This window comes from Typopeltis vanoorti, chromosome 8 (assembly GCF_054136105.1).
Source record: "Typopeltis vanoorti isolate ZY-2024b chromosome 8, IOZ_Tvanoo_1.0, whole genome shotgun sequence".
Taxonomy (NCBI): domain Eukaryota; kingdom Metazoa; phylum Arthropoda; class Arachnida; order Uropygi; family Thelyphonidae; genus Typopeltis; species Typopeltis vanoorti.
Window position 1 is genome coordinate 50,866,459 of NC_143556.1, and position 121,896 is coordinate 50,988,354.

General features: G+C 34.9%; 1 protein-coding gene across 2 annotated transcripts; it reads left to right on the top strand.

The window, feature by feature from the left end:
* Positions 1-31,645: 31,645 nt before the first annotated feature.
* LOC150103982 (breast cancer anti-estrogen resistance protein 3 homolog) lies at positions 31,646-114,073 on the top strand. Of its 2 annotated transcripts, XM_090396658.1 has the most exons (7): positions 31,646-31,751; positions 46,784-46,862; positions 66,841-66,961; positions 73,326-73,571; positions 73,646-74,793; positions 112,627-112,795; positions 113,009-114,073. In XM_090396658.1, exons 1-7 carry the CDS (start codon positions 31,709-31,711, stop codon positions 113,558-113,560), a joined length of 2,358 nt encoding a protein of 785 aa, XP_090252784.1. In that variant the 5' UTR covers positions 31,646-31,708; the 3' UTR covers positions 113,561-114,073. The 2 variants fall into 2 exon arrangements, with proteins under 2 accessions (XP_090252784.1, XP_090252785.1); XM_090396659.1 differs by lacking the exons at positions 31,646-31,751; positions 46,784-46,862 and adding an exon at positions 50,493-50,669.
* Positions 114,074-121,896: the final 7,823 nt, after the last annotated feature.

Below are 121,896 nucleotides of genomic sequence, written 5' to 3' on the forward strand. Positions count from 1 at the left end.
TACAGCATTGCCATCCATTACCCTCCAAGGGTATTAATCACCGCATCTCACGGTCGATTAACTTGACCTCTCTCACCAATCGTGTAAATTATTTACATAAAATTTTCCCAATTTTTATGTAAATATTAATACGGTGTGTGTATCAATCTAATTAAAATACAAGAATTCTAAAAAATAATATTATATAATTAGATAGTTTTTGAATATTTATTTTTCTGTCTTTCTTATGCATAAAATAAGAGAAAAATAACATACAGTAAAGCACAGTCTCCTATTACTGTACCAATAATAAACTTTTGTAATAATAAACAAAACATATTCAAACGAAAAATTGAAGCGAACATTCAACTATGTGAAGAGCAGAAAGATATAGAAGAAATAGATTCTGTATAGTTGCAATAAATCAGGAGTTTTTAAAAAAAAATAATAATAAATCGGAATTTAATAAACCTGCATTTTCTTTTCGTTGAATTAGAATCTCAGTGCAAAATTACAACATTTTAACGGTAATAAAAACTAAAAAAAAAATCATAGAATGTAATAAATTTAATCAATAAATTAAAAAGAAACAACTAACAGTAGAAATAAATACAGAAATTAGACAAGGTGAGTCTAAGTCCTTTGCTTTTTATTGTATATCCAAAGTTATGCACAATATTACGAATGTATTCGAACAATTTAATGGCAAATGATAATAATTCCAGACACGTCATTTCGAAGAGTGTCATCATTATAAATTTATGTAGTTGAAAGCAGTAGGCCATTGTGCAATATCTGTTTCTTGTCCGGATCTGTCAAGGCTATCGATTCAATATTAAGTTTTCATTGCTGAAGCCATAGAGCATACGTTTTAAGTAGCTAAACAGGGACGATTTTTATTTTATTTTTATTTATTTATTATTATTTTTTTTTTAAAGTGCTGTTTAGGTCGGGAATACAAGGTGACCGAAAATACAAGTTGAGGAAATTATTCCTTCTATTCACCCCCCCCCCCCAAAAAAATAATCCTATGAATTCCAAATAGATATATCTTTCGGTATGAGTACTAAAACTACATCAATCAGATGGAATTAATATATAGATTCGCCTAAATTCTCGCCGCAGTGACTGAAATTTTTCGTATCATAAAACAACATAGTTCGCTTCAACTGATTCGACTAGAATGGGAACGCATGCGCACCAAACTCTTTAAATGAATAAATATCAACTAATTGTTTGAAAAAATATTTTCATTTAAAACAGTGACATTCTTTTTGTGAAAATTAAATATAATAATAATAATTTAGAAAGTTTAAAATTATAAAATTAAATTCTATAATTCATCATCATCATTATGCATATCAAAGATTTAGGTCTAGTATGGCCTGTTCCGGCCTAAGAAGTCATCGTTTAAGAGGACGTCCTGGTTTTCTTTTTCTTAATGGCTTGTACTTTAAGGCTTGTTTTGGTAATCTTTCTGTTTTCATTCTTTGAACGTGTTCCATCCATTTATGTTTTTTTTCCTATAATTTTATTATTATTAAAAAGTTAGAGTTTATATTAGTTATTTCCTACACCATTTTAAAAAATCAAATTTTGTTATATATATTCCTTCTCACTTCAGCTCAAATTTGGGGAATTTTCATTTTCTGACTCCATTATGCATTCTTTCATGATGACATGATATGATTTTAATGGCGTTTTAGTCAATTAAAAAAAAAGAAAACACTTATTTGCACTTCCGTATTGCTAACAGGAATGCATTATTGAAGCAAGTTTATTTGCTGATAAATGCAAAAATGCTTTTATATTATATTATATTATATTATAAAAAAATTAATAAATATTATATTATATCATATTATATTATATATGATATGCTTTTTTATATTATATTATAAAAATTATTATAAAAACATTATAAAAATTATTATATTATAAAATTAATAAATATAAATATTATATAATATTATAAAAAATTAATAAACATTATATTATATTATTATATTATAGAAATTAATAAATAATTTAATTAAAAAGTAAATGTTGAATAATCAGATCACTTTTAATCAGAAAGAATTAAAAGTGATCTGATTATTCAACATTTATTTATTTATATTCTGCATGGGTCAAACTGGTACAGTAGATGCATATCACTGAAAAATATCAACATTTATGGATCTGATTAAACATTAGAATCACAACTATTTGTATTACGGTGAATTGTGATTTGATAATCAGTGTTATAGATATAACTATTGGTTAACTAAATATAGTAGGAGGTAGGATTTTGTGTTTCTTTTGAATAAACGAAGTTTATCATATCTTCTAGTTATTTTGGATGTTCTCTTCACGAAAACTTCAGATGTTTTATATTCATTCATTTATTTAAGTATACGTGTCTAAGAAAATTAAGAGGTAGTACTGATCAATCAATTCTAGAAAAATCGAGGTATTACTGTCATATTTTACCTTTTTTTCGGCTAATAAGATGCAAGAATGGGTGTAACTCGAAATTCTTAGAAATCATAGGGATTAGCTCGGTAATTTTATCCACTCAGTTTTGATAAGAGGATTACGAGACCTCTCAGATCATCACGTAACACAACAGGGTATTACAAGTAAGCATTATAACCGAATACTGTTAGATTGCATTTTTTATATTACTGATATAACTGAACCTTTATTAAATTGTATTGTTTTGGGTTTTTAGAATATATCCTAATAGTCTGACGTTGACATTATATGGACGTTATATTGTATTTCATTATTATTATTATTATCCTCTTACGAACAAAGTTAGTGTATGCTAACTTTTTATAAAATTTAATAAGTCTGAGCTAGTTTAATGTTTTTGTTTAGGAGTATTCATTTTTTTTTCTTTTGGATATCGGGTGAAAAATGGACTCCTTGTTTCAGTGGGGTAGAAACACTGCTGTAGGTCGCATTCACTTCATTGCGTGCATATTTCAAAAAATGCTTCAATTAACAGAATGATCCCTTGTGCACAAAAAAAAAAAAAAAAAATCGAGCAGTCTATCCTGTCAGACTGTTAAAAGAGAGAGAGAGAAAGCAGGAATGCATGTAATGAATGTTGGTCTCACTTCCTTGTGGGACTTGACTCACATACGAAACTTTTTTTCCCCATTGTTGTTACAAAGGACAAGTGAAAGAGAGAAGAGAAAATATGTCAGTGAGTAATAAAAAGACTCCATATTTATCTTATAGTCTGACTAAACGAAGTGATATATTACGATAGGCCGTGTGTGTGTGTGTGTGTGTGTGTGTGTGTGTGTGTGTGTGTGTGTGTGTGTGTGTGTGTGTGTGTGTGTGTGTGTGTGTGTGTGTGTGTGTGTGTGTGTGTGTGTCCTCTCTTAGATGAAAAGAACTTTCACTCTACGAGTACATAAAAGCAATAACATTTCCCATCTTATAATTCATCCTGTCTTCCTACATTTAACCATCCCAAGTATCGTGATGACTACTGTGTTGCGTTGATTGATTCAACATCTTGACAACTGAAAACGTATAGTGTAGGAGGGGGCAGTGAAATTTTTCCATTACTATCTCAAACATTTGCAAGAATCAACAACTACACACGTTTCCTTCATCTATGTTCTTTCTAAAATGAAGAATAACATAATAAAAATGATTGGTTATGATAAGTTATTATAGATTTTAAAAATAATTGAATTTTATTCGAAATCAAAATAATTATTTATAATATAATAATACACCATTTTATTTTTACAATAAAACTAATAGATTAAGCTTTTATCTTTTATTGTTTACAAAGAAATAATTTCTTTCCTTCGTAGTTCGAGTTATATTCTCAAAATAAAAATTATTGGATACGATAAGTTATTATTATATTTTTTGAAATAGTTTGAATTTTCATCGAAATCAAAATAGTTAATTATAACATAATAATACGCCATTTTATTTTTACAATGAAACTAACAGATTTTCTTGTTTGCGTTTTATTCTCACGATGTTTCTTCCACATCATCTTATTCTTATGCATTTCTCTCTTAATTTTTCTTAATAAGGTTGCATAACCAATTATAAAAGAACCAATTTCTGTTGTATTGTACTCAATAATCTTTTTGCAATCAACAATTGTTAAACAGACAATATATAAATGTTTCAATTAGATACAAGCTAAACTGGAACCTATGAAAAACTCAAGAGAACAGATGTTCGGTCCCATAGTAGCAGTTATGAATGGGAAGGATGTGAACATTACATAGGAAAAGCTTGGAAAAAATGCTTAAATCATGCAGTATTTAAATGCCCTAGAGTTCGAAGCGCACCCAGGGTGGAAGCTAGATGGTTATGCAACCTTATTAAGAAAAATTAAGAGAGAAATCCATAAGAATAAGATGATGGAAGAAATATCGTGAGAATAAAGCACAAGCCAGAAAAGTTAGGTTTGTATATATACAGAAAAAATGTGTATGAAAAGACACTGGCTATGCGGGATAAAGGCATTCCTAAAGAATTGTATTGTTATTTTCAAGTAAAAACAGACAGAATGAATGTGGAAGAATAATTTTACTGAATGTTGACAGTACGTTTCTGTCAGAAGCAGATGGGATGGTTCAAATAATCAGTATTCACTTCGCAAGATTTATCAACCTGGTGTATGTAACATTGTGCAGTGCTATCTGCATTGGATGAAAAGATAGAGAAGCATGAGAAGAGGAGGTTCTAGAGCTGTTACATAACTTGGATAGGAATTAGGCAATAAGGACAGATGGAATATCAGCACGTATGCTAAAGAAATGCTTAGTTGAACCGTTAATTAAACCTTGACCTGGTTGTATAATTTGAGTTTCAGCTCAGGAATAGACATAGGAATGAAAAAAAAAAACTGTATGATCATTCCGTTGTACAACTGTGGTGCAAAAAACCGACGTATCTAACTATCGACCTATTAGTATCTCTGGAGTGCTGATGTTGAATATTGGATAAGTCAGTAACAACTCGCATACAGACATGAGTTGAGATGCAAGCTATATATTTGCAAAAAATAGCATGGGTTTAGTAAACGGAGATCGTGTCTGAGCAATTTTTTCTCTTATCTTATAATAATGTTAATGTTATGGTTTAGTTGTGATACTGTTAGTTTTGGTATGTGGTACTCTATTTGATAGAGTACCACATGGAAGGTTTTTGCATAAACTAAAGAATATGGGATTGGAATATAAACTATTGGCTTGGATAAGTGGGCAGCTGACGGACAGGTATCACGAAGTGGTATGTTGGAGGTATCAGTATGTCAATTTAAGGTGGCCAGCGGTGTATCTCAGGGATCAGTTCTTGGATCATTACTGTTTAATCTATACTTTAACGATATTGAAAAGCACTTGATGGGAGATGTTCAATTGTTTGCTGATGATGCAAAGGTAGGTGGGACAATCAGGGATGCTACTGCTATACCGCACTTACAGAATGATTAGAATAGACTGGAATTCAGTGTTAATAATTACAAAGTTATGGCTACGTTGTCAGAGGAGATTTTATATTGGTAGGATTATGTTTGGAGAAACTGATGAGGCTAGGGATTCTGGAGTTATGGTCGATAGGAAGTTGAGTTCAAATGTTCCATAGCAAAAATTGCAAATACAATTTAGAGGATAACTGCAACGCTGAAATAATGTAAAGGATATTGAAGTCATTCTGCCTCTCTACAAGGTCTTGCTATGGCTATATACCTGGACTACTGTGTACAGATTTGGCTTCATGGGTTCCTAGAAGATAAAGAAGCGTGAAAAGGAAAGGGTACAAATTTCAGGATTATGGACTGTAGATTATAAGAACAGATTGAGATTATGTGGAAGGCAAATATTGGAAAACAGGAGAAAGAGAGAGAGGGGTGGGTGCTATGAAAATATATCCATAAATTCTTGAAAGGATATTACAGGATATCGGTTGATGGAATTCGTTATAAAGAACGTGAGAATAGGACAAGAGGGCACCATGGAAGTTGAGTTTGCGTACGGTTAAAAAACCGATTTAGATTTTTTTCTTTCACAGAGCATTAAGTGAGTGGAACAGTTTGCTGTTGATGTAGTGAATGCATCTAACTTGAACGAGTTTAAAAGAAGCTACGACAGCTGTTGTGGATGGTATATGGCCGCTCTCGATGAATATTTAACTCCGTGGAGGTTTCTGTTGTTATTGATGATCATTTACATTTTTTGCAAAAAGAAAAAAAAATCGAAAGTTGGAACATCAACACCTTTTAATTAACTTCTACATTTAGGATGATACTTTATCCATGGAGCAACTAGGGCATCCCATTTTATTATGATTAAACAGTCTCCCATTTAATTTATTCTGTAAAAGATGCATTTGCAAATAGCAAGCCAATTTATTATATGTGAACAATGCTTTATTTACTAGATAAACTCTCCTATGGTATCAAATATATTTTGTTAATTTAAACCGCCCATTTCGATTTATTTTTTATATATTATTATTTATAGCTAACGCTGAAATAAATCATCATATCTGTAAATGCTAAGATGACGCAAGCAAAAAAAAAAAAAAAAAAAAAAACATATCTGTTTAGGCCCAGAACTTAATTCAGCTCTGCAAGTGATACCTAGAGTGAGAGGAATCAGAATTGCTCACTGAAGTAATACATTCCAAGAAGGAGGCTATCCCTCTCTTAACCCACGTGGTATGTGAGACCACTGATAAAAATAATCGTTCATGTTTTGGCATCCTTCACTATTCTGTAATCGCTTTCATAATAACCTTATCACGCGCATTTTATCTTCACCATCGTTAGTTACTTCAGCAGGTGTTCCTACCTACGTACGCACCCTTCAAGGTCTTAAGCGATTTCTTGATATAGATTTTATATGTTAGTATTTAATATTCATATATATCATAACGCCATCTATCGGAATATTTTTGCACGTATTAAATACAGAACGAAATTATTATCTGGCCATCAGAAAAATAGTGTTGTATATGCTCACTAATTTGAATCTTTGTAGGATTCAAACATTTCTCCTTATTAAAATTCTTTACCTCAACGTGACTGCTGAATGAGTGACAAAACGTGTCACATAAAATAGGTTGTGTGTCGTATTCACACCCTATAATTAATATCTGTCCTTAACTGACAACTGGGTATTGTTTGTAACACTTCGGTCTATAAACAGCAAGCCATTAGGACGTGTGGGAGTTGCCTCCGTCACAAATTCTCCTTCTCCCCAAATTCACTACTACTACTACTAGCAGAAGCCGTGAGGGAGGGAAGAATGACGCCCAGAGTTCTACCATTGCAGCAGTAAAAGAACATTCCATTTTTGTGACCAGAAATTTGATCTGTCGAATACGATCTCCTGAGAAATTGGCTTTACGAACAACATAAAAACCTTTCTGTGAGTTGCCCACGCATCTATCAGGTCACGTGAATTTTAGTTTCAATGCAGGGGAAACTAAGCACACGAAAAAACGTGAGTCGGCATATTCAAATTATAAAAAAGGATGAAAATTCTAAGAAGGGCTCAATGGAGTTAGTAAAGCGAGTCGTCAAGTACGTTAATGTATTAGCGTTGGTATAAATTTAGCTGAGCAAAAACCACTGTTCTGCCCTTTGATTAACAAAGTGGTTAACATATCTTCGTTTTTGATATTCTGATTTACATGTACACGTCATACATTCAGTAACGTCATTATTTTTAATTAAATGCAGCAGTTATCAATTTTTGTTGATAACTCAGTCAGTATAGACGCCCTTTGGTCGGAAAGACCTGGTTCGATTCCTGTCAGTAAAGTAAGGAAACCTTTATCTGGTCTCTTTTGACTAAAGGTGAGTTAGCTGGTCTCATACGGATGAATGTTTTTTTTTTTTTTCACCCAGAAAATGGAGTTTTCCGTCCACCAGAACAAGCAAACCAGCCCAGTGAACACACGCATCTACAGACATAGGACACATCGGGAGGCATTGGGCTAACCACCTTATCCTCGAGACGGTTATGGTTTGGAAAGGCTAAGGACAGCTCTGTAACAGGCCACTATGCGCGCTCATGAAATCATAGTGTTGCAGCGAGGACCAGGAAGCTCCCACAACCGAGCAAACCAAGGTAGCTTTGACTAGACGAACAAGCATCGGCCTTCGATACACAACGCAAAGCTCAATTATTGCCGCGCAAGCTTAAGACGTCTTCTGTCTACAAAAATAAAAGCCTAAATGGAATGTTTATAAATGAATGCATTTATTAACAAATAAATATGCCTTCTTTCTCAAGTAATGAGCTTGAGCAGCAAGCATAGCAAGTATGAAGAATTCGCCCCTGATATATATATATATATAGTAGCATTATATGGGAGTCTCCGTAACACACTCGGTTTCGACGGAGCCCTTAGACTTAGATTCGAATCCTGTCTAGGAAGCGAAGAATCTCTATCAGGGCTTTTCACCTGAAGGTAATTTAGGGGTCTCCTACGGAGGCGGCGGTTACCTCCTTCCACAAATTCCATCTGAATTTGCGATTGTAATTTGAAGATTACAATCGCATATTCAGACAAATCAGCTTGTAGCATTTTGTAAAACTGACGATTTCGAGTAGAAAGCGGGTTCACATTCAAATTTTCGAATCTCGCGTAAAGGGGTCACGTGGTGACACTGCCACAGGATAAAAGGCGCTGCGATAAGTGAATTTTGTTTGAAGGAAGTTCTTTTCGTGGCGGAATTAAGTTGCAAACTTGGATGTCTTGTAATGTCTCAAAGACATCACTAAATGATTTCACGCGGGAAAGAATTATTGGAAAACTTGAAGACGGCTGCAGAATTACTGATATTTTCTCAGAGAATTTGGAATCTCGCATAGCGTTGTATCCAGGCTCTTGGCAGCATTTTAAACCAATGGAATATGTTCCAGACGTTTGCTAAGAGGTCGCCCTCACTCTACCACGGAGTATGAAGACAGATTTTTGGTTATAACAACAATATGGATAAATACGGCAATAAACAAAGGGATAAATACGGCAGTGCTGGGATCATGGTTAGGAGCATTATGCTCAATGGACGCACCGAGCTACAAGTGCTGGGACTATGACTGGTGAACGATATTGCAACAAAGTTCTTCAACGTCATGTTCGATTGTTCGGCGAATAATTCATTTTTATGGATGACAGTGCCACACACACCATGGTACACGAGCAGTGGAAATACTTCTGGACACCGAGGATATTAATCGAATCGAGTGATCCCCTCAGATCTCAACCCAACAGAACACGTTTGGGACGAAATAGGGCCATGCATTGATGCTCAAACCCCCCCCCCCCCTCCAGAAAACAAACAAATGCCTTATCCTTGCTCTGAAGGAGAAGTGGGCCCGTTTGCCTCAAGAATTCATTAATCACGTGTTGCTAAGCATTGTATGAGTTGTGAGAGATGCATCGCAGTTCGGGGTGGACACTTTTTTTTTGGGGGGGGGGGAAGGGGAATTGCTTCTAAGTGGAGCCAATGGAGTCAACTCACATATAATAAATACTTTTTTTTTTTTTATGTTTTAACTTGGTGTTTTATATTTATGCAAAATATTTCTTCAAGGAATTTCAGCATTTTTTTCGTTAATAATATTTTATTATCATATTTATTTTAAATCATATTTAATGTGTAATATTTTACTAAGCCATGCCTTTCTTCTGCGCACACGGACTTATGCACAGTCTGGTTCACTCAGCGCTGTGTGATGCAGTTAGACGAGCTTACGAATTTTGATTCTTTAAACTGTTTCGGTGTTTGATATGTTTAGTTGCTGAAACCCCATTTAGTGATGGTCCATACCATATGCATTCTTGTAAAATTGAAAGATTTGCCCTACGCTATTGAAATAGGGCAAGTAATATTTGTACCCCATCATCAATCTATCTTGCGATAGATTTTCAAAGTTGTAGCGATATATTCTGAAACTTCTAGAACAAAATTTGTACCTTAAACTGAAAACTATGAAACAATGTTAGATATTTACATATCCTTTATTCTTTTATATCGTGGTAGGCATTTATAACGGGGCGTTCATAACTTCTTATGTTATCTATACATAGCAAATATGTCAGTAACGGTGGCTACAGTTTCGTAACTATGGTTACAATAAAAAATCAGAAAAAAAATGAAGTATCATTTTACTGACAATAATCAAATGGACGGAAGGCGTGAATTAACATTATCATCTACAGAACTGCAGGGCGGGAACATATTGAGTGAAAGGTGTGGTGACAGTGCACGAGATTTTTCCTCTTTTATATGCCATTACTTTTGACGTACGTGTTTCTGAGGTTTCCAGTTTGATCATTAAAGCCCACCTGTTTCTTCCATCTTTCTCAAGGTTAGATTTACAACCCACACGAAGACTAATAATATAACACCCATTCTGTATCAGATGGTAAGACAGAAACTTGGATGGACAGTGCCGCGTTTAGGACATTTTGGAGGTCCACAAAAGGCAAATTTTAATGTCTCTTAATCGTAGATTGCGGTTAAGAAAATAATTTTTGCGTTTCGAATTTCTTGCACCCCTTTTTTTATTTTTTTAAAAGCATATTCTTTGATTCTTTTCCCGTTTGTTAAACCTAAATAAAAATCGATGACTGTGAGCTGCTTAAGATTGTTAAACCTAGCATTGATTGGAACTGACATCCAAGAAATCATGCTCCGTTTTCGTCCAGTCTTATATGCAACATTTTATATTATGTTATCAGACTATTGCAAACAACTTTATGTTAAAAAAAAGCATTCATATTCTCAATTAGGGATCTCTTGTTTTCCTTCTTGCTAATATTTAACTCCAGTCATTTGTAATTCCCCCTCCCCCCCCCCACACACACACTTTTCTGTTGTATGTATAACGGGTAACATCAGTAGACAAAATATTAGAGACATTGTATATCAAATGGAATTCACCAGAACAAACGATTAACAAGATGTGGCATACTATAAATATATAGATTTCGTCTGCGAGTTATTGTCTACTTTCAGACGTGTTTGATATATAGAGCAAAATTGTGACTTGAAAACTTAGAATAATAGCGAAAGCCTACTGATCTAGTAAGAGTATCTTGTAAACGGTTACCCTGCTAAGATGGGCACATGCAGGTATGCTAACAGTTGTATGATAAACAAGTCCAAAGTCGGTCATGCGCCTTGAAATAACTGCTAGATGCGAGAGACAGATGAAGAAGCGATACGATCATAAAATCCAATAGACGTGCTACCACTGATTTAGTAACCTCGCTAAACAACTAACGGCCGGAAATATATATATGAATGCACCATGCATGGTACGCTGTTCCAGGGGGGGGGGGGGATTGTAATGCATTCTCTTTTCCGACATTGTGAAGCCAAACGATTTCAAGCTAAAGAGCCTGTATTTGGCTCTTCAGCTTGAAAAACTTTGGTTAGAATCTGGTTAAGACGCAAAGAATTATTGCGTGGTCTTTTCATCTGAAGGTGAATGAATTGGCCTCATACGAAAGTAGAAGGGCTTTTTTCATTCCGTAAATGAGTTAGAGGAACTTGGACAATTTAAAGACAAGAAACATTCCCATAAATAAGACTAACCACTTTATCCTGCTAAATTGCGGCTTCCGAAAGCTAAGAATACTTGGCCGATTAATGGTCCTCGAGTTCTGAGAAAGACCGATTCAGATAATAGCAGAAAACCATCGAGAGTTCTACGTCTATCCAAAAAATCAGCCTGTTGGCGGAGCGATTGGTGTGTTCACTCTCCAACCAACAAGCTGTAGGTGTAAATCTCACCGAAGACGTGGATGTTTTTAGGTAACAGACGAATTTCAGGATCAATACAAAGACCCAGCACTAATACTATAGGCTAATAACCCTTTGTGAGTAAGATTTACCGTAAATAAAAAAAATAAAAAAAATAAAAAACAAATTGCTGTGACTAAGGTCGCAGAAGAAATACATTAAAACTCTAGATTTAGATTGGATAATGAATCCTTTTGTTGTTAAATAAGACATTTATGTTCCAAACTATGGGTCTCTGCTTCTACTCCCCAATGTTCAGTGAGAGGGACGAGAAACAGATTCCTAGTTTGGAATCCTAGAGTTCCTCTTATTTTATGCAAAGAAGAAAGATAAAGAGTATGGTGAACAGTAATAGATCCATCATTCTTAGTAAGAACAATGCAAAACAGTGGAATGGTGGGTTGGGACAGGTGTTCTATGCATTTCTTATTCTTATTGATATCATTAGAGCAAGGCGCAAATGATGTAGCTTGCCTGAACATTTTTGCCGACTAAGTATATTAATTCATGTTGGTATTAATCCTACAAGCGACTGGCACTTCCGAAAGATGTAGCTGCATGACACGTGTCATGCAGCGATGATTACAAGAACACAATAGCAATTTTTACCTTAATGAATTGGTCCCCCCCCCCTCAGTCCAATGAGTGGAGGGGGAGGGGTTCGTGACAGGGACCTACTTATATATTATGGTTTTGTACTTTCTTAGCAGCTGTTTTGTATTTCATGTTCGATAATGTAATCCTGGTAATCTATAATATTATAATCCTAAGCGGATTATTCACGGACGCAATTCAGCTACTTTCTTCATTAACATGTGGAACTCAAATCTGGTGACCTAGGAGATAATGCGATTATGTGTCTGAAATCTGCTATTTGGGAGAACTTCCTGGTTTAGTATAATAAAGTATAACAGTAAAGTGGAATCTCATGCTTAGACTTCGAGTTTTGCAGTCCCTTACTGTGGATTACGCAGAGATAAAGAAGATTATTCGTCAGGGCAAGGAATCCAGTCAAGGAAAACCAAATGTTGAATTCGGAACTGTCTCATTTTTGTTTCATTCACAACGCATAAATTTTCTTATCTCCTTATTCGATACTTGGGTCGGAAGCCTTACCAGAAACGCTAAAAGTAGTCTCATTAGAAAAGACAACGAGGACTGCAGTGCCATCAACTATCGATGATCGCGCAGTGCGAACATAAGCCAGTTCGCATTTCGTGTTGGTACCATGGATGGGTTTAGGGTAAAGTAATCCTGGAAATCTAGAATAGAGTGGAACTTTTTTAAAGCCACATTAGGCCTTCAATAAGTGAAGTGGAGGTCTCATATCGAGTAATGAAATTCATCTACCATCAAACACGCAACCTGCTAGTTGGAGAACGTATGCGACTGCGGCTTTCATTGACCGAATGAAGAATATACAGATTCTCCTTAATTATCAGTTTGTGGTTTCGCATCTCTTTTGTACTTCATATCGTGAATGATTTTTAATGGAAGGAGGAACGCTTTGAATAGTTTCCCGTATCGCTTCAGATTGATCTGCATCCACTGCTTGGTCATCACTTTCCTTTATACTTCAATACAAAATCAGTTCCTGTAACAGTTTATGCCGTAGCACCATGCCATATCTCTCAGGTGAATCTTAGCTGTGTTGTGGACTGAGTTTCCTGTTTCATCAAGCGAACACACGGACACGCACCACATTGCACTTTCTGCTGCTTGTGTAAACCCATTTTCTTCTTCTTCCTTTATGTATTAGGCCTAGTGGCCCTTTACGATTCGAAACCGGAAATCCCACGGAATAGGTCGATCAACCTTTATTCCAAGAGTGTCCTATGTCTTTAGATACACGGCCCCGTGTGTTCACGGGGCCGGATTGCATATTCTTGGGGGACGAAACAAAATGTTTTCAGGTGAAAAAAAAACCCTCCGTGTAAACCCATTTTAACAATTGATATTTGTAGCATTTTCGCATTCGATGTGTAGCCTTTGACTACAAATTGCACTCATGTTCAGTGACAAGGAAGACTGAGGTCAGCTACCCACCGATTTCCAAAACAGGAATAAAAGAATGACGTCTGTTTCTTTCAGGAATTGAAACAAAAATCATCATTTAATCAATAGATGTCTCAAGCTTTACCTTCGTCGTATAGGGAGAATACATATAATTTCTAGGAAAGAAAGAAAAAAACGTTCTATCTTCGTGTAAAATTGACTAACAACCTTCCAATCAAAACGCTTTTTGGCATCTCCAGAAATGCTCCACGGAACCGATAAATTGAGGAGAAAAGTGCAAATTCTACAAACTACATGCTATATCCAAGGACGCAATTATAATTTTTTTGGAACTTCCCCTAATAATCTTTCGTTGAACTCCCTCCTGCCCTTCCTGTTAAAACTGTGGAGTTTCACAGTATGGTATCTGCGCCAATGGTCAAGACTAAAAAATTACTATTCCGGTTTTGTGGATGGTAACACTCATTCAACCAGAATGATAATTTCTGTCTACATACATAATAATTACTGTCATTATAATTCTTCTTGTTCATAAAATAGGCTTAAATCTTTCGACAGTCATTTTAAGGCCGAAGATTAAAAGCTCAATACTGTATGACAAGTAGCAGATAAAATCTTCACTTATTACCTTGTTAAGTTGCATTCTTGTCACCTTTGACCTTTCCCCAATGTCATTCTGTTTTAATGATTCGAACGAGCATCCCTATCACCTTGATTGAAATTCTCCACCACTAACAACACTTCTGAAATACCCATCTTTCATGGAGGCTTTGGGGAAAGAAATACAGGGAGGATATATTTTCTCAAGGACGATAAGCTGGTCACTCCATGGTAGGCTTAGTTCTCTACCTACCTCTTTCCTATTAAAATAAAGAACAGCGGATTTAGATACTGAAACAGTTCACGTGATTTGATAATGCTTTTGCTTGTTTGTTTATTGAACTAGAAAAGCGAGTCATTTTTTTATTATTATTTTAAATTCTTAAATCCGTATATTTTTGACTTTGTTGTTTCATATAATCGACTGTGATAAGAATTTTTTTTTTTTTTTCCCGCTTCCATTAATACTCACTGTGGCATAGCAAGTGAGAATTTAGTTCCGCGAACTTTTCATTTGTATAATGACAATTTAACGTCTAGAGAAAGATATGAGCGTTACCATGACTTCCAAAAAATACCCTCAAGAGAAAAAAAAACTCAGTCTGAAAAAATAATGCACTTATTTACGAGGAGAAAAAAAAGGGGGAGGTATTTCTACTCCAATTATAGGGAACGAAAGACATATACAGCCATTTCCCTTGCGGCTATGTCGTAGTTTTATAGCGTAGTTTTTTTTTTTTTTTTTTTAAATTCTGGACACAAGGACAAGCGTCGTTTGGCAGGTGTAGTACGTGTTTTATTGTACATCTTTTTTAAACGTATTTCAATGAATGCATACTCTCGAACCGGTATGAAACCAACTAGTTGGAGTTCGTCTGCATAATCATAGTTAGTAGTTTAAGTAAAGCAAATGCTTTGATCACGTGCTCACTTTACCTAGATATTAACCTGTATTTTCCTTGCGAAAAAGTGACGTCTGTATGATTAATTCTGTGGAATGTTTGAAGTGAAAGGATATTAAATAATTTTGACAAGATAATGTGGAAATTTAACTGAAATATGAGCATTTGGATTTTCTTTTTCCCTGAGGTAAAATAATAGGACTTTTTATGTACTTGTCTTAAAGGTTGCCATTAATGTATTTTAATTTTAATGCAATTATTCTTAGGATAAATATCGAGAATGTTAGGTAAGAGTGATTACATGAATGCGACCTCTAGAATAGCTGTTTTCTTTCAGAGCTAGATATCTGTTATCTTTTATAAAAATGCCCGACTAACAAACGTTTCCCATTGGTTCAAACCATTATTGTTATCGGTAACAGTCAATGGGAACGTTCAGATAGGCTTAGAGTAGTATGTTATTAATCTCTTTCGTGACTGCCATAGAAAAGTGAGCTAGTTAACGTGCCAAATCACTGAGGTACTTGGCTAATAGGCCATATGTTGTCAATTCTTCACTGTCATCGCCATGTTACAACTATAAACAGGTTTGTCTTTAATTCAATGAGAAAAACTAAAGCTAATTTTTAACAACTCTTCGTGGCATTTACAGCCAAAAAAGTTATCTCAATCATGTGTGTGTGTCTGTGTGTGTGTCTTTGCTGGGCAAAAATCATTTTAAATATTGTAATACAGTCATCAATTGAGTTAATCTAGTTGCAATAAATGTATACATCTTTTGTTTATTTTTTATTTTTATTAAATGTCGGCGAAATGCTAGGATTTATAAAATAATGTCGATAATTTAAATATCAATGTTTTTTTGAATCAAATTGTTAATACTGTGCTTGAAGGAAGTTGTTCGTACACTCAGGTTTATGCGCATGCGCGTCCATTACACTGAAAAAAGAAAAAAAAAAACCTGAGTGTTTATGAAAATGTGGTTTTGCCAAATTTTTGTTCTAAGTTAATCCACTGATTATAAAATATCAAACAGCATAATGAAATTAAAGAAACTCTGAGGGGCTGACATAACTACAAGTATTAGACGCTCGTGAACTTTTCTCATTTCTCGAGAAGTGGATATAAAAGGGCCATTTTCTTACCATCCTCATAGTCCCAACCGGAAACCTTAATTATTACTGATATTGTTTTTGATGTTGTTGTTAGAATTTTTTCCACTGTGCGGTTACATAAAGAATAGTGTATACACACATCGCAAGTGACTTCGGCAAAATACAAAATAAAAACGTGTTCTATAATTCAGTGTATATTTTCTCAATAACTGTAAACTGCATTGTAATGTAAGATAACCTTGTTTCGTAAGGGATGTCCAAACACATGGAAACACAAGGGTTTCCATGTGTTTGGATATCCGGTGCTGCTTAACTCCTTCTTATATGTCTCATTTTTACCCAGTCCATCTTAAGATTCCCACAATAGGATTCTCTTATCGAAATTGGACTGAATATAGGAAAAAATTCGAAACCTGTAATTTGGTTTTAAAAAAAAAATCGAGTTTATGTTATCGTTGTTTGCATTTTTTTACGATAATTCAGGGATTATTGGTGAGTTCTATTTTCTATGTCACTATTCTGTTTTCAAACTTATTCCTTCGTTGTCGATAAACTATATTCAATCAAAGTTTAACTTCTGTTTGGCTCCTCTTCTGTTATAAAGTTGTTGCCTCTCTCTTATCTACTTATTGTACGAGGCTAGTCAAAGAATTACAGACAATTTACATGCAAATAATACAGCATTTCAGGAAACACGTTCTCTCAAGGTCACCATACTTCGTAGTTACTCTTAGTCCGCGGTGCGCACTAAAGTGCCACCTATTTCTTTCTTTCTTTTTTTTTTTTTTTGTTAATTTTTTCCCCTCATCCGTTTCCCACATTACTAGCAGCAGATTCTATAATTGTGATAACATTACATCACGTCCGTTTCTATTTATCAACCGAAACTTTAGTATATATAGATCACGGGCTTCCAAACTTCTTATCATCACAGCTACCTTTAATGTAATCTTAACGTACACACCTCCCCTAAAAATCCAGACACTAAAATGAACACAAATGAAGAATGAAAACAATACAATGAACTTTATTTTTAATAAAGATCTAAAAAATAAATGAGATGGACGTTGTTGCTTTTGACCAGTTAGGATAGAAAATTGAGTAACAGTCTTTGCCAGTGTTAGGAGAATATCATGTCTGACATCCGATCGATTTCTAAACTTTGTCTTCACACTGGCTAATGGCTAATGTTGAAAATTCAGATTCGCATCGCTTGCGGGGGGCACTGCCTTCATCAAAGCCAGATTTCTAGCCCAGCATGGAAGGTCACATCATACGAAACCTATTTTTGTTTTCCAGGCTGGTCCATTCTTTGAAAACAATTTGTAAGCAATGTTTGTGCCTCCTCCACCACCGTGTTACTCACTTGAAATTAAAAAAATTTGGGAAAGGTGGATTTATTATAACAATATACAACTAAAAGATTCTTCACACCTCCCTTGGACTCTGTCCTTCCCCAAGGGAGGTGCAGCTCACTGTTTGGGAAATCCTGATAGACAGATGAATCTAAACTTTTATCTAAACTTTTATTTCTCTTTCGTCTTCTTCAATAATAACAATGTCATCTGCAAATCTCAGCTTGTTAATTCTCATTCCGTGTACAGATATTCTTTTGGCATCTTCTTTCATTTTATCCATTGCTCTTTCTAAATGTGCGATGAAAATACTTGGTGATATTGGGTCTCCCTTATGGTAACTCTGCTTGTTTTAAACCGTTTCCCCAAATCATCACCTATTCTAACTGCTGCAACTGCATTCTGATAAACATATTTTAATATAGCTATTAGTTTTTTTTATCAATTCCATAGGATTCCAGAACTGCTAATGTCACTTTCTAGTCATACTGTCAAATGCTTTCTGAAAATCAACAAAGCAAGTATATATGTTTTTGTTTTTCCTCCTAGCTTTCTCTGCTATTAACCTCATTGTCAAAATCTGTTGAATTGTAGTTCTATCCTTCCTAAATCCTGCTTGCTCGTCTGCAAGGTATTCTTCCAATTTTGTTCTCAATCTTTCTGTCAATATGATCATCATCACTTTACCAAGGTGACTTGTCAAGGCAATTGTTCTATAATTTTCACATTCTAGCTTATTTCCTTTCTTGTATAATGTTATTAATATTGATTTCACTCACTCCTCTGGCATTTTCCCTTCTTTCCGTACCATATTACATAGTTGGTGCATTTCTGTAACCATACTTTCACCACCATATTTAATCATTTCTTCAGTAATGTTATCGTTAGCAGGACTCTTGTTGTGTTTTAGCCTTCCTATTGCTTTTTCTCCCTCTCCTCTTAAAATGTCCATATCATGCTCATTACCTGGAGGTCATATCTGCTTCAATTCTTCAGTCACTTTCCCAACGCTATCTGAATCTAGTTTTTCTTCATATAACTCACTACAGTATCTTGTCCACTGCTGTACAATTTTTTCTTTATTCATCGATACTTTGCCTTTTCATCTTTAATTGTGGTCTATTTTGGTTGCCACTTTCTATTAATGGTTCTGATCATTTTGTATACCTCCCTTGTTTTATGCTCTCCATAGTACTGTTCTATATTATTGCATTGGGCTTCTAACCATTTCATCTTATCCATTCTGACTGCTTTTTTCACCTCGTTACACTTTCTTCTATATTGCTCTTCTATTTGTTCTGATGTATCCCTTCTTATCTTCAGCATTCTTTTCTCCTGTACTAACTTCAGTGTTTCTTGTGTAATCCATTTCTTCTTGATCTCCTCTTCTTCTAGTACTGTTTCTTCTATCGCCTTCATTACGCTTTTCACTTTAAGATTCGCGTTTTTTTTTTTCTTTCTCCACACTTTTAAGTTTCCTCTTGGGGTTTGTATTTCTTTTTTAATTTCAACTTGATGTTTGCAATCACTAAACTATGGTCCGAGTCTATATCCGCTCCTTGAAAAGTTCGACACTGCTGTTATCCATCTTCTTTTAATCGTAATCATACTAATCATGTTCTTGGTTTTCCCATCATTTGATCGCTACGTCCATTTTCTACACTCCTTTTGTTCGAATCTTATGTTACAGATCATCATCTCGTGGTTCACAGCAAATTCTAACAATTTTTCACCTCGTTCATTTCTTTCTCCGAAACCATATTTTCCCATGACTCTTTCCCAACCATCATTATCTATTCTAACTTTGGCATTCCAATCTCCTTCAATAATTAGCACATCTTGCTTTGGTATTGTTTCTATTGTCTCTGTCAGATCTTTGTAAAATAAGTCAGTATCCTCATCTGTGCTGTCAGATGTGGGTGCATATATCTGAAGTATTGATATGTTAAATGGTTTTGCCTGAAATCTTGCTGCTATAATTCGTTAAGGCTTATTACTGAATATCAATTAACAATTTCTGTTTGTGTTTGCATTCTTCTTTCTGTATTACGCAATTATTATCCTTCTTGTTTATGTGAATTGATCGAAGGTCAGATCAACCAAATACATAAAAATAAGAATTAAAAACGTTAGTAATAACTACTACTATACTTATTATTATTAAAATGTTAATTTTTATTAATAATTTGAATGATAGTAATAATTAAAATGTTAGTAATCGTAACATTAACATTTTAATGAATATTATGCATAAATGTTTAAAAAAAAGCATTTAAGAAGCTCTCCTATACTATTATAATATATAACTGATAATTTAGAATTTTATGGTGTCACTGAGCAATGTCAATAAATAATACTAAAAAAATGGAAACAACGATTTATTAATATCAATTATGAATTTGCGATGCTTTGTTCAATTGTAATTTGTGGGTGTGTTCATCAAAGAGACTACAGTATAGAGCAAATTAATCCGAACAAGCCAAATTTTCGTCAAGTTTCGGTTTTAGTTCAGTGCTGCGTGTTTTAACTGTCCCTGCGATGTTTATTAATAGTGTTGTGCTTTTTTAATAGTGTAAACAAGTTGACATTTGTAGCGTTTTATTCATTTTGTAGCTATAAAATGGATACATCTTCAAGAAAGCTTTCAAAAATATGTACTCTTTCTCAGCACACATCCATGACTCAAGGACAAATTGCCAATGAGTGTGGTTGGTTTGGGTATTGTTAATGCGATTTTAAAGAGGTTTAGGAGGCAGGTACCATTTCTCCTGACTGAAAACGAAAACTACACTTACTCAAGATCATTTACTAGTTAGGAAAAGCAAAATGAATCCAAGATTGTCTGCTGTACACTCAAATAGAGACTTGGCAGCTAGTGGGGTTAATTTTTCTGACATGACAGTCCGTCGTAGTACGACTACAACCTCTTCGAGCAGCCTGAAGCGTGCTGAACAAGCAATCAAATTTAATCGTCTCTAACTGGTCTCGTAGTCTTAGTTGCTTCAGCCGTAATTTTAATTAAACAAACGAAATTGTAATTCCATTCACGAAAGGCTGTAGACCTATTATACAGTACATGAATACAATGGGTGGGCCAAAGACTATATAAAATCTAGAAACTGCTAGAGACCAAACATGGAACTTGTTTAAGACACTCTTAAGTCCTCCAATAAGTACTATGGTGCTATAATAGTGGGCAATGAAATTAATAGCCTAGTATGATACCACCACCGAAGGACATTCACATATTTCCATGCCCATAGTGGGATTCGAACCTATGATCTGTTCTTTGTAGAGTGGAAGCGCTGTCCAGTCGGTCAACTAGGGACAGACAGAAACACAAACTGTAATGATTTTTTTTCTTTTGTCATTCATATCCACGAAAAGTTATATTTATGGCGTCCAGCACATTAATGAGTGAGAGAGAGAAAGAGAGGAACAAAATTCTTAGAGTTATGCGCGCGCGCGCGCACACACACACACACAGATTTTCAGTTTTCCCGCATTATTGCAGTAGCTTTAAGATTCATTAAATATTCCCTAATAAATCTCTTCCTCCGTATCGATTTCTCCTGACTTTTTTTATTTTTCCCGAAATCTTAATTAATTTGGTGGGAATAATAAGTTCACATGTTATGTCGTAAAACACTTTTAGCGTTTTCATTTAGCTCTTAAAGTCCCCACTTCGTTGTGCGATTTCACGATATGGAAGTGAAATGCTATATCGGAGTCATTCTGTTGAGCTGGAAGCCTGTAAAGCGCCATCTGGCTGCCTAACATGCAAGTTATTGGTTCGGAATCATAGCGGTTACTTATGTTGTGATGATAGGTTGCAGAAGTGATGAATTGTACTTAGACGACAGAAAAGTCATAGCGTGCTGTACTCTCAAGAATAAGAAATGATCTGAATGGTACAAACGAATGTGATAGGTCTTCTTTTAGCTGCTATTATAGGAGATATCAGATACCATTCCAATATTAGTCACCCCTAAATTCTATCGGGGCACAATGTTATTTATTTATTTTGGAGGAGGCTCTTGCTCGGACCGTTTTAAGCAAACACAAAGTTATTTCAGCTTATCATGTTCTGTTTTATGATAGTTGCATTTTATTTAAATATAACATTCAGGAATATTATTATTTTAGATTATTAAATATCATAACATAAATTATGATTAAGTTAAAGGGCGAAAATGTTAAAAGAAAACATATTTGACGCTTTACAGATTTTTTAATTTAATATCAATTCCACCCATGAAAGACTGACATGAAAAATAATTTAATTCATACTTAGATAAATAAAATATTTATTAAAATTATTTTAGAATTATTTAAAGTAAAGAAAGGTAGAAAAACGTTGAAAATATTTCTAAGATTAAAAAGACATTGTTTTTAAGATAGAGGGCGCCTCTATATAAAGAATTAAAATCTACTCAAAATGCAAAGCACGGACGTCTCGTTTTGAATTATTAGAGTACATTTTATAATTATTTTAACGAAAATTTTTAAATCGCTAAATATATTAAAATCCATTAAATATTTCGTTATAAATTTTAAAGAAAAACATCTTTTGATGACTCTTTTATCTAGTTCAACTGAAGTTTAGCCCTATCCGTTCTAAGCATTATTTTTAATTACGTCAAAATATTAATATTTGATATTTTGGAATAAATAAAGTTATTGAAATAGATCAATTGAAACATCTGTTTTTATCTTTAACATCACACACAATTATTCTGCTTCCACAGCAGGTTGGTGAACAAACCAACTCTTATGGGTGTTAGTATTGTCATCATGTGTGTACCCACATAATCATTCTATGCATGTCCAATCATGGAATGTCTAGGAACTCGAGAATGTACATGTACTTGCATTGCAGTATAATATATCCATTACTATTAACGACATTATTTGCATTTCAAAGTTTGTCATAGTTTTATTGAAACGAATTTAATGTTTGGATATAAAAATTAATTTTAAAAAATCGATTTATTATTATGGGACAATAATGTGGCGCTGATGGCTCACTACATACAAAAACTTATCTTTTATTGTCAGTTATTGTCTTTAGTCGTACCATTTAACCTAAATGGAGTTTAATCTGAGAATAAGTGATACCGTGAAGCATGTCAGCCAAAGGCAATAATTACGATAGTTTTTTTTTTTTTTTCCCTATGTATAAATGAGGTGTTTGTTGTTTTTCATTCCATGCCAGGTGGAGCTGTTGCACGATTATGTGACGTAATCCTAGCATTGTTCATGCGTACACATTTCCTTGAGCAAATTAGCTAAGCATGTTTCAGAAGTTTCTTAGTACCAGTAAGCACTACAACTCTTTTCGAAATGTAAGAACACTTTAAGACGTGAACATCTTTTTAATCTAAAGGATTTAATCATAGGTAGAAATTAGTAAGTAGTCGAATATTTAAAAATCGAATCACTTCCGCCAGTTGAAGAGATATTAATAGTCGACAGGCATCACTTCGTCTGAAACTGGTAGGATTATAATTCTATTATAATCGCACTATAAATAACGAAAATTATAATGAGTTCCTTTACATTTAATGTAAATATTCTATTTATTAACAAATCAATAACCATTTCATTTACTGATTATCTATTCATATCGTTTTTAAAAACATAAGTCTAATAAATAAAAGTATAATATAATAAATTTGTTTATTTAAAAAAAAAATAGAAATGCAATAACTTGAGAAGCTACTAACTGCGCATGAGTAGTTCAGGCACTATTGTATTAAACCAATGACGAATATATACATTATAGTAAATATAATGTATTAGATAGGGTAGGATATCATATCCCACCCTATCTAAAACGATCTCATTTCTTAATTGCATATTTCTGAAGTTAGAATTCTATTGTCTACAGCTGCAGTTTCTGTCTGTATACTTAGCATTTAAACTGTTTATACTTTTTCCTTTCTGTATAAATTTTTCTAGTCTTTCGTGGGTGGATTCTCCTTATAAAAAGAAGGAGAATAATAGGCGAAATAATTCGCGCCGCAAGAAAAGAAACTTCAAGACATGATAAACTGATTTTCTTTCTTTTATTTAATGTCTTGTCACGTTTTCGTGATATCGTGCTACCTATCGACAGCGAGAAGAATACAAAAGAACGTGCATTGAAACCAAACTTTTGTTTTCTGAACTTCCTTGACTAAATATGGGTGAAGGTTACAGAAACCAGAGAAAATGAAGTTTAAGAAAATATTTCATTTGACGAATAATAATAATAATAATAATGTACAAATATTAGGATTAATCAAACATAGCTTCATTTCTCACTTCTATCGCTAATATTTCTTGAGAGAAGGTCGTAATAGTAGAAGATTGGAAACACTTGCAACCCAAGGGAGTCCGTAAACAGTACCATTTTATAGTGTCATATAAATAAGCATTTTACTGTTTAGTTTATTGTAGTTTATGCATCATTCTATTTGTTCTGTTTTTCATTCACTTACCTTTGTTTTTATTATTGCAGGGGTCGCAGAGGTGAAGTCCCAGTTCGACATGTCAACCGGTAAACCACATTTGGCAACCGGACAATGGTTGCTGAATCTGGATCTCAAGGAATACCATCATCTGTTCAAGAAATACAATGGAGTAGAGGTATGAAATGAGTTAAAATGTCAAAACTACTTGGTGACCGATGACATATACACTTTGTCGAAAGCATGTATGTTCTCTGAAACATCGCGATTTAAGAACGCGATCATCTAGACGCGTGTCAATCCTTATTTAGATGATATTTTGAAATTTATTATAACATATTTAAAGTCAATATAATTTCTTGTGTACTATATCATATCCTACCCTACCCTACCCTATGAATAAAAAAATAAACAAAAATTGTCTAACATTGTCACAAATCTAGTATTTTGTTTTGAACATGATCCTACATTTGTTTATTTATTATTCTTTTTTGTTTATTAATAACATTGGGTTCCACTCCAGAGTTTAGGCCACAATGATTTGCTTTATTCATGGTGACTAGGATGATAATTGTCGTGTATATCATCCTGGCAACCTGTCAAGTACATTTACCACAATGGAGACTGTTGGTTAATCATTTTCGAGGAAAATTACATATTTGACAATTAAAAGAATAATGTCAGTCAAGTAGCTGCTTTTAAGTTCCAGCCAACCTTCTTCTTTCCAGTACTTGGATCACTCTTTATTTAAAAAAAAAAAAAAAAAAAAAAAAAAACATATAATGTTTTTGTTATGAGATATGAGGTTAAACATTCGAGGAATAGCTGGCAGTTTACTTTCTTCTCTCTCCTTTACAATCTACCCGTTCATTTTGGTCTGATTGTACCGGAACTTTCTGAAGTGAGTCGTTCGTATAGTAGTGTCTGCGTTCGGGACAACATTCGCAGTCTACCCCAGCCATTTTGGTTCCTATTATGTTGAATGTTTCGGGGGGGGGGGGGGTGAGAACCTTAATGAACAAAAGGAACTGGTCACGTCGGTGTGTGATTTGTAAAGATGTCTGTGGAAAAGGAGAAAGAGTAAAACAACGAGAAGGAAAAAAAAAAGGCTTTGAGGCTTTTTTATTATTTATTTTATTTTATTGTTTCAAAGAACTTTAATTTCCTTGTTAACTGAAATTAACGTTTCAAATTTGGCTTATGTCCTGTTGAGTCTCAGAAAAAAAAAAAAAAAACATAATACAAAGCACATCTCCTTCTGGACATGTATTAAGGGAAGGGCCACTACCCAGACCGGTTTCGACCTTTATTGAAGTCTCATCAGTGGGAGCCAGACCCCAGAGGTGGTAATACTAAAGCAGAAGCAATGGAAGTCATATTTACCTATACGAGTTGCCAAAAAGGTGTCTCACCTTATTATTAAATTACTCTGGATTTAGAGAAAGATGTTGGAAGTTTTTTACCACTTGGTTAGACTATAATAAATTTAGTTTAATCCTTTATCCAAGTGTACGCAAACAAAGTTTGTGCCTATCTTCAGGCGCAAAATTTATTATTTTTATTAAAAAATAATAAATTTAATATTTACTATTAAAAATAATAAATAAATTTTATTTATTAAATTTATTAAAAAATTTATTATAGTCTAACCAAGTGGAAAAAAAACTTCCAACATTAATCTACCATCTATAACTACACAAATCTCTACGCCATCTGCTGTTACCAATACTCTATATATTCCACCATCTAATAATAGTAATAGTGTTGTTTGTTCATTACGTATGTTTTTCTAGATGATGCGATTATATCGATTAATGTAATAAAGCTTGTAATTAATCAAATATCTCAACATCTGTTACTAGATAAATCACAAATTTTTGTAATAAAAAAATTAAAAGTATTTAATATATATATATATATATATATATATATATATATATATATATATGTAGAAAGTATTTTACCTTGGGTATAATAAATGTTAAGAATACCAAGCAATTTTTAAACCTGGTTTTACTTCATTTCCCAAGTAAGCAAACAGACAAATAAGTCAAGTTTGCGCCTGCAAGTGATGCAAGTCTAGCTGATCCTACAGGTAGTGCAAGACCAAGGCAACTCGTGGTAAAGGTGGAATGAGCTCTGATCACTAATCTTTATATGTACCCTTAATGCCAAAACACATCTCCAAGAAGGAGATGCATGATGTTTTGTATTAAAGGCAAGAGGCTACTACCCAGACCGGTTTCGACCTTTATTGAGGTCTCATCAGTGGGAGCTAGGCTAGAAATACCAAGATTTAGTAATACAGAGCTCGTAAGTATTTTACCAGAACAAGTTGCCATAAGGTGTTTTAACCTTATTAAATAAAAATCTCTGGAGGAGATATAAATGTAGAAAGTATTTTACATGCCACCTTTACCACGAGTTGCCTTGGTCTTGCACTACCTGTAGGATCAGCTAGACTTGCATCACTTGCAGGCGCAAACTTGACTTATTTGTCTGTTTGCTTACTTGGGAAATGGAGTAAAACCAGGTTTAAAAATTGCTTGGTATTCTTAACATATATATATATATATATAAAAGAAACTCCATTTGTTCTTTTCTAGAAAACCCTTTATGAACTATTCGTAGAAAATCGTAGAAATTCTACAGACCTCTCGTGCAGAAAGAGAGACCCAGAATCATTAAACAGATTCTGGTCTCTCTCCCTCTCTCTCTCTTTCTCTCTCTCTCTCTCTCTCTCTCTTTTTTTTTTTAGATTTTAATTTTATTTATTTATTTTTGAGATGGATTCTTAATGATGAATTCTGATAGTTAGTAATTAGATATAAAAATTCCAAAATATTGCAACATTTATTTTATTGGAAGCATAAATTGTTATCAAAAAGACCACATTTTATTTTTAGGGTTTCTGGTTTACCTTGACCTTTGACCTACCATTGGTGTTAGTTAAAAGTCGGAAAATTTTCATAGATCTCATTTATCATAAAAAATAAATGAATAACTGAAATAAAGTTCAACTACTTTCAAAGAAGGCCCAAACTATATAAATATATAAGAATCTTATAACTGCTTGACCTCTCTTCAGAATGCAAGAAGAAAAAAATGTAGAATTTAAATTTGATCAAATAAAGCTTAAAATTTTAAAATATAGTATTATTTAAGTATTATAATGTACAAATATTCTGTACATTAATGTACAGAATTCTGTATATTTAATTCTGTAATTAAATATAATGTACAAATATACAAACATTATTTGTACAAATAATGTACAAATATTATGCGCTTAATATATAATAATTAAATATGGGATTAGTTTTTAACTAATCATGTGGTGACCAGTGGGAAAAAATATCTTATTTTGGGAGGGGGGGGATTTATACTGATCCCCCAAAAAAGAGAAATGGATCAATCCTACCACTACGCATGCGCTTTTTTTCCCCATTGCTATTGTTTGTGCTGCATTTCAGAAGTGTGCCTAGAATTAAACAGGAAATGAAATTCAGCAAAATTCAAATTTAGTCCAATTATACTCTCATACTATGCTATTTAGTATGTAGTGGCGCCATCTATAACTAAGAATATAAATCACAGGTTTTGCTGTATTCTTTTTTTTATTATTATACGGGCAACCCTATGAAGATCGCCGACTCAAGGAAGGATTCATAATACGATTATTTATAACGTGTTAATGTAATGTACATTTTAAAGTAATTCTTTATTAATTATTGCTCTTATAAGCCATGTATTAATAATAATAATAATAATAATAATAATAATAATAATAATAATAATAATAATAATAATAATAATAATAATAATAATAATCCAGGATATAGTGTTGTTTCAGCATGTGAAAACGCGGAGTTCCATAGAACTTCACAAGATATTTAATAACATAATCAGTTTTTTTTTTTTTTTTTTTTCGTGGGGGGATGATAAACAAGGGTAGGACGTACCCGCACGTTTATTTGGTAAATTAAGAAAAATTTTCCTCATTGATGAAGAAATACGTTTACCATAAACCTTTAAAAAAAATGGAGATTTGTTCAAGTATTTATAATCAGACAATTAATTATTCATCTCTATGAATCAGTTCCAATAAAATTTTTATGACTCAGTTATTATAAAGTGTGTTATGTCTTAAGTGATTCAGATATGTTAATCAAAATACAAGTTTAAATGTTTGTTCACTTTTTTTTTCGTTTCATATTTCTCGGTCAATAAATGGCACATCTATTTTAAAATATATTTTTCTGGAAATAGAAATAATATACTTTAATTTTTGTATGGTGGTACATTGTACGTTCAATAGATGGCGCCAACGAGGAACATCAGTTTAAATTGGAAAATGCATTACACTAAAACGTGAACGATTTGAATTAAGAATAAAGTGAAGGTCACTACCAATTTTATTATTATTATTATTATTATTATTATTATTGCTATTTAGTATATTGTTGTGTTAAGAACATTCCAGAGTATACAAATTAAAGTCGAATAAAAATTGTCTTACTTGTTTCCTCCCCCGTCAGATGGCGTTTCTTCATGTCCACACCAAAGGAGCAAAGTGTTGTGCAATTTCTGTGGGCCTAGAAAGTCACTCCAAGTGACATTTATCGGCAGATGGTCCCTATATATGGGGAAAAATGTTTGTCACGCTAGACGATAAACTGGCGGTGGTGTCAGACGGATCGATGTTAACGATGCGTAAAGGAACGGTTGGCCGAGAACTTCAACTATTCCTGAACATCATTGCTGCCGTAGTTTCTTTCGTTTAATGGATGAAAATCAAGGACATCGTTCGCATTTCATAAGGAACAGTCTACGATATCATCTACCATTGCCTGCATTACAAGAAGGTTGGGCAGCCGGTTACGGTGCAAGGCAAAGGCATTGAAAAAAGTTGTGGACGGATGGGAAAGAATCTTTCAACAAGTTTGGAAGTTATACTGAAAAAATAATTCAAGGATTCTTTTTTCATTTGTGTATTCTGATCGTGTTGATAATAAAGCATATTTCAAATCAAAGAATGGAATGCTGGCGAAGATTGATTTCACCGACATTAGAATTCAACGATTGATTTAATGTTATAATCCAATATGTCATTTCCTTCTTCGCTATTTGAATTTCTAATCATCCAAGGGACAGTTTGTTCTATTTGACCTAAAAGTTAACCGTTTTTTTTATCAGTTCTTTCTGTGATATGATGAACGTATTCAAATGATGAAGTGCTCCCCACTCCTTATTTTTTTTTTTTTTTTTACAGTATTGAAGTCTTAAAATTAAATTACGTGGTCCAAAGTACGATAATGAAACTGATTTTGTGATGGAAAGCGTGGTGGTATATCGAAAGCAGAGTCAGATATGATCAAACCTAAATTCTGTTTCGGTGGAGTATAATTATTTTTTTTAAGAAATATTTTTTAGAACCTGAGTGTCTCCCCTAACTACTTGGATTTTTTTTTTTTTAAAGACAAGCATTTTATTTAATAAAACATCCCTTTTATTAAATAAATTTGTCCAATCGTGTAGCAAGCGCTCTACATATTATGCTAACATTCCCAATAATTGAAATTTGAGAGTTTCTCTAAATTAGAAATTTAGAGAAACTACAGATCTTATAGTAGATGTTCTAAGTTTAAATGAAGAATTGAGATTTTTACGAAATTTCAAGTAAAAGGATCATAACACAGTTCTGCCTTCTCATAGTCATCAAAAATAAAATCTTTTGTAGAAATTTTTCTGTGTGTTTTCTATAAGTAAATATAATGTTTTTGTACTTTAGCATCTTCATTTTTTTTTTTCGTTTCATATTTCTCGGTCAATAAATGGCACATCTATTTTAAAATATGTTTTTCCGGAAATAGAAAAAATACTGCAGTAATAAGACAATTAGAGCTAATTAACATAGTCAAGTATTAATTTTAATGCATGCAATACACAATTTCTCTATTTCGGTATTCACGAGCTGCCTTTTAAACACATATAACATTATAATTGCGCTTCCTGACCTTAGCTATATAGCAGCTTAACTAATCTTAACGGTTTCAAATTGACGCGTATCTCAAACTATGATATAATAAACGTATCCAGCTCTTTATCGCGAACTAGCAGCATTCTAGGTTTCAACTCACACCAGTGATGACTCGTACATAAGCACTACGACACTGCAGCACTCCAAGGAAAAAAACGAAAAAATTAAATTTTGTTCGTGTTTACAAATAATAACAATGCTTACAACATTATATAAATGCAATACAACATGTTAAAGATTACAGCTTATGTTTTGACATTGATTGAATAGTTATAATAACGCAGTGTCGAAATTATTACGTACGGCCAATTGCAGTTAGACTCGCCGATATTCGTTTGCGCTTGTCATTGCACGTTACAAGTGGTTTGGGCAGTGTATCGTATGCTTGCGCGCGTTATTTCTGTGAGATACGAAACTTTTATTATTGGTGCGTGTTCGTGGTGAGGGTGAATTATTTTTTGCAAATCTTATTTTATTTTGTTAAAATAACATATAATTATCTATTTATTATAGATACAAGGTGAATTATGACGAGTGTCACTGTTGAAAATATGAACAGAATTATATTTTCTCAATTATCGTTACACGAAACAAATGCACTGCGATCTAACGCAGTGTCAGAAATATCGCGTTCGGCCAATTGCAGCTAGACTCGCCGATATTCGTTTGTGCTTGTGATTGCACTTTACAAGTGATTCCGACACTGCTCGTTTGGGCAGTGTCGCTTACAGATAAATCGTATGCTTGCGCGCGTTATTTTTGTGATATACGAAAACTTTTATTATCGGTGTTTGTTCGTAGTGAGGGTGAAATATTTTTAATAAAGCAATTTTTTAATATGTAAATTTATTTATTAATAAATTGGTTACTGATTAGGAACAAAATATTTTTTTAAAAAAATTTTTTATTTTGTATATGCAGCAACCCCACTTAAAATTTTCACTGGCCGCCACTGGCTCACACTATGAATATAGCCATAAACGTGGTTGTCCTAGCCTCAGGATTACGTCACAAACCAGTGCTGAGCATGCGCAATGTCTGATGTACTGAGAAAGCTGAAACTCGATTAAATATACAATATATTTGCATTAGGCCTACTAATTAAATTTCGATTCTTAAAAGAATAGGATATTTTAAGTATTTCAATAAGAATACATAAAACACAATCCTCTAACCGGGTGGGGGAATATATTGAGGCTAAGTATTGCTTGCAGCTCATTACTGTTTTATAGTATATTTAGTCGAATTTACTTTTTTGCATTGAATTAATTTATATATATTTATTTATATATATATTTAATATATTTAGTGAAATTTACTTTTTAGCATTGAATTAATTTTCTCAGTCGTGATAACCATCGTAAACCAATAGCGTTTTATTTTCAGGATCTCCTTAGCTTGTCAGAAGGAGAACTAAAACAACTGGGCGTTAAAAATGGTTCTCATCGAGCAAGAATGATGACGTCACTGGTAATCCTAAAAGAGAAATACGAGAGAGGTAAGTAAATGTGATGAGAAAGTTTTGGGGGAAGTATATTGTATCTCTAATATCTTGCTCTTGATATCTAAAGCATTTCATTGATTTAGAACTTGTTAAAACTCTTGGTAATTTCTTTAATCTCTTACACCTCGGTTTTCAACTTTCTCTCTAGCTAAGAGAGAAACGGTGGATAGATCTTTATCCTTTGATTTTGTAACTATTGAAGTCCTACTACAAGGTTCTTTTCTTCCTTCTGTACAGCAGTGATTTCTATTTAGCAGCAAATCCAATGCACAGTCTGCTGATGACAGTGCATTGAATCCCGCTTTCTTATTTTCTAGATATTTCCTTATAAAATAAACAAACTTGTAAAATATATATCTCTATAGACTTCAAATACCGATTTCGATTTCCAAATTTATTCTTCACTCTGATAGTTTGGTAAGTTCAATTGCTCGTGAAACTGTATCCTCTCTCTCTCTCTCCTCACAAAAAAAAAAAAAAAAAAAAAAAAAACAGACCTCTGTTTTTGTAAATATGCGTTATAAATATTTATTTATTAAGCTTATCAGTTATTAGGATCAGAGGTACAATCCTTTATATTAAAAACATTTGGTAATAACCAGTCCTTCAGTGAGTCAAATTTAAAAGTCTAAACTTAAAAATAAGATGAATTAAGCACTGCTTACATAAACATGCATCACACACACTACATATCTGAAACTCTAACACCATCTTGATACACACAAGACATATACGTCAGAGTAATGGCATTACATGGACACAAATAAATATGACACCATGAAATATGTTCTCGATACAGATATGGACTGGCACATAGACCCGCCACAAAACAAACTCGGCAAATAAAGTTAGTTATATAGATTATAATTATATAATATAAACAAAATTTTTAAAAAAAATATCACAAACTACATACATCTTAAGATATATGCGTTTGTGTTGGCCGAATTAGCATATTGAAATTACTACAGTGCAACACTGATCTGGAAGAAGAGCTGCTTTTATAGGCATCACAGTGACAGAACACAGAATACTGTGTTCTTTTCACTGCAGTGCTAAAAGGCTTAAGTTATTTATTTATTTGCATCAGAAGAAATAAAAATTAAATTTTTAAAAGTTGGGCTGCTTTTTTAAATTCTCACTTGGAAAAAGAAATACATACTTATTTCAACAAGCAGTAATACTAATATATTTTCATAGTACATAAATTTTGAGTTAAACTATAACTTCGGTAATCTAATCATTGATTAAAGCATTATATGAATGAATTGCTTCAATAACTCTTTACTGAAGGCCATTCCACATATTTTTCAACAGTAATAGTAAAAAAGGAACTTATTATACTTCTCTCTTTTGGTTGATGCATGATTAAAATGACATTGAGACCCTACAGCTACTAAAACCAATACAGGGTAGTATGTGTGCAACTTCTTGGTACGAATTTAAAGTAATGTATTGCTGTATTGATAACATCACATGATGCCTAAGTATTGCATGAACTCTAAAAGTGATACTGAATCAATGTAACATTGTGTAGCTTATTATCAAGACTAGCCTTGGAGACTGCGTGGTCTATATAGCGACATACTGGCAGCAGCAGCGAAACTTTCATTGGAGCTATAGTTTAAAGTCAATTGGTGCATATAATAAACGATTAATGTAGAAAAAAAAAAATCAGTGATTTATTAATGAATATATTTTTGTGCAAAAATTTATTATTATTATTTCATTTAAATTCTTGTTACGAAAATTTTTATTGCAAGACCAAGTTTAGGACATTGGTCAAATGTACTTCTTTTAGCTGTTTTGATAGCTGAAGACAAAAATAACGGCACGATAAAGCGGATGTGACCGTCAGAAGCAAACGTCACATCCGTTACAGAAAAACAAACCCAATATAAAGATTATCGTTAATTGAATGTTTTTTTTTTTTTTTTTTTTTTTTTTAATATATAAAATTTATTATCTGCGAAAACCCATCAGAGCCAATAGGGTGTTCTGCTGGCTGCTGGTTATCGGTTAAAAGCGATTGCAACAAACTAAAACGGAAATGTAAAGAGTTATCTTTTTATTAGCGTTCATAAACATGATCCTCTACTTAATAGATTATTAAAAAAAAGGATTTCAACATACCTTTCATGCTTTATCTGTTTCGTATGATCAATGAAGAAGGCAAATACGTATGTCAATCAGCAGAGGTTGTCCGAAAGGAGCATTAAAAAAAAAAAAAACTGGGGAAAAAATAATGAAAGAAAGTGTTTCACTTGCATAATTCATTGGCAGCTAGAAACACGTGAGCGCATTGCGAGAGTCAAACAATGCTGTCTTTATTTCAGGCTCACGCTTGGAACATGAATAATTACGTGATGCGAACACGAGGCACGATTTTTGCTCTCGGCAATGAAGAGTGTGGCGTGAGAACACGAAATGCAAGTGCCGCTTTTATTGGTGTACACTTATCGTTGAAACATATTTGATGCTTTGTGTAAATATGGTAATTATCAAAGTCATTAGTAAAGTGGAAGAACGTGAAATTCACAGAGCGAGAAATCTCTCGTTTTATGAGCAACGAAGTCATTAGAAGCAAAAACGCAAATAATTCGGTGCTATTTCTTAGTTAGGAGTAGAATTCTAACAACAAACGGTTTTATTTATTTATTTCTTTTTTTTTTTTTAATTTATTGCGTGACTTACCGAAGGGGAGAAAAAAAAAAAAAGATTGAACCAGTGAGAAATGTTGGCGTCCCTCGACAAACAGGAAGTAAATTTACATTTGTTCTCAATAAATCTTATGTAAAGGGATTTTTTTTAATTATTATTTATTTGAAAGTATCTAATACTTTCATTTCCGTTTCTTGCATAGAAACGGAAATGAAACAAAACTTCTAAAATTCGCATAATAAAAATTCCCGTTAATCTATTAAATATGTTACTATTATTTTTTTAAAAAATATTTATTATTTAAAACTACTTTAAATAATTTTTCATTTATTGAAAAATGCCAGTCAATATTTACTGACATAGACATGATTTTGAATCAACTAACAAAAAAATTCTTTTGTTACTGCGTCTCTGTTAAATGTATTGGATTTCTTTATCTGTCAATTGTTTATTTTCACACCTGTTAAATAATTATTTTAAAATAACTTCAATATGAAATATTATATTTTTTATAAAATGTTAATGTATATGTAAACTAGGGGCTTCGCCCCCCCCCCCCCCCGAACTGGTAGGCCGGTTCTCCTTGAATTCCGATGACTCGAATTTTGAAGACTCGAAACTCAGGGTAACCCCTGAGTTTCAAAACGTTTCAAATAAAAAAAACGTTACATAAAAACGTTACAGCCTACATCCGTTTCAAGCCGACGTCACATCCGTTTCCAATTTCAGCTTATCATTTTATAGAATAAAGTAAATAACTACAAAGATATATTTTTAAATTTCATGAAATCTTATTGACAATATATAACGGTATAAATTTATACAGTATCTCTGTTTTTATATTTTTATTTATATATAGCTTATGCCTAAACCTTTTCCCCTACATGATCTTTTCATGGTGTTCAACTTACTAAATGTTCAAAAATAGTTATCATTGTTCTCATCATTATTAATCCGACTATGAAAGTATGACCGTACCGAGAACTGTCATTAATACATCTTGCAATATCAAAAATTCAATGAATTAGTTCATCTCTTGTATCCACCTTACATTCATCCATCAAGTGTTACATGCAGCCGTAGCAGATAATTTGTATGACCCACCACGGCCAATTCATCAGTGAAGCAAATTGCTCTTTCAGATACTATATTACGTGCTTAGTGAAATGGGGATGTTCCAGTAGTACAGCTATAATCGTGTTCTCAGAGAAACGCTTTTTTTTTTTTTTTTTAAATGCTGGAAGATGTATGATACAAGTAGCTGCTTGCGAGCAATACCTGGCATTTATCGAAAAATGATGTTTGAAATTATTTTCTGCAGTTCCACATGGATAGTTAAAAGTCCGGACATGAAAGATTTTGGCATTGTTGGCTCCATCATAATGAAACTCTGCGTCCCCTGTGAACAAAATGTCGTACTATAAATGACGAAGTGCATTCAACCATTCTTGATATTGGCTTTGATATATGGATGATGTACTCATTCCTATGGATACAGCTCTTCAACGTTTTATAGACTGTCATGCGCGGGACATGCAAATGGAAGAAATACTTCGGGCACGTAGGCGTGAGCGTCATTTAAGTGGTTTTTTTTTTTTTTTCCCTAATTTATTGTCAGTGACACACTCCGAAGTAAGTCACATTCTCTTCGTCCTGGAAATTTTTGCCGTTATTTCTCAACGGTAGAAGTCGCTTTGCCATTGCAAAACCCGTGCAGTATATTCAAGTACCCTTTACTGGAAACGTCAGTAACATGTTCACGAGTATAATGACAAAGTACGTGTATCTGCTATGTGTGGACTACTGGAGTGTTGATTGGGATGGCTTTCCTGCTATCCCTCCCTTCAAGTACTCATAATTCAGTACTTTTGGTGCGATTTGAACCCCATGATTATACAGCACTTCTAACTGAGAATGACTTTAGAAATAAGATCTTTGGGCACGTAAAATTACTTTACACCTTAGTCTAATAGCTATTTCTGCTGTTTTGAAGTCATTCTTCATTTTATCTGTTCCACCTTCAGTAGCTAAAAACTATGCTTTAATTTGTGATCACCCACAATCATCGATCTCTGAAAGTGAGTTTGAGTCTTTAAAGCTGGGAGCATTCCTGACAAGATATATACTTTTTATTCTGATCTGAAATCATTTTGAAGTGGTGAATTAGGAAGTTATTTTTTCTCCCCAAAGAAAGAAGAGTTCTGAGTTCCTCTTCTTTCTGAGGGACGAAAACCCCGAGTTTCCAGGTGAAAAAACCCGCTAACCGCCGTATGAGACCGACTAACTCACCTTTAGTCGTAAGTGACCAGATAGAGATTCCTCACGTCATGTACGGAATCCAAACCCACGTCTTTCCGACCAAAAGGCTTCGTCTATACCGACTAAGTTACGGAGGCGCTTTTATTATTATTATTATTATTATTATTATTATTATTATTATTATTATTATTATTATTATTATTATTATTATTATTATTATTATTATAATAAACAGTTATTATTATTATTATTGTTGCAGGTTCCACTGTGACACACATAGTTTATCATACCGCGCCTTAAACATGTTCACTGTCTCCGCGTTCACCACACTCTTACAAAATGCATCCCAATCACTCTCCATACGAAAAGTCACTCTCCATATTGATCCCACAATCAATTTTGTACTAAATAACTAAAAGATAATCTTAAATCTTGATGTAGGAAAGAGAGATAAATTCAACTGTTTATTATATCTTGACATTATAGTTGTTTCAGTCCTCAACCTTATGGTTTGGTTGAATAGCAATATGCTATTTTACCAGGGAATGATTATGAAACAAGGTGGTTCCCAGTTGCCTTCCTCGCCCTAACTATTTATCACTATAGACGTGTGTTCACGGGGCCGATTTGCCTGTTTTGAGGAATGAAAAACCCGCGTTTCCGGGGAGAACGCCGGCCTCTACCACCGTATGAGACCGCTAACTACTTTTAGTCGAAAAGACCTGATAAAGGTTCCTCACGTCATGGACGGGAACCGAACCCTGCTCTTTCCGACCAAAGGGCTTCGTTTATGGCATTATAGATAACGCAAAAAAAAAGGTGTCAATAAATTTTACATTTTTACTTTTTTTTTTAAAAGCATTCATTTTCATTTCAATATTTAAACAATTTTCATAGTAATAAATCTCATATTAATATTAAAAAATACTGTTTTAAGATGTCTCAATAGTTCAACTCGATGTATAACGCAGATCTCTTCATTACAGTTAAATGGGTTTTTTTTGGGGGGGGGGATGGACTGAGTCCTTGACTCTTTATCCCTTCATCTGATTGAAGAAAATGTGTGGATGGGATGTTTTTGAGCTCTAGTCATGGCTGGGTAACGGCAATAGCCGAGCCTCAGTTAAAACTTCATTGGCTACTACAGCATTGCCATCCGTTACCCTGGAAGTCTCGTTCTGATCTGCCTTGCTCAGTTAAACCCTTTGCATTATAAAATAAATATAAACTTATTTTTTTTAAAGAAAGGTGTCTTAATAAATTTTAGATTTTTGTTTAAAAATCTTCATTTTAAATAAAATTTTCATGAGTTAACTTAAAAAATTTTTTACAAAAATATATTTTGTAAGATAAAAATATAGTTTCTAAAAATAACTTAATAAAATAGACTTTTTATTGAAGCGTACTATTTCATGACGAAAAGACAAATCATTTTCATGTTTTAAACGCTGTAGAAAACTGCAATCAACACTCAACAGTAGAGTCACGATTTATACTTAACTGTACGCCCACAGATGCGAGACCCATCGACACTTCTCCTCAAGAAGAAGAATCCATTTCGATAATAGGGTAATCAATCCATATTGTGGGATGAGTTGTTTATTAACTTCTCGGAAATTAACTTATCTTTTATGAATATTGTAGTTTTTAAAGTGGTAACTGTTTTGCTTATACAACAGTCGGAAAATTTTACGTATAAAGCAAGTCATTTCTTTTGTTGGTGACCAATTCGTACGTCCTTCATTTCTTCCTCCCCTTCAACATGAATTGACTCTTCTTGGCAATGTGCCAACTGAGGTTCTCGTATCTGTGGTCGGACAGTGCAAAAACAGTGGTTGATACTGATGGGTCTGTATGGAATTACGGTCGAATTAGCAACTATAGCTAGGGGTGGGCAGTTTATTCTGTTAACTGGGTGTGCTGACTCATTTGCCAACATTTGTCTTTCCCTTTTTGTGAAAAGAAAACCTGAGTTTCTGGTAGGAAAAACTGTGTTATCTTTGTATGTTGCTGTTGTCAGTGTATTGGAGTTTCAAGGATACCAGCATTGGCATTTGGATCCAAGATAAGGTATTGGTCAGAAGGTACTACTTCCTATACAGGGGACAGGGCAGGCCACCATCATTCCCTGAAGTGCTAGTTTGCCTTTTTGAAGGATGAAAAACTAGAGTTTCCGGGAGGAAAACTCTTCCCCTCCCCCCTTATTATCACTTTTAGTCGAAAATACTTCATACAGGTTGCTAGACGGGAATCGACCCAAGATCTTTCAGACCAAATAACTTCGTCTGTAGCGACTGAGCTACGGGGATTCTATATCTCTGTATGAGACCGGCAACTCACCTTTAGTTGAAAGGAAAAAAAAAAACTATAAAGGTTCTTTGTGTACTAGATTAAATGAGTTAGAATTTAAGAATCCTTTTTATAACTATCTATAGAAATAATGTTAGTTTTAACGAGAATTTTACGATTTTAGTAGTCTGAATATTTGATTTTTATATTACTTTTTATAGGTTGATGTGGAGAAACAGTCTATCTCTCTCTGCCTGCCTCTCTGTAATATTCTATTTTTCAATTATTATTTTTTTAAAATTTTTACTGAAATTCTTCCCATGAAGAATTGTAATCTTATACTATATAATTACAGCGTGTAATGGGTAATCTAAGAGTTATGTATAGCTGCTCTTATTCGTGCAACGAGAGGAAAGTGGAGGAATAGTGGAGCCCATTGAACTGGACTCCACTATTCCTTCCAAGTTGGCTTCCATAGAAAACAGAGGTGCTATGGGAAAGCGATTAAAGGGAGACACGGAGAGAGAGAGAGAGAGAGAGAGAGAGAGAGAGAAATGGGGATTGTATTAAGCGAAGAGCTCTCTTCTGGATACAATCTAAGGGAGATCTTTAGTGTGTCACTCTAGATGTTAGAACAACATTCTAAGGTTGGACAGAACTGGGATTTATAAAGTGTCAGGAGTTGAGCAGAAAAGTAATGTTCAGAACGGAAAATAATACCAAACTTTTTTTGACTGCTATTCTGTTTTATCAGGATAGTCTAGATGTACTGTAGGAGTCAACTCAAGAAGAGAAAACGGCTCTTAGTTGAGGGAGAGTGAGGCATGATCTATCTTCTAGGAAATAATGAAGGATTGTATTTTATAGCATTATGAAATTATTCAATTATTTTCACCTACATGAGAATGGCTGGAAGATCAGTGTTTAATACGTTGGCCATAGAAGATCTTGAAGCTTGAGTCAAGGTTGAATGACGAAAGGAATGGAGTAGTGTCATCAGCAAAACAGTGGACGTTATGAGAGAAGATGTATAGAAGAAAGACTTGGCAAAAAGCACAGCAGCCTTGGGATACTCTGGCATTGGCGGAAAAATCAGAGTGAACCATCCGTCGTTAGACGCAGTGAACAACCAGAAGAAAACTAATAAAAGGAAAACCATAAGATGGCAACTAGGAACGAAGGCCGCGATGCCAGGCTCGATCATATGCTTTGGAAATATCAAAAACGATCACGAGATTTTTCAAATCTTTCCATGGCTTGTGTCCAAAGATGGATATGGTTCGTGAGGAGGACTGCTGTAGAAGCAAAATGGCGGAATCCATATTGGTAATCGCTAATTAACTGATCAGTCTATGTAGTGAAGAAGCTTGCTGTTGATGACCTTCTACTTTTACTTTTGAGAGTATTGGGGAGTACCGGGGCAATTGTTTGATACTGATCATTATCTCCTTTTTTTTAGGAATAAGCTGGATAAAACTTTGTTTCCATGGTGTAAAGGAAATACGATATAGGGTGGGTATTAGTTCTGGTGCGCAAGCTCTTATTACAATTCGAGGGATATTCCATGGGTGGGACAACTTAGGATCGAGTATTGATATTGAATATTTTTCTGATGTTCTTTTGACGAAAGATCAGTTTGTGGAACAGTGAGAGGAGATTTGCCTTGACTGTCTAAACAAGAATTATAGGAGAAACTGATATCAAGAGGGCTTCCTTATCTTTAGGAGATGGTGTCATTGTTCCATCATGATCAGGAAGAGGTGAAAACATAGTATAGGGAAGAAGTTTAACCCAACAGCCATGAAGTGGACCATAAGGCTCGACTGTCATTTTAAGTAAGAGACAAGGTGTTGTTTTTTTTTTTTTTTCATTTGGCCTTCAGGCTTCTGATAAACAGGAGAGTGGTGGTTTATATCTAGCGACAAAATTTTTCTAAACACGTCAATTCACAAACCACAATGCCCTTAGGTGTGGCTGCCTGAAGTACTCGTATGTTTACCGCCTTTGGTGTGATCGTAATGGCCCACATTACGGACAAAAAAAGAAAATCCGTAGCACGTTAGAGACATTGCATATGAAAGATCCAAGGTCTCGGCTCTGTCCAGTCAAGGAATAAATTCTGCAGATCCAAACGACAACCACTGTAACTAGACACAGACATGGACTTGTGACCAAAATAGACTCGGGAAAATTACTTGAGAACGGTCCACGAACTCATTCTTTTATATTATAAAACATTTAAAAAAAATTGATTTTTGATGCTAATTCATTAAGCTCACCAATTAAGTCTTTTTCACTTTACAGTAGCATGATTAACATGAGTTATACATATGATAAATATTAGTACGTATTATAAATATATATTATAATTTATTTTTTAAAACTGCATTTTGATGCTAATTTATTAAGAATATCCTCCTTTTTTTTTAAATAATAAATTATTAAGTCTTTTTCTCATGATATTAATGAACGATCCAAGATATGACTGTGTAAGAATTTCTCAGTCTGTTATATTAAAAACACGGACCTGTATGTTAATATGTGTAAATTAAATTTAGTTAAAACCTGACAACAGCATGACATGCAGTTTTTGCAGAATTTACAATTTTCAATAGCAGTACCACCGGTAGTGAGCCTTCTTAACTCCGTAAGCTCTTTGGTCGGAAAGACCTGGGTACGATACCCGTCAGTGACGTGAGGAACCTGACCGTCTCATACGTTGATAGGTTTTTTTTTTTTAATTCGGAAACTCGGGTTTTTTATCTCCCAGAATAGACAAACCGTCCCTTGAACACACGCGTCTACAGACATAGGACACACCGGGAAGCATAAAGCCAACTACCGTATCCTAGAGACGGTCGCGGTTGAGGAAAGGGCAGCTGCAAACTTACCACTTCTTGCAGAAGGCTTCATTCCCAAATCTCTATGAGGTACGGGAGTGACCATACTGCGTCCAGTGACGTCACATGGAAATAACTAACTAAGGGATTTATAGGATTAATACAAAGGAAATATTTCAGCACTTGGTTAGAGGGGGGCATCCCTGGAAGTTGGGTAAGATTGTAATGGATTGGGTAATAATAATAATTATTATTATGATTATTATTTAGCAACCATAAATGAATTTAAGTTACTCACAAAGTAAACATAAATGCTGAATAGTGGAGGGATATGACGTTACTGTCGTTGTTGTGGGCCACTACCCAAGTTCGGTCATTACATTGTCATATACATTATGTCTTTCACCGCATTTACCAAACGCATTCATATGAGAAACATATTTATATTTTCTGAATAAAATAACGCTTAAGAAAAGTGGCAGATATTTCGGTCCATTCACACGACTACCCAGGAATCCACTATTTTATATTATAAAATATGTTTGTAATTACCGTATCCCTCCTGGTCAGTACGTCCCTGACTAGTAAAATGGGATGTGCGTCGGAGATCTTGTACCGATGCTATGATGAGATTTTTTTTTTTTTTTAATGTAATGACAATCGATAGATTTGTAACGTTTGTGTATTTTTGTGCAAAAGGTGGAGTGCTCAAGAGTAGGACGAAGTAGTTTCTTTTTTTCTTTTTTCTTTTTTTTAATTTAACAATAAAAAGAGCCATTTATTCCACACGCACACACTAAATAAATAAATAAAATAAATAAATCTGGAAAATATATAAATTAAAACACGCTAATACAATATTTTCATAAACAAAATATCCTTTTACAGGCAATCAAAGAAATGGATGTTAATATTTTTTGTTTTTCCTCTTCGGCCATATACTAGACCACTCATGTAAAGGTATCGCAAATGCGTCAGACCATAACACATAATAACATTACCGTGACGATAATGTATGCTTATATCAGGGCATAGTACTCGAACTTAAGGACATAGCCCCTAAAATCGTTTCCGACAGATCGGAAACGAAGAGGAACAGAAGCTCATCTATTATTATTTTATTTTTCTTCTTCCTTGCCTTCCCTTTGCTAAAATGTCTGATCAGACATTGTAAGACAACATTCAGCTTTAGGCGTATGTATATTATGTAAGATCACATTATAATTTTTTGCGGGGGGGTGCTGAATACGTGCTTGAGGAACTGAATGAAATAATTATAGATAATTCAGTCTATTTATTAAACTTATCGGGTTTTTTTTCTCCTCTAATTAAATAATTTTCAGATTATTCTGCTTATATGTATTCATTAATGTTAAAAAAATCTGTATTTGGCAACGCCAATACCACTATAATCAAACGCATATTAAGAATAAATCGATTTTTTTGCTGTTTTTTTTTTATTGTCAATGTTCCCAATTTAAAGAAAAAAATTGATCGCATTTTGCTGATAAATTTTACTTTTTACTTCTGTAAACTTTTATGTTTAATTTTTTTTAATTTAATTTTACTTATTTATTTAATAAGTAAAATTTAAATAACAGATGAGACTGTTCCAAAGGATAACAATGTCAGAAAGGATGGCGAAGAAGTGTGCGATAGTTTTGAAACATATTTTATTATTACCGATGCTAATTCGGATGAATAGCGCTCATGAAAATATCTTCAGAAAATGCAAGCAACAAAAATTGAATGTCGATGCGAAAAAGATCGAATTTAGTGGTGAGAAACAGGTCGTTTTAATAATAATATAATCCTGAGTACTTCGGGTTACTACTACGACCTGACCAGATTGGCTTTCGCAATCATACTTGTAGGATAAGGAGCTTAACAGTCTTATTCCTAAATAAATATTAAATTATAAACATCTATCCCAAGAAGAGAAATCTAGCTTTGACTGTACATTAAGAAATTTAGGTGTTATTAAAAATCAGACTGGAATAAAATCAGTATTTCCGCAAGAAAATAAGATACGATTGTTTTTTCGAGCATTGATATTAGCAGAATTATCAAACTTCCTTGAAGAAAGACTTGAAAATCAGAACTTCAGGATTGTAGTAGATATTTTAGAACGTTCGGTGATTTATGTATTGTAATGTTTATCGAACGAGAAAAGAGTAGTGTGGTGTATACTTTTATCAGCCAAACTGAGAATTACATTTACAGTTAAAAAGAGATGATTGCTAATTTATAGAAAGAACAGAACAGCGAAATAATGAAGCCTTGTGACTATCTCCAAAAAGTGGTTACAAAGTTTGAGAAACAAGTCGAGGAGGATGACCATATAATGGTGCTTATTTAGTAGACTTTTCTGCCAAACACGATCAATGCTTTTACAGTTATACTAGATTTGTAGCAAGGAACTCAGTCAGTTTCGAAGATGGGCTTTTCAAATAAAGGTGAGTTAACCAGTCTCATACGAGGATGGAAGTGTTTTCCTCCCGGGAAATCTGGATTTTCATTCTGTAAAACAGGCAAACCGGATAGATTAACACACAGGTAACTGACTGCTAGAATGCATTATGGAGATAGGATTAACTGCTCAATTAGAGCATTAATTATGATTCAAACAAGTTATTAGGCCGTGGCAGGCCTCTAAGCCTAGCATATAAGGAAAGATGGGGAAGGGGAGATTTATCTCTTTCTCAGAAAAGGTTGAGTGCGGGCTAATTTCTAAACTGATTAAATAGGGATTTACCTCTAGAACAAAGAAAAGGAATCAACTCAGCACGCACAAACATTCAGAACATTCACATATCCATAATTAGTTTTGTTTCGAATTTATTGATTTGAAGAAATCAGAGAACTGCCATCAACCAGAAGCCTTTTTGGTATCCAGTTGAGACAAAATTCTTCTGATCTCATTCTAATGAAAAATCAGAGAAGTTACTAAATGTTATGCGTTTGGAATGACAGGAGAACGCACACTGCTTGGAAAGAAATCAACGGATACCGCTATGTGCAAAGTGCCATATAGCGAGTTATGTTTATAGCCGGTATAGATTGGAGGAATATGATGCTCTCAAGTCAGTGCAACTGTGTCCGGGTGAAATGGCTACGAGAAGGGAACTAACGGAGTTTGAAAGAGGCGCAGTGATAGGATGCCATTTTGAAGGCCTATCTGTTCGGCAAATTGTGCAATTCCCGATCAACAATCGTCGACCGACACGTTGAATGTGGAATTCCCGGCATCGACTAGAACAAATCTGCACAAAAAAACATTGAGAACCGAAGCTCACAACATGGTTTTTCATGGTACATCCACAGATTACCCGAACCAACATGCGGTAATCTTCAGTGGTGCAAAGAGTGTGTACAGTGGGACAACTTTGGAAGCTGTGTTATGGAGCGACGAATCACGCTACCCCTCTACCGAGCAGATGAACTGTGGCAGATACCCGGTGTACGTCTTTTACCAGAGTGCGTAACACCAACTATGAAATTATGAGGTGGCAGTGTGATGGTATGATTCTCTTTTTCCTGGTTTGGCCTTGGACCTCGGTTTGTGATGCCACGAATATCGAACTCCGAGAAGTATTTGAACATTCTGGACAATGCAATGCCCTCTAGTTTCTACGGAAGTGCCATTGTCTCTTTCAGCAAGACACACCTTGCCATAAGGTTGCTGCTGTAACTCCATGGTTTTTGGACATGGACGTCACCACACTTGACACTCCATAGAACCCTGATCTCATCCCTATGGAACATCTATGGGATGAACTGGAGCGCCGGTGAAGTCAAGGGATGTCTGCACTCAATGATCCAGGACCTCATTACATGCTTATAGGAAGAATGGTCCAACATTCCCATGATCGCTATTGCATGCTTGTAGAAAGTATGTCCTAGGATTGCTGCAGTCATCGCAGCGAAAGGAAGTCCTTCATCTTATTAAGGGGGCGCCATGACTGTTGTTCCTCACTATAGTGTCCGTTAACTTCTTTCCAAGCAGTGTATGTTAATAATTTATTTGCAACTGTTTCGAGCTTTAGTATAAAGAGAAAAGCTGGACGGACAATTCGAGGAAATAACTCGAATACTACCCGTTGAATCAGAGCAGTTGAAAAGTAGTAGAGCTATCATAAAAAAAAAATTTAAAAAATCAAGTGGAATGGGTAGTTGAAGGTTCTTACCAATAAGAATAGTTTGTTATCCGAAGGTGAGTTAGCCAGTCTCATACGGAGGTTTATCTCCACACACACACACACACACACACACACACACACACACACACACACACACACACACACACACACACACACACACACACACACACACACACGCACACACAATTTTTTAAAATAATCATATATAGCGATCATCTAAAGATTTTTATTAATCTTATTTCCTTTTGATTCTAAATGTATTCTTTATTTATTTTATATATTTTTCTGTTAATGCAATAGTCAATTAAACACTGAAATTATGATAATAATAGAAAACTGAGCATGGATATGTACTTTGAATTGCAGCGATCCTCTAACTATTTTTTTTTTTTTTCTATCTTAATAATCGCTGCAATTTTATCTTCTCAATTACCAACTCTGACAATAATAACATTTGCTTTATTCTATGGCGTGAGAACTCGTCGAAGTTGGCGTCAAGAGGATCAAAAGACATAACATTAGCCATTAATGTGACCGTTAGCAATTACGATCACTCAGGTTTTTCCAACCTGATGACTCATATTGTATGATAAAAAAAAAATGATGTACGTACTCAAATGGATTCTATAACGAGTAAAATATGTGTCTCTTGAAACACTGCATCAAAATGCTTATGGTACAATACAAACATTCCGAAATAAAATTTAATGTAATTTCTTTTTATGTTCCTGTGTAAGAAAACAACTTATGAGATGTGGCGCTGCTACCGCTGCTCTTTTGTGTAGCGGAAAATATATTTTATTAAAATATCTTGCAGGAAGTCGCATAAAACGCGAATTGACGTCATCCCGAAATAGTCCAATGTACAGCCGAAGTACAATAGATTTGCTACGAAGGTAAGGAATATCATTTTTTTATGAAATAAACAATGAAAAGTTAAATATTCAGTTTGCAGTTCTACTTTGGGTATTTTCGTATCTTGTGCTAGAAATAACAAAATTCTTCTATTATATCAGTAACATCAAGCATCTTTTTTTAATATTTTAAAACTTTTAAAGTAATTTAACCTTATTAATCTTTCCTTTTAAAAAGGTTTAACTTTTTATTAAAACAAACTATTATGTTGGGCAAAGAGATTCTGCAATGGCAAATTATTATTAATTGATATACCTGTTTACTGTATATCAAGTAAGACTGCCATTTTAACTCTACCGTTAAAATATTGCAATTGCAAAACTGACAATGTTGAGACGTATTTTTGTTCTTTCGCATTATATTGCTATTGCTAGTTTTTTTTATTCTAATTTAATAAGCATATAATTGCAACTAATGTTGCATAATTTTTCAACGAACTGATATGTTACATAAAAAGATATATAGGTTCTTCTTAAGAATATTTGAGAAAATCCAGATTTTATAGATCTATCTTAGTAGACTACAAATATTTATTTATTTACTTATCTATTTTATGTGAAATATTCAGATTAAATTAATTTTCTATTCCAGTGATGACATATTGTAATGCAATCGTCTTACTAACTTGTGGTTGCTGATAAAACTCAACTTTGTTTTCATTCTTTGAGAAGATTGCAAAGATCAAAAATCCACTAAAATTGTTTATCGAAGAGTTCATGTCATTAGTCATTTTAAAGATAATGACTGTTTTTTTTTTGTTTTTTTTTTCATTCCTTAATTTTTAGATGCGGTGACCGTTGTATTCACTTGCTTATATGTAGGTTGTCAGAAGGAAGGAAGTCAGCATATTTTTGTAATGTCAAGCAACTCTGAATGACTTCATTTCGTTGAACTATTTATCTAACGAGTTTAACGGTTTTCTATTGACGAACCCTGAAGCTCACTACATTAACTGTTTCTAATACACATTTCCCTCTTAAATAATAGGTCAATCAATGTGAAATGATTTGCCAGATTTATAAAAAAAATAAATAAAAAAACTACCTATAATAAACGGCAGCCGATGACATGCCTAATTCTGATGCTGTCTCTGAATTTGCTACTTACAGTATTGAGTACTAATCTTTAATATTGAAATTATAAGGAATTATACCCTCAATTTGAAGGATGTTAGTAAAATTAGCATTTCAAAGTATGTGGAAGTGATAATAATAGTGATAAGTTTCGTTTTCCATTCCGATCATATTGAGTGTTTCATAACATTAGTGCATTTGCTGACGTCACTGCTGCGAAGTGACGTTTTTCATAACATACTTAATTTTTCAGTAAGTACCAAACATCATTGATGTTTTGAGCTGTCGCAAATTTTTGGCGTAAGTTTATAGCCCCCCCCCCCCTCCAACAATCGGACAAAAAAAGTGATGAAGAAATTAGCATCAAATTACTCTTTAGCGCCCCCTTCTGGTTAGCGTATCCACCTTCAGCCTAAGATGCTGCCAATTCGAATCCTGCTATAGGCATAGATATTTGCTATTGTCCTAACTCTTTATGGAAAAGGATTCTGTGACCCCACTTCTTCAAGCAAAAGACTTCACTCCCAAAACCCTATGAAGTATGGGAGTGACCATACGGCGTCACATGACGTCAAATGTGAATAATTAATGTCTCTTTATCCTTCTGTATGTCAATCCATTGATAAAAGGATCGTTACTAAAAGTTATCAAACGTTTCAGGAGGTTGCACAAGTTTTCTTTTTTCTTTTTTCTTTTTTGTACAGAATTAAAACACTTTACGAAACGTGCTAGTGTCACGATAAAGAGCTACGTTATTGCTTAATAATTATTTCAATAAATAAATAATTATGGTTAGGTCGATAGGCCATAAAGCATCTTTATATTATGAAAATGCCGCTGTGATTTATACTTTGAATGGATTATTTCCATACTTGTTTTTAATAAAATATAAATTCTCCCCATTGTTTTCTTATTGTTATAACTTTAACATTTAGGTGCGATTTGCATCCTATAAGCGGCCATCTGTCTGTCAATCTGTACTCATATACATAGGTACGGATTGACATATATTAAAGGTATATATATATTAAAAGTAACGGGTTTAAAAGGTATTCCTTACAATGAGTCATTCTGAAGTGATGTCACACTTTAGAGGCAACAGTCTTAAAATGTGATGTTGTGTGTGTGTATGGGGGGGGGGGGGATATCGCTAGAACAACGTCGCCTGTGAAAGAGATTAAAGGCCTTTAAACTCTTTCACGGGGGGGGGAGTGCATTCTTTGAAGAAAAAAGCACACTATTTTTTTAATTCATTAAAGTTTCGAAAAGTTACTGAATACAAATCCAATTATTATATATGTATGATATCAATACATGGTGCTATGGAAATTTGTAATTTATAAATTTTCACTGAATACAAACAGAGTTTAAAGTTCTGTACACTTTGTGACAGTGAAGGGAGAAAAGTTCAAAGTCTCCTAAAACTTGAGGATATCTTTTGAGATGATCCGCCAAGCGGTAATCCTCACATACTCAATTAGCGGTGTTATTTAAATATATGACGTAGGTAAAGTGGTTTCTTAATCTTGCTCAGCTTTAATCTGGCTGATTACAGTTTCTGAGGTTCAAGTCCAACGTTTGAGAAAATTGTAAGGTTCAGTTCTTCCATAAAAGATTTTGCAGTATTGAACTTAGAAGATGCATCAGTCAGCCTTTTTCTAAAAAAGGTCATTTTTGTCACGTTTTGATTATCTCGTCCATATGAAAACTGTGTATTAATGGGAAAAACTTTATTCTCTCTCTCTCTCTCTCTTTCTAGATTCAGAAAGTCAACAGTTCAACAGTGAACTAGTGGATCCTATGAATGTTTTAAGTACATTATAATCTTTTTGTTTAAAATTATTCTGTCATATATAAGAAATTCTATGAGTTTCCCAGATTCGATTTCGCAGTCTTGTATGGTTTTCATTGAGAATTACCCAGAGGGATTTTAATTTTTCTGCAATTATTTGGTAAATAATATTTCCGTACATTCACCACAGTGCGAATCTTAGCCATTTCCTGATCGATATTCAAATAACAACTCATGTTAACACTTCGTTTTTGTATTCTTTCCCACACTTTTCAGTTGACTAATACGAACTAAATATGCATGAGGTCATTATTTAATTGCTGTTTCAGAAATCACTCTTTTCTATTACCAGAACTGTTGATTTGGTAACCAATATATTTAAGCTTTTCCTAACAAAAGTATTCAATTGAAGCTTCTATGAGCTTATCGATTTAGCTGACAATGTACAGAAATGAAACTAGTACACACACATTAAATCCGGAGATAAAAACAGTAAAAAATACTAGGAGATAAACTTCAAGGAAATTATAGCCCTCAGACGTCACCTTCACCCTCCTGTGTAAACCTAATGGACTGATCCGATGATTCCACCTCTGTTGCGTCGTGTTTCCTGGGTAGCGATAGGCACGCGCACCATCGACCGGGAGAATCGTACTAAGTCGGCTGGTTATGGGGAGCGAATACAAGGAATCGAGTGATGTCCACAACTGCATATGTTAAAGGGAGATGTTTCGGGTGGGAGAAAAACGGCGTTGGACTGAAATTTACCTCATGGTGTTTTGTTTTTGAGAAGAGGGTTAACTAATGAGTTGGTCCAACCGAACAGCTGGAGTGCATTTGTTAGGAGCGAGCTATTCACCGGCGTTTTGCTTATGAGTGAAATAGTATTCCGTTACGAAGAATTGAGACTTCGACTATTCAAGGTAAGGTTTTATAATATTTTGGGAAATGCTAATACGCTACGTTCCGAAGTCGGTTTGCACTTCAAAGCCCCCTTTATTTTATATTTTAAGTGTTTGGGGGACAACCCTACTTTAGCGAATGCAATAATACCGGTTTCGTTTTAATAATAATAAAATAAGCTTTGATTAAATGGAGAATCTAACAAAGCTTCTTAACCCGAGAATATTCACCCGGTGATGTTTCTTGTTGAATGTAATGGATACTTTACAAGGCTAAAAAAGAAAGCAGTAATCCATCTTATTCTTTACTTGCCTTACAGATGTTGTTTTCCCAGATGTTGAACTTTTTTCAACCATATTCTAAATGAAGTAAAGCAAACAAAGCCTTGAAAGTGATTAGTATAGAGCACTTCCAGATGTACCGTCACTTTTCTCTTTTTTAAGCGCCTGTTTTCGTAATCCTTTATCAGAAACGGATGCCAAAGTTGATCGCATTTTGACGTTATTATAGCAACCGATCGTTCTGTTTCTAGAGGCATCGTTCTGACTGTACAAGGCCTCTGAATTTACTTCGATATTAATCAGAAAGATTAACTTATAGACGATCATTGAGGGGGGAGGTGGGTTTAGGGACAATCATGATGGCCTTGGGGGGGGGTGCCTGATAGAAATGACGAAATTGCCTCATTCATCGTTTCCCCATCCCCGAATCTTTTGTCATGGAAATGATACTTCAGAACCTACAGGGAGGGGGAAGAGAAAGGAGCGGAGGAGGGAGTTCAGCTTGGATGTAGGAGGAGCATCGACCTCGCAAAAAAGTGTGTGTGTGCGGTTGGAGGTCGATCGAAGCTTGTCGTAAGATGCAGCGAACCTCTACTCCCTCTCTCTGCTCTCTCATTTCCTTTTCGCAAGACACTTATCAGTGCAGAGTTTCATCATTTTGCTCTTGTGCATTGAAAATAATTACCGTTCATTATTTTTTTAGGCTTTCCTATTCACAGCGTAACAAATTAGAAAAAGCAGGTCTATAATCGCTAGTGTTTTACAGATGTTTTAGGGACAGAAAAGCATTGACTTCTTTATAGTATTCCATATTTATTACTTTGATTTAAACCATCACCATAAAATTATCCGGTATAAATAATGTTCTAATTCATAGTACGTCTATTTAAGATGGTTACAAACTTGATAAGCGGTACTTGAAAAAAGGTAATAAATTTAGTGTAATAAGTGGTTGATAAGTGTTATTGCTTCACGGGAAAATCCCAATAATAAAGTAAATAACCGGAGAAAGATAATAGCTGGTGTAGATATAAGTCGACAGTGACTAGATAAAAATAAAAAATAAATATTCATTTTTATATGATAATATATTTTTTTTAATGACATAACTGTTTTCGGATATATCCAGTGGTGAGCTATGGAAATTTTAACAACGGGCTCGATGATGCGAGCCCGTTGTTAAACTTTTATTAATACAGCTTGTGTACAAATGCTAATCAAAAAGTATGAAGCGACAATCTGTAAAGGTTGTCCCTTCATACTTTTTTTTTATTATCAAACATTTTTTTTTACTATCAAAATATAATAAGAATGAAATCTTTTATAATCGCACATATGAAATAGTCCACATTTTTTTATAAACAAAATAAATTTCTTTTGCTTGCGATAAAAGGTTTTATGACAAACAATCTATAAATAATAAATAAATGTTATCTAAAAACAATAATATTAAAGTACGTTATATATCTCTTTGTTTTTATACTTCAAGTGATAATCAACGGTACCAATCAAGGGGCATTATTTTATAGCCCTATTTATTTATATACGATTACCAAAAACGAATTCTTATTTGTAAAATGGTAAAATTTGTAAAACAAAGTGATTTTATTTAATAAAATCACTTTGTTAGGTTACCGAATGAGTTTGTCGCTTAATATATTTCAAAAAATGATGTTTTGTTTTGTTTTGTTTTTTTTGAAAAAATAAAAAAGTAAACAAGAAGAACAAGGGGCTCGCAGATTTGAGAAAAATTTAACAAAGGGCTCGAGCGAGCCCCTTATAGCTCACCACTGGATATATCTGTCCTTTATGCTGAAATAAATGTTATTTATTTAAGCAATATATAGGATAGCAATGCTTACAGAGATGGTATGATTTTTAGTCCATAAAATGAATTTAACTATCCTATCATGACATCATTTAAGTGTAATACGTTTATCACCTAAAGAAATAAATATCCCTATTCCTAACTGAGTTAGGCACATTAGGAAAACATGCACAATTCTTATCGACTAAATAAATAAAACTTTATGATTGAGAAGGAAAGAGAAAGAAATTGGTTCTGTACTAATTTAAATTCTCTTTCTAACTCTAAATCTTTACTGTGTCAATGCACGCAAATATGTCACAGTAATGTTCCCCAATGTGATATTTCACATTGGGGAACATGACTGTGTTTGTAAACGCAGTTAAAATGTATCACCTCGTAATTCGTAAAGAGGGCGTGTTGTCTGAAGTTGGATGCCATGTCATTGTGTTAGTATACTATCCATTGTTTTTTCTCTACAGTAAATGTGGTGTGTGTGTGGGGGGGGGGGGCTGGACGGAATTCATCGTTTATCTAGGATGGATGTCAGGCATATCTTGAAATCATCAACCCAGACTAATATTTATGCACATTGACGAGTAGTTTAAATATCTCCTAACAACCTTTCTTTGTGATTAAGTTCAACATTTCCCACCCATTTCGAAAAAAAAAAATAATAAATAAATAAAAATAAATGTAAAAGGGAATCCAGAAGACAAACAGTTTGCACATCAACTGTGGCATTTAATTTTCTTAACACAAACAAAACATTAAACACGTGCTTCGGTATTTTTACCGAACTGACAGTCAGAACAAAAGCTACAAAGATTAGGAAGTAATGCAACCCTCGAGTGCAAGGTGGGGAAGAAAGAATGACAAAGAGAGCATCTAAGTCTCCCATCGTGCATGCCACCAACCATCTCTCTCTCCATGCATCTACCCTAAAGCTGTGTTTCGCGATAACGATCGTTATTCACTAGTAGTAGAGCTGAGTAGGCCGCAACACCTAGCTACACCCACTCTGTCCCTTACTCACCTGGAGGTAAACGTGCAGGTGTACCGCTCTGGAACTGTAATTGGTCGAATAGTGATATGGAATGCCGGCACGAAAGTAGAAGCATGATTGAGAAGGAAAGAGAAAGAAATTGGTTCTGTACTAATTTAAATTCTCTTTCCAACTCTAAATCTTTACTGTGTCAATGCACGCAAATATGTCAGCCGTAAATAACATAAACGAGATTTAAATGTCGCTCTTTATTTTCCTGTACAAAATTTACACAGTCGTATGATTTGTGCATGTATGAAATTTTCCTTTTTTTTTTTTTTTTCTTGTTGTGCACGCCTTAGGAAAAAGATCATTAGTCCAATTTATGACTTAAGCACGTGTCTTATAACTGTAATCAACAATTTATCCAAGTCGCGCGCCATAATCTTAACTTTGTTTCAAATGAACTCCAGTATATCGTAACTGTTCATATAAACTAAAACGTGGAAGAAATAATACGAAACTGATAATAAATTAATGACTTCCATTGCTTTTATTTCTGTCAAATATTCAGGCTTAAAAATTAGTTTTACTCTGGAGTCCAATCAAAGTATTCCTTCATATTGAAGCTTTTGAAGTATTTCTGTATGGAATTAGTATTACGCAGCCTCAACGCTATCATTGTACTCAAATGTCTTGCTAATTGTTTACGAAAATTTCTTGTAAAGCAGTTTATTGAAACGTCATTTTTTTAATATCATGTAATAAATATTGGCACAGTGCCAACTTGTCACTGACCCGAATGAACATAAATATTGTATTACTGGATTCATTATCGCGTAAATATTTTTACATGTGTAACTTATGTATCATGTAATTAGGGAAGTGCATTTCTATATTTTTAATATTTTTTTTCTAGTAATTATAATTACTAACATATGCATTTGAAACAGTTCTGTGAAAGCAGTCTGAAAGAACTTCACATCTACTGTATTATGACCTACGACTCTTACTCATTTCTATCCCTTACCCCCCCCCCCCCCAAAAAAAAAAGACCGACAACAAATCTTCTCTCTCAAGTTTCTTCTCTTGAGGACTGTGAACGATTACTGCCGTTTTTGTTTATTTTTTTGAGCCGTCATCATTTGCTTGTCAACGAAATGAAAAGATGCTTTCATTCTTGTAGCTTTTCACCCACTTCATAATTTTGTTGTTGAACTTCGTCTTATCTGGGTTCTGAAGCTACATCGTGAAACCATTATTGAAAAAAAAAAAAAAAACCCTATTATGTGTATTAAAAAATAACATGCTTCCTAAATTGTTCAAGTAATGCCAACTGATATAAAAGATAACATGGTGTACTGATTAAAATGGAATTTTTTTTTTAAACACTCCAAATTTTTTTTAAATACAAATACAAATTACCTTGTTTATTAATATTTATTTGAATATTTATTAAAATTTTTATGCTTACTTGTTAAACGTAAAAATAATTCTTGAAGTTTATATGACTAGAAAAAAAATCCACGTATGATTTAAATTACTTCGAAATACAACTGATGCCTTTTGCAATAACTAAATTTCCTATCTGTATAGCGTCTGTTAATTATATCTGGAGAAGTTCAATCACTTCCCGTGATCGAATTTCAATTTCTAATCATTTTAAGTCACCTGCCATTTATAGCTGTTACAATGTGCCTACTTCGATTCATTTGATCACGTGACTGAGATTATTCTGATTGGTTGAATTCAGGCTTCGGTTAACAAACACCTCATGATTACCATGGCGACTTAAAAGGGTGGATATATGGAAAACCCAGAGTCAGTTTGTCGCATTTTCGAGAATCCGCCCATTAAACGACATGCATAGTTGCTTAACTGGAGAATCTATGTCTTTCTTAGGAGATGTCGAAGTAGAATCCACCCATTATAACAAAAAAAAAAAAAAAGTCTCAAATTAGTAGATATTTTTCTCTACTGGCTTTAATTTTAAAATCATATTTTAATGATTCAGATAGGACTCAATTTTTTTTCCATTAATTTCTTTTTAGTGGTTCTTCAAACAACTATCAATCCAAGGATGGTAAGAATATAAGACAAAGTTAGTTCTAGCAAAACGCACACAAATTGAGATAATTGAATTCAATTCCAACTCATCCAGATAGCTTACGTTCGCAGAGGTGTAAGAGAAGGCAATTAGTGGCTAATATTTGTGGCTTTGCGGGGGATCAGTGAAGAGAAAGCACCTTTGTATGTTCCTCCATGAATGGTAAAAGAGACAGGTCTTTGTAAGTGTATACTGGACCCTTCGTCATTAGCCTAATAGGATGCTTAATCGCCTGGAATCTTCCCCACCTCTCTGTGAAGGGCTGATCAAACGGTGGGCTTAGTTTGGGGGGGGAAAACAGGAAAGATAGGACATAAAACGCTTGGATGAGCACCGCACACCAAGAACTAGGTACACTAGTAAATTGCCACCGTGATGACAAGGTTGGCTGATTACAACTTAATTATGTAAGGAATGGTCCCTCCCCCTTTAGACCACCTAATTGGGTTTGACTTGTTTTCTTTCGGGTACTCATGGCTTATTCTGGGGAAACTATTCCCAAATAATCTTAGCTAATATGTATCAGTTGACAGATGAAGTAAGAAATCGGACGAGATGGATGATCAAACAAATGTCATTTAGTCATGTTAGACGCGATTCTGTGTTATTCGTAAACAACTAATGGTCTCTTGGAAACTAATGGAGAAAAATTCCTTAGATTACTAACATAAAATAACTTTTCTGTTCAATCCTTTGTTATGACTTAATCGTATTAGAAAAATGTCCATTTTAAGAAAGAATGAATTGGGTGTTGTTTCTTTTATGTAAAAGTGAAATTTTGTTTATCTTTAACGAGTTTAATCCTCCCCCCCCCCCTCTTCCACAACAGTATAATAAGCAAGATTTGTTTTTCTTTCATTATTTTTAAATGCTTGAAAAGTAATACACAATCCCGAAGAATCGCATTTTATCTTTGTATTAATGTACTCTTATTAGGATTTCAAACTTAGAATTCCATTTATAGAACAGATAGCAACCGGAATATCCTACATTACTTCATGTTGAAAGTTATGTGACTCGTGTGTTTGTCATCGATTGAAGGTCAAATTTTATTCTCACAAAGAAATGTCTTAAAGGCTCCATCTTGGTGAATTAACTACGCGGAATAAAATAGACCTTCGACATCGCAGGTGTTTTATTAATCGTTTGCTAGGATTTGTCTTGTGCATTCCTCACCTTCCTTTAAAGCGGAATAGTTCATCTTGCATCTTATGTTTTTAAAGAGCTAGGAAAGGTTCCTTGCGTCTTGGCTATTCGAACCTCAGTTTCCCCATCGGTATCGTTCTCTTTTTTAGCCAATTTGAATTAACTTTCCTTTTACACTCATGTTTCCAGTGTGAAAAATATCGAGTATTGTACAATTACTTTGATGGTTTTTCTTGTCGGGAGAAAAAAATAAATAAAAAAAATTGTTTCCTTTTTCATTTCTGTTTTGTATCAAGTTTTTCATCACTCTTTGTTCAATTTTTTTTTGTTTTCAATTTTTAGCATTAAAATCCCCTATGATAAGAGATTATTTGTAAAGATCGCGTAGTTTGTAGTAACCTTTGAAGCCTAAAGAAGATACACAGCAGTTGGTTAGAATTACACCCAAAGCAACAAGATTACATGAAAATGTATTACAACTGTTGTGTATCTTCTTTAAGGTTCTTCTATCTGCTTTTGCTAGTTTCTTGGAGGAACACTCCAAAACCCTATCACTGCCTCATGAGATCGGCTAACTCATCCTTAAGTTGACTAAATGACGGTTTTTTTCGCGTCCTAGACGGAATTCGAAACCCCATTTTTCCAACCAAACAGCTTCATCGATATCGACTGAACTACAAAGGCTACTTGATTAGCTCTAGTTGAGTTGCCTACTAAATAGACTTATTTTTCACCAATTTTAGAATATGCTAGGCTTTGAAGCAAGTAGCTTTTTCCCCCTCATACGGAAGAAACTTTTTTAATATTGAAACTCAGCAAAATTAACTGTAGTGCATGCAAATAAATACTATTAAGGATCAGGAACATTGCCTTTTATCTAGCACGAGGTGAATGCACTCAAACTTGGCAATGACAGAGGTGATGACTGGCTGCCTGTCGATTTCCAAATGGTTAGAACTTTTCTCAATAGAAAACATTATAATTGCAATTCTGTAACTCGGTATGAGAACATAGAAACAGATACATTTTAGATATTTTTAAAGGCGTTTTTAATAAATTCTAGACATTTATAAAGAGCTTCTTCCGTTTAGCATCCTGTCGAAATGTATTAAAAAGAAACGATTGTGAAAAATAGAAACCAGCTGTCGACCTATTTAAAAAAAAAGAAAAAAAAAAGAGGGGTGGTTAAAACTGTCGCCTAACTCCATTTGGGGAATGAAAACGCATTTAGAGGATGTACGAAGGTTTGTAAGTCGCGTCCGACTTACAAAATTAGGAAAATTCCTTTTAAAATAGAAAACCAGTGATAGATTTTTCTATTTAAAAGAAAGTAACCCAATCTTATTCTGAATTTGCATTACTGAAACTCATGAAAATCACTCTCACATTTTCACGAGGTTTCATCTCAAAGTTCTGAGCATTCGTGACCAGTAGGATGATGTGATAGTTTCCACCATAGTATTAGTTGCAAACCAGACTGAGTGAAAACACTCTTCATTTTCTGTTTATGATGTTCTTGTTTCGGGCATTAAGACTTCCAAATAGAGGAGGAATTTGACTCACGTCAGATATCGCGCTTTTGCATGACAATGAGAACTCGCATGCTTCACGTGAAGAATCTGATCTTATCTTACGGAAAAGTATGAATAGGAAGTGCTGACAAGAGCCCTCCAGACTTCGATGCATTCCTTAAAAGTTGAAAGAATTACTCTGTGGGAAACGCGTGGTAGCATTGACGAGATTCCTATTGAAGTGACTCGACTTCAGAAAAGGTTTGCTGAACAAGAATACTTTGGATAGCAGTGATAAGGAAGAATTGCTTGTTAAATGTTTGATTTAATAACAGGAGTACACTGTACATGTTTATCTTTAATGATTCCCACTATTTTAACACAGTAGTACCATGGACGGACTAACGAGGTGTTTAATCCAAAAAGTCTACTCTGCAGACCAAACATGGAACTTGATTATTTTAAAGCCATTTTAAGCTTACAAGCTGGGTAATGAATTTCACCTGGCGATGAAAATCATCTAACACATAAGCCCATTCAGAACAACCATGTCCGCATTGGAATTCGAATCCAGACTGAAAGATATGCAAGTTTTCATTTATTTTCATTTTGTTGAACATTTTTAAATGTTGGTGTTGTTCCAACTGATCACAGTTGAAACTCTTGCTATTCGAAATGAATTATTTATGCTTAAAATACTTTTCTGTATATTATATATTATGTTTTCAAGTTAATTAATTTAATAACAACGAAACAGTAAGTTATGCTTTTCAAAAATAACCCAAATACAGTGTACACGCAATACAACAGAATGTCATTTGTACACAAAAACTGTTAAAGACCTCGTTGAGAATATCACGGCTATTTCTTATGAAGTTAAGTTTCAGTAAAAGATCTCGTTTCCAGGTGGTTCTTCGAACGCCTTTTGTAAGTCATCTGAAGTTTTCGTTGCGTAGGATGTTGTCGAGTGAGAACATACCTGATGATGTGAAACACGAGAATTTTCATGAAACTAATAGCGTGATGAATAAAAATTATCCTATCCCATCGTTTTCTTTCATGTGGAATAATAATACCAGCAAAAACATTTCTAATACATCCGAAGTCGTATTAGGTTTAATTCGAAAAGTCTTAAATCTTCCCTCCTCTTATTCATCAATCAAGAGGGAGCGGGATTCACTTCATACGAAAGATCACAGATACTTCCGTCTGTGATGGAAATCAGAGCTGAGAAAAATTATGAACTTTTTAGTTACAAATACCAGACTCGAATTAGATCGTTGATGTACGTAATGCTCTATATGTTGTCCTTTGGTACATACAGATTATTTACTTAATCCAGTATTATGTCTGGAAGACATGGAGTACGTTCTCTCCCTCTCTCTACCTACCCTTTAAGACCTTGACTGGTTCAAATTTTCTACAGCAGTTTCACTTATTTGACTTTTTACAGACTGCACGAGTCTCTTCAGTTCCCACAGTCATTTGAAACAACTCGCGAGCCATGCTTCAGAACTAATTACAATTACGTAATTGTGAGAACGATTATAATTATGTAATTAATAATTAGACTTCCCTTCATTTCTTAGAAGGCTTAAAAAGCATAACCTTAGTTTGGAACGTTTTTTGGAAGTGTAGGATGTTAGGGGGTGTTCGTTTAATAATATATAGTCTTAAACATTAGCCGGTTCTTTTGTTCACAGCTCCACCATGAAAAACATCATTTAAGTGAACCAGGTTAATTAATGAAATAGTTCGTAAATCAATCAGATACACTGTCCATCGTCTTTCGGGCAGAGCTACGGGATTTCACCCTAGACTTATCGGATCTTATTTCTATGACTATATCCTCCAGTATTAGCTTTTAGCGATATGCAGTTTTGTATGAATACCATGCTCTACAAGTGCTATCGAAGTTCATCATTATAATGCTCAAGTAATAATTTTATTAAAATAGCTTTTTTTTTAAAAAAAAAATTTATATACAATCTTATAGAAAGCTTAATAATTACCAGTATTTTTAAATTATATGATTTGATTTTAAAATTTGTTTTTTTTTTAAATCACTTATATTGAGAAACACTAATATAAGAATATTATAATTAATTCTTTATATAAAAAAAAAAGTAAAAATGCCAGTAGTATAAAAAAAAAAAAGTAAAAGTCAGTTTTGTGTTATCTGCTTTTGTGCTATTTTTCTAGGTAGCTTAACATCTATTTGTAAATTGTAGCAAGACAGTTTCGTATTTAAAAACAATATGAATGTATATTCGTGGAGTACAACAATGCAACCTTGGGAAGAAAAAAAAAATCTGACTGGAGTACAAATTATAATACAGGTTAGCAGATAACTGTGCAGAGCAAAGTGTTTTTTTTTTTTTTTTTCATGCTTGTTGCACATCGAAAAGAGAGTAGCCTATACAACAACTTTCTTTTAAGTGTGAAATAAAAACTATTACAACTGCCACTTCAACTACAGAAGCATCTACTCTGCGATGCTAAAAACATCAAATATACATTGCGTGTGACTTCGAAATCACACGTAGAGGCAAGTATATGCAACCTTGACTATGCTACAGCTCTCGCCTCACAAAGCTTGTCGTGCATAGTAATTATTCTAATAACACGGAAGATTCGTGTTAGACTGTTGGCATATAATTAGGGATTTCATTTGTAGGTTTTTATATCTGGACAAATGATAACAAGTTTAGCGTACGAAAGACATAATCACCATGGGAAAGGGATGTGCGTTTGGTATCTACAAATAGTGTTTCGTGAGGATACGGTGTTTGATGGTGATGAGCTGAAGTTATTGTTCAAATTTTCTCATATCGTTGCCTATAATCAGCAATTATACTTGCTAATGATTATAATATTGAAAGCTATAAACTTGCTTGTATCAAATGCTTCATTAATAAGAAGTGAGAATCTCCAAGTCCTAATTGGACCATAAGAGGGAGTGAAAACTATGACCCCCTATTGGCACGTTCGTGTCTCAGAGGTTTACTTTAAATAGAATGCGTTATTTTAACGTTTTACCACCTGGGTGTTTTGATAAGAACTGACTAGAGGTGGAGTAAGTGGAATATTTACTCCCCTGAGGGAGCTAAATTAAAAAGGCTGCCGAAGGACAAAAATTGAATTATAAAAGGCCCCGATATGCATATAAAGAAACAAATAAAAACGAACCGATTAAATGAATAAATTAAACAAGTCATCCCGCGTTACAAGGCTTCTAAAAATAGCTAATTTGAAAATAGTTCATTGTAAAATATAATGTTTTAAAATAAAATAGTTCATTATATGTGTGCAAAGATGTCTATATGTGTAAAGCATTAGAGACGAATAGAGATCTGCAAGTTGTCCAATTGGGTTAGGCAGACTGCAAACAAGGGTATACTAAAGAACATGAAGGTAGATTATTATGTCTGTACACGAATGCTAGGAGTATCAGAAACAAAGGGGTAGAGTTTGTTGCCTTAGTCAATATGTTGCGACCTCAGATTGTAGGAATTAGTGAGACCTGGCTATAAGAATCAGACCTATTAACTGGTATCGAGTGTAGGTACAGTATTTTTAGGAAGGATAGAGTGGATGGGAGAGGAGGGGGCGTACATTATACATGCAATATAATGATATTGGATGACTTAAATCCAGTTAGAGTTGATACCTATGAATGTAGTAATACTACTAACAATATTATACGTGGCAGTGAGTTTGAAGCCATCTGGTGTGAGGTGGAATCTAATAAGACAAATTACACAGTGGGGTGTTGTTACAGACCTGGTGGATCGGTTGCTGGTGATGAAGAAATGCATCACCAAATAGAAAAGGTGAGCGCGAAAAGAGTAATCATAATGGGAGACTTTAATTATACAAATATTGATTGGGTAGCAGTAGAATTTCATGAGATGAATGAAAATGCATTTATTGAGCTGATGCGAGAAACTTCCTCAAGCAGCATGCGACAGAGGAACTCCAGGGCAAAGAGTTAGATTTGATTATTGTGTCAGAGGGTTTTTCAGTTGAAGACGTAACTATTCTGCTTCCGGTTGGCGAAAGTGATCATGCGGTACTCACTTGGGAAATACTAAGTTTATGAATGATCCATTCAGAAAAGATTACATGTTGAACTACAAAGCAGGAAATTATGACCAACTGAGGAGTATATTGAGTTCAGTGGAATGGGATCGGTTGCTGGATGGAAAGGATATCGACAGTGTATGGGAAGCATTTAAACAATATTTAAATGATGCGATATCAGAATGTGTCCCGAGAGTTCGAAGAATAAACAGAGTAGGAGTCAAATGGATGTGTAATCTTATTAAGCAAGAGATTCGTAAGAAAAGGACGATGTGGAAGGAATACCGTTTGCATAAGGATGACGTCCGATATGAACGTTATAAGCAGCAGGCTAGAACAATAGTCACAACTGTTGTACGGAAAGCAAAGTCTGATTATGAAAAGAAACTGGCTCTGCGTACTAAAGACAACCCACAAGAATTCTATCGATATGCAGCAAGTAAAAGAAAGAATGAATATGAAAGAATAACTCTTCTAAATCCAGATGGAGTGAGGGTTACTGATGCAGAAGAGTTTGTTCAGTTAATGAGTGCCCATTTCGTTAAAAGCTATCAACCTGGTGAACGCAAGATTGATTCAGCTCACTGTTACCTCTTCACTAGGTGTGTGAGGCCGAGGTATTAGAGCTGTTGCACAAACTGAATAAGAATTCAGTAATAGGGACTGATGGAATATCACCATGTGTGCTAAAAGAGTGTTCAGCTGAATTGATCATTCCTTTGACCAGGATGTTTAATATGAGTCTCAGAACAGGGAAGATTCCACAGGAATGGAAGGAATGTATGGTAATTCCATTGCATAAGGGTGGTGCAAAGACCGATGTATCAAACTATCGATCAATTAGTATCTCAGGAGTGGTGGTGAAGATTTTAGAAAAACTAGTTAGGGCCCGCATTCAGAAATGGGTTGACAGTGAATCTCTACTTTGCAATGAACAACATGGGTATACTAAGGGAATGTCATGTTTTAGCAACTTGCTCACATTCTATGACAATGTTACCATTGAACTAGACAAGGGGAATGGATACACCATGATATTTTTGGATTTTGCTAAGGCTTTTGACAGAATACAACATGACAGACTGCTGCATAAATTGAAGAAAATGGGTTTGGGTTATACAACATTAGCATGGATAAGAGGATGGCTGACTGACAGATATCAAAAAGTGGTATACGGGGGATCTGAGTCTGCAAGGTTTAAGGTAACAAGTGGTGTACCACAAGGATCAGTGCTTGGTCCACTGTTATTCAATCTGTACATTAATGATATTGGGAAAGATTTAACAAGCGACATACAGTTATTTGCCGATGATGCAAAGAGAGGCAGGGTAATCATGAATGCTGCTGATATGCAGTCCTTGCAGAATGATTTGAATATGCTGGAATTGTGGGCATGGGAAAATGGGTGTTAGTTCAATGTCAGTAAATGTAAAGTCATTCACTTCGGCACGATTACCTATCCAATGTCGTATTATATTGGTGGGATTTAGGCTAGAAGAAACTGATGAGGCTAGGGATCTTGGAGTGTTAATAGATAGGAAGTTGAAGTTTAGGGCCATGTGGCAAAGACTGCAAATACAACTCAAAAGATAATTGCAATGCTCAAACGAATGTTCACATGTAAAGATAAGGATGTTATTTTGTCTCTTTTTAAGGCCTTGATAAGACCTCACTTGGACTATTGTGCGCAGGTCTGGTCTCCTGGTTTCCGATGTGATTCTGATATATTGGAGAGAGTACAAAGGCGAGTGTTAAAAATGATATCAGGATTGTGGAATACTGATTATGAAGACAGATTGAGAATTTGTAGATTGCAGACACTAGCAAACAGGAGAAAGAGGGATGATATGATTGAGACTTACAAACTGGTGAAAGGGTCATACAGGATTTCAATTGATGGGATTTTTCAATTTATGGAGGGTGGGGAAAGGACGAGAGAGCATCCTTGGAAGCTGAGATTGAAGGCTGCCAAGAAGGGTGTAAGGGCTAGATTTTTCTCTCAGAGGGTGGTGCGTGATTGGAATGGATTGCCATTGGATGTTGTGAGTGCAAGCAGTGTGAATGAATTCAAGAATAAGTATGATCACTGGTGTGGGTAGTATGTGGCCTCCCTCGATGAGTCTCTGATTCCCTGGAAGTCTCTCTTAATAATAATAAAAGAGCCGAGTTGCAATAAATGTAATTAAAACCATCGATGAGTCAAAGTTTGATTAAAAACAGCAACAAACAAACAAAAGAAATATTAGAAAGCTTAGCCATCGGTACCTTTTGATCCAAGTCTTTAATTAACATCTTATGAACTTTAATTAACGGATCAGCTCTTAGATTGCCGTAACTCAATTTTCACTTATGAAAGAAAAACACACACCTTGAAAGGCCCTTTCCAGGTGTTAATAATTTATTCCTTCTTATCATCATCTCCCGCAGTCTTCCGTGACACAGAATCCCATAATACCACCGCAGATTACCTTCTCTGTTTCCTTTCGCAAAGAGTTCCCCTTCAGAGAAACCAGTTTATCGCGACGGGGGAGGGAAAAAAAGACCAAGGGGAACCAAGTTGGGGGGGGGGGACGTAGGAGAATGATCGTCGTGTCTACCTGCGCTTGACAACGTCCGTCATACTTACGGTTTACGTAATCTTTCGATCACATCTGTTTATGGTAGAGGCAATGGGAACGCTCCTCCCGATATCATTCATCAACTGTGCAGCGATGTCACACATCACCGATTCAGTCGGAGAACTAAGAAGTTCTTTTCCTACTGCCGGTGAAATCCTATCTTCCAGCTGACTGGTTGCCAACAGACACATTTCACAATCGGCCTAAGAAGTGTTTTACTATGGAACCAAACGACAGCTTAAAAAACAACAAAAAAGTATCGTAATTTTAAACCAACTCTGTAGTTTGTTTTCTTATTTAAAAAAGTTAACGGATTATTAAAAATTATTTATCTTATTATAGTGTTTTTGCTTTTTTTTGGTTCCATCCTGTCGCACAGCCGTCGATCTGTTTATGTTGTGTATTTTCCATGCAGTCATCGTGCTGTATGAGTAACGCAGGGGAGAGAAGGGAGGATGTCATTATATGGCGTCGTTGAGATGCCGAAGTTCATCAGTTTCCACAGATGGTACGCGATGGAGGATAATGAAATTTTCTAAAGTTTCTTGGAAATGGAAAACTTAGGCAATGATAGGGGTCGCTATGAAAGAACGCCGGTTAACTATGTTTGATTTCAGTGCAAGCAACAAACAACTAGAATAGACGAGAAATATATGTATAAATTTTATATTTAAAAGATATTACTGTATAATGTAGATAACTGATATTTTTGTGCTAACTAATTAAAAAATGAAAAAGTAATTATAAAAGGCTAACTTTTATAATTGCTTTTTAATTTTATAGGGGGCGCTATGAAAGAACACCGGTTAACTATGATTGATTTCAGTGCAGGCAACAAACAACTTAAGTTCTTAAAAGAACTGGGCGATGGACTGAGTCCTTGACTCTTTATCCCGTCATCTGAATGAAGAAAAATCTGTGTGGATGGAGTGTTATTGAGCTAAAAGCTCTAGTCATGGCTGGGTAACGGCAATAGCCTAGCCTCAGTTGAAACTTCATTGGCTACAGCATTGCCATTTGTTACCCTGGGAATCCTAAAAAGGACTTTTTCACCATTTTCAGATCCAACAAACAACTTCTTATAAGAACTGGGCGATGGACTGAGTCCTTGACTCTTTATCCCGTCATCTGAATGAAGTAAATCTGTGTGGATGGGGTGTTATTGAGCTAAAAAGCTGTAGTCATGGCTGGGTAACGGCAATAGCCGAGCCTCAGTTAAAACTTCATTGGCTACAGCATTGACATTTGCTACCGTGGAAGTCCTAAAAAGGACTTTATTTCCCTAAACCTAATCTCCCCAACAAACAACTTATAGTTCTTATAAGAACTGGGCGATGGACTGAGTCCTTGACTCTTTATCCCGTCATCTGAATGAAGAAAATCTGTGTGGGTGGGGTGTTACTGAGCTAAAAAGCTCTAATCATGACAGGGTAACGGCAATAGCCGAGCCTCAGTTAAAACTTCATTGGCTATAGCATTGCCATTTGTTACCCGGGAAGTCCTCCAACAAACAACTAGAATAGACGAGAAATATATGTATAAATTTTATATTTAAAAGATATTACTGTATAATGTAGATAACTGATATTTTTGTGCTAATTAATTAAAAAATGAAAAAGCAATTATAAAAGGCTAACTTTTTTAATTTTCTAGTCCGGAATCCATATCTTCTCCGAGATCCAAAAGTTCTTCAAATTTAAGGAATAGTCGATGCTCTAGTGGTAGAAACAGCGTGAGATCCAGTATACGTTTAAGCACAAGGACAAGTATGGTGGTAAGATGAGCAATTAACCTTTCTCGAAGATTTTTTTTTCCTATTTTTTTTCTTTTTCGCTTTGCTAATCCGGTAACAAATACTGCATCCGAATAAGGGTGCTGTTCTTTGTCACGTATTCGAACTAAATTTCCTTGACCTAAATTCTGAAGTTTGCTACTGTTCATTTTGTGCCTTTGAGCTTTTCAAATCGAGCTTCTCTTTAGATTTTTAGAGGGGGGGGGGTATAAGAAGGGGAAGAGGCTTTTGTGCAAACATCTCCGTGCAGCTTGACATCCTGTAATTTTCGCTGGAGGGAAGCGACATTCCCTTATTATGTTGTATTATTGGACATTAATCATATCACTTACTGTCAACGATTGGTAAACTGAACCCATGAACTTTAGGAATGGCTTTTACTGCTGCTAAAGTTTATTAAGATCGTTAATAACTGTACTTCTATAAATTTAAAATGACCATTGGTCAACAAATAGAAACTTTTTTTTTCCTTTTGTAACCTGAAATTAATTTAAATAAGTTAAATATACTTCGAGGTGTTATTAAATCCAAATCAGCAATCTGAAAACTTCCGTTCATATAAGGATTCTTTTTATAGATATACTTTTCATATGATATTTTAGCCTGAATTATATTACTCTGTAATAATACTAAATTTTAAGTATTAAGAATCGGTTGAACAATCTGTAGAGTTAGAAGAGGAGAAAATTGACGTTTTAAAATAACATGTTTTGCTATTTTCAAATTGTTCGACTTTTTATTATTAGGATTTGATGTGTTTTAAAATCGTTACTTAATTTTTTGTTCGGTTGAATGCATTCTTTCGAATTCAAGTGGCGAATGGATAATATTCAACGTATAACCGGAGTTACAGTAGGTGGAATTTTGGCTCTAGTGCTTCTTGTAATCAGTAGTCAATGACTCGCTGCATGTGACGTCACATTTAAAAGGTAGTGGTTGTAAAGTAAGCATGGACTGCTTTTGTTTTGTTGCTACTTAACAGTTGTTAGCAGCAACACACTTTTGCGGTAAGGCATGAATACTCTTTATTATTACTATGGGCGTTGAAACTGGAGACTAAAAAGAAAAAGAAAAAAGAATGGGCTCATTATTGCTACATGTCTTGCAAAGTAATTTGATCCCCAGGATTTAGGAGAAAGGCCTGTATTTTGGAGTGTCAGTGATTTAAGAAAATGAAAGAAAGAACAAATAAACGTTTGATATTGTCTTCAAAAGGATAACCTGCCATATGCCGGTTGTAAATTCTGTCAAGAGCGTGCAGCGCCTCGCTCTTTTAAGATCTGCCAGCATCTGATTCACCATCACCGTAATGACAGATGAACTTTCTGCTTCCAGTTGAACAGGAAGATGTCATCATCAGATGAATGCATTTATGAAGTTATCAACAGACTGAACAGAAAGAATTGGATGATTTTAATTGAAATTTTAATTCATCTAAATCCGAACTGCGCAGATCTCAACAGTGAAAGTTATTAGTTTCAAGCAAGACATTTTCTCGTTTTTTTTAAACATATAAACAAAATCCAACTTTGTATTTTGAGGTAAATGAAAGTTGTTATTGGTGTGGCAACATTTTGCGGACTTCCAAAACAAGCTAAAAACAGATTTATTGCGATAATAGTAACAAGACTTTCATAACTCTCTTCTGCAATAAGTACGAAGGAAGCTTTTGACTGGAATATTTGTGGAGATTTAAGTACTGTAATTGCAGTATTGCTAAGTATGCAAGGGTGATTTATAAAACAGCGATACTTTTGTACTATTGTTACAGCCCGACAACGATGAAGCATTGTCAAGATGATATGATCTTCCGATTTTACACCAGAGAGAGAGAGTATAAAACAGAAGTGTCGTGCTGAGCCAAAGAATGTCATCGCAACATTTTCACCTCATGAAAAGCTTTGTTATGATCAATTTCGTTTAATCCTTTATCCAAGTATATGCAAACAAAGTTTGCGCCTGAAAATATCTTCAGGACTGAGGTAAGGTGGTGCAACTCCGAGCAAAGGTGGACCAAGCTCTCATCACTCCTTGTCTCAGTATCTCCCATAATGCAAAGCACATATCCTTTCGGACATGCATACTGCTATGCATTAAGGGAAGGGCCACTACCCAGACCGGTTTTAACATTTATTGAGGTCTCGTCAGTGGGAGGCAGACCCAACCGTGGAGATACTAAGGCAGAAGCAATAGGAGAGGTCATATTTACCTATAGGAGTTGCCAAAAGGTGTACCACCTTATTATTGAATGAGTCTGGATTTAGAGAAAGATGTTGGAAGTTTATTTTTCACTTGGTTAGACTATAATAAATTTAGTTTAAATCTTACCTCACCGCAGTCCTGAAGATATTTTCAGGCGCAAACTTTGTTTGCATACACTTGGATAAAGGATTAAACTAAATTTATTATAGTCTAACCAAGTGAAAAATAAACTTCCAACAAAAAGCTTTGTTAAATCATGTGATCAAAATGGATTTCGATTCCAATACCTAACTTCGAAAATGTAGTTGTGACATCGGAAATTTCCAAATATTTCCGAAACCAGAATTAAGGGAGTTATGATATGAGGAGAACTATTCAGTTGTTTTCCGATGATGCAAAAATTGGGTAGAACAATAGTCAATAAAGATAATGTTAATTTTTAGAATGATTTAAATAGACTGGCAATATGGTCAAAGGAGAATGGAGATCAGTTTAATGTGGCAAAGTGTTATGTGCATTTGGGATGAAGAGCTGTGTATATACCATACTGATGAAACTGTACTCCAGGAAATTGGTGAAATGTCGGATTTAGCGGATGCTAGTGGGTAGAGAATTGAAACAACTTATCGGATTACTTGGTTATTGAAGAACACCCTGATGAGCAGTTAAGTAGATTATTATACCTCTTTACAATATCTTAGTAAAACCCCATCTCGACTGCTGTGCACAGATCTGGTTTACCTGAGTTACTGGAGGATGAGGAGGACGTGGAGATGATCTAGAGGTGAATGACCAAGATGGTGGCAGGAATGCATCTTATAGGATAGGTTGAAGATTTGTGGGTCACAACAGAAATTGTTTGACAGATGGAAAGGGAGACATACATGTCTCCCTTTCCATCTGTCAAATCTGATTGAGACATACAAATTATTGAAAGGTTTTTACAAGATTAATTCAGAGGAAATTTTTCCGAGCAGGCTTGCTCATGGAAGAAAGGGACCCCTTTTGGAAATTGAGCAAAAGCGTAGTTAGCAGGGGTGTAGGGAGTACATTTTTTTGCTTGGAGAGTAGTGAATGACTGGAATAGGTTGACAGAGTCCTGTTGGTACCTTGACGTGAGTTCAAAACGAAGTATGGTAGATATTGAGAAAATGTTGGATAGTGCTTGGCATAATGTTTAGGGCCTTCCTCAATGAATCTAAGGAACTTCATAAAGTTTCCCATGTAATAATAATGTTTGTTGAACTTCAAATTAAGGAAGTAATAAAAGACAAACATTTGGAAAAGTGTTTTATTAAAATAGAATTGTAAGTCCGGGATTATTCAGAGATATTGTTTGAAAGATTTGGGAATAACAAAGTTGAAAATGATAAACTTGATAAACGCACAGCAAAGTATACCACGAGGTGAGGGGGGGGTGAAGAATGTCGCTGAATATTCACTTCCTTCACTCTCACTCAAAACTTCAAGCACTTTTTAAAGTTGTATATTTTCTTACTTATGTTAATAAACGTATTAGATCGTATTATGTTAATAAACGTATATAATAATCTGCCCTAATTCATGCATGCGCCTGAATTAGGGCAGATTATTTATTTTATAAAAGGTTTTTTTATTCAATTGACAATTTTTTATCACAGAAACACCGCTTAATCAAACGTATCTTTTTACTCGTAACAAAGAGGTGTTGATAAAAGGTCCTTTAAAAAAAATTCTCTGTCTGAAGATACATAGAATTCATCTCATTTTTGATCAGTGTTATCTGTCTAATAATTACTGAACAGTTACACAACAACGTATGCATTTATCATTATTTTTACAGATCATTGTAAGGAATAGCCAAGTGCGCCTGCACACTGAAAGCGATTCGCCGTTCCTCACAATGAAAGCAGACGACTTCGCCAACTACACCGTCCAGTAGCACAAACAATAGAATTAATAATTTAATATACATGCAATTAGCAAATTTATAAAAGCATAGATTATTCATATTTCATCACAATGGAACAATCTCGTGTTCTATGGAAACATGACACTTGACGTCATATCTTAGTCAATACCAGTTAAATATTGTTGTTATCTAAATGTGACAATGTTATTGCCGAAATATTAATGATGTGGATAATGACTAAACTAGATCCTTTCATTCTTCCTTCAATATTTTTTTGTCATTTGCTAAAATTATTCGTAATTTTTCGTTTACATAACTGACGTAAATAAATGCTTTATTTATATCAGTTATGCACATATATCGTTTCTTAAAATGTTATTAAATCATTACATGCATCTACAAGCGGAATAGAAAGAAAAAATTTTCGTTATACGAGGGTGGTCTGGAACCTAATGTGTCGTATGACGGGGGGGGGTGCGAGTGTCTATATATACGGTATATTGAGGAGTGAACCCACCTCCTCCACCTGAGATCAGCTAACACGACTTGGGTTCAGGAGCTAGAAAATATATCTGGTACATTTGAGCGGATTCGAGTTCAGGCCTTTCCAACCAATAATGTGTCAGTCCTTCTTTCCAATGTACCAAAAAACAAACAACAACAACAACAACAAAAAAAAAACTACCTCCACGAAATGTTATAAACCTATAATACATTTAGTACCGTGGGAACTAAGAGTTTTGACTTTATTTTTTAAACAACATAACCGGAAATCCTGCTCTAGAGACACTAAGTTTTCGAGTTTCTTCAGGCCTCCAATAACTAGAGGTTTATAGTAGGCCAACAGATAATAGTGTACTATTACCTGTTATTACTGTTTGGGAACAAATTACACGCCGCCTACTAGATTTCCGTGTAGTCTTAACTATTGACAACATGGTTATTGATAATATTAATTTGTACGGTAGTATTTTACTTAACAATGTGGATGCTAAAAACAGAGTACAGCATTTTTGGGAAAAAGACAAGTATATGGAAAAAATCAATTTTTCTGATCTAACGCCTTATGCCCAGAAAAAGGCAACCAAATTTCTCCTTCCTATGGTATCTCCGTAATGCAGTCGCCATCAACGCCGCTCTTCGGTTGGAAAGACCTGAGTTTGATTCCCATAGAAGGAGGGAAAAAAAAAAAAAAAAAAACTTCAGCTGAAGGCGATTGATTACATATGAGGTAACAAGGTTACTTCCTCTGGAAATCTCGGGTTTTTCATCCCACGAAACATAGCTAGAGAACAGACGCAGTGCGCTAGCTACATGGCCTTAGTTGCCTTGGCAGAAGCTCAACAATTACTATTGTTCAATTAAAAAAAAAGTCCCAATTTTATTTATTTTATTATTATTGTTAATGAATCCAAGAAGCATTGAAAGGTTGTTTATCCTATGATGAGTACTGTAGATGGTCCTAAAATGGTGTTTGTCTTGCTAATTCGAAACGTAAATCCCGTTAAAATAAACGAAAACAGATGTAGAGCATCACTGGGAACTAATTTTTTTCTTCCTTTTAAAGGTAGGAAATAATGATTAGGAGTGATGCAGCAAAGGCCACTCCTTAATACATCGTTCAGAGATAAAAAAAAAAGCTTTGGAAAAAATCTTAAATTCATTATTCTTAAGTTGGTTTTAGTATAACTCATTCTGCAACGTGTAAGTAAATACTAAATCAAAAAAATAAAATAAATAAATAAAATAAAAATAAGCGTTAATTATAAGCATGATTAATTTTTTCTTTCCTTTTTTTTTTCTTTTTATTTTTTTGTGAAGCTTTTTGTAGCCACCTGGTTAGTATATTCTTTGGGAACAAATTCCACGCCGCCTACTTACTTTGAGAAGGAAAGCATTCTGTCCACCCACACGTATACATACAAATGACGGATGAACATGCTAACCAACTCATTGACCTTCCTCTTAGGTTAACGTGTGTGTTTATAAACTTCCCTACATTTAGAAGGGAGGAAGGAGTACGCTTCATTTACGTAGTAGTGGCTGATAAATGCTGTAAAGGACACGCCAATGAGACTTTTATGAGCTGCATACGTGCAGGTGTATTTTCGTTCTGCGTACCTGATAAAGGTGTACATAATTTCTTTCTCTTATCGTGGTTAAAAAAGCAATTTAACTCGGGAATAATATGCGCGTATTGTTTCCAAAGAGTTATTGGTAATTAGATCACGTGATTGATTTTTTACCCCCCAGGAACCCATGGCTGATATCCAGGCATCTACGGAGGAATTGAAGAAAGCGCTAGAATGGGAGCTTAGTCTTGACAACAGCGATCTCAGAAGCCATGCGTGGTACCATGGTACTATCCCTCGTCAAAGGGCGGAAGAACTGATGTCGGAAGACGGAGATTTTCTTATTCGGGACTGCATTTCTCGACCTGGAGATTACGTATTGACTTGCCGCTGGAAAGGTGCATCTCTTCATTTCGTCATTAATAAGGTAAGCTTCGCTTCATCAACAGTTCACATTTTATTATGTTTTAATGCGGTGCTCATTCTTCTTTTTCCCACTAGGTGGTGTTCCAACCGTTTACAGTTTACGAAAGGATTCAATATCAGTTTGAGGATGACTGTTTTGACACAGTACCTGATCTTGTGACCTATTACGTAGGTAATAAGCGACCTATCTCTGCTGCATCCGGAGCTATCATATCACATCCGGTCAACAGAAGTATGCCTCTGACTTATTATGCTTCTCGCTACGGATTGGAATGTCAAATGCATTATGCAGCCGTCAGTTTCGAAAAAGAACCTTCTCATGTAGATGGAATGAGTCACGAAGACCTTACGACTAGGAGACTGTCTCAACCGCCGGAAATTCCGCACAAATTATCAGAAGGTAGCCTGTCTGCAGAATCTTTACCTTCGAAAATGTTATCGGCTGCTAGAGCTCATCCAAGCATCATCGGATTTGCAACGCTGAGGCCTCATCATCAAATTTCGACTCCACGAATGGTAACTCGAGTCGGAAGTGATCCCATGATAAGTCCCACTTTAGAAAGGAGAACTTGGGATCCTAGGCTATCTTCAACAACAACCACTGATGGCGAACAAGATGATCGACCGCCTCCCAAACCAAGTAGGGTACCTTCTAAACGATACACTCAAAATCAAATGCCAACCAAAGCGCCACCTGGAACATACACAAACGAAAATGCAGTAGGACACGTCTATTCAGAGCCTGTGTATCGGGACAAAGAAAAGGAGGCCGAGAACTTAACAAATACGCGAGAAGGTGGACAGGTGGACTCCCCCGGTGTGCAGCCGTGTGTCCCCGACAAGGAAAAACTGAAAGAAATAGACGTCTGTAAAACAATTCGCGATAGTAGGATTGTGTTGGACAATCGTTCTGTGTCGCAGGGAGAGGATGAAAAAACGGTGACCCTCCCAGAAACGCACCCCTCATCAGTGTTTGATCTGACGACCTTTTCGACTATGTTGCTACCTGCAGAGAACAAACCACTGGACTCCACAGCGTTGGCGAAGGCCAGGTGTATGTTAATGGACTACGGGTCTCGAATATTGGCTAGTCATCTTACGAGAACAGACCTCGATGTCTTGAAGACAAACGGAGAGCATGACCTTGGGTTAGGGGTTGTCACTGGCCTTGAACTCTTGCTCCTTCCTCAAGGCCGTCAGCTGCGATTAGATTTATTGGAAAGGTAAGTTATTTCTCATAAATTATTTCATTTATGAGTTTTACTGTTTTGTGCTTAAAATAGCTAATGCTACTGAATCTTTCCACTATATTTGGAAATATTACCCATAAATATAAAGAATATCCTCCATAAATATTATTATGAAGATGATTGGGGGGGGTGGGAGGTACTCCCAAATTCCAAAGCGTAAGACTCAACTACTCACTTCCGTACAATTATGGTTACGAATGCAAATTTGAGCAGGTTGTGGGCTTTAAGAGCCCCCCCCCCCAAAAGTATTTGATAATACTTTTTTTTTGGGGGGGGGGGATTTATAGTTTGTGTTAATAAGAGTGGGAGGGAAAAGATCCATGGTGTCATGTAAAAAAATATTTTTTCATTTTTAAAAATTAAAAAACAACTCATTTCCCCCTTTAATACTACCACGAACAAATGGGTGTGAAAGTAAGCACCAATACATTGGGAATGGTTGTTTATTTATTTTCTCTGTTTAATAAACGAGTATTCCTTCATTAATAAAATACTTTAATTGGATTTTCCATCAATTTCCAAGCTGGCATATTTTTATCCTAACCTTCCGAAACAATGCACGTACTCTGATATCTTAATGGGAATATGTCTTCATAAAGAAATAAGATATATTTACAATAAAGAACTTCGATAAGTAAATACTCGCAGATAATTAACATTCTGTAGTTCACAGAAGATAAGAAATAATGGATGTATTTCAGTTTTTATCTCTGCTACTTTTAAAAGTCATTTGAATTTGCCTAAAACGAGGTCTATTATATCATCGCAAGAAATAATGAAAATCATTGCTCATAAAGAAAATAAAAACTCAGAATGATGTCGCCCTTCTAGAATGAAGCATTATATTGTAACCAGTACATTTATAGGATGGCAGTTTAAATAGATCAATAAAATATAATTAGTTAATGTTTATGAATTATTGTTTCTTATTACATAAGAATTATAAAATACATTTTATTAAATTAAAGGTATAGATAGAGGACCAAAATGATTCAGTTCGCATGAAACAAATCTCTTTAAATTTCTTTTCCCATAATTGTTATATGAGATGTATTAATATTTGAAAAAAGTGTACTTCGAAAACTTCTTATATAATTTAAAATTGTGACATAATAAACACTTAAAGATAATTTTTCTTTAAATTCTAAGTTTTTTTTTAATTTTATATAAATTATCTAATTTTGTTGTAAGTGTATCATTTTACTTTCAATTTTATTATTCGACAGTGTATGTTGAATCCCGAACAGCAAATGTGAGTTCATTTTAAAACATACTTTACTATGTCCACACACACACACACACACACACACTGTGATACTGCTGTTCATCTTTTGCTCATCTAATAGTAGTAAATATAACGGTCCACTACTACGAGCTTTAATCCGAATTCATTAAACCATGCCCTTGTATCTATTGGATCATAACAACATCTATGTTAAAAAAAAAAAAAAAAAAAAAAAAAAGTGAGCAAAGTGCTGACAAAGCAGTGCATTAGCTGCAATTTAGAAGCGGCGCTGCTATCTGTGCTGACATCACTTTTATTAGTGATATTGTTGCTGTTACAATTAAAACAATAAAATTTACACACGAGATTTATATTTATTTGAGATTTCACTTACGATTTGGAACGGTGTTTGTTGAATTTTACTTTTAATATTTAATTTCTTTCTTTCTTCCTTTTTTTTTTTTTTTTTGACTATTTTCAAAATTAGTGATTTTATCAGAGGTGAATTAAGCCAGCTGGGGACCCCTGGCGGTAAAGTTTACGGACTCCTAAAAAGTGTATATGCATATACTACAAAGAGAACTAAGACTTCACCATAACAAAATAATTAAGCACCCATGATATGTAATTTAATACTTATATCTCAAAACATTGCAATAATTTGCAGATATAATTCTTCGGTCGGATAAAGTTTAGTAATAGATTTCCAGTTTTGGAAGTTTCGGAGCTCCGGCCGCCAGGTCCGATACCCGCTTGATCCGCCTCTGCATTTTATAAATTGGATTTATACTTCATATTTGCAAGCGGCGTCCTGTTGAATACGTCTGAATAAAAACAGCGGATCGCTAAGATTTAACTTTGACCGGAGCAGGTTACATTTTAGCCCTAACGATTCTTGCATTACGCAAAGTAAGTGACTCTCTATAGTACTTGGTTTAATAGTAATCTTGATACTGGTTCATTGTTTAAATTAATCCAAAGCAATTATGAAGCGAGTGTTCTGTTCATAATATTAATAATCTTAAACCATAAACTATGTAATGCATGCATTTTCTTGGCCAGTTTACTTGTATGTGAGACGATGAGTTCGAGATTCCTGGAAGAAAATCCCTGTTACTGTCGTACTAAAATTGGCAACTCGCTTTTAACTGGAATTGAACTCCCTTGTCTGTCTAACTAAAAATGCGGTATTATTATAGAGACATATACGCAAGTTGTTAAAAAAATATATCATATTTGAGTTTTTCCTGGCTGTTTTGCAAGAACTCGGTTTTAGTGGGGAGAAACTGTTATTTATTTTTTTTTTTTAATTACGTCAGTCTTTTCTATCTTGTCTATGCACGATAACTATAAACTCATATGCTTATCGCGGAAAGATCCATAGTGGCTATGGTTGCCAATCTCGATTTGTTCCTTTGACTGAATGGAATTTGTGGTTAATAGTATAACAGAGATGAGTTACAAAGATTGGCTGCATTTCGAAACCTGATGCTTCTAGAACATACTTGGATGCTACAGTTTAATCGTAGCCAATCTGAAAATCGCTTGGCTTCTAAGAACAATACTGGAGCGAAAGTATTCGAGAAAAAGAATAGAAAGCAATCTTTCTGAAGATCTTATTTCTAAATTAAAGTATTTATTTTCGTTTTATCTCTTCCGAAACTTAAAGCATTTCTTTTTTTTTTTAAACTAACAAACAACGAGAAATTTTTGGAAACATATCACTTCATTAATTTTTTTCTTTTGGTAAGGTGTGAGGAAGACGGAGCTTGAACAGGTAACTGCATTTCAGTTTTAGCTAGACTGTGTTCACCTTCGACATGCCAGTCATATAATATCAATGAGGTGTGTGGAACAATGCAAAGAGGATTAGAGTTTGACTATTTCGTGTGTGTAAGGAATTATACAAGTCTCTCACCGCAGTTGCATGTTATTACGGATATAAAAAAAAATCACCAAAAGTCACAGAAATATATAACAAAAAGGCGAGAAAATACTTCCAAAACGAGATCGTAAATTCCATCCAATAAAAAAACTTCCATATTCATTCCATCCACATCTGGGGGCATCAATACAAACATTAATTATGTACACTACCACTAAACAGGTATCAAAGTTCGATCTGTTATCCCTAAACGAACCTCAGTTGGCATACTCCACATCCGCTTTACAATCTGATGTGGCTCATGATTTCCTCACTTCTTTTCATGCCTTTCACTTACTGCCGCTATCCTAATTCGGACAATCATGTTACTCCCTTGAACTACTTATCACTAAAACTTGATTTCATACAGTGTAATTATCTAAGGTGTGAGATTGTCTTTCGAAGAGACTAACGTTCATGAAACAAACTAGCCCCCCTTCTTCAACTTCAGCTTGACCAACTCGGCTTGATCTAAGTCGGAAAAGAGGCTGAATCAATTGCCATTTGATTTAACACAAATAGGTAACGGACTAACCAGAATATTAGATAATCTGACATCTGACATTTTTTAAACGATCTCTCCTACCAAATATACGGTAGATGTTTGATCTTCTCTAGTCAAATACGATCACAACTTTATTCACGATTCTTTTTCTACAAATCGATCTTCTCCCTCCCCCAACCAATCTCCATCTCGTATCCTACGCCACCATAACAGTGCCACGTGGTATAACTCCGAGATTTCTCCGCCTCTTTTCCACGGAATTACTCTGCTTCCACTCTTTTAATCTAAACTCCTGCTCTGACCGAATAACTGAAACTCGTTACTGAAACGAAGAACTTCATTCCCCACTCTACTACAAACCCCTGACCTCTGTCTAAGCCCTTCAACCAAACAACAACAAAGAAAAGCTTTTGCAATCCATGATAAAAACACAGCATATGTTCAATTGTTAAGTCAAAAACCCATGCTTCTCACTCAGTCTATAATTGCTCCCTGAAACAAGTTTAAGAAAATCTGCGAATCCACAGCATTATAAGCGCCAAATGCAATAATCTTGCTTCCTACTCAAATGGCAGGTGAGTGTCCTTGTCTGAGGAGATCAGTGTTTGTCTCAAACACTGTTCTCCTCATCATTCTTAGGTGCGATGAAAATTACCTAGTGAAATTCAATGATAGCAAAACGGTCCTGTCGGTTGCCCGGAAGAAAGATCCTATTTCACTCGCTCTTCTGATAATGTTCCGATATCCTTTCAAGATTTATTTATTCGGGTTCCTCGACCGTCCCTTACTACTGGTTGAGACCTCCTAATGAGGAATTAACTATGTATTTTATTACTGTAGATCCGTGTGTGTGTTCACGGACCGGTTTGCCTGTTCTGAGGGACGAAAAACCCAAGTTTCGGGTGGAAAAAACTCTCTTCCTCCTTATGAGACCGGCTAACTCACCTTTAGTCGAAAGAGACCAGATAAAGATTCCCCACGTTATGAACGGGAATCGAACCCAGGTCTTATCAACCAAAGGGCTTTGTCTATACCGACTGAGCTACGGAGGCTCATCCTTTCAAGATAAGTCTGGGGACGGATATCTGGATGTGAAAGTCAGCTCCTTGCATATACATATTAATACATTCATAGTTTCCCCAGCTTCCTAAAAGCTTAGTATTCTTTTTTTTTTTTCGTTCAAAGCACTACTTTCTCGTGGTTGAACTCCTAACATTCTATAAATCTCAAATCCAGCCGATCTAAGATATTGTTCCTACATTTGAGGGGATACGCACCCATAAGAAGTTTTGATGGTATACAGAAGGGGACGCTTTCATGGTCGTTGCTTCACCCAACTTGCCACTACCTTTCTCTAATCATGTAAGAACGCGATAAGCCAGTCAGCATCCCCACCCAGTTCACTTTCCAAAATATCGAACTAATTTCTCATCTGAATTCCATCTACTTCTATTTTTTGAAATAGCCTGTGTTTTCCAAATATATATATATAATTCTACCTCTTCAAGAAACTAAATAGATTTCTCCTTAATCATCTCCCCCCCCCCCTACAGCTGTGTTACAGGCCTTATGCCCTCCGGCGTGTGGGATGAAATATATATAACTTCATTCGTTTGTCTTTATTTCCATTCTAGCTTAGTGCAATTTCCCACTTGTTGTGTTCGCTATGATGAAAAACTCGTGAGGAAATGTTTTTTTTTTTTTTGTTTACTTTATTTAAGCGTATAACCAATTCCCTGTGTATTTTAATCACATTAGTATTTATCAGCAGCGAAATTTTTTTAGAATGACTCCGAATAGGATTTATTGGCCAATTCTCTGCTTTCAATGATCATGGCAGAGACTCAAACCAGTTACTGTAGCGACATTACTTTTATTACAAGAATTATTTGAAGCTTAATTCCTGTTCCAAGCTGAATAATATCAGAGTTTAATCCGTCACTTTAATTCAGTAATCAGGAGTAAATTTAAGCGTTAATTCCAAGAACATTTCTCAGCTTATTTTGCCAAAAATAAGTTGAGAAATGTTGAAGAAAAACGACACTACAGTATTTTGGTGAAAATTTCTTCTGACACCTCTGTAGCATCATCGCAAAGATAATGACGTTTGCTTTTTAGTTGGAAAAAATCTGGGTTTAAATCCCGATATCCCAGGACTTAGGAGGAGAAACCTAAGTTCCCTTTTATCTGAAGGTGAGCTACCCGTCCTATATGGGGAGGGGTTGGAGGATAGAAGAGTTTTCTAAACAGAAAAATGACAGGAGGACATATGCAGAAGAACGTTTCTCTTCCTCAAACATAATATATGAGTTAAGGCTCACGTGTTATATCCATTTAGCGTTAGTTGTTGCCTTGGTCGTAATCCCAACAAACCCATTTCTTTTTGTTGTTCTTCTTGAGATAGCTCTAAAAATCGGTTAATCAGTTTTGACGAAATCTGGAATATATATTCGTCATATCTTTCATTAACCTCTGATAATTTTTTGTACAGTTGAACCAGACAGGAGGATAGGATCTAAACGAACACGAAGAAAACAAAATCACTCAAGCACTCATCGTTTCGTTCAACCGACTTCAATAATTTATTCCTTGACTGTTATCTGCTGTTTGTCTAAAACAAAAATAACTGATTTTTTTAGTGATATCGCACTTTAAAAAAAAAAAAAAAAAAGCTCGCATGTGAGACAAATGCTGATTTGGTTCAGTTGTGCTGAAATTTGCCAGACAACTCTATTCTCAGTTTAATCGAAAAGTTGAATGATGCGACCTCTCGGAATTTACAAAGAAAACTAAACCCTTCCTTCAGCACTCTTCATTTTCTCCCGAATTGGCTGAAATCAACCATGCGAACCGTAGAGAGGTCCGTGGAAAAGAAGAAGATTAAAAAAAAAAAAAAATCGCTTTGGGATCATTTTTCGCTATTTCCACAGTGTACTAGTTCTTTCATTTAGATTGATCCTAATGTTTAATGAGAATAGTTAGCTACTCGCTACAGTAGGTAGTTTTCCGAGAAAAACAGAACCCATCTCGCCGAGTTTTGATTTAAAAAAATTGATATTGTTTTTGTTTCCTAATAATTATTATCCATTTTCCCATTAAACGCTTCGAATAATACCTGAATGAATGCAAAGTCGTTTTCATACATTTTCAAATCAACTTCTTATTCGAACGTTATCCATCCCGTGTTACTATTATTATTATTACTACGTGTCACTTCCAATATTCATTATGGGGAGGGGACTTCACTCCACCCAACCCACCATGCCTGCTTAATCCTCCATCTACATAATGCCATCTACTGCCCATTAATAGTATTTTTTTGTGTAAATTGGTGTGTTCCTCGTATTTTGCCTGTATGATGAATGAAAAACCCGAATTTCCTGGAGAAAAAATTCTGCTGTCTTGGTATGAGATCGACTAACTCACCCTGATTTGAAAAAAAAAAAAAAAAACTCAAAGAATCATCTCTTCACGACAAGAATCGAACGCGGGTGTTTTCCCATCGAAGGGCTCAATATACCGTTGTTCTTCCGATTACCTCCAGAGTTGCTGTTGTCACATCCTCGAGAATAAAATCAGCTGCTTACCTCACTGTCACATCTTAGGAAAAGTTTTCAGTTGTTGACATGCAGAGCCGGAGCTAGGGTCTTTGTCGCCCGCATGCAATGTCTATCTAAGCGCCCCTGTAACGATCCAGGCATGTGTGGTTCTTTTACGATAATAAAAATTTAAATTATTTGAAATTTCTTAAATAAATTTTGACAGAACAGCCACACGTTGGTTCGCTAAATGTAACAAACCGGGGGTGTTGACGAGGCAGGATAATCATTAAAAACCCGAATATTCAAAAAATTCTCAAAAGTTAAAGCAAATTTTGATAAAGCCACTTCACTTTAATCGTTGAATATAATGATACGGGGATTATAGCCTTCTCACCGACCCAAATCACTAACAAAATTAAAATGAATTTTAATTAAAGTTAAAATTTATTTGAACTAAAGATTAAAAAATTCTTGCATTTTACTAAATTCTTAGTAAGTTGTAAATATTTTTTAATAATTTTTATAAGTGGAACTATCTTTTAGGAAAATAAAAGAAACTCAAGATAGATGAGAAAATAAGAAAAGAATTCAGAAATAATAATTAGAACATTTTATTAATATTAATATAAGTATTCAAAAAATAAAATCTTTACAGAATAACAGAAAATAAATTAAATTACATAAATATACTTAAAATTTTTTTATTAAAATTTTAGGGTTCTTGATTTCATATTCACCAAATTAGAAATAAACTACCTTTTTTGTGACATACTTGTTCTTAAGTAGGTTTTAATCAATTTCAACTTGGAAAAGGAACGTTCACCGCTCGCTACACTAACAGGTAAGGTTAATAGTATTCTTATAGCAATTGAAAAGTTAGGGAAAGATAAATTATTGGACACAATAAAATTAAGAATATCGAAAGGGTTTTGAATATTTAAATTATCCTTTCGAAAAATATCCCGGAAAGCACATGACTCGTCATATAGTTCTATTGCATTTACGTCTTTATTGTCGCCGTCCATCAAGAGAATCTCTAAATCGTCACAATTTTTCGTAAATCTTCGTTATTAATTTGTAGTAATCTATACAATAAATTAAAATTATCATAATATGTTTTTAGTTGTTCAAAACGTTATTAACGAACACATTGCAACGTCTAGACGTGTATAAAACACATTCACTCTAAATTTATCTTCTGGCGATTGTGGCGTTTTGTCATGATGCTCGTAGTCAAATTGTCGTGTCTTCTTTCGTCGTCGAACTTCCGTACCAGTTTTAAATTCTTGTTCTCCATCCACCTCTTCACTCAGTTCTTTTGCCGTTTCTCTTGTAAGAATATTTTTAAGTTTTCAATAGATTCTAAAGCAAGTGTAATGTTCATATTTTTGTCTTGAAGCATTTTACTCACAGGCTTTATTCTGTTAAGTAAATCATGCCAAATTATAAGAGAACAAATAAATTTGTAGTCCTTCATTTTAGCACATAATGTTTGTGCTTCATGCTGAGTTTCATTATTAAAATTTTCATTATTTAAATTTTCAAAAAGTGCGTCGTAAATTTCTCCTGACTGATATCGTAGAGGGCGGACTGCATTAATTTTACTTTCCCATCGCGTTTCTGATGGCTGTTTCAATGTTAAATTTTTACGAACTTTAAAAGGATTGCCCAACGTTTGTAAGAGAATGAAAAGAAATGATATATTTCTTGAATAATTGCAAAGAAACTAATTGTATCTGCATTCACTTTGGCTGCATCGTTAATGATTAAATTTAGAGTATGAGCAGCACATGGCACGTAAAAAGCTCGAGGATTTTTGTTCAAAAGCAAATTTTGGAGCCCATATTTTTTCCCTTTCATGTTTGCCCCATTGTCATACCCTTGACCTCGCATGTCTTCAATGGGAATATTTCATTTTTCCAGTTGTTGCACTACTGTTGCACATAAACCACGTCCTGTGGAATCTGATATATCTGCAAAACCGAAAAAGTTTTCCCTGATCTTGACAATTCCATTTTCATAGGAAACAAAGCGAATAATAATGGTCATTTGTTCTGTTTTACTTGCATCAGGTGTGCAGTCTAAAATTATGAAATAATATTTAGATTTTCGAATTGATAATAAAATTGTATCCCTGATTGCATTACTTAAAGTTTCCAATATTTCATTTTGACTGTCTTTACTAAAATAGTGTTCTCTATTGTTTCCTTGTAGAGTCCTTTCAACATGATTTTCCATAACGGGATCAAACTTCGCAAACAGTTCGACTAATTTAAAAAAAATTGTCGTTATTCCTTTCATATAATTTATCAGATGATCCGCGAAAAGCTAAATTTTGGCTACCAAGAAATTTTATAATTTCAATCAAGCGTTCTAAAGTACTCGTCCAATGTTTCTTTTCCATTTCATACATGCTTTGAGTCTGGCAATCAATAGTAGTTTTGCTTTTTAAATTTTTATCAAGTTCTTTCCATTTTAGGAAATTTTTCATGTGAGCTAAACTAGTCTCATGTCTATGCAAAGTTGTACTTATATCTCTCCAATCGTTATAACCTTCTACAAGACTACTTGATTCAGTAGGTGCGAAAAGTTTGCAACAAAAGCAAAAAAAAAAAAAAAAAAAACACTTAGTTTAAAGTTTCGGAATAAATGAGCCATGTTCTTGGCACGAGCTCCCCGTTTTCCATTTTTCTGTTATAATACGTGTCGCCAAATTTACGACCATATATATATATCCCTGGGATATATTATATTTTTCTTTTGAACAGGCCCCATTTCAATTAAAACAACTCGTAATTTTTCATCAACATTTCCCCATTCACCTGGATCTTTTAAATTTACAGAGACTAACAATGTGTTAGTTTCGTGGTCAACTACAACTAAATCTTCTCCTAACTGTTTTTCACTTAAATCCTGTGTCTTGTTATCTTGTTCAACAGTTGTAATAGCACTTTCATTCAAACTGGATGATGTGCACGGTTCTTAAACTCTGATTTCTAATGTATCGAGTTGGTTACAATCTGCATCAGAATATTTTAATATTTTAACAAATTTATTAAGAGCCCCAGTTTGTTTCTTAATATCTGCTTCTTTCGCAGCATGACGCTTACGATTTTGTCACCAGATAACTTTTTTTTAATTTTTGATTCCATTTCTATTTTATACCCACAAGAAATTATTACACAACCCGACACAGAGACGAAACAATAGTCCACACTGCGCTACTGTCAGTAGCCTATTGAGATGCATACTGTTATAAATCTACTGTTGCTATCCTGTCATTACTGCGACATTGTAAAATTTTATTATTATTTTAACTTTGTATACTTGTAATTTCTATTAATTACTTGTGATGTGTTTTTTCTTTACTTTATACTTTATTCTCCGTTATTCTAATGTAGCTGTGCGCGCTTTCTCTCTCTCTCAGAATCTCTCTTGTTTATATTATTATGTGCTATGTTTACAAGAAAGTCAAATAACATTTATTTACATTATTATGAAATGTACACGAATTTAAACATTAGGGAGATTGCTTTCTCTGTCCTTCTATAAAAACTCTTTAGCAAAATTTAGAACCTTTTTTCTTCAACTTTAAAATACTTTCTTTAACACAGAACGTTATCTACTCTCAGTTTACAAATTTTAAAGTATACATTTTTGGTCGTTTTTATAATAGAAATACAATTTTATTAATACAGACCAGTATTTTACAATAAACATTTATTAAAACCTACCAATTTCGCCAGCAAACTGTCTGGCTTTTTCAAGGCATTACGGAGATATGAAAGTAAATGCAAATTAAAAGGAACATAAAAAACGTTGTAAACCAAACTAGTATCTATGGTTACACGTTTCGCGTGACAGAGATGGCTTATTGTTCTTATTCATTATCACGCATGCGTGTTTGTTGTAGACTTGTAATGTGATTACTGGCTAGCTGTAGTTCAGATTGATTGAGAGAGAGAGGATCAAGTTTTTCCACGAACTGTTTAGAATTACACCCTGATTTCTGTTGAGGTTTCCGCCGGTTATTAGTACTGTTGTGGCTTCCTTAAATACACGATGCCTGTAGTCGTCATCGAGATATGGCATGGAGCTGTTTTGCCAATCTATCGTGTGGTTAGACGTGCAGAAATGATGTGCTAAGCCGGAAGAGATGCTTCTGTTGTGGTTTACATCACCAACATGTTCTTTTTGTCTAATTTCTAAACTTTGTGAAGTTTGTCCGATGTAGGCAAGACCACAGGAGCAGGGAATGCAATATATTCCTGGATATTTGTAAAACGGAACTTTATCTTTTGGAGATCCTAAAACTTGTCTGATGTTGGTGGTTGGTTTGAAGACCACTCTGATGTTGTGGGCTCTTAGTATTCTTGCTATTTGATAAGAAATTGACTTGATGAAAGGTATCACTACAGTAGAAACGTGCTGACGGTGGGATTCTTCTTGTCTGTGGTTGTCACTGTATAGATATTTTTTGATGATGTTTTGAGGATATCCATTTTGTGATAATGTGCTGGCTATTAGTGAGAGTTCATTCTGTGTATCCTGCTCTTCTGATATAAACTTTTTGGCTCTATGTTTCAACATGTGGATAATACTCAGTTTGTGTGACTTGTGATGGTTTGAAGTATAGTGAAGATATCTTCCAGTATCTGTGGGCTTTCTGTAAATGGATAATAAGAAGTGAAGAGAACACTAAAATCCTCGCATCCTATCACCCCAAGACTATATGGAACACCTAAAATACATAAACAGGATATACCTCTCCGTCCAATAATTGATGGAAGATCATCACCAACCTACCTTTTGGCAAAGCATCTTGCAAACTTATTAAATAATAAAATAAGATCAACAGAATCCTATATCAAGAATAGTCAACATTTTGTAAATAAACTCCAAGCCATTAAGATTGCACCAACTGACATGCTAGCCAGCCTAGATGTTGTATCCCTTTTCACCAGTGTTCCAGTAGAAGAGGTAATAAACATCATCCAAGACCTCTTTCCTCTAGACATCACACAGATGTTTAGACACTGCCTTCAATCTAATTTCTTCAAGGTTAACAACACCATATACCAACAATTAGAAGGCCTAGCAATGGGAAGCCCACTATCACCATCTTGTGCAGACCTTTTCATGGAAAAACTTGAAAAAGAAATTCTCTCTGCAATCTCTCCGAGACCATCTACATGGTGGAGATATGTGGATGATATATTCATCATATGGCAAGACAGCTTAGACAACCTTAAATCGTTTGTGGATAAAATCAACTCAATACATAGCAAGATAAAATTCACTCTGGAAGTAGAAAACAACAACCAACTGCATTTTTTAGATATTTTGATAAAAAAACAACCTAACAGTGTCAAATTATCCATTTACAGAAAGCCCACAGATACTGGAAGATATCTTCACTATACTTCAAACCATCACAAGTCACACAAACTGAGTATTATCCACATGTTGAAACATAGAGCCAAAAAGTTTATATCAGAAGAGGAGGATACACAGAATGAACTCTCACTAATAGCCAGCACATTATCACAAAATGGATATCCTCAAAACATCATCAAAAAATATCTATACAGTGACAACCACAGACAAGAAGAATCCCACCGTCAGCACGTTTCTACTGTAGTGATACCTTTCATCAAGTCAATTTCTTATCAAATAGCAAGAATACTAAGAGCCCACAACATCAGAGTGGTCTTCAAACCAACCACCAACATCAGACAAGTTTTAGGATCTCCAAAAGATAAAGTTCCGTTTTACAAATATCCAGGAATATATTGCATTCCCTGCTCCTGTGGTCTTGCCTACATCGGACAAACTTCACGAAGTTTAGAAATTAGACAAAAAGAACATGTTGGTGATGTAAACCACAACAGAAGCATCTCTTCCGGCTTAGCACATCATTTCTGCACGTCTAACCACACGATAGATTGGCAAAACAGCTCCATGCCATATCTCGATGACGACTACAGGCATCGTGTATTTAAGGAAGCCACAATAGTACTAATAACCGGCGGAAACCTCAACAGAAATCAGGGTGTAATTCTAAACAGTTCGTGGAAAAACTTGATCCTCTCTCTCAATCAATCTGAACTACAGCTAGCCAGTAATCACATTACAAGTCTACAACAAACACGCATGCGTGATAATGAATAAGAACAATAAGCCATCTCTGTCACGCGCAACGTGTAACCATAGATACTAGTTTGGTTTACAACGTTTTTTATGTTCCTTTTAATTTGCATTTACTTTCATATCTCCGTAATGCCTTGAAAAAGCCAGACAGTTTGTTTGCTGGCGAAACTGGTAGGTTTTAATAAATGTTTATTGTAAAATACTAGTCTGTATTAATAAAATTGTATTTCTTTTACAAATTTTACTTATTAAACTCCAAGCTTACTCGCAAAGAGGTTACCTAAATCTCTCTGTTAAGTTATCTTTACAAATTTGATATCAACTTCTATTTCAAAATTGATATCTTTGATATCAACATGCCAATTGATTCTCTTAAGGACAGTTCTTAACCTTATTAAACATTAAACATATATCTTAAAAGTCTTTCTAATACAACTATAAGAGGAATTATATAACAATTTTGAACTTACAAAGGCTCTGTATCTCACAATTAGTCAAAAGTCTTTCACTAAAAGTTCAATGGCAATTCTTTCATCTCAGATCATCTGGAATTTTGGCTTCGGCTATATCAATTGGGAATGTAGCGGGACTCATAGTTCCCGAAAAATGTTATTCTCCCACAGCGAAAAGAAAAACTTACGAGCGAAGGTACTTAAGGGAAATTTGCCTCGCCTTTTCTCCTCTACTTGGGCTCGCCGAAAATGCCTGGACGACTGCCGTCTCAAGTAGCTTAAATTGCCATCTCTAAGAAACTGAAAATGCCACTTCCAAGAAAAATGAAACTGTTGTCAACTGTCAATCAGGATCCCTCTGGACTGGAAACTTTTCTCTTCTACGGCGTTTGGGACTTCTCCCTTCGGCAATTTGAAACCCCTGTCTGGCCTAGAAGTCGTTTCTCTTTAGCGACGTCTCGAACCGAGAAGCTACTTTCTGGACGCGGAAAACTCCTCTCTCAACCAACGTCTGGATCTGGGATGCTCTCTGACGATGTCTGGAACCGAGCAGCTCTGTCTCTGGAAACGTCTGGGACAGGGCAGCTTTAGCAATGTCTGGAACCGAGCTTCCTCCTCTTTGACAGCGTCTGGAACCGGGCAGCCTCTCCTGTCTCTCTGTGGATGTCTCTGGAACCGGGGCCCCCTCTACGTCTGCAGCAATTTCTGGATCCGTGCAGTCCCTTCTGTTTGCTTCAGTCACTTTTTATTATACCTCCTCTGAGACCTTGCATGAAGTTTGGCAACCCCCAAAGAATCAGTATGATTCTTTCATCTTAAGTTTCAAGTTCAGCAGGCCTTTTGTTCTCCTCTTTCTTTTAATTGTAAGTTGCTGGCCATCTGAAAGTTGTTTGAACCTTTCTGACTGACTTAGCAGATGTTTACACTTAGAGCCTGCAAGCCTTTCTCATACAAACAAATTTTAATAGCAATCTTTCTAATGCCGCCATGTAGATCTATTACATGCAGCTTCGGCGATATAAACATTGCCTTTGTTTTTAACACTCTAACATATTCTTATTAAAGCAGTATATACAGTTAACTTCCAGAGTGTTATTTACAATAACATCTAAAACAAACTATACAGAGACAAACAAAGTTTATTTTTACAATATTCACATGGGACCTAACCTAAGTAAACAATCGAATGTAATGTGCTTTGGAATATTTAAGCTACAATCGAGTTTTTACAGTACCATATGGCTGGTTACGTAGCAACAAATGTTTTGTACAAAAATTCGTTTCTGCGCATAAAAACCGTTCACCGTTTCACTTTAGATTCTGGAGGCAAGCATTTAGCCTGCTCTCGCTGCAAAATTGTAAACAGCCGGTAAAAATATACAATTTTTTAAAAATTTTTATTCGGTGTATCCGGCCTTATTTATTTTAATATTGATCATTCTAAGAATTTTTTGTTTTTATGATAAAACTTTTGTTTCTTAAAAATGAACTTATGACCCGTACCCCGGCGCCCCCTTCGTAGCGGCGCCCGCATGCTCTGCATTCCCGCTTCCGTCGGCCCTGTTGATTTTGTTAGATTCAAATGTTATGAAAATAAAGATTACTCTCGCGATTAGCATGACGAAAATTTAAGCATGCAGATGACACCGAAGGGTTGTTGCTTCAAGTGATCCTAAATACAATTTCGTTGGTCTGAGAAATTTCTTTAAGCAACGTAGCAAATATCTAAGTATAATGTATCATCTGGATAACCTCAGAACAGTAGAAGATAAATAATATGAATAATGAATTCAAAACAGCAGGCAGTCATGACTACAAATGGGATTCTTTGATTAATTCTCAGGAAATTGTTAGTAGGACACAAAGATGTAATTGTTCCCCTATACAAAACAATGATAGACCTTACTGAGAATACTCTATTCGAGTTTCGAGTCGTTATCTTAGACAGTTATAAATATGTCGAAGAAGATACAGAGGAGAGCGACCAAATTGATATTTGAATGAGTAACTACTATGAAGAAAGAGTGCGTTGAACTTTAGAGACAAGACAGATAAAAGAGTATTCGATTGAAGTCTATAAAGCTGCTGAGTGAATAAACAAGTTGAATTAAAGGAATATTTTTATACTTTCCCTGGAGTCGCGTATTAGGGGACATCATTTTATACTAATAAAAGGCTCTTCTAGGTTAGATTTAAGGAAATATTCATAACTGGAAGAATAAATCTCTAGACAGTATTGTAGGAGATGCTTTAGACAAATTGAAAGAGGTCCTAGACAAGTATTTTTGAAAGAATTTAATTTGCGATTAGGAACAACAGTTCTATTGGAAATACTTTTCATTCATATGTAATAGTTTATTTTGAAACATTATTTTGTTGCTATTTTATAGTTGTAGTTGACTATCAAAAGCATTTTATTTGTATTTTTGAGATCGATGTTCTGTAAGCTTTACTTCCTCGTATCGGGATTTTTTTTTTTTTTTACTAATCGAAAATTTAACCAACAACCTATTTAGGACAACGCACTTCCACCGCTTAGTCAAGTCATATTGCACTCAGATGAAACTCCCCCACCCCCCACCCCCCCACACACTATAATGGCATTTTGTCAAATAGGCGAAGGCTTGAGAAGAAAAGAAAAAAAAACTTTTTTTAGATGTAATAAAACACAAAACGCGCAGTTTAGTAAAGAACTTTGAAAGCTGCATTCTTTATGCTTATCTGCAGTGAGAGGAAAAAAAAACCTGTTACCTCGCGTCGCTGGTGAGAAGTTGCAATGTAATTACTCGCAGCTATTTACTTAGATGGGAAGCTTTTGTAAACCCAAGATTCCCCTTTCCCCTCGAACTCAGCAATTCCGAAGACTTGTTTACAGTATCAACAGTTGGTTAAGAGGATAAAGCGAAAAAATATCATCAGAAGGCCCCCGTTAAGTGGCATTTAGTTGTTTGTTATTTTAATACTTTAGCATCACAGCTGTTTCAAGGTGCACACATCCGTACCCTGACAGCTTCTAAGTGTAGCAATGTCGCACTCAGGATTTAATCTTGGGGGGGGGGGGCGAGTTGAGTAGACGATTTCAGAATACACACTAAGCATCGCATACGACCAATGACTGAGCATGTACAATGATCGCTAATTCATAAGTAGTATAGAAATAGAAGACACGACGCAACATAAATAAAAAAAAAAAAAAAACGAATTTTAATTTGGAAAAGATTTTTGGAAAATTTTCCTTTGGGGGGGGGGGGTCTTTCTCCCCTGGGTGCGCCACTGAAGTATAGTGTGGGTTATCCCTCAAGGAACTTTACATGACAAGTCGACTAGCCAAAAATAAAAGGACCAATGAAGACTGAGCTATTAGAAGTGGGGGGGGGGGGTCGTGGACAACTTATTCCCACCAACTAACTATCCTACAAGAAAATAAGAATTTCGCTTAGTCGCAGTACAGTTTCGGCTGTTTCATGGTTTATAGAACCACTGTATACAATACTTCACCCGCAATTTAAAACATGTTTTTTATGTAAAGTGAATAAAAACGAAACGGTTCTGGATATGCTAAGGAAATAAATGGCTGAAAGAATTTTAAGAATTACTACACCTTTTTTATAAATAATATCATAACGACGATTTTTTTTTTTTTTTTTTTTTTTTTTTTTTTTAGTAATACAAATACTCTAACACAAACCTGTGCAACGTGTAAGCCATACGAGGGTGGTCTGAAACGTTCTCGGCCTCGACCATAGATGGCAGCACTATCGGCAAGATTTTTTTTTTTCCTAAGTTGGTACATCTGTCATAAGTATCCGTGTGAAATTGCAAGTCATTCTATCAAGTAGTTTGTTTTATACAGCTGTCGAAAGCCAAAGTGTTGTCTGCATCCCTTGAAATGGATAAAACTGAGTATCGTGAGGTTATAAAATTCATTGTAAAAGAAGGTTTAACGCCAAAAGAAATTCATTCGAAGTTCATAAAAGTTTATGGGCACTCTTCTTCGTTTTCAATAAGAAATGAGCTGTCGAGTTGAAACGTGGCCGTACCAGTCTTGAAGATGATCCACGTGAAGGATGTCCAAAAAGTGTAACAACACCAGAAATCATTGATTAAGTGCACGATATGGCATTGGATGGCTGGCGAGTGAAAGTACGTAAAATTGCTGAGACTACAGGCATTTCAAAAGCACGTGTAGGATATATTTTGCATGAAGAATTGCAAATGAAAAAGTTTTGCGCAAGATGGGTGCTCACAGCAGATCAAAAATGCACTCGCATGAACTCTGAACAGTGCTTGGAGCGTTTTAACAAGAATAGAACTGATTTTGTGCGTCGCTTTATTACTACGGATGAGACTTGGATTCACCATTACACACCAGAATCCAAACAGCATTTAAAACAGTGGACAAAAGCCGGTTGTTCAGTGCCAAAGAAGACAAAGTCAGTCAGCAGGAAAGGTCATGGCATCGGTGTTTTGGGATGCTAAAGGCATTTTGTTTATTAATTATCTTGAAAAGGGTAAAACAATAACTGGGGAATATTATTCCGATCTTTTAACCAGACCAGATTATAAATTCATTTTTTTATTGTTAGGCCGAGAATCTTTCAGACCACCCTCGCATGTAGTGCAATACATGTCGTATGAAGTATCAAAATTGAATACTTCATTGTCGTAAACGAATTCTGCAATTCCAGTTCATTGAAATTTGATTTCATAAACACATAATAAGACAGACACCTCCGTTTTGTTATTTACTATAATCTAGCAACCTATTTATTTTCTGACCTGCTATTCAGTAACTCATGCTTTTATTATAATGGTTAATGTTTCTTCCACATGCGAAAGGCAGAAAAGCATATAGCAAACAAATACCGTGTGGGGACAGTGACCAGGAGTAGAATAATCTGTTGATATTCTTTTTAAACTGTTGGACGTTGTTTTGGAAATGCTTCACTGGGGTGGAAGGAATGAAAGATGACTTGGAGTGCAGGTTCAGTGAGTGTGCAGTTCGACTGTAATGGGATGTTATCAGCTGTTGTTCGAATTCTTGTGGATCTGGCAGAAATGGAAGGCATAAAGGCTGCTAGTTCTGCTGAACAATGGCCATAGAAATACTGTCCGACCACAGAAGCGAGAGCCGTCACTGGCATATTGCCATGAAGAGTCAATTCATGTTGAAGGGGAGAAAGGAATAGGGTGATGTACGAATTCGTCACGAACAAAATTTGGTAATTTTGTTGCGAAATCGCGTCCTTTATACGTAAAAATTTCCAACTGTTGTACAAGCAAAATAGTTACCACTTAGAAAACTAGAGTTTTCACAAAAGAAAAGCTAATTTTCCGACATATAATAATAAATACTCATCCCACAAAACGCATTGATTATCCCGTTATCGAAATGGATTCGCCTTCTTCTGCAATGCGCACAGGTGTCGAGGGGTCTCGCATCTGTAGTCGTACAGTATCTGTAGAAGCGACAATGCAGAAACTGATTTTTCTATGGGAAAGTGGATGAAACGAGACTGTAAGAGATGTCATTAATCAACTGAACTGCCCTTTTCTAAACAGCATCAAGAATGTTTAGGGAGGTTTTAGGTGCACCATTCCATACATGAGAGCACTATTTCCAGGTTGATTAGGAAAGGTTTGGAGTAATAGTCAGTCCAAGAAGTGATTTGGACTTGACTGTTGAGCTGGGCATTATCAAAAGTAAGTGGAGATGTGAAGTCTTTTGTGCAAGAAAATAAGCAAAACTGTTTTGGAACCATTCAAGTTGACTAGGTTGCTTTCACCCCAATAAGTTACTATAGAGATCGGTGTTCAGGGGGCTTATTGTAGATGATCTTGAAGATAGAGATGCTTGAACACTGCAGAATTTGTTATATGAGTAAGACGAGTGGAATGTGCTACCATCAGTTCTGGTGCTCATGCATTAGCAAATAAAAGAAATGAGTGGAAGGAGGGTAACTATTATGGGGGATTTCAACTATGATAACATTGATTGGAATGAGGAGAGGACACATGGGAGGAAGGAATTGGATTTTATGTGGTTATTAAGGGATAACTATCTGCGACAGCAGGTAATGGAAAATACTAGGGGTCAGAGAGTGCTTGACCTAGTAATTGCATCTGAGAATTTGGCTGTAATGAATATGACCACATTGCCACCAATTGGTGAGAGTGATCATAGAGTCTTGACTTCGGAAGTGGCTAAAGGTGTGGAATTTACAACTAAGACAGGGTACATGTGGAATTATCAGGCTGGTAAGTATGACAAGCTTAGGAGTTTGATTGGTTCAGTGCCATGGCATGTAAAACTGCAAGGACTGGATGTTGATAGTGCATGGGAGGCAGTTAAGAAGTGTTTGCAGGAGGCAATGGCTGACTGTATACCTAGAGTACGAATAATAAATCAAGTAGGGGTTAAATGGATGAATAACACCATTAAGCTTGAGCTGCAAAAAAAAAAAAAAAAGAAACAACTGTGGAGGGAATTTAAGGAGAAAGGTGACCAGCAGGCACATGAATGGTATAAAGCGCTGGCCAGAAGGGTAATGAGTGTGGTAAGAAAAGCAAAAGTGGATTATGAAAGAACATTAGCCATGCAGGCTAAAGAGAATCCTAAACAGTTTTTTCAATATGTTGCAAGTAAAAGAAAAAATGTATATGGCAGAATGATTTTAAAGAATGCCGATGGGAGGGAGGTAACCGAATCAGCTGATATAGTGGAATTACTGAGCGAGCACTTTGGAAGAGTATATCATCCAGGTGGTGACATTGCAGGAATGAATGAACCAATAGCTTATACGAGAACTGTGGTGAATGAAGTGGAGGTCAGTAATCTATTACAAAACCTCAATGTCAATACATATGTGGGATTGGATGGTATACCAGCTCGTGTCGTACGTGAAGCGGCTAAAGAATTGTCAGTGCCCTTGACCATTTTGTTTAATCTGAGTCTCAGGTCTGGGTTGGTCCTGAGGGGATGGAAAGAGGGGGGAAATAGTTCCACTGCATAAAGGAGGTTCCAAGACTGCTGTTGTAAATTACCGACCAATCAGCATATCAGGAATTGTTGTCAGGGTCTTGGAGAAAATAGTCAAGAGGAAGATATAAGATTAGATAGATGAAAATGGGATATTATATGGGGGGACAGCATGGTTTTGTGAAGGGTAGATCATGCCTCAGTAACTTACGTTTTATAACACAGTGACGGCTGAACTAGATAAAGGTAATGGGTTTACAGTGATTCTACTGGGCCTTGCTAAGGCCTTTTGACATGATACCACATGGAATTCTAATCAGTAAACTGCAGCATATGGGGATGGATATAGGGTTGGTGAGATGGATAGGAGGGTGGTTGATGTAGAGATATCACAGAGTGGGCTATTCAGGAGTAGAGTCCAAAAGATGGCCTGTGACTAGTGGGGTGCCACAGGGTTCTGTTCTTGGACCACTACTGTTTAATTTGTTCATTAATGATATAGGAAAGGATCTGACAGGAAGTGTTCATTTGTTTGCTGATGATGCAAAGTTGGGTAGAGCAATAGTGAGTGCACATGATGTCAAAATTTTGCAGGATGATTTGGATAGTTTGGAGGACTGGGCTAAGGAGAATGGATGTCAATTTAATCTGGCAAAGTGTAAGGTTATGCATTTTGGGGTGAAAAGATTAGCAGCAGTATATCACACTGGTGGAACTGTACTCCAGGAGATTGACGAGGCCAGGGATTTGGAAGTGTTGGTGGATAGGGAGTTGAAGTTAAGGGGGCACATCGCAAAAGTGGCTAAATCAGCTCACCAAATCACTTGGTTGCTGAAAAATACTTTAACAAGCAGAGACAAACAGGTTATTGTTCCTCTGTATTGAGCCTTGATAAGACCCCATCTAGACCACCTAGATATGGGCACCAGGGTTTCTTCTTGATGGGGAGGAGGTAGAGAGAATCGAGAGGCGAGTAACCAAGATGATAGTAGGTCTATGGAATGAACCTTATGAGAACAGGTTGAAGATTTGTGGGTTGCAGAAATTGGTTGATAGGCAGAGGAGGGGAGATATGATTGAGACATTCAAATTACTGAAGGATTTCTATAAGATTAATTCAGAAGATATTTTTGAGAATAGGACTGGTGGTGGGAGGACTAGGGGCCATACATGGAAGCTGGGCAAGAGTGTGGTTAGCAAGAGTATTAGAGCTAGGTTTTTTACTTGGAGAGTGGTGAATGAGTGGAATAAGCTGCCAGTCTGTTGTGGGTGCCATGACTGAATGAGTTCAAGGCGTGGTATGATAGATACTGTGCGAATGTTGAATAGTTGTTCTTGACATGATGTTAGGGCCTCCCTCGACGAGTCTATCGACTCCTTGGAGTTACCCATAATAATAATAATCAGTTCTGCTGATGATAGCACCAGATTTTCCAAGATAATTTTCTGCCGATAAAAAAATAAATTTTTCATCATGCATTTTTTGATCTTGTTATCATGTATGCTACATTAAAAACGTTTGTTTTTTTTTAATTAGTGAATTTATCTGTCTGCAAGATAAAGCAACACAGAAATGTATTTAGTGGCTGTGTTCATCCCAATCGTTTCTGAATGTATCTATCTTTATTAGTTTATTGTAGTAATAAAAAATTGCTATCAGTCAAAGGTAGGAGATAAAAATTAATTTCTTGTGAAAGTTTTCTCCAAAAAATCAAAGCTGGCCTTCTGTTAGGTGAGAAAGATTTAAAAAAAAACGCAAATAGGCCTCTGGAAGTGACATTTGCAGCCGTAAGCTGTCCGAAGAGAGCACTTCTGAGTTCGAATCTTATTTCCAAGTTAGTTGATCTCGAGCATGGACTTTTTTTCTTATAAACTTGGGTTTTTCGTACCCTAAAACTCAAGAAAAATCGACGCAAAACCCACATTATTCAGACACACTGTTATGAACCACAAGAAGGCAGCACTGGTTTTCCTCTTTTCACAGGATGTAATTTATAATTAGTGATAGTCTTGGGCAAGCTAGCTCGGACTGTCTACTGGTGGAAATTAAACTTTCCCCTTAGTCTCCAAAAAGTTAGATGAACCTAAAGCGGTCTTGCCTACTTCCTATAGGAAATAAAAGGTGTTAGCAGATTTTTTTTTTTTTTTTTTTTGAAAAAAATGCAATTAGCTTTTAGAGGAAATCATAGAATTTTCGTGGCTGAAGTGATACAACTTTAAAATTCCAATATGAAAATTCAGAACTTTCTAACCCCTATTTAAATGTTAGAATTAATTCATTAATAATACTGAACTTGATTGTAACAAGATAGGGGCGTCATCACAATGCACACAATTTGTCGTCTTTTGAATACGTTCCTGGGTCGGTTTAATTATTTTACCAGAATTAAAAACCTTGTTCACTGCTTTACTATTGAACAGCTTTAAGTCTGACAGAGTATCTGAAAATATAAAAAAGAATTTTCCTCTAGCCAACTTAGTGTTTCTACTTTGCCATTTATAATTTGCATTGTGTAACATTTTAATATACAAATAAGGCAAGTATTTCCATCTTTAATAAAAGTTATCTAATTCCTGATATGTACCCTGAAGGGGTGTACAGAATATTATGATAGTAATAATGTAAACATATGCATGTAGTGCTATCTTTTTCTATTGATAATTTGTCTCCAAATTAATCTGTCAGCACTTAAGTATGATTAGTATGAACTTACTAATTGCCACTGAATTTCTAACCAGCATCTTCAGGGCTCAAATTACAACCATAGTAAAACAGGTGGAAATCAATTGAACTGTTATAGAAACATCTCAAATTGTAACTAAAAAGGAACTAAGGTCCTAGCAAAGCATCCTCTAGGGCAGCGCTTCCCAAACTGTGGGCCACGGCCTCCTTGGGGTCCATAGGTTTTGTTGAGAGGGGGGGGGGGGCGTGAAATAATGAAAACAAAGTTAAAATCTTTTAAGACTAAGTAGATTTTTTTATCTTAAAAGAAACGTATTTAATTTTTATTATTTTTTTGTTATTTTTTATATTTTAATGGAAAAAAATCAGACATTGGTGTGGGTTCACAAATTTTTGCTTCCTGAGTATTCACGCTTAATGAATATTAGTAAATATATGCTTATTCATATAAGTTTCATTTCAAAGCAGAAATCTAAGAATTGCAGTTTCAAATATTTCACCTGATATTGGTATAGCATATTGAAACACATCCACCACATTAAATTGTTATTAAACTTCTTTTATGTTTTTAATTCTTTCTTTATTACTAATCGTTTTACGTTTCATATGCTTATACTGCATATGTACAATAACAATACATCTATCAATATAAAAATATGAGATAATGTGCCATGTTCAAATGTATGTAAGATGCTAAAAATGTAATATTTGCTGTATATGTTTTGTATCGAATATAAATACAATAGATATTATAATAATATATGTCTATATTACGAGTTTTTTTCGAGGGGGGGGACAGTGAAATATTTAAATTTTTCCAAAGGGGCCCTGACATCCAGAAGTTTGGGAAGCACTGTTCTGGGGGGGGGGGCCAGATCAAAACAAAGTTAATTCAGAGAGGTCAGGTTCCATATGGACTTAGGACTGTTTTCTAGTAGATCTTTGGCAAATGCATATGCAGCCATACTTGTTGAAGGTAGAGGAATGTTTTAAAGCTGATTCCAGAAAGTCCTCCAGACATATAGCCACTTCTTTGCAGTTGTCTTCTTCCATTGCATAGAAGTAGTATTAGCCTCTGAGAGACTAATTTTGGAATTGGCATTAGCTCTGAAACATTCCTCTAATCCCAACAAGTACGGCTGCATTAATTTGCCAAAGATCTGGGAAATAGCCCTTTCAAGACATTTTAGCCTGACTTCTCTGAATTAACTTTGTTTTTATCCAGCCCCTTTGGCTTGATAGGGCATTAGTTCCTCTTCACTTGCTGTGTGTTTTACCATAGTTGTAAATTGTGCTCTGAAGATGCTGGTTAAAAATTTAGTGATATATTAATAAGGTCAATAAATTTTCTTCTAGTGCCTTTTTTTTTTTTTTACCATGAAGCACTGTTATGAATAATGACCATAAGTATTTATATGCATTGTTAATCTAAACTTCAATCTTCTATATTACTTCTAACTGTATCAGCAGTTCATTTAGATCCTTTTTTCCTGCCACACTAGCATCAAATGTTTTGCTAATGGGTGTTGAGCAGAACTAATTTAACACCTAACAATGTTAAGTTTCTTTCCAGTATCTCTTCATTTTTCCTACAATTCTACCACTGATGTAATCTGTTCATTTCCCCTATTTTTCCCCCCAGAAATTTCATATCTGTAGTATCCAGCCTTTGATGAAATGTTTGATTTTTAATCCAAACCTTGGATGTAAAACATAAAATTAGTTTGAACACTGTCTTGTATACTGTTATTTTAGTGTTTTATTAATTTCTCTTATTCCATATAAATTTATTCAGTTGTCTCCTCCACTAGCTGTTTTGCTTATTATATAGACTATTTCCATATCTAATTGCTACTTTTGATACATTTGTGCCTACATAGCTAAAATGTTTTGCTTTTATAGATTCTCCAATGAGAACACAGTTGATATTTTCCACATTTTATTACTCTCATGCCAAAATTGATCAAGCAATTATTCAATTTAGTTAAATCTTAAAAACCTGCACCAGATTTATTTAGGTGCACTTGTTTAAAATAAAGAGTTAAGTTGAATACTACCATTTTCTTATGAAGTTTAATAATTCTTTTATATTACAATACATACATATATAAGAAGAGTGGCGATAGTGTACCCCCCCTTCAAACTCTAACTGCTGTCTCCCAGAAACAAACATGTTATATTCTCATGATTTCTCAATTATTTATCTTAAAGTGAATGCCTGATCTTAAAAATCTCTATTTGGCCTGAACCTAGTCTGTTTATCGTCAAGATTTTTCCCCCTTTCTCTCTGCCTTTGCTTCAAATATACTTACATAAATCTTACTTTTTTTATTTATTTATTTTTAATATCATTCTCACACTCAAGAGGCCATAAAGTTTAAAGCAAATCAGTACTGTGTGTGTGGGTGGGCAGAGGTCAAGAGAAAAGTAATATTGATATTCTTCAAGAGCTGTAGGTTATAGTCTTTGGGAATGCTTTATAGGGAAAAATAAATGAAAGATGCCAAGAAATTATATTTTTAGTTTAATCCTTTATCCAAGTGTAACAAACAAAGTTTGCACCTGAAGTAATTTCAGGACAGGGCAACTCGTATATATATAGCTTAATGACTTCACATCACTTACCTTAGCATTCCATAATGCAAAGCACATATCCTTATGGACATGTATAATGCTATGCATTATGGGAAGGGTTGCTACCCAGACTGGTTTCGACCTTTACTGAAGTCTCATCAGTGGGAGCCAAACCCAGAGGTGATACAAAGGCTGAAGGAATACAGAAGTCATATTTCCATATATAAGTAGACAAAAGGTTTCACACCTTATTACTAAAACACTCCAGATTAGAAAGAAATGTTGGAAGTTTTTCCACTTGGTTATACTATAAATTAAAGATGTCAAGAAATTTAATTCTTGGTTCAGGACAGGGCAACTCATATATAGAGGCTAATGGCTTCACATTACTTTTCATAGGGAAAAGTTCCACAGAACTCAGGTAGATGGGAATGAAAGGGAATAGCAGGTTCAGTGAGTGAGCAGTTCAACTGTAAAAGTGGTGGGCAGCTGTTGATAATGTTATTGTAAGTTTAGAAATGGGGGCAAGGCATGATGGATGTGCCCTGTGAACAGTGCCCATGGAAATATCTCTTCAATAGATATTGAAATGGAACACTGTTTCCACTGTCTTACAGATAGTGGAAACTATCTGTAAGACAGTGACTGGAGAAAATCTGTGAGGGGAGGAAGATTTGTTGATTAGCTGAACTGCTCTCTTCTTGATGGCATCAGGAATTTTCAGAAAAGTTTTTCGTACACCACATCTAAGCCTATTTGGTGTGGTGTACGAAAAACTTTTGGGGATTTGTATAGAATTAATAGCTGGAGAGATGAAAAGTAACATCTTCAGTGAAAATGCATGCCAAGTTTTTTCAAAGACAAGGATACTATAGAAGTGATGTTTGTACCAGGAAAGGCCAGGGATAAGTGTCCAAAAAGAGAAATGTGATCCTGACTGTTAAACTGAACATTATCAAAAGTAAGAAGAAAAGAAATGAAATCTTTTCTGTAAGACAGAAAGACAAAATTGTATTTTGGATGCATTGAAGCATAACTAGGTTATTATCATCCCTACTGAAGGACTATATTAAAATCAGAGTTTACGGCACTGATTGAGCACTGTAGGGTTTGTAACATAAGTAGAAAGAAGAGAGTGTTATCATCAACAAAACTGTGGACAGTAGTGTCACACTCAGGATCTTGGAGGGGGACGAGCACTCAAGATTTAATCTGGGGGGGGGGGGGGGCGAGTTGAGTAGAAGATTTGAGAATACACACTAAGCATTGCATATGAGCTATGACTGAGCATTTGCAGTGATCGCCAATACATGATACCTGTGATCTTCTCTGGCCCGGCTCGGGAAAACGAAGTAGCGCCCGAGCACTACTTCGTTCGCTTTGCATTCACAGTGGCCAAGATTCCCGAGTGCTATAGGTTATTCTCATCTTATGCGATTGCCAATTTATAAGTAGCATAGAAATATAGAAGACATAACATAAATTTAAAAAAAATTTTTTTTTAATTAGGAAAATATTTCTGGAAATGTTTTTAGTGTTTTTTTTTCCTTTTTCTCTTGGGGGGGCCCAGGGCCCCCCCTCTCTGGGTACACCAATGGTGGACAGAGTTTGAGGTTAGTGAGAAAAGTTCATTTATGAGGAAGAAGGTAGAAATAACAGCCTTCTCTCTCTCTCTCTTCAGGTGTTTCACATCTGAAGAGAGAGAAACCCCCCTCTGCCACCACACAGCATTACATGCAGTGAGAGAGAAAATGGACAATCCAATTACAAAGGGCAGACCATAACAGTACTTAGAACACATTCACTAGGGAGTGCTAGGAAGGTCCTCTGCAATTCTTACTTTTTCTTTTCTTTTTTTTTTAGTGAATGGTTACTATTGAGATCTGGAAATTGACCTTTTGAATTATGCAATGTAGCCACTGCAAAACTTTTATACCTCCATATCTGATAATTTCTGGTTGAATCATCCACTCTTGTTGCCTTTCCGCATCAAGTGCATGATGGCATTTTCTATTTGAAGTATTTATACATCTTCCTGGTTGCATTCTTCATGAATATCTTCTACTACAGTTCTGTCACTGGTTATTTCAATTAAAATTTTTTTTAAATAATTATGTGAGTTGGTTGGCTGAGTGGTTAAAGTATCCACTCTCCATATCCAACAACAGGCTATAGGTTCAATTTCTGCTGTGGGCATGAATGCTTGCGAATGCCTTTAGGTCGGATGAATTTCCATGCCCAGTGAGAGACAACAACCCAGCTTACTGGGGGCTGGAAGGGTCAGTCTCAGCAGGGTTTCCAGATTATGTAAAAAAATAAATTAAAAATATTATTACATAACACTACCAAGGACTCATCACATAAGGGTCATGCTACTTAATGCTCCATCTACACACACCCATAACACCAACTACTGCCCACTAATAGTATTTTATTATCTGTAAATTGCATGTTGCTCTGGCCTGTTTTCCTGTATGACTGATAAAAAATGAGTTTTGTAAGGGTAAAACCCTTCTACCTCAGAATGGGATCAGCTAACTCGCCTTCAATTGAATGTTTATGAGGCTTATAACCTTTCATGGATGGGAGCCACAAAAGAGAAATACTCCTAAAAATCTGCAATGTTTTTAGTTTTCATGTTACTTCTATAAACTCTGATTCCCTTGATAGTATGCTTTCTTCTCTTTTGAAGCTTTACAACAGCTTTCAGAATGTTCTGACATCTGTCTAATGTTTGGTAAAAATATAGAACATAGTCTTCTAATGACTTTTGTTTAGCAATTCTTTTGCACACAGCCTTTCTTGCATTTTCTTTGTATTTCCTCAAGCACATCAGCTGATTACTTGCTAAAGATTTTCAGTATGTCTTTTTATTTTTAAGAAGTGTCTGTAATTTGTTGACACCAGGGTCACTGCCAGATTAGATCGTGCCCTGAGGCAAACAATTAAATACCACCCCTGATGGATTATAAGACAAAAATATAAGAAAATCTCCAATTGCTATTTTGTTTTTATTACAAGAGAAACATTAATGCAAAACGATTACATAATAATATTAATTAAATGTTTGCTCTACAGGGATATCGCACAATAAAACTGTTTATAAGCCTCTTCTAAATTTAAATTATAAGCTATGTCGATATAGTTGCTAGATCAACCAATCTTTCTTGGGTCACTGCTGTTTGCAAATAATTTTTAATCAGTTTAAGCTTGGAAAAACTTCTTTCCACACTTGCTATGCTGACAGGAATTGCTAGTGTAGCGACGTGCCTACCTTAATATGGCTGAACGAACGCTCTTATTAAGCTGTGCCGTGAGGCAGTCTGCCTCTATGCTACATCCTGTCAATGGTACTGGAGTCCACAGTAAAATTCTATTACTGAAAAACAATTTCACACATCCCTCTGACTGAATGTCAATGCAATTCCAAGGTTTTGGAACAGCATTAGCATTCAAATAAAAAAAAAAAAAAAAAAAGTTTGAAAATAACTTTTTTTTTTTTAATTTGAATAATATTTGTATAATGAATTCTACAGTTCACTTTTAAAAGCTGTTCAACTGGAAATCTTCTTCAAGCATTCTTACATATTTTTTTCTTTTCAATATGATAATTCATTTTTAATCCTGCTCATAATTAAATGATCACTTTCTAATTCAAATCTCCTGTATATATACTGTTGCATCCTGAATTACTATGAAGATATCACTATCGACAATAACACAGTCAGTATGACTTACTGGGTCGTAGATAACTTTGGAGCAACCACCACATTAATTTAAGGATGTGGAGAACTGACTAGGCCTTCTAATCTAATGTTCAATATTCATCTTCATGTGATGCACTTCATTTGTAGAATGGTGTGTCCAATTTGGGACTTAGCCAACAAAATATTAACTAAATTGGCTATCCTATTGGCTGAAACCAGAAATGTGACAGTATAACACAATGAAACTTCATGCAGTCATATGGGACATAGCCTGGGTAAACAAGGACCCTGCTGTTTTTGCCAGGTGAACAGTGAAACATCAGTTATAGGAACAAACTGTATCAGCAGAACTGAAGAGAGGTACTTATAACATAAGAGGTATCAACAGAAAAGAAGTCAAACTTGCAGGAGAACTAGAAAAGTGGTAGAAATAACTGGTGTTACAGAGACAAAGAAGACTAAAACAAGTGGCATCTTGCTAAATAATAAAATATAGGATGTTATATTTGGGCAACAGTGATTAAGGTAAGGAAGGAATAGGGATACTTTCAACCAAATATGAAGATTAGCTTCTTGAATGGTAGACAATTTCAAGCAGTGATGTGGAAAAATTTCAAAATAGGTAATTAGACAAAACTTATTTGTACCTATGGTCCCACAAAAGGTATCCCTAAGGAAGAAGTAGAGGGATTTTTCGAGTCATAAGAGAAGGCATTGGACATAAAGAAAATGAAAAAGCGGGTCTTTGTTAGAAATATAAACAGCAGAGTAGGGAATGTTTTGGAAAAACAGGCAAAGCTAATAATAATGGTTTGGGCATGGGCTAATTGTTACTAACACTGTTTCGATATAAAGATGTGCACAAATTCACATGGAGAGAAGATAAAAGAAAAACTGAATGACTATAGTTATGGAGGGTGGGGAAAGGACAAGAGGGCATCCTTGGACGCTGATAATGAATGCTGCTAAGAAGGGGGTGAGGACTAGATTTTTCTCTCATAGGGTGGTGCATGATGTTGTGTGTGTGCAAGCAGTGTGAATTAATTCAAGAATAAGTATGATAGCTGGTGCATGTAGTATATGGCCTCCCTCAATGAGTCCCTGACACCCTGGAGGTCTCTCTTAATAATAATAATATCTCAGGTAGCATGTAAATGGGGGACACACACGCAAGGATCAATTATTTTAGATCTGATCATTTCATCAGAGGATGTAACTGTGAGTGGAGTTTTGCACTTTCCTCCAGTTGGCGAGAGTGATCATGAAGTGTCATCTGCAATGCAGACTTCTGTGAGAAAAGGATATATATATAGAAGTACAAGGCTGGTGATTATGACAAGGTTAGGAGACAGCTTGGAGATATAGCAAGGAATGAGAAGTCGAGTAAGGGAAATAAGTGCTGCTTGGGAACTGACAAGGAAATACATAACAGCATCATGTGCAAATGTATTCTGAAGGTCAAAAGGCTGAATAAGGTAGGTGTAAAATGGATGAATGAGGGGCTTAAGCATGAAATCTGATGATGAAGGCACTTTGGTACAAGATGAGTAATGGCAATAATCAGTTACATGAAAAGTATAAAGAACAAGCTAGGAGAGTGACTCAGTAAGGACAACAAAGGTGCAGTATGAGCAGAAATTGGCAATTAGGCAAAGAAAACCCTAGAGTTTTTTTTAGGTATGTGGCAAGTAGAAGAAAGAATGATTATGGTAAGATGTTAATGGATGAAAATGGTAGAATGGTAACTACTGCAAAAGACATTAAGGTGTTCAGTGATCAATTTATAAAGATGTCTCATCCTCATCAGGGTGAAATCATGAAAAACTTAAGTGTAGAAAAGACATAGGAGAGGATGGCTTAATTGTGAGTGAGAAGGAGGTGTTTGAGGAAATAACCTTTATGTCAATAAGGCAATAGGATTTGATGACATATCACCAAACACATGTCTTAAGGGAATGTTCCAGGGAATTGGCAGTAGCACTGGCATGTCCACTTAAGTCTTACAACAACATAGGTTCCAACGGAGTGGAAAGAAGGCAATATTGTTCTACTGCATAAAGGTGATGATAAGGCTGTGTAAACAAATTATATAGGCCAATCTGTACATCTGAAGTTGTGGTGAAGGTAGAGACTAGAGAGATTGGTGAGAAGTAGGATACAGAATTAATAACAGCAGTATTCTCTGTGGTTATTAGCATGTTTTACTAACTTACTTATGTACTATAACAAGGTGACATATGTCTTGGATAAGGGAGATAGATATACAGCGGTATACTTAGATTTTGCAAAAGCTTTTGATAGACTGCCACACAACAAGCTGTTAAATAAATTGAAACAGATGAGATTGGATAGTAGACTTCTGATTTGGATCAGTTACTGGCTGTCAGATAGGTACCATGAAGTTGAATATGGGGGTGCAGTATCCAAAAGAGGAAGGTTACTAGTGGTGTGCTGCAGGGATCAGTTTTGTGACCACTGTTGTTCAATTTATATATTAAATGATATTGGGATGGGTTTAACTGGTGATATGCAACTGTTTGCAGATGATGCAAAATTGGCAGAGCAATCCAGAGTCAAGCAGATGTTGTGACCTTACAGGAATAGTTGAATAGATTGCATGAATGGGCAGGTAAGTGGAACTATCAGTTCAATGTTGCAAAGTGTAAGGTTTCAAAATCTGATGGGGAAACTTCAAAGGAGATAGATGAGACGAGATCTGGGAGTGGTGGTGGACAAGAATCTGAAATTCAGGGGCCACATTGCACAAGTTGTGAAGACGTCACATCAAATAACAGCAATGATCCAGAGGACCCTGACATGCATAAAATAAAGGGATCATGATGTCATTATATAAGGCCTTGATGAGGCCTCATATGGATTATTGTGCCCAGATTTGGTCACTGAGTTTTCATGGTGACAGGGATATGTTAGAGAGGGTCCAGAGCAAATTCACAAAGGTGGTCTTTGGAATGTGGAATATGAAAACAGATTGAATGTAAATTGCAAAGCCTTTGTGAATGGGGGGGGGGGGATATAATTAGAGACATATAAGCTAGTCAGAGGTTATCAGGTTGACATGGAAGAGATTTTTCATAGAATGGGAGGAATGAGGAGCAGGTTGCTTACATAGACAGTGGTTGGTAAGTGTAATGCATTGCCTGGAGTGTGTTGTGAATGTAGACACATTGAATCAGCTTTGTGTGCAATAGTGTGTACCTCCCATGATGAATCTCTGACTCCATGGAGGGTCAGATAGTAATCATAATAACTGTTATCTTCAAACTCATTCAAGATATAAAAGTATATATTGGATTTGAAATTGGAAGAGATTGTCACTTAGTTTTAAGCTGGATAAAAATGATTATAATGAAAAAAAATGTAAGTTTTAAAAAGAATTAAAGTTGAATAGTTTTCACAAGTGAACAGTAGATTCAACTATATGAATATTATTCAAGAAGAAATGAAACATTTCAAAAACAAGATCCAAAAATTGAAGTCTCAGTGGCAAACTCTGAAGGAAACATTCACTGATTCAGATAGGGAAGAATGTGGTAGAAAAGTTATCTGCAAAGACAAAAATTGAAACTCCATAGTGGACACAAGTTAGAAACAGACTTAGAAAAGAAAAAAGCATATCGAAATGTTCCTGGTAAGCCTGCAGATGCTCTGAGAGAAAATAGAGAAAAATGCATGAGAGCAAAGCTAAGTGTAAAATTGCCTAACAAGTCCTGAAAGACTTTGGTAGTAATATAGAAGATAAATATCATGAAGGTGACAAAATGTTCTGGAGACTCGAAAAAGTTTGGAAATAGAGGAAAGAGTGCAATAAAAGGAATTGCAAATGATAAAGGTGATGTGAAAGCTGAAACTAAAGATATTTTGGATATCTGGAGTAATTACACTGAAAAACTTAAATGAACAAGCATGAAAGAATAGTTGTAGAAAAAGCTATCACAATGTACAAAGGCAGCTGGAGTAGATGATATCTGATAAGAAATACTCAAATATGGAAGTATAAATGTTTGGCAGTGGCTACATTGCATAATTTAGGAGATCTAATCAGGTTGAGTTTTGGATGACTGGAGCAAAGCTATTATAGATTCCATCTATAAATGGGAAAATAAAACTGAATCTATTAGAGGAATTAGAGGAATTTCACTACTAAGTATTCCAGGTAAGATTTAAAAAAGCATACTTGAGAAGAAGTAAAAAAAAAAGTTGTGAAAGAGAAACATGGAAAAGAACGAGCTGGGCTCAGGCCAAACAGAGGTTGTCTAGATCATATTTCCACTTTATGACAAACAATTGAGAAATCATGGGAATAAAACAAATATCTATACTTAGTTTTTGTATTTAGACTGGAAAAGGCATACAGTAAGGTGCCTAGAGAACAGCTTTTCAAAACACTACAATTTATATGGTGTAAATTCCAGCCTGATTGGCCAAGTGGTTAGCGTATCTGCTTTCCAGCCAAAAGGCTGCAGGTTCGAATCCCGTCATGAGCATGGATGTTTGTGATTGTCTATGAAAATACTAGTGGTAGGCAGTAGATGGCATTGGTGTATATGATGCGATTCGCTGTAGTTGGTGGAGACGGAGAGTTGTAGTATAGGTACCCTCCCTCGATGAGTATTGGACTCCCTGGAAGGTGTCACGTAATAATAATAATAAATGGAATATAGAGCAATACATAATCTAATTTAAGTCATAAATCAGCAGTTAGAATTGAAGTAAGATAGTTTAAAGTAAAATCAAATGTAAGACAATGGTGTACATGTTCTCCACTCTTTTTCATCATTTATATTTTTTATGTTACTCCTATCCATGAAAGATTATTTGCAAACCCATAGTACATTTTGTACCACGAGTAGATTTTTTTTCTATTTTATCAATTTTGTATATTTATTTTTTACACAGTCCAGAAATCCTGCTCTAGAGACATGGAACTCTTTCAAGCCACTTCAGGCCTCCAATAAACAGGGTGGTGGTCTCACACTGAGCAATGAAATTCATCTTCCATCACAATTGCAATCACAAACATCCATGCCGATAATGGGATTTGAACCCACGACCTGCTAAGTGGAGAGCAGGTATATTAACCAGGCCAGCAGATATTAATTGCATTATGAAAGATAGTGGCATTAATTATGATATTAGAATTGGAGATATTCAACTTAGCTCTTTGCAGAGTTGTCCTAATTGTCCTATATGATGATGATGTCCTAAATAAATCTAGTACAAATATCCAAGTATTCTTTACACTGAATAGCAGCTGTAAATTTGGCATAAAAATTAGCAATAAAAAGACCATAACTATGAAAATCTTCATCTAAGGTTCTTCTCCTTTGAGAAGAGTTGTTCTTCTAATGGAGAACCTATAGAACAAGTAAAATATTTCATCTATTTAGGTACAAATTATGAAGATGGCAAATTAAATAAGGAAAGAAACAACTGCATAATTTTATATAGGATAAGAGAGAAATTAGCAAAGACAGTAGCCAAACCATTTTTAACTTATGGATTTGAGAGTTGGATAAGAAATCAGTCAATCCAAGACTGGATACTGCAGATATGAGAGTTCTGAGAAAAATTAGAGAATGAACAGATGGCATCAATCGCAGAGTTGTGGTTAAAATGAAGCTATTATGAAGGAACTTAACATTATCATTCAAGAATATGAGAACAGAGGTAATCTGGGGTAGTATGATCACTTAAATGGAATGGGGGAGGAAAGATGAGCAAAACAGGTGTTTGAAGCCAAGATCTAGGTGGAATGAGGTGGTAAGAAGTATGCTAGAAGGCAGATATATAAGATTTGACAATATTGGGGCATTAACTAATGATAAAGTAATTTGGAGGAAAGCTGTTGATAGACAGTAATAATGTGAACTTAATAATCTTGTACTGCCATAGTCCTTTAAAGCTTTGAGGAGTGCATATTACAAAATTAAGATTGACTTTACTTATTTCTTGTGCCTTCTCTCAAAATTAAGATTGACTTTACTTATTTCTTGTGCCTTCTCTCAAAATTAAGATTGACTTTACTTATTTCTTTGGCAGTTCTTATGTTGGATTAATGATGAATAGTCATCATTAATAATGATGACTACTCCTGAATGAAAATCCCGAAATAACTCGCTCTATAACATGACTCTGCTAACACACAAGGATTTTTGAAAAGTTGGGTAAAAAAATAAGTATTTTTTCTGAAATTTCATTTTTTCAGAAAAAATCACCTTTATTTATCAACATAGTCTCCATCAAGGTCTACACATTTGGTCCAGCGAGTTTCCAATTTTTTCATCCTATCTAAAAAGTAGGATTTGTAACATTGTGCAAAATAGTCATTGACAGCCTTGATGACATCCTCGTTCGAAGAAAATTTTTTCCCACCAAGCCAAATTTTTAAGTTTGAGAACAAGAAGTCACATGGGACCAAGTCCAGAGAATACAGTGGATGTGAAACCAATTCGAACCTCAATTCGTGCAATTTTGCCATTGCGATGGCCAATGTGTGGGATGGTGCAGTCTTGATGAAAGAGAACTTTTTTGTGTGCAAATCTTGGCAATTTTTTCTTGAGTTCTTCTTTTGAACGGTCCAAGAATGATGCATAATAGACTCCTGTTATTATCTTACCCTTTTACAAATAGTCTATCATGATAATTCCTTGGGAATCCCAAAAAACAGTGGCCATCACCTTCCCAGCTGACAAAGCAGTCTTCACTTTTTTCAGTGCTCTTTCATTGGGCATTGTCCACTGTTTTGACTGCTGCTTGGGCTCAGGTGCAGTTTTAGATCCAAGTTTCGTTTACAGTCATGAATTGATGCAAAAAAATTCTGCGAATTGCAATTAAACATCGCCAAACACTGCGTTGAAATGTCTTTTCGCATACCTTTTTGATCAACAGTCAATAATCACGGCACCCATCATGCATACAGCTTTTTCATGCAGGATATTATACATCCATTCAGTTGCAATGCCTGCAATTTCACTTGGCAGTCTTCCGTAATGATACCATGGATTTTGTCAATCATTTCCTTCGTAGCGACTTCAGTCGGGAATGCGCTTAATCTTCAATGGACTTACGACCACGTTTAAACTCATTTATCCAAAAATAAATAGTCTTTAATGTGGTGCAGAATCCCCATGAACTGCATCTAACTCGGCTTTGATCCGTGCAGCTGTCCACTTCTTCAAATAAAAAGTGTTTTATCACTGCACGAAACTTGTTTCCCCCCATTTTTATGGAAAATGCGAACACGGTCATTTTAAATGTTTGCCAAACGAAAACTACGCATAGCAAGTGGCTAAAATTTTGCAGGGATCATGAAAAAGATGATATATGCTGACACTGATAAGGATGAACGAACAGTGTTACCGTCTATTGGAAATTTACCAAACTTTTCAAGCAACCCTCATAAGTTACTTTGTAGAAGCTAGGGAGAGAGGGGGAAAAACAGGTTGGGGGTAACATGTTTAAAAGGATACTAATTTTAACTGCTGTATAGTGCATTCAGCAGTACAAACACACTCTTTTGTTGAAAAGATTGGATTTTTCAAATCTATGAAGTTACAAGGTTTTTCTTTTAGGACTTTTTTTCTTTTCTTTCCTCCCCTGAAAAAAAAAAAAAATTCCGGCCAGAAAACACATGCACCACGTGTGTTTTCTGGCAGAGTAGTAAAATCCTATTGCAACATATGTCTACAAAAAGCCATTGGCTTATTTGGCTATGATAGACCAATGGACCCAAGTAAGTTAATGGAAGGGGACAACTCCCAAACTGATTAGCAGAATTTCCCATTATACTAATCAGTTAGAATCAACCATTTGGGTGGAGTATTTTCTTCTAGTTCAACAATGGGACAAAGTTAACTCCTATGATGATGTGTAGGTAATATCACCTGGGAGAAGTGTAAATTTTAAACACAAGTTACAATACAAATATTTTTATTTATATTTTTACACTGATTTCTTAAAAAAAACCTTGGCTTCAACTGTAAAGAGCTGTGTCAATTTTATAACATACAATGCCTACTTACATTTTTTTTTGACATCTTATTAGGACAGAATGCCTGAAATTCTTTGTTGCAATTACCATATTAACTTGTGGAGAAGAAGGAATCCGAGCTGAACTTTTGAACAAATGGATTCAAATTGCTATAGAAACAAAGACTGCTCTAGGAAATCTTTATGGATTTGCTGGCATCATGCAAGGACTTGCCCTATCACAGGTATTCTGTTTTGATATTGCTTTAATATGCACACATTTTTTTTTCCTTTTAAAATGAGTTTAGAATGCTCAAAATTGATATTTTTTATTTCAGTTCATTAATTTATTAGTTTTATTTCTGATAGTACTATTTGAATGGAATAAAGATTTCTGCTACAAACAACATGAATAGTTTTGACTGTGAAATGTTTATGACTGTTTTCTGTATTTCCAGATAACCAGGCTAAAATCAACATGGCTGACTCTCAGACAGACATGGACTGATAATGCTTTCACATATGAAACCAAATTACGCCCAACATTAAAAGCAATGCAAGAATGTTGTAACCCACAAGCTCCAAATACTTGCATACCTTACTTGCTCTCTCTTATTACAATACTGCAACATCACCTCGAAGCTATTCAGCACAAAGATGAGCAAAATGGAGACGATATAGAACCAGTTATAGACAGCAAAGGGAAAGGAAAGGTGGTCTCTCTAGGATTACCATGGGAGCAGACATCTGCAGATTATGGACTACAAATGTTGCTGACACATTTAGAAGTGGGACGGTCACTCATTCAGCAATGGCCAACCTATAGACGGAACAGTGAAATAGTTTTGGAAAATGTGAAATGTGATGAATTAGCCTTAGATATGTTTAGAACAGAATTTCATCTGAAGTTCCTTTGGGGTAGTAAAGGTGCTCATGTCATATCAAAAGAAAGATATTCAAAGTTTGAACAGGTGCTAAGTGTTATGTCTGAAAGATGTGAAAGTAGTTAATGTTGAGATATGGTCGCATTTTTATCTCACTTGGTATTTATGTGATAATTTAACTGGTTAAACTTTGGAATGCTCAAAGATGTTAAAGCTCTCTAGAGAGAGCATTAAAATGAACCAAATGGCAACACTGGCTTGAGCATTCCAGAAACAGTTTGTAATAACCATGGTTTTTTTTTTGGACCAAATCTAACTGTAGCCTGAAGTCATTTTATCACCGTAAATATGGCTGCATGTTTGTAGATAACATTCCTAAACCAAAACCTTTTTGAATCTTTTAATGTATTATGGCAAACTTTGCAACAGTGTTGTGATGTATCTTTTACAACTATCATACTCACAGAAGGGAAAAAGAATTTTAAACATATTTTGGAGAAGGAGGTGGGAAAATATTCAGAGATCCCCGAGAACCATGAATTTATTTGTTTGACTGCTTTGTACTAAACATTAGTTAAAAGTGAATTTTATGTATATATGTGGAGGGGGGAAAAAATCCTTCAAATCATAAAGGCTTTAGGTTATTTTTAGTCTTTAAAGGTACCTGTGGCATAATTAAAATTAATAACTTAACACGTATATAACCAATAGTAATGAACAAAAGGTACAAATATTTGTTACTGAAAGTAACAGTACATCATCAGTGTAGAACAAAACATCAGTTAAAGGAATGGAATACAAAGTACAGAACATTCAGTGGATTACCAATTAAAATTGTTGCCACGTGCCAGAAAATTACTATTAATAAAATATTATTAAGTAATTCTTAAAAACTATTTCATTGATGGTTGCATAAGATAAGAATCTCCCAGACTTTTTTTTGGGGGGGGGGGGGGAGAGAGAGAGACAGTCATTTCGATTCAAATTCGGCCGATGTAAAAGTGCTTCGCAACAGCACAACATAGTATTGACACTAAACATAATATCCAGTGGGATAAAGCTTATCTTCTCCACAGATGCAAGTTTAAATATGAATGCCTTTTCAAAGAAAGTTGCGAAGCCCTTTTACATCGGCTGAATTTGAATCGAAATGACTCTCTCTCTCTCCCCCCCAAAAGTTTGGGAGATTATCTTATGCAACCATCAATGAAATAGTTTTTAAGAATTATTTAATAATATTTTATTAATAGTTATTTTCTGGCATGCAGCAACAATTTTATTTGGTAATCCACCGACTGTTCTGTACTTTGTATTCCATTCCTTTAACTGTTTGTTCTACACTGATGATGTACTGTTACTTTCAGTACAAAATATTTGTACCTTTAATTCAATAAAGTTTATTACTGTTGGTTATATACGTGTTAAGTTATTAATTTAGGTTATTTTGAATTACTTAGGAAACAAAGATCATATGGTGTCAGTATATCATGTTGCAACATGATATACTGACACCATATGATAGTATATCGTGTTGCAACTGCTTGTGTCAACTTTTTTTTCCCCCTCCAATATAAATTGCAATCCATATCTCAAAGGAAACATTTTGTTCATTTGTAATCAGAAAAGATTCTGCCATTGACCTAGTACTATCAGTAATGCGATCATTATCAAAATCTGGAAACCAATTGGTGGTTGAATGCATTTTAAAAAACTAACTAATGAGGACTGCCTATTCAAGTTGATAGGCTAGGCAGCAAGCCAAATTCATGCAATCTATCCTTTACAAAAATAAATAAAATTGCACTGCATGGTGAGCAAAGCAATGTTTTCAATGTCATTTGGTCTGTCATTTAAGAACAATGCTTGTTCTTAAATGACAGACCAAAACAGATGGAAGTATGATGCAACTTGACATTTTCTAAAAGTTCAAAATTAAATTACCAAAATATGGCATTTTCTACAATGCCCATCAATATCTAGTTTTGGGTTTACTGAGATGATTAGTGAAGCACACCTGCCATTATCACATGCATTTGTGCAAATAACTTCCGGGGGGGAAGAGTGCAAGCACTCTGTTTGCACACATTTAAATACAGGCCATATCTCACAATCTTCCTGTGTGAGAAAAAAAAAAAAGTTGTTTTATATTACTGCTCAAACGAATACTTTTGTTTATAAGTTAAAAGATTATCTGTTTACTACTGGTTTTCAGCTTAAAGCATTTTACAGGCACTGCCACAGTAAAGCCTCAATTGTTAAGTAAAACTTTAGGCTCATCCTTTCTTCCTGTTTTATGCTTTTGTATAGACCCACACTGTATCATACCAGTATTCAAATCCAAGAATGGGGTGATTAATCCTTATTTTGATACTGTCCTGTGTCTGTATTCATCTTGCCAGTTTGAGGGATGAAAAATCCTACTACCTCCAAATGAAAAGCTCTGATAAAAGTTCTTTCATGTCCTAAATGGATTCAAACCAGGTCTTTCCAACCAAAAGGATATCACTGAAACTGACTTTTTAGCTACAGAGGTGTTCAAAGTTAAGAGGTTGACATTATTTATGTGAAGTTTAATGAAAAATTTTGGAACAGGAACAACACTGAATATGTCAAGATGCCAATTACTCTTTTAGCAGTGTCAACTAACTTCATACTCAAAAAATGATACTACATCAATAATCAAATCAATATGATGAAGAATACTCTTAGTTTGGAATTTATATGTTCATGCAGGGATGTGTCTTGGACTGTCTCATTGCTTTATGTCCCACTAGTGTGATAGCAGATGAATGTATTAAGCAAGAAACTATTTTGGTCACACACAGAATATTATAATACAATACTTGCATAAAGAGCTTTTCAACTTTTTTAAACATGATTCAAAAATTGAGATTCATTTTAATAAAAAGAAGCCACATAATCCTCAATAGCATATCATTCAAAAATGAATAGATGACATTTCTAGTTAATCCTCACATACAAAATTCAACATACAGCATTACCAAAAGAATAATATAACTCCAAAATGCATTTCTCGGGAAGACTTCATGACTAATATTAAAAGAAGCATCATATGATCTTCCTTCTGTTTCTGCAAAAACTACTAAACAGAATTTCTGCTTACCATGGCTTCTCTGAGAATTTATAGTTGTACTAAGATTCACAAAAAAGTAAGTCCAAATGTAGATGGGACTGGCTCACCCATGGTTTCCAAGTTTCTTTTAAAAATTTATACATGCTAGCACTTTGCATACAAAAATCTTTCCTCATTTCTGATTCGGAAGAACAGATATTTTCTTCACGCTTCTACTTCCTTGTTGAGACTGACAGTTCCCTAAACTTAATTCCAGCGGTTTCTGAACTCAATCACCAACATTACTCACTGAATTAAAGAGTCTTTGCAGCTCAGTCAGCTTCAAATCCCAACTAGGATGCAAAAAAAACCTTTATCAGGGCTTTTCAAGTGCAGTGAGCTAACTGGTCTTATACAGAGATAACAGGAATTTTTCTCTCAAAAATTTGGGTTTTTCATCCTGCAAACTGCCCAGGAGAATATATGCAATTGACATACAAAGTCCATTTATAGGAATAGGGCTAATCACCTTATCCTGGAATTATGGTTATATGAAACCTAAGGATACCTTGGATGCTTAAAGGCCCATTAAGATCACCAAATTAAGTTCACTGTGGAGACTGAATCAAACAGAACTTGATCTTTGTCTTATAATTTCTCATTTAAATATATAGAAAGTCTTTTTAGTGTAACACATACATCCACAAGTCTTCCCAGCATCTGGAGAATCAAAAATTAAGGATAATAAGCACACAATAGAGATATTCTCTATATTACTCATCTGATGCTCTGTATATATAAGAACATTACTTTCAAACTTTCTTCAAGATGGGTATATGTTTGCATCAGTAAAGATAGTATCATTGTTTGTATCAAAAAATACAGGGTGCCACACAAACTGTACCATGGTACTTGCTCATAGTAGAGGAAACATCATTTTGTGCTTCCAGTTTGCATATGCAAGAATGCAACAAACTGTTGTGTGCTTGTCATGTATATTTTTTTTAAAAATACTATTCCTGATGAACAACATTAATCACACACACCCCATACTGTACAGCAAAACAAAATTACAAGTTTTATTGTAGCACTAAGTACAGTACAATGTCCTAAGAAACTTTTAAAATAACTGATAAGCAATGTTTCTTCTAAGCTGTGCACGTACCCACACACACCTAGTAACTAAAGAGAAGTACTGCACACAAATTTTTGCTTTCAGAATCTCTGATATACAGTTGAAAATTGTTGAATGAACTATAAAAAAAAATATCAGTGACTCAAAATATCACTATCGAAATTAAAGTGGAAAAGAACTGCAAATTACCTTAAATTTGAGTGGCTGGTCAAATTTATTGAAACAGCAAAGCCAATGTCAAAGAACAACATGTGAGTTCTACTTTGGAAATATTTGGATATGACAAGGATGACCGAGCTGTGTGCTTATATTAGCAAGATGCTAAAGCACTTGAAAAATTTTCAAAAGGCAAAGTGTGGGATGACATGTGAACTTGATTTTTTGAAGTGTTACTTGTTAAGTAAGTTATATTTGGACAATGTATATAGTAAACTAAGAAACAAAACCCATCATTTCAGGGTGAACTTGTCAGCATGATTTGTGACAGCCCAACCAAAGGTAAGAGAGGTTCATTAGTCTTGAATAAAAATTATATAAACATCTTGCTTATATTAGCAAGATGCTAAAGCACTTGAAAAATTTTCAAAAGGCAAAGTGTGGGATGACATGTGAACTTGATTTTTTGAAGTGTTACTTGTTAAGTAAGTTATATTTGGACAATGTATATAGTAAACTAAGAAACAAAACCCATCATTTCAGGGTGAACTTGTCAGCATGATTTGTGACAGCCCAACCAAAGGTAAGAGAGGTTCATTAGTCTTGAATAAACAGGGTTTATTCAAGACTAATGAACAGCACAGAAAAAACAAGATTCATATTGATTGTTTGCAATTAAAATGAATAGTGCTTTGCTTTCTGCTCAAAGTATAAATGATCACATAACTAAGTATGTGAACATACTCAGTAACCGGAGAAGCAAAAATCAAATAGCAGCAGCTACATCTTGCACTTTAGTAGTTGATGAGAGTACCAATATATCAGTGACCAAACATTTTATGCTGTGCTTCAAATTTAGATTACACTTGTCACACTATAAAATGTATTTTGGAAGCATTGTTTACCTACAGTGACAATGCTGTCAGGATAGTATTTACAATTGAAGATTTTTTTTTTACAAAAAGACACCAACTTGATTTCACAAAAATAATTGTTTACATCTGATGGTGCTGCTGTCATGTTAAGAAGGTTGAATTAAGTAGCTTGCCAACTAAAGTGCAAAATTCAACACTTAGTCCAACAGCAGCAGTGAATGTTTCTGAATGTGAATTCAGAAGCAATCACTACTCTATCGCTTGCAAACCACTTAATGAAGTGTGTTGATTACCGTATTTATTTGAATATAACTCGTTTTTTTTACCCAAAATTAAAGTTAAAAAATCATGTTTCAAGATATATGCAGGGATTTTTGGGAACTAAAGTTTTTCAGGGGGAAAAATAAATCCACATTTATAATTAAATCCTCAAAATTCATTATAATTTATAATTGCTCACATTTCCAAAATATCCCCAACTGCCATAACAACATTCGTTATCTATTTCTTAAAGTTTTAAACTTTTTTTTTGTGCGCAAGGTATATGTGAAACTTTTTTTCTTTTTCCGTAAAATCAGGGGTGCAAGTGATATTTGAGTAAATACAGTATATAGGCATTAAGCCCTTATTCACAACTATGAATCACTTATTTTATTGTGAACAAGAGAATGATCCTATATATATAAATATACTGCTTTAAGAAGTTGAAATCTCTGGAATGTTGAGTAACACTGAAAATTTGAATGAAATTTTTCCAAAGTGCCATCATTAACCACATGCTTCAAAATGTAATCTGACTGATGGGACACTTCATTTTGCAAGGAGAAAGATTAATAAGTCAGAGGACAGCATCTGTGATACTGTTTCATGGAGTGAAAATATAAAAACACTTCTAGAAAATTTTCTCAACAAAGCAATCAATAGATATCACAGCTATACCAACTTTTAAAAATGCACTTTGCATTCATCTGGAAGAGAGCAATTCCTTCCTGGAGAATAAGGTGGAATAATGAGTTGTATCTAACTGGATACAACACAGGATCAATCTGACTGCAATTTTGGAATTAAACTTTAATTTTAGCACAATTTTTCCATTTGGTCACTCTCCTAATTTTTCTCAGAAGTCTCAATCTATGGACTCGATTTTGATCAAGTGCTTTATTTTTAACCCAGCTTTCAGATCCATCTAATTCTTTTATTCTGTACAAATTTATTCATCTGATTTCCCACCATATCAGTTTTGCTTATTCTGTTGTATATTTCCAAATTTGCCATTTTCACTTAAAACTGGACCTAAATATTTTACTTGTTCTATAGGTTCTCCATTGAGAATGCAGCTCAAGTTTTCTAGGTTCCTGCTTATTTTCATAGTTTTGATCATTTTATTGCTAATTTTTATGCTAACTTTGTTCCAGCTTTATACAATTTAGTTAGAGAACCGTGGCAACTTGCACTGGATGTGTTTAAGAGTACAACATTATCTGCATAAAGCAGTTTGATATCTCTGATTCTAATATCAGGTTTAATGTCATTTTCTGTTATAATGCAATCTATACAGTTGATGAATAAGTAGGTAAGCAGGGGCACGCTGGCAATGTGTGCAATGCACACATATAGTAAAGGTGCCATAGAGGAGGAAATACTTAAAAAAAAAAAAAATAATAAAAAAAAAATTAAAAAAAAAAAACTTTTTTTAAAGTGATTTTTTTATTGGAGGAAGGGGGAGGTGATAGGGACACCAACTAAAGTTTTGCACACGCCCAGACACTACTGGCATGCAACTGGGTATAGGGGTGCCAACTAAAGTTTTGCACACAGGTGCCGGACACTACTTGCACGCCCCTGGTGGTAAAACAAAACTGCATCCTTGTCTTACTCCTGATTTTACATCAAACCATCTTCCTCTATATTTTTTTCAACTCTAACTGCTGACTTGAATATACTGTATTGCCCTGTATAATGTTTCATTTATCCCATATAATTGTAGCATTTTGAAAAGCTTTTTTCTGGGCAACTTATCATATGCCTTTTCCAGATCTACAAAACTAAAATACAGACCCTTGCCATATTTCTATGATTTCTCAAATATTTGTTAGAAAGTGAAAATTGATCTTGAGCAATTTTCTGTTTGGCTTGTTCTCCAAGATTTTCTTGCACAATTTTTCTCAGCCTCTTTTCAAGTATGCTTGCATAAATCTTACCTGAAACAAATATTTAGTAGAGAAATTCCTCTGTAATTCTTACATTCAAATTTATTATTCCCTTTTTTCCAAATGGGAAATTATGCGAGCTCTACTCCCATCATCTGGAATTTGATTTTCTAAACAGGTGCTCTGAATTATATGGTGTAGACCCCGCAAAACTTTTATACTGCCATATTTAAGCACTTAACTTTTTGACTCTGACTTTTTTTTTTTTTTTACTTCAAGTATTGTGATATGTACTCCTATTTGCATTCCTCTTGAAAATTTTGTACTGTTCTGTCACTGTTTCGTTCAAGTCTTTCCAAGTAATTACTGCAGACATCTAGCATTGTGTCACCAATTTTAGGTGTATCAAATAGGTTTAGGTTTTTTTATTGTGAGTGGGCTAAGGATTTTTTTTTCTTCATATAGTCCGGAAGGGCGGTAGTCTTACACCGAGTGATGAGATTCATCTTCCACCTAAAGACACCATGCCCATGGCAGGATTCAAACCCCCGATCCGTTAGTTGGTGAGTGGGTATGCTAACTCAGCCAACCAGGCTGGCAAATTTTGATTATATATTAAAATTATCCACAAAAACAGCTAAAGAAAACAAAGCAATAATAACTAAGTAGTTTTCCCAAACTTCAGCAACATCCAAGTATCGTTACATATTATTAGGAACTACTGTGACTACTTCCATTTTTTCCAACTGAAAATGAATATTTTTTTAATTTGTTACTTTGAGAAAGGTAGGATAAAAAGGTGTGGAGAGCCTATAGAACAAGTAAAACATTTTAGCTACTAAGGCACGATTTTTAGTGAAAATGGTAAATTAAATATGGAAATAGACAACAGAATCAATAAAGCTGGTATGGTAGGAAGTCAACTGAATAAATGTATATGGAATAAGAGAGAAATCAGTCAAAACACTAAATTAGCTGTGTACAAGACAGTGTCAAACCAATTTTAACTTATGAATCTGAGAGTTGGATTAGAAATAAAACACCTGACCTAGAGACCACAGATATGAGATACA

What these genes read in the sequence shown, in the direction of transcription:
- LOC150103982 (XM_090396658.1), top strand. Translation starts at nt 31,709, where the DNA reads ATGATGACGTCACTGGTAATCCTAAAAGAGAAATACGAGAGAG. An exon ending in CGATTAGATTTATTGGAAAG is followed by an intron (nt 74,794 to 112,626) that starts GTAAGTTATTTC and finishes ACATCTTATTAG; the next exon opens with GACAGAATGCCTGAAATTCT. An exon ending in AAGGACTTGCCCTATCACAG is followed by an intron (nt 112,796 to 113,008) that starts GTATTCTGTTTT and finishes CTGTATTTCCAG; the next exon opens with ATAACCAGGCTAAAATCAAC.